A 144,179-nucleotide genomic window follows, 5' to 3' on the forward strand; every position below is an offset into this window, starting at 1 on the left:
TACCGCCTTTTTCTCCTAACACAGCACGGTTCTGCTTTCTCCTGCCGGGTGGGAAAAAGGAAACGAGCGCGACGAGCAAGCCCTGGGATTGCTTTTCCCATCGGGACCGAGGGGAGCCGGGCACCCTCTGCCCTTCACAGGGGCCGTTTGCCCTTCCCGGGGGGCTCCGCGGGGGCGCGCCGGAGGGGCAGCAGCGCGCCCGCGGCCCCTGGGGTCTCCTGAGCCATCCTGCGGCGGAGAGGGGGTATCCGCAGAGACGGCAGCTGCCGGCCGGGGAGCAGAGGGACGGAGGGGAAAGGAATGTGGGATTGAGAAGAAAGAGACGGGGGGAAGAGGGATAACGGGCGGAGGGATGAAGGGACGAGAGAGGGAGGGATGGAAAGATGGAGGGAGGGAGGGATTCGGGATGGAGGCACGAGAGACGGAGGGATGAGAAAATGAGGGCTGAGGACCGAAGGTCTGAGGGACGGCGGGCTGCGGGAGCGTGCGCCCTCCTCCCCAAGCTGCTCCCCCTCCGCTGCGCGCCCCCGCGCCGCTCTACGCCTCCCCCCGCTTCGCCGCCGCGCGTGCCCGAGCCCGGGGCTGCCTCTCCGTCGCATCCTCCTCCTCCTCCGGCGGCGGCGGCGGCAGCGCCGGGGATGGGCAGCGAGAGCGCGCCCAGGAGCAGCCCGGGCCCCGCCGCTCCCCGCTGCTCTCGCGCCCGCTGCTGCTCCTGCCCCGCCACCCCCCGCGCCCCGGGGGCAGCGCCGCCGCCGCGCTACCCGCAGCCCCCGCCTCGGACCGGTGAGTCACGGGGCCCTGTGCCCTCCCGCCCCCAAAAACACCTGCCGTGCCTCCCCCATCGCCGCTTCGTCTCCCATCCCGAAGCGGCCCCGGGAACGCTGACGGGGACGCGGTATGGAGGGGGGCAGTGTGCTTCGCCTGCTCCAACCCCCGGGGAATGGAGGGTCCTGGCCCGGGTTTGAGCCCTCCCCGCGGGGGCAGGAGGTACGCGGGGCAGCGAGAGTGGCCCCGGGGCTGCGCGGGGGCGGCGGGGGAGGGGGCTGCCCCACGGTGCCCTGCCCTGCCCCGCTGCCCATTCCCACGGGGCTATCTCGCACACACAGACAACCCGACATCCCTCAGCGCCCGGGTCTGGAGCCCCCCCGTAGCCCGAACCCCCGTGCCCGGGTGGCTCGGGTGGCTCGGGGTAGCGTGCAGCGTCTTAACTTTACCAAGGGACGTTTTAAGGTGGTCTGGGGGGAGATGGACCAACGCAGCGCAGCTGGATGCTGACCGCAGCCGCAGCCCGTGATCGGGGAATGGTCCCGCACCCCCCCCGAGGTTGCGCGGGGGCACCGGATCGCGGGGCAGCTGCGGCTCTGTGCAGCTCGGAGCGGCCCCGGGAACAGTGAGGCAGAACTCGGTGCCCGGGTGGACTTCTCTCCCTCTCCTCCAACAAACGAATAAATAGATGAAGGCAGAGAGATTGTAGGGTGGGAGGGGGAAGAAGTCTGTGCCTGTTTTCCTTTCGCTGCCCAGAGCAGAGAATGCGAATGTTGAGGATGCTGTGACTGAAAAGTGATTTCTGGTTTTCTGTGTCATGATGCACAAGGCTGGTTGTAGGGAGTGTAGTTACTATCTGTATCCCAATAGTTCCCTGCCGAAAGGGTTGTTATGGCAGCAGAGCTTCCCCATTCTTTTATTCAGCATCTCTGGCTCAGAGTAATGTTAAAGACCTGGAAACTGCCTGGAAGAAAAAAAAAGAAAAAAGAACAACCTCTCACCTCTTTGCCAAATAGCCAACAAGTATGAATACAAGATTTGCAGTAAATCTTCACTCCTTTCTCCAGAAGCTGGTGCTGTGATAGCACTTCAGACTGAAGGAGTCTCTGGGGGGAAAACGTCTTTTTTAAAAAAATTATTTTTATGTAAGGGGGAAGGGAGGAGGACGGAGGGGCACAATTCCTGCATTCTGTTACATTTTGTTGAAGTTTTCTAATGGTTTTTCAGATTATCTTTTTCAAGTGTTTCAATTACAGTTTGTGGGTTTTTTTTTTTTTTTTTTTTTTTGCTTTTTTTTTTTTTTTTTTTTTTTTTTTTTTTGGTCATAGAATTCTTTCTCATTTACAGAAGACTACTTACTCCTGCGCTGCTCTGGGTAAAATAATTCTGCATACAAGAAGCAGAGGAAGACTTGTATTTCATTACATGTAGCTTTTCTCTATAGTTTATAGGATGATGCGTTTTTGTTTCACAAAACAGAAAGGAATCTGTGTGAGACTCATCAGAAAGCTTTCATCACACCTTAACTGCTGCAGCTGGTGGCAGTCTGAAACAACAAGACTTAGAGGTTATTATGGAAATAAGTTCTTCTGACACTGGTCATGATCTGCCCATCCCCTGTCAGACCACAGAGAGTTGTAAGAGAAATAGTTTGATTTCTGCTTAATTCAGTATATTTCAGAAACAGTGGTTAAACAATGATTAAGATTAGGACAGATGCTAAAAGCATATGAAATTCTCAGAGGGCTGTATTATCTTGCAGTTCTTTATTCTGCAGCTGTATTGGTGTCATTTGATGTCTTCAGTTGGAGTTTGGTTGTGTAGAGGTTGAACAGTGACGAAGGGCAGCAGGACTACAACCTGGAAGCTCCTGCATCTTTATTTCCAGCAGAATATTTTTGCAGGCTGATATTGATGCTGCAGAATAAAATGTAATCAAATGGTGGTATCTTGTTTCTAGTTGTACATTTTTGCTTGTAGTGAGAAAGCAACACAAATCTGGAACTGCTCATTCAAGAGTAAACAAACAAACAAACAAACAAACAAAAAAGTAAATGCTGTTCTGTAAGATTCATTGTGTTCAGTGCTGAACTCAGTGTGGAAACAGACAAGGTGCAGGTTAAATAAGTGAACTAAAACAACAGAGCGTATGTGATTTGTAACTAATTTTCATTGCTTGTAGTGAATATAGGCAATCTTGTAATATTCATATTATAATAGAGACACTATACAAGGGAAATGAAGCACATCAGTGTGTATTTTTAATGACAAACTGAACTCTTGAATAAACCTCAGAAATTCCCAAGGGACTGCAACTACATTTCTTGTTAGAACCGTGGTCATGATTCTGATCTCAGTCAAATCAGTAGGAGATTCTCCTCAGACACTGCTGTGAGCTGAATCAAAGACATTTTGGTTAACCATTTTGAAGGAATCAGGATGCGAAAAGATCATTTGTATTTTTCCCCACTGCCATAGCTGGAAGCATTTATTTTATATCTGGTATGGAATATTCCAAGCTCTACCTGCACTCAAGCCCATAGTTCATACCTGTTCAGACAGCTCAGCTGAAATAATTACTGTGAGAAACAATAATGTATGTATAGCTATGAGCTCTTTTACTGGGCTATACTATTTAAATGATAGCCATGTTTCCTGTCAAAAGGGCTCAACTTTGATATTTCCATATCTGATACCAGTAAAATTTTACCTTAGGTTGTGTTGGGGATCCATGATCCTTGAGGTCTCTTCCAATCCAGGCCATTCTGTGATTCCACGATTCTGCTAAATAGAATGTTTCTTAAAATGGCATTATTTGTTTCATGGTTCTGATTTTAAGAGGGCTAGCTGATTTTAATCAAGATGAAGAGCAGATGTTTCCAACTTTAGTGATTAAAAAATAAGTTTAGTGATTTAAAAATAAATTGTAATGGAGAAAAAACAAATTTAATCTCTCTAGAAAGGGATACACGTGAAATTATTTGATACAAATGAACCAACAACTTGTACTTAACAGAGGTAAAGTGGAGCAAAACCAAAAGCTGGAGTACCATCATAGGAAAATACATAATGTAAACCCCGGAAGACTGTTGCAAATATTGCCCCAAAAGTTCCTACTTTTGACTTGAGGACTGAGAGTCCAATGGAGAAGGTCCCATTGACTTCAGTAAGCACACATACCTGCAGCGTGTTGTTGAAGAAGGGGTGGGAAAAGGTAATCTGATGTGGTAAATCATAAAGCTGCTAAAACATATGGAGAATGTATGGTTTTCTTCATTTAGAAGCAAGTTTTGGCTCCACAGAAGCTGATTTGGAATTTTGCCATTGATCTCACTGGGGCCAAAATGTCATCCAGAGAATTATGTTTCAAATGACTTTTGAAATACGTTGTGTGTTATATTTAATCTGGTTTTAATTTGTGTGATATTCTATTAAAATGAGGTTACCTTTGCCAAGCTTGAGTTATTAATTAGTTATTAGTGATCGTTTTCCCTTTCCTTTTCAATTTTTTAAATGTCAGTTTTTCTGAAATGGCAAGAAATACAAAATAGTCTTCTTATAAGAGTGCACTCATAAGCTGAATAATTCAAAACCTGTGCCGTCATTGTGCAATCAAATTTTTAATATGATGCTGTCAGAGTCATAAAATAAGAAAATCAAATGTGACATCATAGAACACAGTGTATATAGCTGACATGACATCTGGATGTTTTAATTTCCCCACTTTAAATTTAGTGGTTAATGAAGACAGACTCTTCTTTCTTTCCTCTGAGGAAGTCCCTAACACAGCATGCTAAATGTTCAGAAAAATGATGTGTATATTTTCTTAAGAAGAAAAATCCCTCACGTAAAGGAAACGAATTAACAGAGGAGACAGTTTTAAAGCCTTCCCTGGGAAACACAGAACTGAGATAATTTATAGCTGGAGAGGAAAACTATTGTCATTTATGTTTTCTACAATATAGCAGGTATGCTCTTGACAAAGGACAACTTATGAACTGTTTCTGACTAGGTGTGTACCTCTGCATAAACGTGAGATTGATGCACTCAAGCTGCTCAAAAGAACCCATCAATTTCTGTGGTGGTGGTGGGTTGTGGTGTGGTCTTTTTTTTTTTTTTTTTTTTGTACTGACTTTCCCCTACATCAAGAGCATTTCTTGCTAATAAAAAGGTGCCAGACAGGCAGAAATGGAACATGAAGCTCTGCTTGTGCCCTACATTTGTGGAACAGAAAGAGCAGCAATGCCACTGTCCCCACACTGTGGTGCTGCATCAGCCCTGCTTTGCTGAATGGGGACCAATGCTTGATACTGCTCTAAGCAGTCAGTCTGTTAAGGAAACTTGCCTGGAAATGGATCACAAGTGGGGCTTTATTTGTTAGTCTCAGCCTCTGCCATCCTCGAAGAAACCAGCTCTGATTGTGAGCCTGCTTTAGCAGAGGGTTTGGACTAGATCATCTCCAGAGGTCTCTTCCAAACTCTATGATTCTGTAATTATGTGTCACCATGGGTCCTGGCCAGATCCTTTGAGGAGCTCAGCTCCTCATTGCTGGTGCTTTGAAAGCTCTGATTGCATTCCAAGATCCTCTAAGAAATGGAGTGAAATAACCACACACTGTGTTCATCTCACACAGCCACAAACTAGCTTTCAAATCGCAATGATTTTCCATCACAACTGCATGTTGGCTGTGTTTGAAACAGTGAACTTGAGGTGAAAGGCTCCAAAAATGTGATTACCACTCCCCAAGACATTTGGTCCTTCAGGAATATCTTACTGAAAGTACGTGTTTCTATTGCACAAACTGGAGCAGACACAGTTGAATCAAATAACACTTTTGTTTTATTTTTTTTCCCCACTCTATTTCTTCTAATTATGTAGAGAAACTGTTAGTGCTGTCAGATATTTGTTTCTGGAATACATATCTAATCCATGAACAAATAGCCTCATAATTGTTCATAATTGTATTTCTTTACCGCATAATGCTACATTTTGATCTGTCAGTAGACAGTGATTTAACCTGATCAAATTGGCACATTCCAATACTAATGCTTTTCTTCCTTCTTGATTTCTACCACTTAAAAGCTAAAAATCCTAAACAAATAACAAAGAAAAAACTATTGTTGCAATACTACAGTGTAAACCTACTGTGAAAGTAAAACTACTGAACTTAAAAGAACTCACCAACTGAACACTGAAGATATACTTTTGTATATCTCAGTGATAGTCCAGTTGGTCAAGGCTCTATTGTCTTTCTTCAGACGTCTTCTTCCCTCTAGTTTATCCTGGACAGCAGCTACAGCAGTTTCACACTGAGAAAATGTATTAGAACTGAACGTGCAGGAAAGCATGCTTTCCTATTTCAGTGTTAGAAGAGAAGTGAAAGGCAGAGAGATACACAGTTTAAACTTTGAAGGACACAGTAATGTAAAACATATACTTCAAAGCTGTTTTTTTTTTTTTTTCATTATCAAATAAGTATTGATTTTTATTTAAATGCAGAATATATTTTAAAATTTTGTATTTATCTAGGATCTTTATTATTCTTTTGTTTACCTAGTTAAAAAATCCAGAAATATTTTCTGCATTGTATTTGTATATTGACTTCTAACTCAAAGTATCCAAATAATATTAAAACATTATGCATCATTTATCATACTAAAGTGCACGAATTGAAAACTGGAACAAATAACAGACAGACTTCTTTTTGATTGGCAAAAAATGGCATCAGATTTTCTACAGAGCTTGTAGAAATTGCTGGCTGATGTTCTTTAATGGTTAGGTGGGTGATGCTCAAATATTCTTCAAGAAAATAACTAAAAATCATAATGTAGTCCAAGATTAATTGCAATTGTTTAATACATGGTGTTGAACTATAAGTAAAGCTGATGATTTAAACTACTATGATTGAAATCTATCTATCCTTAGGATAAAGTAATCACTAAGTATTGTTTACTTTTTTGTCTTTGCATTTCCACACAGTTCCTCCTGCAGCTTTTTTTACCCGTTTTTTTCACCCCAGATGGAGCCACTGGGTAGGACTTCAAGATATTTTAAAATAGCAATTAAGCAATCTTATCTCTCTGTATTTTCAAAGGCTTTCTTATGAGTCACCACAGCTTAGGAAGTCAGGTACCAACTGCATACTCAGAGCAGACTTCTTACCAAGGACAGATGGATGCAGGTGGCACGTAGACCTTGCCAGACACCATAGGGTGAAGGAAGCTTAAAAGATGTCAAAGCCAGTTCTCTCTACTTATCAGGGTGATACTTCAGAGCTTTTTGAAATGACAAAATTTGTGTCCTTTTGAAATGAATTAGAACTCCTCAAGAAAGTCTTTTCCCCAAGTTGTTTCAGATAGACTGAAATGTTTAAGTTGGACTTTTAAAATATTGTAATATACATCCCAAAAAACTGTAAACTATCTGAATATTTCCTCTATTTGATTTTCCTTCAAAGCAAGACTAGCAAAATTAGTTCAATTTCATGGAGCACTGTGATATCAGTGAAAATGTATATTCCAATGTAATAGGATTTCAGACAATTTTCTTCAGTGGCTTTAATTACAGAGTAAGAAAGACCTTCTTTAAAACTGAGGCTAAGGAAATGAAGGAATCAATCCTGAAATGATTTGTGTGTATGACAAGTTCTGTGAATGTGTATATTCCCATAAATTGGCTGACTGTGTATGTCATGTTACTCTTGCGATAAGCACTTGAACTTTATAAGAATTAAGTCCTCACTACCCTTTGGAAAAGCAGTGAAAGTGTTGCCTTAGTGGAAAAGAGTTATGGAAAATCATAAAGTTTTGAAACTGAAGATTTGAAATAGGAAATACTTTATGGTTACTAGCACTGAATTTTGCATTTAAATGGAATGGGAGAACATCCAACTACACTTAGAAAGCATTTAAGTTATTATTATTGCTTGTATCGTTATGTTTGGAATAAAATTTATCAGCTAAATAGCCAAGGCTATCAACCTAGGCTATCCTGATTTTACAGTCTATTTAAACTGGCAATACAAGATTTTCACAACTAACTGCTTAAGACTATTATTCAGCAGCTCTAAATACCCATAGTTTAAAGGCCAACATTTAAGTTAACAAAGTAAACTTGCTCTGACACAAATGCTAATTGATTTCTTGCAAACTATCAGAGTTTTTATACAACACTATTTAGCTAAATATAGAAAGAAAATGTGATAATATCCCGCAAATGCCATTTTGGAGCATAAGAATCATGCTAATTCTAGAAGTTGAAATAATTAGGAGAGTTTTCATGACTGTCCCAAACATCTGCCTCAACCACCTACACTAAAAGACAACTGATGTCCTACATGAGATATGAGCACTTGGATTAGGGTTGCAAGAAAGGAGCTCAGGCAAGGAACCAAGCTTCACTTCCTAGAGATCTCCAAGCCTCCCTCACAGTTGCTCACTGGCCACCACAGCTGCACAGTGTTCAGCAAAGCTTTCTAGGGAACACAAAATAGCATTTTAAATATTTTGGCAGTTGGAGTCTTATAACTAGATAATGCATATTTTCTTCAGGCCTTATTGAATCAGAAATAGCGTAGCCAGCAGGAGCAGGGAGATGGTCATCCCTCTGTACTCAGCAATGGTGAGGCTGCACCTCAAGCACTGTGTTCAGTTTTGGGCCCCTCACTTCAAGACATCGAGGCCCTGGCGTGTGTCCAGTGAGGAGCAATGAAGGTGTGAGGGCTCTGATGTACAAGTCTTAGGCAGAGCAGCTGAGGGAGCTGGGATTGTTTAGTCTGGGGAAGAGAAAGCTCAGGGGAGAGCTTATCACTCTCTACAATTGCATGAGAAAAGGTTGTAGCAAGGCGGATTCAGTTTCTTCTTCCAGATAACAATTATAGGATGACAAATGGTGGCTTTAAGTTGCACCAGGGGAGGTTCAGGTTGGGTGTTAGGAAATATTTCTTTCCAGGAAGAGTGGTGAGGCATTGGCACAGGCTGCCCAGGGAGGTGGAATAGTCACTGTCCCTGGAGGTTTACTAGAAACATGTAGATGTGGCAATGAGGGACATGGTAAGTGGCCATGGTGGGGGTGGATCAAGATCAAGAGTACTGGAAGATCTTTCCCAGCCTTATGGATTCTGTGATTTTATAAGTTTTCTCTACAAAGATATCCCGTGGTAGGGTAGGCAAGTGCAAGCAGCTGACAGTATTCATATTGCTAAACCACTTACAGCAAACTAAAATACTGACAACAACAACTGTGTTTGGCTTTTAGTTCAATCCACCCAAAAGCAGTTTAGGCCTTGCATAACAAGTGATGCTAATGGTCAGTGGGAAGGCATTCCACACTGATTGCACATTGGAGCTACAAACAGCAGCTCTGCTATGAAATTCAAGGCTGGGAGTTTTTGTGCAATTGATAATACTCACCATAAGACGGGGAGTAATTTAATTTTATGCAGTCGATGAAACAAATAAGAAAATGGTTTGCATATGTGTGCATAAACTACAGTATAAATAATTCATGTTCAAATCAGTAAACAGAACAAAGTAATTGACTGAAACCTGTGAGTTACATCAGTGGATAAGCAAATAAAATACCAGCAGTCATAGTTTTTTCATACTAAAATATATGTTAGCAAAACACCCGTCTTAGAATACCAACTGCAAGTGGGAGACTACTTGTTATTAAAGTAAGTTGCTTTACTTCACAACATCTTGATACTTTCAAATAGGCCTAAATTTTATTTTTTAAGCATATATATATGCTTATATAGAAATATATACATATATATTCACATACACATACATATCTTCATGCATACATGCATACATACATTCATATATACATGAATGCTCCTACTTCAACTAGTCCACAATGGCAGCTGAGGATTCCAGGCATCCTACTTTTAAAAATCCTCTTCTGTAAAAATTAGCTTTTTAATTTTTCTTAATAAAGTAATTTCCTGTGTTTGATTTATTGATTTATTCATTTTCTTAACTTTCTTGGAATGGCCTATTTGTAATTCTTTTCACTCTCACCACTATGCAGATAATTTTTGTTCCTTTCACTGCATTGTTACAGAATAAGTCATTTTGATGTTTGTGCCCTATTTTTGTAAGTGGCTAATGCAGTGTAATGGGTATGGATTATCTGTAGTTTTCAGGTAAGTAGAAGAAATTGCCCTAGAATTTTGCTTCTGTGAAGGTCAGAAACGCAAAGATAGGAGTGCAAGCCATTACATTCTCAGTCCCCAGCTCCAGCCATGCCTCTTTCTACCATACAAAATTGTTTTTGCACAGATTTTCCCAAAAAACTAGAGGATACTTCTGATGCTGTGAAGGGAAAATAGTATGTGATAATTACAGGCTATTTCAGCAGCAATAGGAAATGGCAGTATACACTTGAGAGAATAGTCAGTGATCAGTCTAGATGATAAGCTGCCTATTGATGTGTATATATTTTTTAAGGTTTCTACAAATTATTGTTTCAAAGTAGTATTTTCTCCTGCTTCACTGCCACCTTCCAGTTTTCCCTCCCATTCTGTTCCTTTTTCTTCCTACTTTTGTATCCTTTACACCTCAAATTCATTTTATTCAGCTGAGCATTTCCATCTTTTCCTTTGTATGGTTTCTCAAATTGTCACTTCTTAATACAAAATCCATTTTATTTGCTTCAGGGCAAAAAAAAAAAAAAAAAAAAAAAAAAGGAGAGAACCTGAACTTTTCTGTAATATTTATGTGTGATGATTGAGGGCAAAATCAACGCAGAAAGTTGTAACTAAATACTACATTAAATGTTTTTGGCAGTGAAAACATGACTTGGATGCATTTGTCTGTATTAGCAATTCAGCACAGCAGGATCAGACCAGTAGATCAAAGCAGCTAGAACTGAGGTCTCTATATTTAAAGTATGTGATCAATGTGTTTTGCCATAGACTAGATTTAGTTAGGTGTCTTGGACCAAATGTTATTACCTTGCATCTAGTCTGAGGCTTCTCAAAAGACTAAATTTGCTCAGGTCTTTTTGTTCCCTCTGCAGGACAGAGTACCTTTGGTACAGACTGTAAGCAGAGCTTCCTATTTAATTTCCTTCAAAAAACATGTAGTTTGTGCACACCAAAACTGCTTTGAAACCAAACCAATACATGATAATGCGTTACAGAACCACATTACTTCTCCCAGTCAAATGGCAGTGTAGGCTCTTATTCTCTGAATAGCACTCTCTACCATCACTGTACCCTGGGGTTACCTATTTCTACTTAAGTTTTTATTCTTAGAACTCTATTTATCTAGGTCCCAAGAAGCTCTTTAAGTCTTCTGAAGACTGAACAAATTCAAGGATTTGTGTTAATCTTTCATCATGCCATCATATGGTTTATGTGCTACAACCAGGAAACTATTCCTTGAGCAATAGCTTCAGATGCTAGGCTAATAAGTCATTCACTCTTTTGTGTGGGCAAATAAATATTTAATTTTTAAACATTCTAATCATGTAGAGGCATGGTTCCTACAGGTGTGGCAAATGTTTTATCTCAGAACGGGAGGTGCAGGTTGCAGTGTCACAGCCAGAATAGGCAGTTGGCAGAAATGAACCCAGGCTGCTGACATTTTGGATAAGAAATTGGATCATGGTGTTATTTGAGGGTGAACGACCAATGCATCTCTACTCTTCCTATTCTAAAATAAAAGTATTGTTCCACTTATTTTTGTCTTCCATTCAATTTCTAAAATGAAAAAAAATATTTACTTTGCTAGCAGGATCTGAATCTTAATTTGATGGATGCACATTCTTAAAGCTCTAAGCAGAATGCTTGACTTCTGACTTGGGGGAATTTGAAACAAGCTCTGTGATGTGTATTCCTTTCTGTATCAAACTGCCTGCTCAATGGCCTGACTTCAACATAGATCTCTACTCTGTGTGCAGGGTACCCACAACCTAACCAGTTCCACCTGACCTCCTGGGGAATCATGTACCACTTAAACAGGGAATGCTTTATGTGATATGGCAACAGGATACCAAAAGTGAAATAATGGATTACTCTGCCTTTTAGTACCCAGTCATTTTTTCTTGGATGCTGCCATCAAACATTGCAATGTCTGTCAGGTGCTGTATTTGTAAAGACTCATTTCTTTTACCTGAGATGGATTTCCCATGCAAAGCATAGGGGATGTAAGTGGAATTCAGAAAGGATGAGAAACTGAACAAGGGAATAACTAGAAGGAAATTCAGTGGGCCAGTAATACACATACAACCTACGCCTTATAAGCATCTACTTTCAGCACAAGGCAAATACCTGCCGTTTCTTGAAAGTAAGCTCATAAGCTAGACATATATTTTTTTTAAAATAATTAGAATATGATGCTAATTGATATCTAAATATCTAGTAATTGCAGGACTTACCATTTGGGTAGAGAACATTTAACAAGCTCTGCACACTTCTGAACTGGAAAAAAAAGAACCTCAGAAGTGCTTTCAGGTCAAAAATGTGCTTTAACTACGGACTGAATGATTATTGCTGTATGAAGCAAGTGACTTTCTCTTTTTGAAATGTTGCCAATTTGTATAATTGATTAAAGAGCTAATGGAGGAGGAATTCAAACCTGTCCCCCTTTTTTCATAGAAGAGGGGACTGTGGAGTTAATTGCTTGCTATTTGGCCAAATAAATATTTAAAAGCACACTGAACAGTTCCAGGAGGGGAAAATGAAAAAGTTGTCTTGCCAGATAACAAGTACTTTCTGCTAACAAGTACTTTCTGCTTACTGGGATCCTCTAGAGAGGTGAACTGTTTCAAATCTAATAGTTTTTATAGATTGAGTGATGTAGGGTTGTTGTTTCCCAAGTGAGAATTTCATTTACTTTGGTTTCAGAAAGTCTTGTTTCCTGCTTTTTCTTTTTTTTCCATGCATGTGAAATCTGATCTGGCATGCTTGTTCTCAGAAAACGCACTGGTATTCTCTGCCAGATGAGGCTGCTGCTCCTGTGGATGAATTTGCACTCAGAACTTGGGCAGGGTCAGGACTTGAGAATCCAGTACATGAGTATCACACTGCTTGAAGATGCTGGGCTGCAGCTGCTTGAGAGCTGAAAAGCATTAGTGATGCCCAAACACTGCAGCTACACTCCTTGATCAGTTTTACTTTTATAACTCATTAAAAAAGCCAGGGCGTTAAAAGACAACACTTAAGAGGAATCTTTAGAATGACAGAAAGGTATTAATAGGAAACATTCAGAAAATTTAATATTTTATAAAAATAGCTTTTTGCCATCTTGGAAAATGAAGATCTCTCTTCTTTCACGTAATAGATATAGTGCAGTGAGCAGTAATATAGCTTTTCCATAATCCTTCATCACTTTACCTTCATTTGTTTTTAGAAGATATTTGAGCTTATAGCCAAAGCACAAAATTAACTGATGTCCATAGAAGCAGAAGTTCAAGGAATTATGCTTTGTAGAAAAGTAAATATATATAATTTTCCTATAGATATTCACTTTTGACAGTCTGTTTACTCGAAAAGATCTTTACTTTGCCAGCACTTTGTCTCTCTTCTCATTTAAAATATCAAGGTCTTCACAGTAGAGACTTTTATCATATTTGTTCCTGTAGGCTTAAAAGCCATTGTGTACTAACATAACTCAAAATAATCTAATTTAACTTTTGCACTTTATTTACAAAGCAAACCTTTACATAGATTTCCATAACACTAAAAAGCCTTGCTGAAGTCCTTAAATATCTGATTTATTCAGGCTGAATTGGGCCTTCATACTTCCTAATGCTCCTTGAGCCATTATCAAATCATAGATATGTTTTCAGTGAAAGCTGTAATATCTGCAGTAAGTCTTCTCTGATACCTATCATGGAAGAGAACAAGCTATCAAAATGTATTCTTTTCTATTTAGATTGAAATGTTTCCGAAGTAGGAGTAAGTTGACAAGACCATTAGAAGATTCCAGATAATTATGCTGTCAGTGGCAACAAATCTGTTTCAGGTGATAGTCTGTCTTTCTGTGTTAAGGTTTTATGACTTCATCTAATTCCAGAAGCGTGTTTTCTTGGAATATTTTTATCAAAATTGTAATGAGTTCAACACGTTTTTTTTTCAAATGATAATATGGAGTTTTGTTGTAGATAGCATTTCTTTGAGATGTAGCCTGTAGTTGCTAGATAGACAAATTTCGACTTGGAATCTCCCTAGATGTGTGTGGTGATTAGAATATAGCTATTCCACATCCTTTTAGTCTTACAAATCATTTTTGGGTTTATGTTTCTTTCTGAGTTCTGGAAAGGTTAAATTTTCCTTCTCATACATAGATATGCTGGAACTGTCCTTATTTTCCTCATGTTAAATCCTCAGCTACTGATCTGTCATACACTAACACACATAGGAAAGACCACTTCAAATGTTTGCATTATGAAATTTCCAGATTTTCTTTAAAGACAATAAGTGAAGCTAGTGATGTATCTCTGACTGTGAAGTGTTAAATCTGTAACTCAGCCTAGAGTTCTGTGTGAAGCCTCCTTAACTTTTTACAGATTGGACCATGCATTTTAATTTCTGTATTTATCATCTTTACAGTCACTAATAATTTTTACGTTTGACTTTCATTTTCTTGTGATTTTTTTCCATCCATTTTAGCAGGATGTTATCACTTAGAATCCTCATTTTGCTTGTAAAACTATAATAAACCCAAAATTGTGAGCCTGGAGAGCTGACAATTATGTATTCATGAATAACAGTAATCTCACCTCAATTTAGCCACAAAAAAAAAAAAAAGCACACTAGTCTTCATGACTTCCTCTGTAGTTAGGAAAGAGAGAAAGATGTCTCTGGAGAGCAATTCATTGTGTTTTCTGGACCTTTCTCTTAGAATGGGAGGAATTATCCTGTAAGAGTATTTCTTTGCTCTACTGACTGTAAGGGAGCTTCTATGAATATCATGCAGAGTATATCTACCTTTTAAAAAAGAAAGTGACTTCATTATTTAAGACCATCAATTATTTTTACATAGGGCTTTACAGTTTCCAGGTTCAAGACCTGTGGCTGACTTGGACTATATCTGGAGAGCAGGAATGGAGCCAAAAGAGCATGCTGTGCTCCCCCTGTATTTGGGAAAGCTGAGATGTATGGTACAGAGAGATTTCAGCTGGCAGCACAGAAGCCGTTGTGTGGATAGAAGCAGCACAGCTGTGTTCCTGTGACACTGCACACTGAGCTAAGAAACACTGCTGAAACCAGCTTAATTCACTGGCACAGTATCTCAGTTTCAGTGAAATTTGCTTATAGCAAATAGACTAGTAGAATATCATAGATATATAGATAGATAAGCTTCTTCCATTTTACTTGCTTTGGAAGAAAACAATGCAAAAATGCAACAAGATACATCCTCTGCAAGACACTTTCTGTTACAGAATATGTGTTCCCTGAGAAGTAGTACAATTGTTCATTTTGTCCTGTCATTTCTGTGTGTGTACATCTGTTTTAAGGAATATGCCAATTAGGGAAAATATATAAACATCCTGATAATCAGTTCTGGACTAAGGCACATAGTGATGCAACTTAATTTAATTACAGACAAGTTCTTTCATTCATGTCTGGGCATTAATACAAAATGAATGCTAATAGATGAGTGCATGCCATTAATTAGCACTAACACTAATAATGCACAACCTAAATTCATCAATAAATGCTCATAGAGGTATTTCAAAGAAGAATTTTGTGAAGATGTTCACGATATAACAGTACTTCCTTTTAGAACTGCAAGAGTACAGAGTGTAAAATTGCAGACTTCTCAGGAAGCCTGCAAAGTAAGACTTACTTTCTGTGCAGTTATTATTGTCTTTTCAGATGAATGATGTCACATTAATTTGAAATACTAGTGCTACGTACCATTTTGTAAGAGGAAAAGCATTGACTGGATAGAGTTAAGTTTCTTCATTTGTCTGTTTTTGCAAAGAATGGCTATATGGATACGGAGACTGTTCCCCATTTTGGTATGCTACTGTTTTGCACAGGGATTGCTGTCTACTGTTTCACCTGCAACTCCTTCTAGGCTGGGAAGTTATTAAAATCTGTATGAAAGAGAGTTCTAAAGCAATTAAATATTGGGCTGAACTAACTTTATCACTATTATCCGCTTGAAGGGAACAGCTAGTGATCCTTCCTATGAACTGTCAGAACACCATCTATCCTCTTAAATTTTTCCGTTGCTCCAAAATAAGAGTACAGAGACAACAGGTCCTGCTCTTTCTCTTTGGACTCATACATATATGAATTCCATACTGATCTTTTGGGGTAAGTGTAACAAGACATACAAAAAGGGGAACTAAAATCAGTTTAATAGTAGTTACAGCTTTATGTTTGCTTACTTTAACAGAGTCAGTGTGTAATTGCCACTGTGCTTGTGCACAGGAAAGGGCTCATGTGATTATTTTATAATATGTGCTGTGTTGTTTTTTTCTTTATTTCATTTTATTTTAATGCTCCAACTTAGAAAATTATAGTTATGTGTGAAAATCTCAAATGCAATTAGACAAAAAAAAAAAAGAAAGAAAGAGAGAGAGAGAGAGAAAGCTGGGAAGATACAAATTAAACTTCCTATGCAAAATTCTTGTAAGCCTACTAAATATTATCGCTGCCCAATTATTTTAGTAAACGAATACTACTTAAAGCATTTGGGTGAGATTAGATACTTAGCTCAAAACAATTTATGAGCAAATTATGAGCAATTTTCTGAGCATATAGTAATGTGAACAGTTTAACTGCTGGATCACAGAAATTATAATTTCCAGCTGCTAGTGGGGGTGTTGAGGGTGGGTGGAACTTAATCATATCTGCAACCAGAGCTGTAGAATGAAATGTTTCCAAATCCTAAGTTTCTAGATATCATGAGTGTATAAGACAGTGCCAAAGTACATCTCATAAGAAAACAAAACAAAACAAAATGAAGAAATCATATATTTTTTTAAATTTCTTTTTTAAATGTCATTTTTTAGCCTATCTTACAGCCTCACGTGGGTTGAGTTACCATTTTTGAGCCTTTTGGGAAGTTCTACAAGACTACAAAATCTTTACTTCTGGGTTAGTTGAGATGTAACCTGGAGAGTGACGATGATTTTGAGTGAATCCACTGAAATCTATTGTATTTTATACATATTCTTATATAATTTGACAAATCCCCAGTTATATTTTTAACATTCCTTTTGAGAAGCTATGTAGATATTTTCTAGATGGAACTTATATTTCTTGAGATGAAACAAAACAAGGCCAGTAAGAATAAAACTATTCCACTTCCACACAGAATGATTTTCATAAGTTAGCTGTTAAGAAATTATCTTTTTTAGATACAAATTAAACCATCTTAAACCTTGGCAAATCTTAACCTCAACTTCCCTCCTACTTTGATGAACACATACACAGGCAGGTAGTGCTGTCAACAGCAACATGTATAATCCTGCTTGTCAGTAAGATAATAAATCAGTGTGAATAAAGAGTGCAAAATTGTGCTCTAAGTCATAAACAGCATGAAAACTTCTGATGCTGTAATTATCATCTTTTGCAAAGTAGTGCTCCCCTCAACTGCTCGTCTTGCTTCATATCTGAAGTTAAGCCTTACACTTGGATCCTTGATGAGTCTATGTGTCTTTCTGTTGTGGGATTGTGTGTGGGGAATTGGTCATGCTGACTCATTACAATTTGATGCTGTGAGATGCAATTTTCCCAGAGCAGCTGCTTTTTCTGACAAACATAATGCTCTACTCTGCGTCTGTGATTTTCTGCATCTTTTTCTTGCTCATTAGGTCTTGCTCTTTGTATGTTGCCGCTTCATTCAGAGTACTTACTCTACTGTATGTTCCCAGATGGCCAAGTATTTTCATCTGTGTTTTCTATTTGGCTTTTGCAGAAGTTGCTGGAAGTTTTGATAAGCACCAGTGGAGGCAGGTTTAAATTATAACTTGAGAAAATAACAGGAGAGAGGGGTATGAATCACTGAGTGCTCAACTGTAACAAAAATAGCTGGGGAGGGGGTTGCAGAGTGGTAGGGATGTGCATTTTTTCTACTGCATTTTTGAGAGCTAAATGAATATTATGTAGAACTAAAGGCCTTCATGTAAGCACACGCCATTTGCTGGAAATTATCCCACTGACTATCACTTTCAGTTGGAAAATGCTCAAGTCCCTGGCTGTGTACTGCCAACATTCATTCTGAGCCCTCCATATGGACAGAGAAGGTATTGTTTAATATCTTGTCTATCTGATGATTTCTCGCTTTCACAGGAGAGGTTCTTGTTTGAGTTTTGCTTTGGAAAAAAAGAGTCGTAGTATTTCTGTCGTTTACACTTCATGTTTACTAAGTCACATTCTTTTATCACTCATCACAGTGGATTTTATCTTGAGTTTTAGCTTTATGTGCTTTTTACTGTTTTTGGAGCCTGTCACTCCATAAGTATCCGCATTTTGTGAAATTACTACCAACATTGTGTCAGCACTGTGCTGTAATAATTTAAATATATTAACTACTTGATATTTTTAGAAATCAATGACATTTTCATATTTTTCTGGGAGCAATATCCTCAAGCAGTCATCATTCCCATTTTTAACTTTATTTTCATATTACACTTCAGACCATAATATTCTAAAGACTTATGAATTAGTGAATCCACTGCAGTATGAAATATACTAATTTGTTTCTGAAATTTCCAGAAAAATTTTAGTGTATTTTTTTAAAATTTATTTAGATTAGTGGATTTTATGACGTTATTATATTTTATTTTATTTTCATACAGTCTTATTAAAATGGGCTCTACTTCACAGATTTTTGGGGGGTAAAATGGATCTTCAAAATAGAAGATCTCAGTTCTCTTGATGGGATACCTGACCAGTTTGTAGCCCAATAGCATAGCCTCTTCCTGATTCAAGGAGCACTGTGGTCTTATTCTATTCTGTCTATTGATGAATTGATCAACACTATGCAGATAAAAATAGATTTCAGATAGCTCTCACCCTCGTATTTTTGATGTAAGACCTAGAAAGCCCTTGAACAATCTTGAGTTACAGTTCTTTTGTAAGCCAGTCTTTACAAGATGCCAGAAAACTTGTGGTGGACATCAGACTTTGAGTAACTGATAAAAAACTCAGTTTCAGTATGTTTTTTGAAATATATTATTTTTCTGAATGTTAGCTTTTTTATGCAGTTAACTTAATTTTGTTCTAGACTTTGGTAAGCAGTTTAAAGAAAGCATATTTTGCTTTGTGCTCTTCCCACTATATCTGTTTAGGGATCCTTGCAAGCATCAGTGCCAGACCTCTGGGAAATTTCTTCACAGGGTCATCCCCATTGCTCTGTGTAGCTCAGCTATCTTGTGGAATGTCAAAGCATCATAGATGTGTTTGAGTATCCTGATAAAGATCCAATCTTTGATGCCCTGAAGTTTTGCTACTCCTTGCTGCTTTGGAGCTGGTAATGTTGGGTCACACAACAGCAGCAGCTCTCACAGCTCTCCTGGATGCTCTGCAGGACCTTACCTGTAGACACACATCAGGTGGGGAGCTGTCATGAAGAACTCACCACAGAGAATTGAAGCGAGAAGGTTTAACATCACAGTCCTTCTCACACACCCTGCCGGACTGCCAAAGTAGTCCAGGAAGGAGAAAGATGAGAGAACTGCTTATTCATAGGGGCTGCAGAGCCAAACCTTGTTAATATGCTTATTTTCAAAGAAAAAATTTCTCTGTGACACCTGCCCTCCAAGCTTTCTGTACAAAAATTACTTTCTAATCTACTTTCTAGTGAAGAGAACACATTTTTTCCCCAAAGCAAAAAAAAAAAAAACAAAAAAAAACCCATCCCGAAATTTCTACTCAAAGTATTCCACAGTTAGTGTTGTGTTTGTTGTGTATTGTTTAAAGAACTTTAAATGTTGTGCTCCATGTGATTTGTTTTCTACATATTATAGCCGTGGTACTGTTATCAGACCATTTTTCAGAACTTGCCAAGTCTTGGTAAAAATGATAAATTTCAGTCCTTGTAAATCATGATTATTTTCGTGACTACATAAGGATGTGTTCTTTGGATTAAAATGTAGTTTTTCTTCATATAGATGTGTAGTGAGTGCATAATGAAACTAAATTATGCTAAATCTAGATATATTTAGTTTAAATAATATGAAACTTAGCATGCATAGAAATAGATCTCAATACTAAGTTTAGAAAATTGCTGGGGTATGGTCAGCATAATCTATTTTCTGTCAGCACTTTAAATTTATTCTGGTTCTGATTCTCACAGCCTCTACAGCAACAATTATTTCTATTTATGTAATAAAGTATTTAAGCTCAGTGCAGTACATATTTTTGTTGGTAGTATAAAAAGCTCATGCTGTGATACTAAATGTAAGTTGTCTGTTTTCTCAGTGAAATTAGTGCACTAATAATTAAGAATCCATTTTTGAACTCTAGCTTTAGAACTTTCTTATATAGGTAGACAATTAAAAACAAACAAACAAACAAAAAAACAAACTGCACAGTTTCCTACTGAGTTTGTTTTGAATGGAGATAGTTTATGTTGCTGTTCACACAGATTGTTTTCCTGTTTTCCAAGACCTTTAAACTCTACCAGAGAAGAAAAGCAAGTTATCCTACAGTGTTTAAAAGGAGTTTTCAGACCCCTCAGCTGTCCCAAAACAATTTTATCAGGGAGTTAACCATTCCCAATGAAATGGCCTATTGGGAGTTTGTAATGGGTTGGGCTTTTTTCATCTTTTTCTAAGAATATTGAGGGAAACTGAGTGAATGACAACCTTTTGTCCAAGAATATTTGTCTCTTTATGATGAAAGATTATTATTAGTAAGAAATTACAGTAAGCTCATCATTCGAAGTGGATAATTTAATGATCTTTCCATGTTGTGATATTATGTAAAGTTAAAAAGGTTTTGAGTTTTGTTGTTTTTGTTGTTTGTTTGTTTTTTACTGACTGCAAATAATGACAGTACGTAACAGATTAAGAATGTTCATTCAGATAAAGGACTTAAAGGAAACAATTAAAGACAGAATAAATGAAAAAAAAAACAGTTTTCTACTTAGCAAGGAGAGAGAAGAAATGAGAAATATTGAAGTCTGTAGCAAGCACTGCAGATGGAATTTTTGATGACACAATGACTGAATTACTAAAATCACTTCCAAATGTGTTTTCAGTTAGAGAAATAGAAATTGCCTGCAAAATTACTATGAAAGGAAAGTAGATCTATAAAAAAAATCAGTCTGGGAGCACAGATTCTAAGGGACAAATGATTTATGAAAATATAGGCACTATGTAGCAAGCTTATACAGCCTTATTTCTGAGGCATATAAAAAGAGGACAGCCATATACTAAGCAATTGGAAAAGCTGAACCGGACTTTCCTTACAAAAAGGAAATCCAGTGGCTGGCAGAAGAAGTAATCTTGTTCAAGTCTTCTGTGGTAAATTCATCTAAGCCAACTAATTGGTTGAAGGAAATGCACTTTCCTTCACCCTTCCTGCTTCTGGAAGGGGACCATAACCTACAGAGTGCTCTCATTTGTTCCTTCCCCTTAACTGTCTCCCACAGAGATATTGTGCAGCAGAAGTACGTATAATAAAGAATAGGTAAAAGGTGTTTTTAATCCCTATTTAAGATAGGATTGTCAGATAAAAAGAGGAAACCTTGGCTCTGCTCAAGAGGATACTTAATCATTTTATATTAAGAACTCATTAGGCAAGACAGTAGAAATACATGATTCTCTGATTTATAAGTGAAGGCATAGAAACAAGAATATGCAGTGCACTGTACATGTAGTATACATCTAAATACATTGGAAAGGACACTATACTCAAAAAGAAATCCAGAGGTAAATCTTTCTTCCAACATTTGGCTCTTACTCCATTTGTTAGAAGCATACTCAATAGGATTGTGAGATGTGCATGAGATGTTGCTGAAGTATGCAGGGAGGAAGTTAAGAGGGCAAAAGCCCAACTTGAACTCAGATTGGCCACTGCAGTAAAAGAGAATAAGAAATCCTTTTATATATATATGTTAACGGTAAGAGAAGAACCAGGGAGAATTTCCATCCTTTACTTGATGCAGTGGGGAATGTGACCACTGAGTTTAAGGAGAAGGCTGAGGTCCTCAATGTCTTCTTTACATCTACCCACCAAGTTCGGAGGTGGTGTGGATGTGCCTGAGGGCAGGGAGGCCCTTCAGAGGGATCTAGATAAGCTGGATCACTTGGGCTGAGGTGAATGGGATGAGGTTCAACAAGGCCGAGTGCTGGGTTCTGCACTTTGGCCACAACAACCCCATGCAGCATTACAGGCTTGGGGATGAGTTGCTGGATGAGTGTGAAGAGGAAAGGGACCTGGGGGTGTTGGTTGATGCTCGGCTGAACATGAGCTGACAGTGTGCCCCGGTAGACAAGAGGGCCAACGGTATCCTGGCCTGCATTAGAAATAGTGTGGCCAGCAGGAGCAGGGAGGTAATCGTCCCCCCTCTACTCAGCACTGGTGAGGCCGCACCTCGAGTACTGTGTTCAGTTTTGGGCCCCTCACTACAAGAAAGACATTGAAGCCCTGGAACGTGTCCAGAGAAGGCCAACGAAACTGGAGAGGGGTCTGAAGCACAAGTCTTATGAGGAGCGGCTGAGGGAGCTGGGATTGTTCAGTCTGGAGAAGAGGAGGCTCAGAGAAGAACTTACTGCACTCTACAACTTCCTGAAGGGAGGTTGTGATGAGGAGAGTTTTGGCCTCTTCTCCCAGGCAACAAACAGGACCTGAGGAAATGGCCACAAGTTGTACACAAGGAAGTTGGAAGTTTAGATTAGGCATAAGGAAGAACTTCTTCTCTCAGAGAGTGGTCAGACACTGGAATGGCTGCCCAGGGAGTCGCTGTTCCTGGCAGTGTTGAAAAGGCGTCTGGATGAGGAGCTACGAGATATGGCTTAGTGCTTGTGGTAGCAATGGTAATGGGAGGATGATTGGACAAGATGATCTTGCAGATTGTTTCCAACCTTGTGATTCTATGATTCTATCATGACATTAGCAGTCAATGGAACCAAAACTACAGATAAAGTCAGATGAGAAGACATGGTCCTCTCTGGGTGGAAACTGTTCTTGCTTAGATTTAGATGTCATCATTGTCATATAGGAGGTAGATGATAACAAGAATTGTAATTCTTGTATCCTGGCTAAAGAAGCGATCACATGAAGGAAATCTTTTCACAAGGATATTATGATTGAATCTGGCAAATTTTATCCTTCAGCTCCTTGCAACAGCTTTTAATTGTACAGTACTAATGCTGGCCAAACAAATTAACAAATAATAAAAATAAATTCTACTCGTTCTATGTAATGCCAAATATAACAGGTTGAGAATTGTTTCTTTTTAATCTTAAATGAACAGCCAAATTAGCTCAAGGTGGAAGCTGTTTTTGAGACTGTACTAGGCAACATAGTAATTCTTAACATCTGACTTACTATCAGAGACAAATTTCTTTTCATCCTAGTGAGGGTCTTGATGATGTTCTTACTACAATTTGTGTAATGACCTTTCTGCAATTATGGCATTTTCAGTCTTTTTACTGTACTCTTTTTATTTAATGAAGGTAACATTAAAAGTGAAGAAGATCTAATATCACATCATCTACCCTGTCCTACCTTATTTTTTATTGTTTGATACTCATTTTCATTATCTTCTACCTGTACAAGATTAGTGCTAGTGCTGTTAACTGATCACTCTTGTTTTCAGCTTGGGAAATCTGAGGCGCTGTTACTGCATTCAGTTTTGTTCTGTTTTGCAGCGCCTAGTTGTCAATAGGTAAAGCTTTTCCCATTCCCAAGGAACCAACTACCTCCTGTGAATAGCTCCCTTGTATGTGCTTCCTTTGTCTGAGGTCCTCTCACTCAGCAGAATCAGCACTATAGTGAAAATGTCAGTTTAATTTTTAGTATGAAATGCTTGACTTTTTTAACAAGAGAAGAACACTCAATGTTGAAACTATTGTGAAAGAAAATCTCTTTTCATGACCAGTGGAATAAGTCGACAGGGACAGTGAGGGAGAGAGCAAAGAGTGGGAAACTGGCTTTCCTCCAAAACAAGAAAGAGCTTCATTTAAGGACATAATTGAATGATTTGGTATTCCTTTGAAAAAATTAACACAGCATAATCTTTTCAAATTAACAAAAGCTTCAATGGATAGTAATTCCACGTACATATATTTGTATATAAATGAATGCTTGAAGTATTAATGGATGAATTTACAGATATTTTAGATGTGGAAAACAAGTGGCAACACAATTGTTGTCTAGGCTTAAAACTACGAACACATACACACAAACTCAATTATCTACAATGAAGTGGCATGGGAAAAAAAAAGGAAATTAAAGAACTTAAAAAAAAATTAACATCTTGTCAGCATACTGACTATGCTGCTTGCTTTATAGCTAATTGTGTCATCAGTTTTATTTCCTTTGAGGATATGGAAGAATTTATTATAGTGTAGAATCCTTTGTGCCTGTATGAAAAGAGCTGAAAATACATTGAAAAATATGTGGGAAAAGCAGACATAATAAAAACTAGTTACTCTACATAAACACTTCATTTTTTAATATCCCAGCTAATGATACATTTTATACACATTTCTGTTTACCTAAAGAAGCTGTTAATAGTTTTTCATGTAAAAACATAGGAAACTGAATTACAGCGAGTTTGCAGAGAACTCAATAATTGCTGCATAAAGCACGTTTAAGGAAAGCTATTCAAACTCAATAAAAAGGGACATTCCTATACATATAAACAGTGTCTAATTAACAGAGAATCATAGCTGAATATGTGACATACACTGAAGGTTATGTATTGTTTTATGTGCCTGGAAACAGGCATGGGAGGCAAAAAAAAAATGAGGTCTACTCATCACTGAGGCACAGTAAAACTTGTCTGTAACAACTAACTTCACAAAGGCCACTACTTTTGTCATTTTTATAACCAATGGCTGCATTTAATCACCATAGGGTGATTAAAACAAAGTGCATCTCCTGAGGATGGAAATTTGTGCTTAGGAGAGGTGGATGAGGCTACCAAGTGACTTGCAATATTTATTTCATTTTACAATATGATCTTTCCTTCTCATGAGCACAACCATACATACCTGCACATTAGAAGCCCATGTATTTCTCAGACTAGAGAAGGTCAAGGTCAAAACAGTTTGAAGTGATAGGCACCAAAGTAAAAATTTGGCTCTAAGTCATTAGGAAGGGAGGTATTCCTCTGATGGTGTTTTGATTTTTTTTTACAGTTGGAGTAACAGTGCAGTACTAAAGAGGTATTTGGAAGGGAATTATAAGAGGAAGGATTTAGGGGAGGAGGAAATAATGGAAAGGAGCATATACAGACAAAGCCAAACTCACTGTTCCCAAGTAAGTCTTCTCATTCCAATATGCTTTTCTGCATGATCACAGAATCTCAGAGTGGGTGAAGATGGAAGGGTCCTCTGGGTCCATCTGGAACAACCCCTGATTCAACAGGGACACCCAGAACAGGATGCCCCTTGCCACTCTTCCTGGCTCTGGGCACCGCTGAAAAGAGCTCACCCTCCTTTCAGGTATTTATAGGCATTATAAGATCCTCCCTGAACCTCCTCTTCTCCAGACTAGGAAGTCCCAGCTCTCTCATAGGAGAGGTGCTCCAGGCATTTCAATGTCTTGGTGGCCCTGTGCAGGATGGGATTTGATGACATGAATCAGAAGTACTGGCTTTATCTTCATTTGTCATGCTATTGCATAGGCTGCTTCCTTTGGCTGCTTTCTCTTTTTCTTGTAATGTATGAGGGCTGCTCCAAAAAGAATGACTCCTTTCATTATGTTGGCCCACAATATCAGGGATATGTGTTGGTAGTATTGCAGTAAAGGCTGAACTTTCCCACAAATATTTCATCATATTTGTTGCCATGCGACAGATGGCAGCAAAGGGGCAGTCTAATAGAATGGCATCTGACATGACAGTGCATAAGAAGAAAAATGCATTGCATATGAGCAATTGAATTACTCCATGTGAAAAAAATTGCACCCACCAACATTCATCGACATTTGCTTAATGTTTATTGTGACCAAACAGGAATGTGAGCACTGTGAGGCAATGGGTGGTGTGTTTCAGCAACAAGGCTGTTGTAGTAGCTTTGAAACAGTAGGTCACCTCCACTGGTACAGATTTTTATGGATGTGACATGCAGGCTCTTGTTCATTACTGGCAAAAAGCGCAGAGCTAATGGTGGTGGCTGTAGTATTTTGTAGCTGAGAATTTGCTCTATTGAATAGTGCTATTGTACTCTTTGTTATCTGCTGTAGTTTCCATGGAAATAAATAGGAGGCATTACTTTCAGTGACCTATGTATTTTCAGTCCTAGGTTACTTGCTCTTTTCCATGAACAACTCATAAAACTATCACAAATGAATTAAACGAGATTCAGGATATCTATGATATCTCCAATTTTTTAATGTGTTTTGAATTTGGAAACATATTTTTAGATGCTATTGGATAGAATTGTTCCCCAGAGACACAGAACGCTTGATTTGTTATACCTGATCAAAGTATGGACTGTGATGATGCAAAATTTAACTTTTCCTGCATCTCACCTTGTGAACATTTCAAATTGCATCAGCCCTGGTTTCTACTTTTCAACTTTAATTATTGCTAAGTTCTGATTATATTTTGTGTCTGTTTTTCAACATAGTAAGTAGTGGGTTTTGCTTTAGCCTGTTGCAGTAATATTGCAGCACATTTCTCCTCGCTAGCAAGTACAATATAAGTTGAATGCACCATCTTTGACCCATATTACAATTGCTTTGGTTTTCTGAACAGATGGAAGCTCTGTTGTATATCATCTTTTTATCAAGAGGAGCTCTTCCACTGAACCACTGTAATTGCAATGTGAATCTAATAAATATAAAAAAATCAGATAAATTGGAAAGCTGCCATACTCTCTAAAATACTCTGACTTTTTTTTTTCTGTAATTTGTAGCAGGCTCCTCAAATTCTTTGGAAATTAAAGCAATAGCATCTAATACAAAATATTATAAGATGTATTCCTGATTAAAAAAAAAAGGCTCTGTACCATGTTGCTAAACTTTTGCTGATTAGCATATATTTTTATCATTATAAATGGCAGAACAGAACTAGAATAGAATGGTTCAGTTGGAAAGGATCTACAGAGGCTATCAAGCATCAAGTCCAACTGCTTGACAAATTCAGGGCTAACTGAAAACTAAAGCATGTTACTGAAGATATTATCCAAACCCCTCTTGAATATTGACAGGCATGGATCATCGATCACCTCTATAGGGAGCCTGCTCCAGTGCTTGACCACCCTCCCAGTAGAGAAATTTTTCATCACATCCAGTCTGAACCTCCCATGGGGCAATTTCTTGCCTTTCCTGTGCATCCTATCATCGGTTACCAAAGTGCACAGACCAGTACCTCTCACTCCACCCCCTCAGGAATTTGTAAAAAGTAATAAGGTCACCTCTCAGCTTTCTGTTCTCCAGACCAGAAAACTAGTGTTTTCTTCAGACCTCAGCCTTTTGTCACAGCACATGCCCTCCAGCTCTTTTACTAGCTTTGTTGCACTCCTCTGGATCATTTCAAGGACCTTAACATCCTTTTTATAGTATGGACCCCAGAACTGCATACAGTATTCAAGGAGAAATTTCACCTAAGCTGTGTTCAATGCACTCTAAAATGCAGTTTATGCTCCTGGATCCCAAAGCACACTGCAGTTTCATGCTGAGCCCTTTCTGCTGAACTGCTCTCCAGCTATTCATCTCCTAGATTGTACCTGTGAATAGCTTTGCTCCATCTGAGAATCCAGCATTTTACTTTTGTTGAACTTCATGCCGTTGGTGATTTTCCAGTGTTCCAGTCTGTCTGGACTGCACTCCATTCCTGCATCAAGATCACTGATAAAAATATTGAATGGGACTGGACCAAGAAATGAACCCTGGGGAGAACCACTAGTCACCAGCCACCTGCCATCAGTCCCGTTCACCACAGCCCTTTGAGCTCACTCACTCAATGAGTGAGCCCATTCACTCAGTGTATTGTGGACCTCTTTATCTCACAGCTGGACAATTGGTCTGGAAGGGTGCTGTGAGAGATGGAACGAAAGGCTTAAATAAAATCTAGAAAGGTTACATCCACCATCTTCCCTTCATTCAGCAAGTGGGTGACCTCATCATAGAAGTTGTAATTGCTAAGGTTGGAACTCCCCTTCATGAACTGATATTGATATGCTTGACTATAGCTTTGCTCTTTAACTGACTTTCAGTAGCACCCAGAATAACCCTCTTCATAACTTTTTCAGGGGTGGAGAGTAGACTATCAGTATTTTCCCTCTTGTCCTTTTGGTAGGTGGGTATAACACTGGCTACCTCTCAGTCAGCAGGGACATCTCCTGACTCCCAAGAACTTCGGTAAATTGTTGAGAGAGGTTCAGCTATAACAGCCACTAACTCATTTAGTATTCTGAGGTGAATCACAGCAGGCCTCATGGACTTATTATAGCATAAAGATCAACAAAAGCTAGAACAAAAAAACCTGACATATTTATTACAGAGTCTTGTCTAGCAAAATGTTGTTGAAGGTCTTGCTTTGCTGCTGGAGAGTCAGGGAGCAAGTTGTGAAGCTTCCATGGGTTTCAATGGAGTAAGATTTATTTATTTATTTATTTATTTATTCCTAATTGAAATAGATGAAACAAATTTCACAACACATATATGACATAGGAGAGGATATTTACTCTACCAAACCTTCAGATGCTCTTTTTTGAGACTGGAGGTGAAAAGTCTACTACTTCTCAACAGTTTTTTCGTCTTCTAAGTTTGAAACAATTTTTTTTTAACTGATAATTTTACTGCTTGCCTAATAATAGCAATTGTCTGTGTAATTCGAAGCATAAAAAAAGGTGGGTAAGCCTTTGAGGAAAGCCAACTAAGCATGTAAACGCTGCTTGTAATTGGTACATAAATTTAGGTGATCTAGTTGCATATGTATTTCCTGCTTAATGGCAATATTTAACAGTATAATACTTCTTTGCTTCACATTTTCCCAAGCTGAAAGTAGTGATCCTTCAAGACATTTGACTTTACAAAGCTTCTACTAGGCCATATATCCAAAATCAACTGCAGTAAACAAAATATGTTATTTCATCCATCTGCCTTTTTCCACAAACAAAAATAATCAAAAAGCAGAATAGCATGAAACAGTAGCTTGCAGATAATTCACACAGTTTTCTCATGAGCTGTTTCAAATTGAAACGCAAGTTTCACAGTTCGGGCTTTGTATGAGCCATCTTCTGCATTGCAAGGTTTGAGGGTAGACTTCAGATGACCCTTCATGTGGGCCGGAATGGTTTTCCTCTTGGAAATCCTAGTTCAAGTTCATTTTCTTCCCAACTTTCCCTTCATCCCAACCGCAAAGAAGTTTGGACAGTTCAAATACTCAAATTTGAAGTTTGAGGAGGAGGACTCTTTTTTCATCAATTAAATGCTTTCCATCAGTCCTCACTAAATTCACGAGCTTATTTTCTTCTAATGCTAATTTTACTTAGTTCTTATTTCGTGGAACTCTCCTTCCCCTCCCATTTTTCCAAGAAAGTAATTAATTGATTCCAGTCTATCCTCTTCTGTCAATTCTTTCCCTTTTCTCTTCAAAACATATAGCTTCTGTGTTCTTTCACATTTCTTCTTTTCCCTTGGATCATGGCTGTATTCACTTATTTCCATTTGACTTTGCTGTTTTCAGCTTATCCAGGACATTGAATTCTGGGAAATGATAGTGAACTCTAGTCCACCAATGACTGGTCACATGTCCACAGGGATTAATGATGATAAGATGTTCCAACTACATTTCAGTGACCAGGCTCCATTTCTGAATTGCAGGGATAAATCCCATTCTATAGCACTTTGAAGAACGTGCAAGGAGCATCAGTGCTTTGCTACAATCAAAAAGGAGATGGTAGGCTGTTAGGCAGTAATCTCAAATTGTATTCACACCCGTTCTTATTGAAAATGAAGCCCATGCATACTATAGGAGATTTTCAGAGCAAATACTAAATTAGGATCTGGCAATTAAAGGGAGCTTATAAACAGGAGGAAGACAGATGTTTTACATAAACAGTTAGTGATAGGACAAGAGGGAATGGTTTTAAACTCAAAGAGGGGAGATTTATATTAGATACTAGAAGGCAACTTTTTTTGCAGGGGATGGTGAGGCACTGGCACAGGCTGCCAAGGGAAGCTGTGGATGCCCCATCCCTGGAGGTGTTGGGGCCAGGATGGGACCCTGGGCAGACAGATTGAATTGGTGGCAACCATACACATGGCAGGGGGTTGGAACTGCATGGGCTTTAAGGTCCCTCCTAACCCACGCCATTCTATGATTCTATGATTCTGTAATTCTGTAAGCATGCAAAGTGACAGTGTTAATGACTGTTTTTTATTACTTATAAACATTATTAGTATATACTTATATCTTTTACAGATAACAGATTTGGTCTGCATTGTTACAACTCTTGACAGCAGCTACCCTATTTAGTTTGTGTGCAGGTTTTAAACTGAGATATAATTAGCAGATTAATAAATGTTCTACTAGCATCTCAGTGCCATCAATCGTCACAGCATGCAATCATTAATATAATAATCTTACATGCACAAATAGTTGTATTGCCATTAAAATATGTGAAATCTGGATAACTTACAGAAATAACAGAATGCCTGTTGTTTTATTTTACTATTTGTCACAGCTAACAGAATTCTAGGTGTTTACACTCTTCAAGGATTCACAGGAGTTTGTTTTTGGAATATCACATGGCTATAGCATTCTTTTACGGCTTGCATTTCAGTTGAAAAATTCCACTGTAATACCTGATCATTTACAACACATTCATTGCCTCTTTTAGGAAGACAAATATTCATTTTAGTGTTGAGCAATGAGCAGGATAAAAGAATATCCTGACAGAGTGCCAGAGTGATTAAAAAACTTCATAAGCTTGGTAACAGAATAAAACAAAATATGTTGAAATCATTAGTGTTTGACCAACTCTTCAAGAGATCATTGTTTTCCAGCTGAACTCAGAACAAGCTTGGAATTTTAATAAAAAAATAATAATAATTAAAAAGAAAAAAAAGAAAAAAAAAGCAGTATTGCAGTTGGAATTAAAGACATAACAGGTACTTAATAGAATTCAGGCACTAAATCATCAGTTTTTCTATCATTTTTTAATGTACTTTTCATTCCCATATTTACTCTGATATGTCTGTGAAAAGTAATAACAAGCTCTCTCATTCTCTTCTTTATTAGACCTCTTAACTTTTCCTAAACAATTAACCCTCTTCCTCTGATCATGATAGTATGGCTTTTGTGATCATTTTCCTGACTGAATAAATTTTACATAAATGGAAGGGATTGAAATCTATATCAGATATTTCAAAGAGTGTGATGAGGGAGTTTTAGCAGGAGGGTAATGAAAGAGACTTTAGTTCCTAAGATACAAAATATATCCTGATGAATATAGGAAAAATAATCATTAGTTGTCTTTCGAAATCAGATAAATATGGTAAGTTTCCCTTGAGAAGGGTCAATCACAAAGATGGATGAAAAGTAAACACAAGAGATTTAGGTTATCTTCAATTCTGGTTCTTCTGGTCCCTCAAAAGGGAAGATAAAATTCTGTCAGATGTTATACAGATGTCACAATGGCTGCTGTTAAAAGGAATCTTTTGAAGGCACATATTATAAAGTAGACTCCGGTACAGACAGAATTTTTGTTATTAGTCCTCCAAGATAGATGTTGTTATGACTGGGATGAATCAGTTAAAAAATAGGGTAGACCTGAAAGGAACCGTTAGAGTATGTTAAAGTACAAAGGAGCATTAAAGACGAGGACAGACAGGTAAGAAAAAAAACAGCAGTAGATCTCAAAAGTGACTTAGATTTCTTTTTCAAAGGTAGAGTACAGCATATTTTTACTTTTCCCCATGCAGTTCTTTCTGGATTACAGTTTGCTTTTCTGAATCAAATTCTTTATCACTGAAGTTATAGTAAATTCCTTTCAGTACTTCTGTTCAATCCTATTTCCACTTGCAACATTAATTGAACCATGGATCCCACCTGCGTCTAATTTGAGTGATAGGTTAGTCACAGTCATTAATGGAATCAGGGTCAGATTCCTGATACTTGTAAATAATTTGTGAGATCACAAAAGTTGCCTTCTTAGAGGCAACATCAAATTATACTTCATAGTGTTAGAGAATGTGAAAAGGAATCTGCCTACATATATCCCATTGATGTTATGTTTTTAAACAAAGGACAAAAAAAAGGAGAATGCTTTTTGTTTTCCTTTTTTTTTTGCCTGTAGTAGACTGTAGTACACAAAAGATTTACTTTTATACTCTTCTTGAAAAGATGATTCAGAGATACAATTTGGACAAACAGTAATTAATATTCAATAAGATATAAAGGGAAACATAAAGGAAAAATTATTACATACTACAGTAGTTAATCCCTTTTTCCCTGTAAAATCCTCCTAAAAATATTTATCTATTATTCTCTTTTGCATTTTAAAGGTTACTGCAAATTGCAAAGGAAAAAAAAATAAAAAGTTATTTACTAAATGCAAATGAAGACGAATAAGAGGGATGTGTATATTATCAAACCAGGAAACAGTGATCTAGTCATTGCTGTAAGCAGATAGCCCATTTCTCTGAGTTTCATAACATCTGTTCAAATCCTTTGAATTTCTTAACATGCAAATCCTGAGCCATTCCAAATGTTCTGGAATGGCACATGAAATATAGAAATTATAATATAAAATTAATATAGAAATTATGCCATACCTTCAGGGGACCTTATGATGCTTCCTGGTACAGGGAAAGACATTGCTGTTGCTCTCCAATACACTATATTCTCTAAAATGTAAAATATACTGTAATGACAGTAATACAACTTAGGCATAAAAATACCATAAAGCATGAAGTAACAATTTTATGACAAAATTCTACTATTTATAGAGTAGATATAAATGTGGATAAAGCTGAAATCACTATCTCTTTTACAGTTTCCTATTACAAGATTACTTGCAGTTCACTACAAACTTAGAAGAGCAAAGGTTTGATATCCGAATCTACTGGCATGGACTAAGTAATCAATCAATTATAACAGTAATCAATTAGTTGTTAAGTAAGTCTACATTTTGTTGAAAACTTAGTAAAAAGGAGCAGTGGTATAATATCTTTTAAAAGTTGGTTTTGTTGTTTTTTGTTTTTTGTTTTTTTCTTTTTTAAACATAAAAACAAACAGGACCATAAATCCCTTAACACGGGACCACATATCCCTTCTTTTTACTTTGTAGCTATTATTTTCTCCAGATTTTGCTATGGAGATCTAGATGCCATCAGTTTTTACATTTTCAGATTCATAAGCTTCCTGTATAAATAATCATTTATCTCAAAGCATATCAGAAACCCACCTTTGATATGATTCCTGGCTGCAGTGCCTTTGCTGATGACAGCAATGTTGTATGTAAGAGGAACAGTCTTTTTGGTAAGAAAATCTCAAGCTGTAAAGAATTTTGAACTTTTCTAGCTCTACTGAGGAGCACCGTTTCCATTCTCATCAGCTACTGAATAATGTTCTTAGTTTTAACGTTCTTAATGAGTCTTTTTGAGTCTAGAGCTCAAGGTATCTAAACTGAAGTCCCCTAATTAAAACATGATTGACAATTTTGTTCAATTGGAAAACAGAAATCTTTTCAAGGAGGGTAAATCTTACTAACTGTTACAGAGCACTTTTGCTAAGGCAGAAATCAGCTCCTTCAGGAAGTACGAGTTCACCTGCCACCTTCCTTTTCACACACAAACTGGATTTTCTTAACCTTTCCTACTGTAATGTAAACATTTAGATGAACAGTCAGACAAGCATTATATGTTGTAAAACAAAACATTGCATAGTAGACACATCTTCCCTGGGGAAAGGAATGAAAGAATAAACATGTAACAAGCATTAGTCACATTGCTTAATGCACTACTGGAAGGCACTCAAATTTTCAATGTGAATATACTATAAAGAGGTACATAAAATATAATAAATATACATACTTGCCGAATAATTTGCTGAATTCTCATCAGTCTGAGTTAGAATATATTTTAAGAGAAGTTCCAGAGCATTTCAGCTGAGTTGAGGAAGGTTTCAAAATCTTTTCAGAAAGGCAGTGTTGCATTTACCTTGCTAAGCACAGATATAAAAAGTAATTATTATGTTTTTAAATATTATTTCTTAGCAACATCTGGATCAAACTGGCAAATCATCAGTGGTGATCTTGACCAACAAAGAGTTGAGAAACACCCTGCTCTCCTTGCTATCAACTGGCTGCTTCCTAGCAATCATGCAGCGTCATCTCAGTTTTACTTTCATTTCCGTAGGGACTGAAGCAGGAGCAGTTAACAACTGGAGCGTGTAGACACAATCAGCCTAGGAAGGAAGAACAGCCAGTAGAATCTGAGCAGAGTTATTTCAATGTTCAGAAGAAAGATGTTGGAAATGTTTGCCACAACAAGGTATATATTCCACTTCTGGTATAAAGATAATATCTACAGTATTCAATCCATAATTTACAAGTACCACATGCTCCTGATACTCATTCTTCTCTAGACATATCACTTTTTGAAAGTAACAGAATATTTGTTGGAAGGTTAAACTTCTACTGCCATACCACCAACATTCACCTCTGATGTTATAGGCCACAATAATAAAATAAGAGACATTACTTTCAGAGCAGTATTTCCTCTTTTGTCATCTCTCCTTATCTTCTGGCAGATATTCAAGCTGCACTAGACAGAATTCAGTTATCTCAAATTGCTTCTTTAGACCAGTCAGGTCAGTGGTAAAAGGTGGAGCATATCATATCTTGCCAAGACTGAATCTAATTTGTCACACTTTTCTACTTTTTCTATCACTTGCCTGCATGGTGTCATCTTTAATAGAATTTAACTTCTGATGTGAGTTCCACTACAGTCACTGGAAGTTGTTCAGAATCTTGATGTCATAATGCATAGATACAGAGGCAATGAGCTGTCCCCAGAACTGGACTCAAGAGCTGGGCAGACAAGTCTGTAGCACACAGCCAAGCACTCTTCCTTAAGTATGCTGTACTGCAGACTGGTGATACGGACCCAACTATTTGATTGCATATCTTAGGGTTTCACCTGTGTTTCTCAGATCATAAATGCAGAATTTTATGCAGGATCTTCTATCTGATTCTGTGCACTTTGACTTTGTTGAATGATTGAGGAGTTTCTACATATTTGTCACCATAGCTTGAGGCAGAATCCAGATGTATGGTGCAGCTGTGTCTTCATTTCAGTGCTGAAGTTGTATATACTGTTATCTTCAGTAAATTATTCAGTATTGCGGTGTTAATCATGTGCTATTATGGTGACACGGGATTCTGTACAGACTAAGAGCTTCTCTAAGACTACAGAAAAGTTTGAGTTCATCAGCAAGTATTCTCTGTCAGGAAAGATGCACACATGAGTAAAAACAACTTGAAAAGAGAGAAGAATGAAAGAAATCAATTCATTAGAAGTATACAGGTACATTACTGGTACTCCAACATATTTGTGTAATGTCTCTCACTGGAGAATAAATGATGGTCATCACAGAGTGAAACTCTTTCTTCTTCTTAAGTCCGTGACAGACCTTCCACAGACTTTGGTGGTTCCAGGGTTTAATCAATTGATCTCAAGCACCACATAATTAATAATTCTTTTTAAAAAATCCTTTGGTTATAGCTTCCTTAGGTAAAATGTTATGCCTCTCACTTTCAATACATGAAGTGAGGAATCACATATTTTACACTTGTTTACCTTTAAACTGGAGTTATATCACTCTTTATTTGTATTCATAATCTGTATTAAAAGATGCAAATTCTAAGAGTTAGGTTTTGTAGAAAAGTTCATTCCAAGATGAAGAACCTTAGACATTTCTTGTAACTTTCACAGTTCTGTTTTATTATTCCCTTTGGCTTTGCAACACTGTTTAGAATTTTCTGTTGTTTAGACTCACTAAATCCTTTGAACTGGAAGGGACCATCTGTGATCATCTAGTCCAACCCTCCTGCTCAAGCAATATTAGCAAGAGCAAGTTTGCCACAACTGTGTTTACTCCAGTTTTGAATAGCTCTGATTGTAGAGGTTCCACAACCTTTCAGTGCAAACTGTTTCAATGTTTGACTGCTTCCACCATAAAAGTAAGCGAGGTTCAACAGTGACAGAATCCAGTACTTTCTTACTAGGTTCTTTTAGGTATTCCACATAATGCATATTTAATGTTTAATATCAAATTTATTTATTTGTAGATACTTGATATTACACAGGATTTTGTTTTAGCAGAGTGATTCAACAGTGTATTGAAATAAAAATATAAGCAGAACATACTTGAAATACACAGTCAGATCACAATATGTTTGCACTTGGCAAGGACCAGTTGGTCAGTCTGAGGGAAGAGATTGTATGGGCTGTAGAAACAAGGGCACATCACCTGGAGAGAACACAGGGATGCAGTCTGGACTTGCAGCGAGAAGGTTAGAAAAGCCAAGGCACAGATGGAGCTGAATTTGATGAAGAAATTCTACAGCTACATTGGCCAGAAGAGGCAGGCCAAAGAGATTGTACCTCCTTTGGTAAATGAGAAAGGCAAACTGGCTACAATAGACATGGAGAAGGCTGAGGTACTAAATGAGTTCTTTGCCTCGGTCTTTACTGGCAGCCAGGATTCTTGTAATTCTCATGTCTCTGAAGTTAACACCTCTGGACCTCTAGGTAGGAACCCTAAGGGCAGAACAAGTCCAAGACCACCTCATGAGACTGAATGTATACAATGTATACAAGACTATGGGGCCTGATGACCTGCATCCCAGGGTCCTAAAGAAGCTGGCTGATATGGTTGCTGAGCTGCTCTTCATCACCTCTGTGCCTGGGAAAAACATGGAACAGATCCTCCTAGAAGACATGTTAAGGCACATGAAGGATGAACAGGTGATCTGAGAGAGCCAGTATGGCTTTATGAAGGGAAAGCCTGACCAATCAATGGCTTTCTATGATGGAGTGACAACATCAGTGGACAAAGTGAAGGTGACCGATGTCATCTACCTGGAGTTATGCAAGGCCTTTGACATGGTCCCCCACCACATTCTTGTCTCTAAATTGGAGATATATGGATTTGAGGGCTACACTATTCAGTGGATAAGGAATTGGTTAGAAGGCTGTAGACAGAAGGTTGTGTTAATAGTGCTATGTCCAGGTGGAGGCCAGCAATGACGTGCTGTGTCTCCCGGGTCTCTGTCTTGGGACCAGTGCTCTTCACCATCTTCATCAATGACATCAATGATGCACCCTCAGCATGTTCACTGATGATACCAAGCTGAGTGGTGCAGCTGACGTTAGAAGGAAGAAACTCCATCCAGAGTTGAAACAACTTGAACAAACTTGAAAGGTAAGCCTGTGTGAATCTAATGAGGTTCAACACAGAAAAGTGCAGGATTTTGCACTTGGGTAGGTGTAATCCCAGATACATATATAGACTGGGAGAAGAACTCCTTGTGAGTAGCCCTGCAGAGAAGGACGTGGGGGTTGTGGTGGCTGAAACACTGAACATGAGCCAACAATGTACACTCGCATCTCGGAAGTCCAATGGTATCCTGGGCTCCATCAGAAGAGAGGTGACCAGCAAGGACAGGAAGGTGATTATTCCTCTCTACTCTGTCCTTGTGAAGCCCCATCTGGAGTACTGCATCCAGGTCTGGGGACTCCAAAACAGGAAAAGTGCAGAGCTGTTGGAGAGGGTCAAGAGGAGGGCCATGAAGGTGATCAGAGATCCACAATGAAGACAGGCTGAGGGACCTGAACTTGTTCAGCCTTGAGAAGGCCATGAGGAGACATCATTGCAGCCTTCCAGTATTTAAAAGGGGATTATAAACAGGAGGGGAATCAGCATTTTACAAGGGTAGACAGTGATAGGACAAGGAGGAATGGTTTTAAGCTCAAGGAGGGAAGGTTTAGACGGGATGTCAGGGATAAATTCTTAGCAGAGAGAGTGATCACAGAATCACAGAATCACCAAAGGTTGGAAAAGTTGGTGATGGGGCTGAATGGGGCTGCGTAAGGACAGTCAGTCCCTCTAATGGTCATCCAGTCCAACATCCACCAATCACCAATAGTTTTCATTAAACCATATCCCTCAACACAATGTCCAAACGTTCCTTGAACACCCCCAGGGTCGGTGACTCCACCACCTCCCTGGGCAGCCCATTCCAGTGCCTGACCACTCTTTCAGAAAAGTAATACTTCCTAATGTCCAGCCTACGTCTCCCCTGGCACAGCTTGAAGCCATTCCCTCTATTCCTACCACCAGTTACACAAGAGAAGAGGCTGACTCCCAGCTCACTACAACCTCCTTTCAGGTCGTTATAGAGAGCAATAAGGTCTCCCCTGAGGCTCCTCTTCTCCAGACTGAACAATTCCAGCTGCTCCTCATAAGGCCTGTGCTCCAGACCCCTCACCAGCTTTGTTGCCCTTCTTGAACCCACTCCAGTGCCACAATGTCTTTCCTGCAGTGAGGGATCCAAAACTGGACACAGTACTTGAGCTGCGGCCTCACCAGAGCTGAATACAGGGGGACAATCACTTCCCTGTTCCTGCTGGCAGCACTGTTTCTGATGCAAGCCAAGATGCCATTGACCTTCTTGGCTCCCTGGGCACACTGCTGGCTCGCGTTCAGTTGAGCATCAACCAACACCTCCAGGTCCATTTCCTCTACACAGAGGAATTGATAGAAAAGCTGCCCAGGGAGACTGTGGATGCTCTGTCTCTGAAGTTGTTCTAGACCAGATTGGATAGGGCCCTGGCCAATGTGGCCTAGTACAAGATCTGGAGGTTGGCTTGTGGCAGGAAGTTGAAACTTGATGATCCTTGAGGTCCCTTCCAGACCAAGCCATTCTGTGATTCTATTATTTGACTGTCATTCTTGTTATTACATATGCATATTGGCATGATACTGCACACCCCATTGTTGAAAAGTGCTATGCAGGTCAAAGCCCTTTGCTCACTTAATGTGTGTATTTTTGGTGGTCACCTTTCATACTCTGTGCTGCACTCAGGCACATATATGCTTCTCAGATGCTGATGAGGATAGGAATCACAGAATCACAGAATCACAGAATTGTAGGGGTTGGAAGGAACCTCCAGAGATCATCGAGTCCAACCCCCCTGCCAAAGCAGGTTCCCTACAGCAGGTCGCACAGGTAGGCATCCAGGCAGGTCTTGAGCATCTCCAGAGAAGGAGACTCCACCACCTTCCTGGGCAGCCTGTTCCAGTGCTCCGTCACCTCACTGTAAAGAAGTTCTTGTGCACATTTGTGCAGAACTTCCTATGCTGCAGTTTCCAGCCGTTTCCCCTTGTCCTGTCTCCACTCACCACTGAAAAGAGTCTGGCCTCGCCATTCTGCCCCCCACACCTTAGATATTTATAGACCTGGATCAGGTCCCCTCTCAGTCTTCTTTTCTCAAGGCTGAACAGACCCAGTTCACTCAGCCTTTCTTCATAGGGGAGATGCTCCAGGCCCTTCACCATCTTTGTGGCCCTCCGCTTGACTCTTTCCAAGAGATCCCTGTCTTTTTTGTACTGGGGAGCCCAGAACTGCACTCAGTACTCCAGATGAGGCCTTACCAGGGCAGAGTAGAGGGGGAGGATCACCTCCCTCGACCTGCTGGCCACGCTCTTTTTAATGCATCCCAGGATGCCATTGGCCCTCTTGGCCACAAGGGCACACTACTGGCTCATGGCCAACCTGTCATCCACCAGGACACCCAGGTCCCTTTCCGCAGAGCTCCCCTCCAGCAGGTCATCCCTCAACCTGTACTGGTGCATGCAATTATTCCTTCCCGGATGCAAGACTCTACACTTGCAAGTGTAGAGAGAAGGATTAGAAAGAGAGAAGACAGTACTCTCTATTGATTATCTCAATAAAGGCTATTTACACAACCAGTTGGTTTACTCAACTGATAAAATCACCACTGAAAACAAAGTGAAATCACTGATAAAATCACCACTGAAAACAAACATCCTTCCGACCTCTTTGTTTCTGAAAGTTCGTCTTCCCTTACCATAACTGTCATTTTCTACACTCTTCTGAGTCTAAAACACACCACCTGTGCTCATCTCCTCTGAGTCTTCTTTCATTGTATGAATTTATAGATCTTTCTGAAGCATCATTATTGTCTATAAAGCAAGTGACTCAGTTATCCATGCTCCTAAGCAACATGGAGGTGACAACAGGCACTGTGACAGGATGATGAGAGTCAGCTAAAAGCAAGCTAACAAACTAGGTCAAAGGTTAAGCAAGCAACTTCAAACAACAGCTCATGAATGAGGCTGGGATCTGCACTTCTGTAGTGTTGTTGGGACAGAAGTATGATCCTGGGCCATGTATAGGGTGATGGGGACAGTCAGTCCCACCAATGCTATCACAGTCCACACAAGAAGTCTCTGTGGCACACAGCTTGCTTGGGGATGCATTGTAAATAAATAAATAAAGGTAACTGGCTGTGCAATGTAAAAGAGTATTCATTTGACCTGAGGAAAACTGTGGACAATACCATTCCATTTCCATTAACCAAAAATAAAATATGAGTAAAAATAAACTATAAGAGAATGAGTGAGTGATGCCAATGTAACTGCAAGGTGGTCTCATTATCATCATAATTTTTTACCACTCTTCACAATAATTGTTATTAGACAAGTTCAAACATCCTTCTCTTAAAGTACACTGGATTTTGGCTTAATAGTTTATTCCTTAGGGAGATTAATTATTTATTGATTTAATAAGGAGTTTAATGATCTAAATGCAAGAACTGGAGTGCATGTAATTAAGATCAAATTGGTGGGACATTAACCTACTCACTAAATTTAAGTAGAGACACTTAAATTGGCCCCAAGATTAAAAGAAAATCTTTTTTCTGTTGAATTCTTTCACTGCCAAAAAGTACATTTTAAGAATGAAAGGGAGCAACTTGTTTTTTGGGTTTTTTTTTTTTTTCTTTTTATAATTCACAGTTTTTACACCTCATTCTAAACTGAACAGAAGTGGCATAGTGACAAGATGTATTTTTAAATGACCAAAAACTTATTTATTCAAGACTGTAAACCCAGACAGTTATTGTGTGCTGCAATAGCTAACAAGATTCACTAACATGACTTTAACAGCATGTCACATTAGAACTGGAGGTCTATGTAAAGTTGAAGGAATTTCAAGACTTAGGGAAAAAATAGTAAATGAGTGTGGTTTTTAGTCAGAGTATTGGGAGATCTCAGCACATTTTATTTCAGCTAAGGAAAAAAATTTTATTGTGAATGGCACGTAATTAACCTTTAAAAGTAACTTTCCTTTAGCAGGACTGGTGTTCTACCAGCATCGTTATGCTATCAGTTCCTCTGAGTAATAGAGGCTGTTATCCTATCTCTTAATTATTTCTCAAACTAATGATAATGGGAGCATCACTTGCACCCAAAAGAAAAAAACTATACTTGAATAATTGAGGCCTGGAAATACTGCCTTATTCCAGGGCTGTACTTGGTGAGTTAGTATTTAAGCTTTTCAAAAGTAATCTTTGTTTGATTGTCTGCAAGTCACTGATTTGCACAAGGTGTAATTAAATGAACTTGAAAGTGAATAGTTTTAAATTTTTCTCTCCTTGAAATAAATATTCTCAGTAACTTAGTATCCTTCTAAATATTTTGTGAGATTTGTGATGATGCTTGCTTTGATAGTGCTTCTCAAACTAGTAGGATGCATCCAAAGCACTATGAAGTATGATTAATTAGGCTTTAGATGTTCAGTATAGCCATTTATCTGGACATAAACCTATGAATACTTATTCACCAATAGTATACAAATGTGAAAGTAAATATATGATGGACAGGCTTGCTGACTGGAACTGTATAGGAATTGGACTCAGTGCTCCTTATGGACCCCTTGCAACTTCAGATATTCTATGATTCTATATGACTTTCAATTGGTGATACTTATTATTTGAATGTCTTCAGCCTGAACAGAAAGCAATATAATTCCATGGAATGTTAAGCATGGGCTTAGATACGCTGTGCTAAGCTTAATTATTTTCTGTATTCCTGCCTGTAATTCCATACACACTCAAGGTAGAATCTGATATAAAATTGTTTTATAAATTTATTGAATTGCACAAATAACAACAAAGTTATAAATCTTCCTTGAAAAATTACAGTGATTCTTCTTTATTTGAGAGGTCATAGTTAATAACCCTTAGGAACAAAAGACAAGAATAAACTCAAACTCAGGGAACAATGTTGTTAAAAGCTTTCCTGTCTCTAATACATATTAATTCACCTTCCATTTCTCTCCTTTCACGCCCTTCCTCTCAAATTCTGCTTTCTTTAATTCCTTTGTACTTTCATATTAGCTTCTCTTTTCTTCATGGTAGTTTTTTGCTTTGTTTTGTTTTGTTTTGTTTTGTTTCTTTTTTTTCCCGTCTTCTGCCTTTGTTTGTTTTCTTTGTATCTTACCAAGGCTATCTGGTGAGAAAATTCATTATTTTTGTAATTTGTATCTACTCAGCTAATTTTGCTAATTTTGCTGCAAAGTTGCCAGAGACACATACAAATGCTATTATGCATGTTCACAGAAATGTGATACTAGTCAAAAACTGTAAATGCAAATGCATCTGTGTTCTTAAATTTTATAAGACAGATTTTTATTTAATGTTTTGGACACTATGACCAGCGTTTTTTGGGCTTGGGTATTTCTTTGGACTAAACAGTTTAATGTTTGCTTTGATTCTCAAAACAAGATACTATGCAGAATTTCAGCAAACTTTTTTTTCAAGTATATTGAAAATAAAATCTGAAGCAATGTATCTGTAGATGTTTTAAGAGGTCTACCTATGTGCTAATTGCTTTATTTTATTTTACATTATTTTTGACTCTTTAGCACAGTTTTCTCAAGCTGAGTTTTAAACTCTCAGATTATGAGGCAGTGACTGTAGTCCTGTGTTTGATAATTGTATTAAGTTAAAAACTAGGTGGCTAAAGGCTACTGAAAGCACAAATATCTTGATGTGAGTTTTCAAATATACAGGATACTTTTTTGATTTTGGATAAGCGAGGAATTCAGCCTTAGGAACTACCCTAAAACTGTTTACTATCTGCTACATTTTGACCTTAGAAACATCTACACAAACCTTAATGATGTTATCAAAGCTTGGGGCTGGAATTGCAATTGTTGTATTCATGGCTGGAAGATGTGTATGTTTTCTTTCAAACACTATAACTGTGCTGGAGGTGGGTAATAAACTTTCAAAATAAACTTTCTCCCTGCTCCTATTTCTCTTCATTATCTGCACTCCTGCACAGTTTTAGCATGGTAACAGGAAAAAGAACAAAACTGACCCAGAAGCAGAAGCAGAAGATTTTGAACACCTGGTAGCAAATTAGCCTGCAGGAGAGATGTTGGATTTCTCAAATGCACAAAGCCAATACAAGAGAAAACTTGAGGAGGATGAGAATAATTTTCCAGTCCATCCAGAGGTGTGACAGGTCATAAACCATGTTATACATTAAGAGTCTCATAGAGTAAGACTGGGAGAGAGATGTGCAGAGAGAAGCAGCTTTCGGACAGTTATTGTCTATCATAGTGGATACCCTGAAATCCTCAAGCATCTGAGCTAAACTGCTATTTTAGAGTGCACCGTTGCCAACTTCTTCTATTAACTATCATGGCACAAATGTATATAAATTGCCAAAAGTGTCAAATAAATTTTTCTGCATCTTGGCTTTCTTAGAGACAACAGTCTACACAGGAGGTTTTCACTTTTTTCAGGCTACTACAGTTCAAGTGAAATAATATACTGGGTATGTGCCACTGATTTACCCCCTGTACTTTCTACTTATGTCAAAAGATTTATGCATCACTGATAGTAGGAACAGAAAATAATCATATATTTCTTCCTTTCATTTTAATGCAGTAAAATGAATATGTCCGATTAAAGTATCTTCACAGAATGACAGGGACAGTAGTATAAATACAAGACAGGTTCTTCTTGTGTTTGAAATTACTGAGGGGCTTCAGGTGGTCTTTTAATTAATTTAGAATAACTTCTGAGTATAAGTGACAATAGAATATGAAGTTATTGAGACAAATTTTATTCAGTAATTTGACAGATCTACCAGAACTGGGATTGCCTCAGCACAGGAAAATGATTCAAGAAATTTTCAACATAGAACACGTGACTTAGATTGTTTTACAGTTATACTACTTGAGACATTAATCTATTGGAATATATATTACAACAGGCCTAATTTTAAAGAATGCATATTTGCCCTTGTTTCATCATTACCTGTACATTTGAAAGATGATGCTAAAATTACCTTTGTGAATGCACTTGCAGTTGATCTTTCTATCCATCTTTGAACATATAGAGAGTGCCTACACAGTGGTGCAAGTAAAATTATACAAGCAAAGCAAATAGCAAAAACGTTGCATGTGAATGTTTATTATAAAATTAGATTCTGGCAATTGCATTAGAAAGAATTGAGAGTGTGTTAGAATATCTGAAAATAATTGCTACTAAATTCAGTCACTTGCGTGGAATGTGAATAAGTCAACCCAAGGTCAGCTTAAAAGGGAAAATGAATGATTTATGCAGTTATTGCACAGGACCAGACGGCATTACTGGAAGGTGAAAAAGATGAAAGGACAGTTCTTCAAATTGTGTTAATTTGTTAATGCATGTACGCTAGAATCATGTAATTGAAAAGTTCACTAATTATTTGTTAATTAAATGTATTAATGTATTAATTGCTGAAGTGAAAGACTGGAAAAATGAGGAAAAGAGGCCTGAGAAACATATACCATTTTTCTACTCCTATAAACAGGAAGTCCATATTCTTTATTCAAAGATTCTCACACTGCTTATAGACATCTCCAGCTCTCTATTTTTGCCCTTATTCCACAGAATAAAGGAGAGCAGGCAGCCTGTTCCACTGTCCACTGTCCTCAATGGAAAACAATTATCCCTACATCTATCCTGATTTTTTTTTGTTTCAGCCTGTGTCTATTTTCTATCATCCTTTCAATTTTTACCATTGTGAGGAGACTGGCACTTCTCAGTGACTATCCCATAGTTAAGAGGGGGCTGCTGTTAGGTCTCTCCAAAGCTGCTACTTCTACAGGAGGACTAAGCAAGCCAAACTCCATCAGTTTCTTCTTACAGGGCAAGAACTCCAGCCCACTGAGCATTTTGGTGGCTTCTGCTGGGCTCTCTCTAGATTACTAATGCTCTCCCTGAGCTAGGGAGGAAAGCGGTTGAAGGGGAAAAAAGGAGGAGCATTTCAGTTGGACATCATTTCTACATATTTTCTGTCAGGTAGAGGATAATCACTTTCTTTGATCTCCCAGCTGTGCTCCTCCGTTAATGTAGATCCTGACACTCAGCCATTCCTGCTAGGGAACTCTGTACCTCATGTTCAACTTGCTGTCTGCCAAAATCACCTCCATATTTGTGTCATTCCACTAAACTGCTCCCAGGCCAGTAACTTTCCAGGATGCATCATCACAGGGGGTTCTTCTTCCTAGGTTCAGGACTTGACTTTGTTGAATTTCAAAGGTTTCTGCTGACCCACTCCTCAAACAGACATAGTACCTTCTAGGCGACAGCCCTGATTTCAAGTGAACACACTATTGTCCCCTGTTTGTTATCATCTGCAAACACGTGAGTGCACACCATTGCCTCTTCCAGTTCACAGGTAAAGCTGTTGAAGAGGACATATCCCTGTTTAGACCATTGTGATACTAGTTACTGGTCTTCAAATAAAGTATCATCTATTTATTAACTGGCATTCAAATCAAAGGCATTACTAAAACTCATATTTATTACATCCACTGCTCTCTTCTTGCCAGAGACCAATGCACTTTACTATAAGAGGCAATCAGATTAGTCAGGCGTGATTTACCATCTCCCTCCACTGACTCTAGAAGTCTACACATATTGCTGCTTAGATTGTAAGTATTTGTACTGCTAAGAAAACATTAAATAAATCCTAAATTTGCTCTTTCATAATCCTAGAAATTTTCATTCATATTGTCCATTGTAAACCCAGGACTTTTTCTGTCAGCAAGTACTTGAACACATAAATTTTTACAGCAAATGAAATATGGTAGTTTCAAATGATAGTAGTATAGCATTACTTTCTAATGAGAATGACTTCTGACAGGGTGGATGGCAACTGCAGCATCTGGTATCCTGCCAGTTCTAGACTAGCTCCCCAGTATAATTCAGGTTGGCAGAGCATATGCACAAAAGCTGATTAACTATGGATAGAGTTTTTCCATCTGAGAATCCAGTAGAGCACATGGTAAAACTTCCGTTGTTTCATGGAAACTATGTTATGACATTGGAATAATTCAGAAAATGCAGAACATCTCATTTGGTTTTGAGAAGCTTGAAAGCAGGAAGTCAAACTGGAAATTGAGTTGTTTTGGAAGGAAAGGGAAAGCTTCACACAGAAAATTTGATTACTTTTCAAAATTTAAAACTACTTTCCAAAACTACTTTCCCTAGTGACATAGGTCCTCTACAATACACTTGATGTTACTATTAAAACAGAAATTTAGCTGGTACGTTCACCTGAGTTTCTAAGAGCATTTCAAACACTAACCCTAGTTTCTAGCACATTTTAATAATGTAAAAGCATGTTTTAAAATATATAATAAATGACAAGATATATTTCTCATTTATAACAACACATACATATGAAGCTAAGCTGTAATCAGAATGATGTTCCCAGTACCAGGGCACTATGTGTTATGGTACAGAATACATTACATAATTTTAATACTCTCTAACCTTTTCCATCCTCTGAATCTCTGTTTCCACAGTCTGTTGAGCAGGTTAGACTGATGATGAAATTTTCTTTGATTGAGTAAATTTCTGCTTAATCATGGTTTGCTTTTCTTGTACTCAGTCAGTGGTAAATCCTATCCACTTGGTTAGTGTGAAAGTGCTGTTTCCCCATTAAGAGAAGCACTTGCTGTCAACAGTTTGACCATGACAACTTGCAAAGCCAACGACTGTCTTCATAAGATTATTGGAAAAGATATTTGGGTTAATTTATTTGTGTATATATAGCTACTTAGCAAATAGGCTCAAAGGTGTATATTGCCCTATGCTGAGAAGATCTCTATGTTAGTTACAGTTTAAAAATGTAAGCTGAAAACAGAACTTCTGGCTCTGTTACTCAAAAGAATGTATCATGAGGCTCAAAGCCTCCCATACAAAGAAATACTTCAAGAAATAATCTATTTATCAGAGGGAAGATGAGGAGACTGATCTGTAACAGTCCCATAGGAATGTGCATTAGAATAGGGATAATGGATATCATGTTATTTATAACTACAACAAAAACCAATGCCTACATTTGTAGATGGGCACATTCAAAATGGATATGAGTTCTAGTAGTTGAAGGAAAATAACCAGTGGGTCAATTTATGAAGGAAAGTATTAGATTTTCTGTCCATCATATAACATTTTAAAATAAATAATGGTTTCTTGCTAAAAGGTGTTCTATATTCAACCATGAATTATTTGACTTCTGTGGAAATTATTGGGTGAGTTCTTACCACCCGTGTCACATAGCAAGTCAGTTAAAACGACTGTGGTGCTCTCTTCTGGCCTTAAAATCCATGAAGTGATCAATGATCACTTTACAGGACTGCAGCCATGGAAAAAAGTAATGATTGCTTATGGTCAAATGGATATGAACCTATGCAGGCTCTCAACACTGATAAGGCAAAAGGTGACCAAATCTATCCAACCTGTGCTTTCTGCTTTTAGATCCAGACTTAGTGATTCATTATTTTCACTCACCTGCATAGAATCAAACAGATTCAGTAAAAATGTCATAGATGTCATTTCATTTCATGGAAATACAAAATAAGTACTTGAATAGGATCAGAACTCTAGTATGTATAAATACGTGTGGATTTCTTTCCTGTTGTTTTGGATCACTGTTGTATTTTCCCAGTTTTCTGATCTATCCCTTTCTCTCTGAATACTAATTTTCTCAACTTTTTTATCCCTTCCTTGTGGACTAATGAATCATTAATAACTTTGCACTTATTCATTATTTAGGGAGAGAATATCTGAAATACAACAAGAACAACAAGAACAACAAAGATTTATGATTGAATGACAGCATGCCACACTCAGTGTGATCTCCTTTGCATTCCTCATGATAACAGTATTTTTTCTAACAAATGAGAATTCTGGGGATTTGGTCTGGTTTTTTAGATTTTTTTTTTTTTTTTTTTTTTTTTTTTGAGGCTGGAACTAATGTTTTTACAAGATTCATTATTATTTGCTTTCCTAAATCTTTTTTTTATTATTATTATTTTTTATATGTCTGGGAACACAGAGCAGTATTATTTCTCTGAAGAATAAAATCAAGAACTAGCTTGTGATTGAGAAAAACTCTGGAAAGTCCACAGTCTGATCTTGTATATTATGTGTTATCTTGATTAATTCAGCTGTAAATTCCCTTTGGTATTCCCACACAGTGTGGGTATAATAGGTCACTAGGACACTAAAATATTTTCTTGTCTCCTATTATATATATATATATATATATATATATATATATATATATACTATATCTACACACAGTAGACTGTTTAGTGAGTACTCCTTATGTTTCCTCCAAAACAGTTCTTCCAATCAGATCTATTGCATGGAGTTTAACAAAAGTGTATGCTTGAAAGCTATGCTTGAAAAGAAATAAGTAAGTTCTGGATACTACTTGTGTGGAACCTGTATTTTCATTTTGTGATGAGTATCATTTTCTCTTCTTGAAGTGTAAAGCACTGTGACAAGATATTAGTGGAAAATGGACTTTTTATACATAATCTCAGGGGAAGGTATGGTGGAGCATCATCCACTGTGACAACATGTTGTTGGGTAAGGAAGACTGTTCTTGGCCCAATATCAGGTAAAAACTTTGTTTCAAAAAGTAACAAATATTTGGGCGACCTACTGATTTGATAACTTCTTGGGTTTTGTGCTTCCCCCAAAAAACTTCTCAAGTGGCCGTGTAAAGGCACACTGTACATGTATGGGAGTTACTTTAAATTACACTTTTGTAATGATGTTCATTTGTAACACCATATCGAAATTATGTCAGCTGTGTAAGAGCTAAACGTAGTGTTTAGATCAGGGAGGGCACATTGCCTCGCTGTGAGAGGCGTGAGCAGTAATATCAGTGTAAAGTACCATATAGTGCTTTCATTCCTGAGTGTTTGGCTATAAAAAAGTCTGGTACTCAAAGGAGAAGACAACATGTGCAATATTGTACACCATATAGCAGTGTAGAGCAGTCATCTGTGTCACATTGCTGTTTTAGCCAATACTATGAAGGATGAGGTGTAGCTCACAGTACTGAATGATGTAGAAGTCCTCAGATTCAATAAGTTATCTCCAGAACAGGAAACATTATGGCAGCATCAGTTTAGCCAAGTGCCTGAGTAACTAGCACTGCTAATCAGAACAGTGAAAACGCCTAGAGATACTTTCTGCTATTGAAAGCATCATACAAGGGCCACTAAATAAAGGAAAGGGGTGAGTGACACAGATGTTTGATGATTTTCTATTGATTTTTTTATTACAGCTGTCAAAACCAAAACAAAACAAAAAGCAGAAACTGGGCTATGGCTTTTCTGACTCTATTTTGCTCAAAATGAGCAACATCACTCTTCTCTCCTGCTTCATATGCTTTTCTTCCAGTGCTTTGCACTGAGGCATTCAGAAGTGACTGTACTAATGTGTCTTAATGTGTCTTTCCCTTTTCTATTGAGAGTAAATATTAATGTTCTGCCATTATTCTAAAAATAACTCTAATAACAAAGGGAAGATTGGAATGCAGGACGTGAAGGCTATACCAGCACTGGTAAAACAAGCAAGGCTCTAGTATCACCAGCATTCTTCAGCTTTTAGCCCATTCACTGATTTGATTTGCTCTAGTGCAAAAAAATGCCAAAGCCATGGTTCACAAGTTGGCAAAACATAGAATCAACTCAGCTAGCCAACTGAGTAAATCCATCCATTCTAGGAAAAAAAGAAAAAAAAAAAGAATAAAAGTGCTTACTGTTTAGTCATATGGGCATTAACTAGCCTTAGGCTCTTGACAGTTTTTCCTTACAGACATATTACCTTATATTCACTGTTGTCAGCTGTCTTTCTTGAATGTGATAATCCAATATATGACCTAAATCCTCCCATCTAGGGTTAAAGAGCATTTAGACAGGAGGATACGGTCATGGTCATGGTTTTTATGAGATATTTTATTCTGGACACTTTCCTAAAAATACATTTCATTGAAAGTGTTGCTTACCCAATCAATTTTTGTTCTGAAAAATCACAGTTTTCTAACAGAAAAATATTGACTCCTGCTCCAAAAAGTTTCCTTTTCATTCTAAGAGCAAAATATTACTTAGCTTTAAGTTCCAGGCTCTGCTTTCTCTCTGTCTCTACTTACTGATTTTATAATATGTAGGAAACAAGAAGATATTTTACAGTACGTATATATTTTTGAATTATAAACTACATATTATTTGTAAATACAAGGGCTGCTCCAAAAGTAATTCCTGCTGCTTTATTTTGTTCTTATTAAGTCATTTTATTATGTTTATATAACATCCACAAATGTTCAGCAAGTGTTGGTGAATGTCAGTGGATGCAAGTCAATGGCACACATTTCCTTCATATGCACTTCCATATCAGATGTCATTTTGTCAGACTGCTCCTCTGCTGCTGTCTGTCGCACAGCAAAAATGTGTAACAGAATACAGGTGGGAAGATTTAAATTCTACTGCCGTACCACCAACATCTACCTCTGACCTCTTGGGAAACAATAAAATAAGGGGCATTACTTTCAGAGCAGCCCTCCTAAAATGTACAGGTGGCTCAAGGCCTTACAAAGTACCCAGAAAATAGACAACTACAAATGCATCCTAATACTTCAGATTTGAATTCCAAATCTATCTTCATATTCAAATAATACACTTACTAGTACACCTCCCTGTTTCCTATGTATGTCTTTTACCAGTACACATATTGACAGAAAATGTGTCTTAATCATTAAAGAGATCAGTTCAGAAATTGATGTGGTTAAACAAATTTATCAGTTTAGAACTACTAGAATTTGCCCTGCGCTACTGAGGTAAATGAAGTTTTGCCTTATAATCTCCTGGGAACAATTCTGTAGACTGATTTTATTTTCTATGTCAGTTAGTAATTGGGAGAAAATGAGTAGAATTTGAGTTACATATCAGAACAGGCCAAAGATTTCAGTGACACTGGGATGAAATAATAAATAATGCTTTTTAGCACATCAGTCAAGGCAATAACTTAGTTCACAACATATTCATAAAAATAGACTACTCCACAGTCTCAGAAGTATTGATCTCACAGTTTTACAGAAATAGAAGTTGTGAAATAAATTTATTTCCCAGGCAGCTAGATTATTTGAAATTTACTGATAGTATTCCAAGAGAAAGCTATGATTAATAATTACATGCTGATAAGGCTGATTTGAATAGAAACTTAGTTGTAAAAATATATGCAATAAAATACGGTGTAAATTAATTCTGAGCAGCCATATTAATAGCTGTTGTCTCTGGATTGGAAAGGAGCTTCAAGAACAGTGAAAAGGATAGCCTTTGCTATACTCAGGCTGCTCCAAAAGTAACACCTCCTATTTTATTGTATTGGCCCACAACATCAGATGCAGATGTTGGTGATATGGAAGTAGGGATCGAACCTTCCTGCCAGTATTCCATTATGTTCTGTTGCTGTGTGATAGATAGCAGCAGAGGGGCAGTCTGACAAAATGATGCCTGAAATGAAAGAACATATGAAGCAAATGTGTGTCATTAAATTGCACCTACTGACATTCATCGACATTTGCTGAACATTTACAGAGATCAAACAGTGGATGTGAGCACAGTGAGGCGGTGGGCAGCGCATTTCAGCAGAGGTGACTGCTGCATGAAACACATACCACATTCCAGACGTCCTTGCAGATTTTCAAGGGTACAACATGTTCATCACTGGCAAAAATGCATAGCATGATAGTGACTATACTGAAAAATAATGTTTTGTAGGAGAGAGTTTGATGTATTAAATAGTGTTATTCTTCTCCTTGTATTTGTTGTCATTTTCATAGAAACAGGAAGCATTACTTTCAGAGTAACCTACATAGAACACATTAGAGCACACCCAGCAACATTTAATTTTAAAGGGTGAGTGGTTTCTTTCTCTTTTGGTTACCCTTTGTCACGCTTAACTAATGTGCTTTACTCCCCTCATGCCTCTTTCACTGTTGAAGACTTTTGATGCAGACTGAAAATTACAAGGCTCTTCAAGTAATTATGTGAGTCTACTTGACAACAAATCTAAAATCATTTTCAATAGTCCACATTATAAAGGAATCTTATTTTTACCAGGTTAGAAAGATGTGTTTTTCTATGTTCTGAAGTTTTTTGCAAAAAACACTTTATTAGGCATTGTGCCAGTTACAGGAATTCAGTAATAATCACAAATTAAACCCCATTTAAACTGTGGAGGTCTGCTTCACTGTCTTACTTCCTCTCTCCTTTATCAGTACATGTTTACCATTGCAATTCCAGAACGGCAATAGACAGTCATAGTTCAGATCTTGTGAGTTTTTACACCACTTTGATGGTTTTGTGAGCTGTTCCACAAGGTGTTATGTAATGAGAGCAATCATATGATAACTGTGTTTGCATTAGTATGTCTCATTCAATAAAAAGAGAATAAAGAACATGATATGTTATAATTGTGATCTTTACTACTTACAAAAGTCCTAGTGGCTTCAAGTTTTGAAGCTTAAACCAGTTTATTACTGAGATATGGATGAAAGTCCAAGTTGAAGGAAGTACAAATTTAGAAAAAGAATGAGCATTTCTAAATGCTGTAAGTGTGAGTTACGAAAGGAGGCAAAATATTGTAGTAGAGAGATGAGAAATCTGCTATAGAATTCCTATTTTAGTTGAATTGTAGAGTAGCAAAGGTCATTTTTACAGATTGTTACTTTTATGAATGGATAGCCTAGATAAATAAAGAATACACACATGAATCAAAGATGAAGGCTTATCCCTTTATTCAATATGCACGGAGTTAAATGAAGCCATGAAAGAATACATCAGTTTGGAGTTAAAATGTAGCACCATATCAGTAGCACATAGTTAAGAAGACTGATATACAAGAAAACTGTAAGGTGATAAAGGAAGCCTAATTTTTCCAATTGGAATTAAAAAGACAATCTAAACAGGTGTTACATATATGTAAATTGGCTAAAGCATTGGCATGAATTCCATAAAACTCAGCCTGTGCTGAATCTCTTTCTGGTTATTTCTTTTCTTGTTTTTGCTAAACTCATTAGTGAGGCACTTGAGAAAGTTTGTACTCAATAATTAAGTGCTCAGTAAATTGCTCAGTCCCTGTGATGTTTTATGGCCCAAAACCAGAGTTGAAAATGAAATAGGATTTTTTTGTTTTTTAACAAATGCAAATATGCTTTTCAGTTCTTTAATAATATTGTATCAACCTTAGAACTTGCTGGAACCAAAGTTTTCAGTCGGGTGCACACGTTAATCTTACCCTTTATACCTCATAACTCAAAAGGGACAAGGCCTTAGGAATCAACACTTAGGAGTCTCTCTCTAACACATGAGTAGCTTCATCCCTACTGGCATCCACAGCAAAGCTGACTGCAGAATCCAGGTGGATAAAAATGTGAATGTTAGAATTCTCAAGAATTCTGTCTCTTGACCTGAATAAACAAACAAGTTCTTTTTCTATTTATTTCTACAGCAACCAGCACAGTCCTGGGTAATGTTCCCTCTTTGGATACTTCTTAGATTTCTTCTCTCCATTAAATTAACATAAGAAAACAAAATTATTTGAAATTAAATATTGCATAGGAGACTCTACACTCTTTCTTGCACAAAAAAAAAAAAAAGTGCTATTAAAACTACTTGTACATGAAAGAATTATTTCATTACAAGATACATATTCTTGTCGTGTTTTACATTTGAATAACATTGTTTAAATCAAACATTACCTCAAAAACTATAACCACTTCATTCTATATGTGGTCACTGGCCCATGTTCTTAGAGGACTACATTTTATTTTTGTAAAAGATTCCTTGAAAAAAAAAATTGATGTGCACCACTCAGGACACCATATATGCCTGAAACACTGTACCTGTATAGCAGTACACTTTTACTTTAGGGATCAATGCATTTAGAAATAAATTCCTTGATGTTTTTCTAGGAGCTGATAAAATTTGTATAATTTTATTCCTAAAACCTGAATACCAAATCATGTTGTCTTTTTGTGTTCTATTTGTGTTTCTAGTTTTTGTTATGCAGAAGTAGTTGGACTCAATGATCCTTGTGGGTCTCTTCCAAATCAGGGTGGAAATACTCTAACATAACAGACTTGTACAGAATGGTATTCTACAAGTGTTCTTCACTCTTATTATTATGTTGTTCCTTCTATAATAATTATTCTTTGTCAGTCCAAAGTTTTACATTTTTTCTGCACCGTTAGGTTCATTCACTAGTGTACACTCTTCCCATTTTGCTAGCTAGCTCTTCAGGTGCAGAACTGAGTGGACATTTTTTCTGCACACAATATTGATACCTCAGCTGCTTCAGCGTGGTTATTTCAGTCTCAATTTCTTGTTTCCATTTTCTCCTATGGCTCTTTCTTTCCTCTGTGTTCTGCCTGTACATCTGTCTAAAAATAGCCATAGATCTCCTAGCCTTTCCTTTACATCCCTTCTAAGTAACCTATTTGTCTGTGATGGTTACAAGAAATTATTTATCTACTTAGATGTGTTTTTATTCATTTAACTAGAAGACATCAAAGTAAATAATCCTGAGTTGAGTCTATTCTGCCCCACATTATCTAAGATGCAGTAAGAGCTTGATTCTGTTATGAAGGGAAATTCTTTAGTTTTGTTTTTCTGTCCTTCCACTCACATTTCTCATTCTTATATATATTATGTCACATACAGAAGGATTTTGCATGTTTGCTTCAGATAAGGATCATTGTCTCAGTACAAATATTTAGTGTTTATTAAGCATACTCATAATTAAATTACAATAGCAATTAGTTTTTATCAGCCTGCAAAGGTAAAAAAGTGTATTTTCCCTACATTTGTTCTAATATAATTTGAAATAATTTGTTAAATATACATTTAAAATACTCTTTTACACATTAAATTGTTTAATAATATTTTCAAGGCGTCATATTCAATACTTAGAGAAAGTAGCATCCACTGTTTTCAGTATAGAGAATAGATAACAGAAATACAACAAACGTTACCCACTCTTCAAACTACATGAAAAGAGCTAGGACTTATTATATTAACAGATTACAGATCTAAAAAAAATATGTATTTTCTATTAATGATGTAAGTAATGTGTGTGGAAGCAATTAATAAAATAAATCAATAGGGATGATCACTTAAAGATGTAATCAATGTAAATTGTAAAAAATATTGTTCAGTATAAAAATTTGCTTAGAATTATTAGCACTATCCTAAAAACTGGGGGAAAAAAAAGCTAACTTAAGAAAGATAAAAGGCATAATTACAAGATAATCAGTGTGGGGTTGGTGATATAATAGCTTTTTATCTGAAAAATGCCAACCAGTGTAACAAATGACAGCACCTATCGCAGCACTTCAGAGAGCACAGCAGGAATGTTAGCTTCTAACTTGAAGAATGTGATTCAAAATTTAAAAGTGCTTTCCAAGCACTCACTGCTTCATCTCATAGAATTATTTCCCTTTCGGGATAATGAAATTCTAATTAAAAAATTTCTCCCTTCATATACTCCTAAATGCATCAGGAATGCAATTTTAAGAGATGATTTTCTTTTTAATTAAGTGTTTTGAATCACACACAACTGTGCATGCTCTTCCTGTCTGCCCGTTGTTTGTTAGTAGTGACTGCCAGTAGCAGGGCCCTTGGAGAATCCCTCTCAATCAGTAGAACAAGACCTGTCCTTTCTCCCTTGCAATGTTAAAAGTACTACATGTACTCTCTGTCATCCCTAGTGACTATGAGAGAAGAAATACATGGAAATAAAGGGCAAATGAAGGGCCTTAGAACTTAAAAACAAGAGCAATCTATTTGATTAAGGACTACTGCATACTGCAGTTGTTTGCAAACACCTCTGTGGAGTTATGCGTGTGCTTCTCCACTCTGAGCTGCAACATCCCCATTATTTTGTGTATTTCATGCTTAAAAAACTTTCTGTTTATTCTATTATCCCCATTCATTTCATTCACTTTTAAGACCAAATTATATTCCTTCTGTGAAATTTTTGTACCACATAACTTTCATGATGTACCTGTAACAGGCAGAATTTGTTTCTTTGAGAGACATAATTGCTTCCTATTTGTTTTAATTTAGTTGAAGCATAATCCCAAATTCTCTTGGGAAATCTGTCTAAACTAACTCACCACATCTAGAGGTTTATGCTGCACCTACAGCAGTAGAGCATGATCTATTCTTTTCACCAGGTAACATTGGGGATTCAATTTTTTTCTCCTTAACATCAAACTTGGAAGAGGACACTCCGTGTTGTAAAACTTCAGCAGGTCACTCTACTAAAAAATAATTGCTTTGAAACACGAATCATGAATGGTGACTTATGTATACTAAGATATCCGATTTTCCTCTAATGTGTTTTAATATTTTCATCAGAAATCATACAGTATTTCTGTAATCACATATAAGGTATAAGTTATGTAATTAGTCATGGAAAGCATTTTTTCCTCTTCACCCAGCAGTAAAAATCAATTTTTCCCATCTTGAATAAATGCTAATCCATACTTATATTTTGAAAATAAAATATTCTCATTAATTATGAGGTTTGCCATCTTCTTATCCTTAATTACTTAATGGATTTCTTTAAAAATCCAAAGTATATAGCTTGAAACTACCCAACTTAATTTCAGTTAATGGAAAGTGGTATTTTTCTTCATTTCACAATGTAGAAGATTTTGCAAAATAACTCTTTAATCAGGAAACTTAAATATGATATGGTTTATATCTTCTGGTAAAAAGTATATACCTTTCCATTTTAACAGTTTCAGAAGATATTAACATCTTTATTATGACTTATGAGTTGTATTTTTGTATTATTGTATTTATTACTTAATTGTAATAAATATTTTCATGGGTTTTGTTGTATATAACTTATATTCAATTACAATGCCTTATTCTTCAAATGAAAGTCAAGCAGCGCTCTGATTGTTTACTCTAAGGTTTCGTATTCCATAATTAGAACTTCTTTTAACATCTTTCACACATAATTTTATTTGTACAGCGCTCATTATTTTAGGATAGCTCATGACAATCTCATAATTATGCTGCTTATGGTGAAACTATGTAGTTGATGACCAAAAGAGTGTTTAAAAAGAGATCAATTCTGACATCAAAAAATACAGAAAGGATTAGAGATTTTCTAGTTCTGAAACCAGAAGCACAAAAAGAAAGGAAACATAATTGCAATAATGACATATATATCAGAAACACGAATAGAGGAAACATAATAGCAGTGATGCCATATAATCATATACTGTATTTCTTTTATTAATTTTATGGTATTACCTTTTCCTCATATGTCTGGAAGGCCAAGACCATCACAAATGCCACTCTCCTGATGTTTCATCACACAGAGTTCTGTACAATATTGGTTCTACACTGAGTCACTTGGTGTCTAAGGAACAGTGAGGGCTCTCTCTGAATATTCTCTTCTCAGCTCAGCCATTCTTCTCTGCTGAATTTTTCTCCATTCCTCATTTCAAAATCTTGCATGCTTCTTCTTCTCCATGCTGTTATCTCCCTTGAGACATTACAGAGTGGCACCCACACTTGAGAGTAGTAGATATCAAGCCACGCATAGGAATAAAAGCAAGATCAGTCTATACCAAAGAAGGGAAAGGAGGGAAGGAGGTAGTTAGAACATAACTGGAAAAGAAGTGTCAAGTTCCAAGGCAGGGATAATTGGATAACTTCCAGAATGTAAGAAAAGAGAAAGCAAGAAATAAAGGAAGAATGAGAGAAGTAAAAAGTAAATGATTGCACAAAAGGACAATTTTAAAATGTATTTTTAAAAAGTACAAAGATTCTCAACACAGAAAACATAAATGAAAATCTGAGTCCACCATTATTCTAGTTAGTTAACAAATTTTCTTCTGGTGTCACTTTGTTTTAATAACATTATATGTTAGCACGTGCAGACTGTAAGTGTAGATTTCCAGTTATGCTGTGAGTATCATTCATTTCAAATGTCTGTGGCAATGGAGAAAATTAACTTTGTTGTTAGAATACCTAAGTATAAAGCCAGCAACTTTGACAAAGGCAATTACATAATAAATAAGATCTTCCTTTATTTAAAATATTTTTTGGTTAGCAGACAAAGCAAAAAAAGTTTTTTCTTTTTTGTTTGTTTCTGAAATATATGCAGTTTTTCACATACAGACTAATCTTAAACTAGAAAAGAGTACCTTGCGTGCTGTGCTGTATAGCTATGTTTGTTAGAGAAAATAAATTAGATTAAAAATGAAGCCTGGGGAAAGTGCTGCTGTATTGTAAGTTACTTGAGCATCACTAACTTGCCTTTCAAAATGGCTTGGTAACATAATGAGAGTTCTGTATTTCTTGTTTAAGTAATACATAGAGTGGGAAGAATCTTGCTCTGGGCTATTATCTTTTTTCTCACTTTTGTCTTGTATATACTGAATCATTATTTGTTATTTGGATCTGTTGTGGGGATCAGTAAGCCTACACCTCATTGTATATGCCGAAGTATAGAAAAGCAACCGCTTAAGTCAGTGTAACTGTAAGCAGAAATTAACTTACTTCTATTTTGAATAAAGTGGAACTGAAGTCCTACTGAGATTATTCATAAAGTCTGTGATACACTTCAGTAGATTTGGCTTTAAATCAAGTTCTCTAGTGAAATAGGTAAAATCCTCTCTGATTTCACTTCAGTGTACACTCATTTAAATGCTTCTGGACATCCCAGTTTCCTATACTCAATTGTTTCCTTTGAATCTTCATATATATATATATTTTAATCTCTTTCCTGATATGCTAAATTCTAGCCGTTGATTTTTCCTGGAGCCAGATTTGTTACTAGCAGGCAGGTCCACTCATACATGTGTTCCGTTTTTCCCTCAGTAGGGAATCCAAAGATTTTCACCTCTTCCAAAAGAGAAAGAAGTGAATGTTTTCCTACCGGCTTTTTTTTTTTTTTTTTTGTCCTATAGATGTTCCTGCCAAGCTCTGTAATTCATACAATAAATTCAAGAATGCTCTTTTGGTGATTGATGTCAAGATATTTCCATCAACTCACACACCATATAATTTCTTCAGTATTTCAATTTAGGTCAACAAAATATATTTTTTTCCAAGTGGATGGTATTAGATTTGTAGTCACTAGACTGAGAAATTATTCATCTGTCCTCTTATGAATGACTGATTACGGCTAATGAATTCAGATAGTCAGGCACTAATTAAAAAATTCAGTTCTTTCCACAATCCTATGCACTGAATTCTGAAAGAATGAAGGTTTCGCATCCTTCATGTTTCAGAAGAAACTTAGCTTCATAGTTATACAATATTCTTGTGCTTCCTTGCCCAGTAGGACAAAGATGATAGCCAAGAAAAGGCAAATGTTGCAAGCTGAGGTCAGCTACTATTGAAGCCAGCACCGTTTTCTCCTAACCTTTTCTTCTGACAAGTTTGAAATTAAAAATCAAGTTGTGTTCTCTCTGTCATCTGCCTACAATGACTAATATTTTTTCTCACACTGTTTTCTAAGATGTTAGTCAGCTTACTTTCCTCCTCTACCTGCTCCTTCCGGAGTTAGTTCACAGGACTATCATTCCCTAACCACCGGTGTTATTCCAATATCATTTCCCCGTGTGGCCATAAAGCATACCGACTTCTACTGCTCTCTCTTATCCTTAGTCAGTGCTTAGCTATAGATTTGTTTTACCTTTTTGATCTTTCTCATAAATCAGTTCCTTCAGAACTCTCTACCACTTTGCTTCTGTTTCCCAATCTCATTCTGTTTTCATCAATGCTCTCTAAATCCTTGATATTTAGGACCACATCCTCCCCTGAGTGGCACAAAGAGATATGGCCTTTTTATTTATTTCTTATGCTGCATCTTCAAAGCAGCTTTGTAACATATTATTTTATTTGATTTTATTTTTTTAAATCTTAACATGAAAATGTATTGTAACTAAAAAATAGCTAAATATATCCTGAACTGGAATATATTTTCTTAGTTTTCTGTTAACGTGAAAATTCTAGTAGCTTGTATTCTCTTCATCGTGGCACATAATCTTGTTCTTTTCTTTTCAAAATGAACACTGTGTTTGTTTGTTGGCTGGTCAAAACATGCTTAAAGCAATTGAGGAGAATGTTTCCAGAGCATGTATAGTTATACTGATAGTAAAGTGAGACAGCAGTGTTGACTATGCTTGACCATTTTAACTTGGATCTTGCACAAGATGTCTATTTCAGAATATAAAAGCATTAACCAAATATTTAATGTCAGCTCACAAAACTCAACAGCAAATGAATGGGAAAAGAAAACAATTTTATTTTTTTTTTCATTCAGGTTTTGAGGAGTAGCTGTTGGGTTGTTTTTTTTTTCTTTAATTCTCTTGGCACTTCATAGGATTCCAACTAAAATTTTGATGAAATCAGAGGATAAAAAAAGTGCATTAAAAATCCAGATGAAAAAGATTCCAAGTTGTGTCATCCTTAGATGCTCAATTTCTGCCAGATCTTCCAGGCTCCTATATATCTTCTCCATGATCAGAGACAATGGTTATGCCAAAGTTCTGAATAGAAATCAGAAACACTGGCTCTCTATTTCGTTCAAAATACCATTCCTCCTCATCTGTATCTAATGATCAGAACAATGTTTTTCTAAGTCTACTTGCACTTTGTTATTTTTTATTTCTGGAAGCTACTATATTGGAAAGTCTGAATCTGTTCCTGCTGCATCTTTGAAAAGATTACAAGTAATAGTGCTGGATAACTTCAGACACTTGAGTGAATGCAACAAAGCTGAAAATCATGCAGTATTTCACCAAACGAGACAGAAATAATGCTGTGTGCTAAACTGTTGTGAATTCTTCTTCCATACCTACTCTTGTTACAATAATTTCATTCCAATTTTGAGTTTTACCCAAATATTCCGCCTCCCTCCTGTTTTATGCTGTTTGCTGCCACCCATTTAACACTTGACACTATTACCTTGGATTTCTTGCCACAAGTTGGTTGTGCTCTGCTCAGTTTGTGCAGATTCTCCTAAAGCAACCAGAGACCTGTCCCCAGTTGGTCAAGAGTTCATCAACAGCATATTTTCTGGCTTTCAAATTTTTGAAATTGCAGAATTATCATTGTTTTTTTCTACGCATAGAGCTTCATTACTTTTCAGTGGAAATGGAAAAAAATATGTCAAATATCATTTATCTCCAATAACATTTATTTTCTTCTGCTTGGTGCTCTATTTTGTTTTCCTTCTTGTTTCCCTGCTGCTTCATGCTTTATAGCACATCAGACACGATAATTGTCGTATGCCTTGCACCTGATTATGCTCAAATTTCCTGGAACATTTGCTGGAAATTTTCCAGTACTACAAAGGCAACAAATAATCTTCATAGAATAGAACAGATGGCAGGCACCTTTGACTTTATTATGGCATTGTTGCTTTAGAAATCTGCAGGTCCAGATGCTAAGAAAAAAATGGAGCTTTGTTCACTGAACCCAATATCTACTGCTTGTTTCACACTGAGTTAAAAATTATGGCAGATATATCATGTTTTTATGACCCAGTAGCTTAGGTTTATATCTGCAATTGCTTATGTGCTTTCATTTCCCCACTTAGTTTAATAAGAAAATCGCAGACTCAAAGTATCTCAAAATGGTGACAGTGAGAAAATCCCACCCTGCTCATATATGTTCACAAGTAATAAACTCAAATTCATTTAGCATCTGTCAAGCTGCTGGGATGAGTGATGAGAACTAAAGAAGTCTTTCTTACCAGAGAAGGTCTCAACTTTTCCAAGACTGAATTGACCCAATACTGCAGCTTAGACAGAAATGGGAGAGAAAAACAGTTCTTAGGAGTTAGCTTCCATGTATACTTCTGCATTATTATTATTTTTTTATTCAGAAGGCAGCAAATTGCACCAAACAGTTTCTCATCTACAAAAATTAGCATACCTGAGTAACAACATGTAGTAATTCCTCAAAAATTTTTACTTTGTTTTTGAATTATGAAGTTCTACTGTAGACTCACTTGTAAATTCAGACCAGTCCCTCTTTAACCTGCAACATGAAATATGTAGCCATAAAATAAACAACTCCCTGCTATGAGGAGTTGCCTGAGAGCACAAAAAAAGTGTATAAAGTAATATTGTGACATCATGCCAAGGTATTCTGAGAAAGAAGTAGGAAATGTTAATCAATTTGATGCACAATGAAATAAATTTATTTAGGAAATTGTGCAACACTCAAATTTAGCCCAGACAATTGCTTTATTGATGTGAATCACACTTTTTACAAGCTTTATCCCACCGAAATTAGTTCTTCACTCACAAAAAAATAATAAATAAATAAATAAACAAATACATAAATAGAAGAATTTCACTTGAGTTGAAAAGCCAAAACACCGTGCATCTGAACTGAGGCTGTTTGTCGGTCTTCAGTCTACCCTCATTTGAACGTGCATGTTAACTCTTTAATTACATGATTATATGCTACTTTTTCCAAACGACATCAGAAACAATCAGCACAAAACTTGAAAAGTACTCAGTGAATGAGCAAAGCAAAGAAACAACTGTTGAAAAGGCATTATTATCCTGAAAGAAAGCTAAAGATTTTTTGTCCATTAGTACAAAATTGATACGAGAGAAACTGATTTTCTCGTGACAGAAGTGAAGTGGGTGAATACTTATGACTAACATCAAGGTATCTGAGGATATGTATTTGAAATGGAATTCACTTTGACTGGGATAATTCTGTTTTCCTAAACAATTTTTTTTAATTTTTATTTTTCAGTACTTAAATTCCAGTAAGCTTTAAAAAAGATCAAGCTGTGTGATTTCTATTAATTTCTATTGTATTTGCTTAACCAAATTTTTCTGCATAGCCACAAATTTTACTTCACATTGTGTTTGATAATAAAGATTATCATGCATTGTTTGTAACAAATAATGGTAAAACAACCTAGTTATATATACAAATTATAAACTAACTAATTGTAGATATATTTAATTGCTAGACAGCAGAGCAGCTGGAGAAACAAAAGTACTGCTAATCTTAGAGCTAAGCAACAGTAGGAGAAATACATCATTTGTGAAGATGTAGTTCCAAATTATGACACCAAGCTGAGTGGTGGAGCTGAGGGAAGGGATGCCATTCAGAGGGACCTGGATAGGCTTGAGAGGTGGGCCCATGCCAACCTCATGAAGTTCAACAAGGCCAAGTGAAGGTCCTCCATATGGGTCAGGGCAATCCCAAACACGGATACAGGTTGGGCAGAGAATGGCTTGAGAGCAGCCCGAGGAGAAGGATTTGAGAGTGTTGGTTGATGAAAGATTCAACATGACTGGCAATGTGCACTTGCAACCCAAAAGACCAACTGTATCCTGGGTTGCATCAAGACAAGAGTAACTGTCAGACCAAGGGAGGTGATTCTTTACTCTGCTCTGATGAGATTCCACCTGGAGTACTGCATCCAATTCTGGAGCCCCCAACACAAGCAGGACATGTAGTTTTCAGAGCAGGTTCAGAGGAGCACCACAAAGATGATTAGAGGGCTGGAGCACCTCCCCTATGAGGACAGGCTGAGAGAGCTGGGGCTCTTCAGCCCTGAAAAGAGAAGACTCCAAAGAGATCTTATAGTGGCTTTCTAGTATCTGAAGGGGTTCTACAGGAAAGCTGGGGGGGGACTTCTTATAAGGGCAGGTAGTGACAGGATAAGCGGAAATGGCTTTAAAATGGAGGAGGGTAAATTTAGACTAGATAATAGGAAGAAATTATTTTCTTTGAGGGTGGTGAGACCTCATGCCCAGTGAGGTTGTGTATTCCCAGTCCCTGGAGGCATTCAAAGCCAGGCTGGATGGGGCTTTGAGCATCGTGGTCTAAAGAGAGACGTCCCCTATAACAGGAGAGTTGAAACTAGGTGATCTTAAAAGTCACTTCCAACCCAAAGCATTCTATGATTCAATGAGTCTAAATGAAAGGAATAAGCAGTGAGAAATCAATGTGGTAGAGTACCTCCAAATGGTTCAAAAACCAGGACATGTAAATCTCATTGGGTTGTCTGCACTTTGGAATCTGTTAGAGGGAACTAAGGAAACATTCTCACTTTGCAATAGTCCATTACTTATGTCCAGTTATAGAGCTATTTCAGGCATTGAAAAATAGCTATGTTAGCCTTCTAAACTGAAACAGCTGGGTAATCCTTGCATTATGCAATTTGTAAGCACTAAATTTTTTGGGAAAAAATAATTCTATATTTCTAGTTTCATTCTATGATTTCTTATGCATATCTTATGTTTCAGGTTTTCCACATTGATCCCTAACTGGTTTTCCTTTTATTTTGCCTGCAAAGCTTTTTATCTGTTTTACTCATTCGTTGTTTTTCTTTCAAAACCAGTTACACAGCATAGTTAGCTTCAGTTCTCTCTTAAGAAATCTCTTAATAATCATGAGATTGAGCTACAAGTTTTAATTATTGGGGGAAGGATAAAAAATAGGGTACTTAACAAAAGCAGCCACAGAAGTAGACTATTGAAGCAACAGAGAAAGTAGAACTATGCATGTCATATAATAATTGTCTGACATTTGAAGCACCTAAGCTTTGATCCTGCAAAGGCACACATACTCAAAGGCTTAGCTTAACTCACTAAAATCAATGGAGCTTTTGCAGTGCAAACTTGCAAGCAAGTGTGCGTGTTTTAAAGGTGTCTATAATCACATTTTCATATGAAAGGCCACAGTGTCACTGTTTAACAGTTTTTAGGGGATGCTTTGGAAATCCCATTAATTTGAACTGCATGTTCAGCTTTCTTTATTCATTAAAATGTAAAAAGTGTCTACTTTGAAGGGGGAAAAAAAAAGGGGAGGGGATATTGAAGAGGTCATCACCTTTTAAAATGTATTTCCATATGACAAGGCTATGGGGATACCTCACTGCAGCCTTCCAGTACTTGAAGGGGATCGACAGGAAAGACAGGGAGGGACTCTTTATCAGGGGTGACAGAACAAGAGACAATAGTTTTAAACTAAAAGAAGGTAGACTTCAGTTAGGAAGATTGTTCACTGTTAGGATGGTCAGGCACTGGAACAGATTGCCCCATTTGGAAGTGTTGTATGGGGCTTTGAGCAACTGGATCTGGTTAGATGTGCCCCTGCCCAGGGTGGGGAGGTTGAACTAGATGATCTTTAAGGTCTCTTCCAACCAAAACTGTTCTACGGTTTTATAATTTTCTCATACAAATCTATAGGAAAACACATTCAGGTGCTAGTAATACTAAGCTGGCTTTTTGTTTTACTTTTTCTGCCTTACTTCTGCAGAAATGTTATGTGACAATTTTGGTTTATGAAGGTAATGAGACATAAACAGTATGATTGCAACGAGATCCAAAACAGCATTTCATAAAACCACGAAATACCAAAGAAAAAGATATATTTTGTCAATGCAAATGTTTTATCTGGGTGGTGTTACAGACTGCACTAGCTATATCAGCTATATAGCTATATAAGTAGCATAAGTAACATCTGTGTGAAAGACACACTAACAAAAGGACAGATACCTGCTGCTTGGCACTGCACATTTGCAATATTAAGAGCATTCCACTTCAGAGAAAAGTTTCATACAACTGGATTTAAGCATTTTAGTATTCTCTGTAAGAAATGTCATCCGCATATGAAATCTATGCTACATCAATTAATCTTCTTAGGTAGATAAGAGAGAAACACAGCAAGACATCACTAATCTTGCCAGGTGTAGTGCTGGCAACTCACTTGTGTCTTATTTTACTTTTTTAAGGAGTCGTAAGAGGAAACAGTGAGCGGGCAAAAGCTATGAGGTAAACAGTTCATCCTTAATCATAACGATGAAAATTCTAGCAACAGCACAGATCAGGCTTGCAGTGCATAGCACCTGCAGAAATGTAGCAGAAATATAATATTGTATATCCCTCAGACAACAGTCCTCAAATAATAAGAATTTTAATTCTAAATTCTAACAAGCTCACTGTTTGCACAGAATACAGTATTCCATATAAAGTCCTGTGGCCTTAGTTCCCAGCCTGTTAGTAAATAGCCCGATCATGCATTCCTTATTCAAACAAATCTACAGTTGATCTTTTTAATTTACTTACCTTGACATATCTGCAATTTCTTCAAAGGATTCAGGATACAAGCATGTATGCTGGGACCTATATTCTTTTAAAAATTGACATGGGAATTGATCATGTATGATTTGTTCAAGCAGAACTTCCAGAAGGAAACCACTTTTTTTTTTTTTTCCCCACCAAATCACAGAATGTTTTGTGTTGGAAGGGACCTCTGAAGGTAATCTGGTCTAATCCTCCTTCTTAACCACTGGATTGTAATAATTCATTGCCCTTTTTTTAAAAAAGCTGTAATAGACAAAGGAAATGTCTAATTAAAAATACTCGTATTTAGCTTAGCTATTCAAATTGAAAATCACATAGTTAAAATTTAAAAATTTTACATTGCAAAATAAGGAGGGTATGTTCTTATATTTTTATACTAAATGTCTATTTTTCCTTTCAGTGACTTTTGTTACTTATGTAAAGTCTATCAGATATTCAGCTCTTTTAGATCATTTTTTGATCCATTATATATTTAACAGCATATAATAAATGCATATCATTGTGTTATGTATAGATATATATATATATATACAAATCTATTTATAATTTTATATCTTATATAAAGAAAAACCACGTTACAGACTAAAAGAAGTAGAAAAAAATTGAAAAGAAAATGGAAAAAGAAAATCTTAGATATGGTGAGTTCTATTTCAGATAGAAGGGTGGAAGTAATTATTTGATATTTTAAAAGTAACAGAGAAGAATCTGCAATGGAAACAGATCCTTCAGCTTTCCTGTTGAATAATGTGTATTTGCTGTCAATCAGCCTCTTAAGGATGATGAAAGATAAACTACCTGAATTTAAGGCAGCAGATTTATTTTAAAAAATAATACTAGAAGTTCATTTCAGTCATCTCTTTAAAAAAAAAAACAAAAACAAAAAAAAAAAAACAACCAAAAAAGACATCATTTTATGTGCTAGCTGAATTTATAGGAAGCAAAAGGAGAAAGATGTTATATAGAAAGTGAAGCAGCACATTTAGTTCTTAATAAAGCCAACTAAGTGGTTTTGCATAATCTTTAGTAATAGAACATTTGTAAGTCTTAAATAATTTTTCAATGATATTCAGACCTCTCACTGAAATTCACATAGAATTCTCACCAATATTTTTGTCCCTATGTAAAAACATACATAATTTCACCTTGCAAAGATATTTCCAAAAGAGAATGGGTTTTTCCAGCAGACCAAAAGCAGCTAGGGAGCTTGTCATTTGAATCCAAATTAGCCACACCAGTTACATGCATGTTTTATGGGAGATAAGTCTATACTAACTTAGGCAGGTGTTCTCGAAAATCTTGTCTCCATTACTAAGCATTTAGACGACTTCATGTATCTGATATTGGTGCCATGGTTCTCTAAACATGGTCCTCTGCTTTGAAGGTGAGTGTCTTAAGGAAACATAAATAAGCTGGCTCTATGCATCCTCTATGCAGGGAGAAATCACTTCTTATCTTCGCAATTGATCTCCAGGTCAAATAATATATTTACTGAGTACCTAAAATAAAGCACATTGACAGGAGACCTCTAGTACATGCTTTCAAGGTGCTTGTTGTAAACACAGATTTCTGAGCTCACAAGATACCTTACAAGTATCAAGTATACAAGATAAAGTAAGAACCTTTGGGGGTTTGGTCTTGCACTTACTTTGTGCCTTATTTTTCTTTGCTGATAATCTACAAAAGAGAAAAAAGAGAAAGTTACCCCATCAACATGAAATTATAGAGTCACAGAATATCTCAAGTTGAAAGGAACCCAGAAGTAGAACTCCTGGTTCCATACAGGAGCACTCTAAATTAAACCCTATGTCAAAAAGTGTTGTCTAAGTGCTCCTTGAACTCTGGCAGCTTGGGGCCATGACCACTGCCCTGGGGAGCTTGTTCCATGCCCACCATACTGCTGAATTGGATTCATCTTGCCATCAGCTGAAACCTCCAGATTCTTTTTTGCAGGGTAGCTCTCCAGCTACTCATCCCGCAGTCTGTATATATATCCAGTGTTGCCATGTCCTGGGTAAAAATCTGGCACTTGCTCTTGCTAAAATTTGTTAGTTATCCAGCCCTCTAATTTGTGAACATGTCTCTGCAAGTTCTCTACTCCTGAGGGAGTCAACAGTTCCTACTAATTTTGTGTTATCTGTAAACTTACTTCAAGTCCTGTACTCAAGTCATTTGTGAAAACATAAATTCTCTTTAAAGAGAATGGCTTAAAGGCCCTAAAATGGAGTCCTGTGGAACTCCACTAGAGATTGGTCACCTGCTTGATATAATTTACTATCATCCTTTGAGCCCAACCTGTCAGCCAAATGTTCATCCACTGAATTATGTATTTGTCTAGATGGACATTTTGTCCACAAAGATATTGTGAGAAATGGTACTGAAAGTCCTGCTGAAATCCAAAAATATTACATCAGCTGGCTTCTTCTAGTCAAATAGATGGGTAACCTTGCTTAAAAGTAAATTAAATGCATTTCCCCTCACAAACCCATATCGGCTGTGCCCAATGACTGCATTGTTTTTGACATGTTTTTCAATAACTCCCCAAATAATTTTCTCCATAATTTTGCCAGGCACAGAATTGAGACTTATAGGCTGGGATAAATCCCTTCAAGCCCCCAGCTAGATGACTTACTTTTTGTTGGTTTGGACAATTTTCTGAGACCACTCTCTCCAGCTGAGTGCTGTAAAACAGCCATGCTTTCTTCCCATCACAGGAAGCAACGGTCAGTCAACATGCAGTAGCCAAGTTCAGGAGCTGGGCTTCGGGGTCTATAGTCAAGTTTAAAGGAGATGACTAACTGCCACCTACCAGTTTGTAACAGAAACAGTGCTGTAGATTCACCCTTCTCTGGAGTGGATTAAGCATCAAATTATTTACTTGCTGACAGGACCTAAATGCTCTTGTAGGCTTCCAGGCATTTCATTTATTCAAGAGAATGTGGATTTCATATTGCAAGCTCATACTTTTCAGTGCAAACATTATACTCTGTTTAGAGTGTGTAGGATCTAGTCACCGTAGTGTTAAACTGCAGTTGCCTTAACCCTTTTCTACCTTTAAAAACAGGTAACACTGAACACTGTATTCTTATTCTCCCATTCTCCATTTTTTCCTTCTACTAGAAAACAAAACAAAACAAAACAAAAAAAGCAAAAAATACCCCCTGAGAGTTGCATTAAAATCAACCTGCTACTGAAAGAAAAAGTATAATTCTACTGAGAAAAGCCAGAAAGAAGTGGCCACTTTACTGCCTGCAGGAATGGACAGAAGATGTATATGAGTTCTGAGCAGAGGAAATTGCCATTAAAGCAGGATTTATTTCAAAAAGTATTTAAGATGATTTTACCTCAGAGATTAATGCTTGAAGTGAAGAGAAGTGAGAAACTGCAGCATGGAAAGCTGATTTGTGAAATGTAATCTGGGATGGAAACTTTCAGTTTGGGAAAGGATTGTAGTATGCTAGGGTAATTTTAGAGCTATTTTACATTTAAATAATGCATCTGGGATTTGATGGAGAAAACTGATGGAAAATGCTAAGAAAATCATTTAACTGAGGAGCAATGCAATTATTGAGAAATAATTCATACAAGCAGCATGCCTGGGATTGGCAAAATGTGCCTTTTAACTTCTGCTTATTGAGCATAAATATATTTTATAAAGCTCCCTTCTAACTTGAGCTCAAAGGGGACATACCCTGTAGAGAAAATCCCTTCATTCAGAGGTGCAAGGTTAGAACACTTTTATTGTGGTGCCCAATCTGCAGGAGAGAAAAAAGAAGATAATGCAGTGGCAGCCAGTAAAATATCCTCACAAGTTTTTATATCTCGAAGGCAATATGAAAAGTTAGTTGTAGAAAAACAAAACAAAAACCAACCTAAACTAATAAATAATGCATTTAGATTTAAAGTATTTGGATTATTTAGGGGATTCAGCAAACATTGAGCGAAGAGATATCAGTATGGGAAACTTGGACCATGCTGGGAAATGTTTGTTAAATAGCAAAATTTCAGTCTACACAGGAAAAGGAATAAACTGATGAGAAGCAGTGAATGATTTAATACATGTGTACACAGGGATGCTCTGTGTTTCCCTTACTCAGATGGCCACCCCTTCCCACCTTCAGACTGAATTGCCATTAGACAGTACTTGCAGAGTGCACAGACGACTCAAACAGAAGAAGAGTGTGACCTCTTAACAAAAGACAGTTTTCATTTCTTTCTTCTACTTTGCTTCTGTTGCCATGATAAGGTCATCTCTTGCCTATTTTTCCTAGTAAGTGGTTTACACTCTGTTTTCCTGCCACTGGTGTTAAAGCTGTCATCTGTGTTTCATTATCTACTCTGCTGGGTTTTTAGCCACTCTTCAGCTTATGAAAAACACAGCTGCCAAAATAATCAAGTCAGCTATTATGAGATGTCTGCCTCTATTTTGAAGCTCTACTTTCTTGCACTGTTTCCTGCCAAATTGGGATCAACCGTTACAATTTTGACGCAGCATATCATTTTCAAACATGTCCTCAAATGAGGTTCAATAAGGCCAAGTACAGGGTGCTGCACTTGGGTCGGGGCAATCCCAGGTATTTATACCAACTGGGGGCACATCTCCTTGAGAGCAGCCCTGCGGAGAAGGACTTGGGGATCCAGTAGATGGGAAGCTGGACATGAGCCAGCAGTGTGCGCCCGCAGCTCGGGAGGCCAACTGTGTTCTGGGCTGCATTAAAAAGGGGTGGCCAGCAGGGAGAGGGAGGTGATTGTCCCCCTCTGCTCGGCTCTTGTGAGACCCCATCTGCAGCACTGCGTCCAGGCCTGGGTCCTCCAGTACAGGAAGGACATGGAGCTCTTAGAGTGGGTTCAGAGGAGGGACATTAAGGTGATCAGGGGGCTGGAGCACCTCTCCTGTGAGGAAAGGTTGAGGCAACTGGGATTGTTCAGCTTGGAGAAGACAAGGATCCAGGGAGACTTTATTGTGACCTTCCAGTACTTGAAGGGAACATATAAACGCTCTTAACATGTAAAAGTAAGGCAAATTTAGTAGAAGAATTCATATTCTGGATATGCAAAATCATCTAAATTTTCTGTATGGCCTAAGTTTTCTGTGCATGACATTTGCATGACAATTTTTCTGGTAGTATAGGTTATGATGATCATCATCATTAGGACTCATTAGGAACTCACAAGTTCCATTTGTACTCTTACTCTACATATGTCTTATATTATAGACACCATTTACATATATTTTAGTGTATCTCAGATAATGCAATGCCCTTTAACATTGTTTTTTCCCTACATAATAGCTATTATTTTCTGAATAAAGTTAAACTTAGGTCTCTAAAACTACATAGACATAAGGACACAGAATCATAGAATCACCAAGATTGTAAAAGAAATCTAAGATCATCCCGTCTAACCATCCATCTATCCCAAATATTTCCCACTAAACTGTGTCTCTCAGTACATCTAAATGTTTCTTGAACACCTCCAAGGATTTCATGATTCAACCATCTCCCTGGGCAACCTGTTCCAGAGCCCAACCAATCTATTGCAGAATTATTTCCTAATATCCAACCTGAATCTCCTCTGGTGCAACTTGAGGCCATTCCCTCTAGTCCTATTGCTAGTTATGTGAGAGAACAGGCCAACCCCCATCTTGCCACAGTCTCCCTTCAGAGAGTTGTAGAGAGCAATAAGATCACCTCTGAACCTCCTCTTCTCCAAACTAAATTATCCCAGCTTACTCATCTGCTCCTCACAAAACTTGTGCTCTATACCCCTCACCAGTTTCATTGCCCTTCTCTCTTCACTGAGGTTCCAGGGCCTTAGTGCCTTTCTTGTAGTCAGGGGCGCAATACTTGTAGTCAGGAACACAATACTTGAGGTGCAGCCTCACCAGTGTTGAGTACAGAGGGACGATCACTTCTCTGCTCCTGCTGGCAATACAATTTCTGATACAAGCCAGGATGCTTTTGGCCCTCCTGGAAACCTGGTCACACTGTTGCTCATGTTCAGCCAAGCACCAGCCAATATCCCCAGGTCCATTTCCTCTACACAGTCTCCTGCCACTCCCCCAAAACCTGTATCATTGCCTGGGGTCATTGTGGCCAAAGTGCAGGACCCAGCACACCATCTTGATAAAAATCCAGTCTGAGAACACAGTTTCATGGATACAGATGAAGGAACTTACCTTTAATTATTTCATTTATGATCTCTGAGAGCATCTATGTTGCTAGCTAGGCCAGTCTACAAGCTCACTTTTTCAGGAAAAAAAAAAAAACCAAAACCCTGGGCAAACACATATGTTGAGCAGCCTAACCTGGCTGCGTACTACATGCATGATATTAGTGATATCATTATTAAATGCTGTTTAAGCTAAGTTAATGATTCCTAGATGAGATCAGACTGAGAGCTTGAGAGAATGTGGGTGAATGAATGCTGACGTGATATGAGGTGGAGCAAAAGTACATACTCTCTTTTGATTTCCCTGATGAGGTAAACAGAGGCAGTGTGGGAAAAAGTCTGTTGGAGGAGAGTGGGTGGAAATGCATGACCTCGGTAAGAACAGAGAGTTGACAGGTTTTGTGCTGCTATCTATTTTCAATATTTTATGTCAGAAATTGCCCAGGGTATTCATGGGAGCCCCTAACTGTGAAATTTCACTGTAGCAGCAAGTAGCTGTACAGCTTTATCCTCATATGAATCTATTTAACAAATCCTCTAAGCTACAGGTTCTTTGACTGCTAGAAGGTAACGCTATGCGGCATCATCACTACCAGTAGGAGTTATGCTCCAAAGCCTCCTGTGTGTTTTGGGCAGGAATAACTACATCTTCAGCAGACCAAACAATTTTAATGCAAGCAACAAAGGTCACTTGAAATGCTTGCCTTACACAGCTGAGAGCTGGAAATATTCAGAACACGTTGACTTTGACCTCAATGTTGCTGGGGAATTAGGCATAATCCAGAAAAAACCGGGGGCTAACCAGGAGCAACATTGAGGCATTTCCTGATAAAGCCAGTGATGGTCTATTGCTTAGCATGTATGAAGCATATAAAAATCAATTTTTTCTAACATTTTAAAACTTTACAAAACAAGAACTGCTTAAGTATGGAAAAATCTATGCAACAACTGAAATATCTAAAGGATCCATAATTTCTAGGAAATGAGAGAAAGGCCATAAGCGTGTAAGATATCTTATGTTTTGTGTACTTGGTTGTTCCCTCAAGTCCAGAGCAGAGAGGTGTGGCAAACATGTAGCGAAGCTGGATAGAACAGAAGGCAGACAAGAGCTAAACATGTTGTACCTTTTTGATATTCTAACTGCATTGCCTCCTTCTGTTGCTTCAAATCACATCTGACACTTATTTAGTTGCATTAATCTGATAGATTGCAAATGTGTATCCAAGGCTTTAAATGTAATCAACACACGTTAAAAATATAAACATAAAAATCTGAAGTATCTGAGTCTTGTCCTCCTAAGGGCATTCCTAATTTTTTTTTTACCTGTGTCAGAAACAATGTTGTCTTTTTTTATATTCCTAGTTTACTCAATGCCTTTGGATTTTTATTTATTTATTACACTGTTCAGATTTGGCAGTTTCACTTGCCAAGGTCAGTGGCTGTGATGCCCATAGCTGTCATTCAATAATATGGCTATAATATGAAATTGTACTTTTTTTTTCTTCAGTATACCCTGTTTTTCTCAATTTAAGAATGTTCACAAAAAGTATACAATTGTTCTCGAGCTTGATAGAAAAGATTATGATTCTGTTCCAAAAATCACTGTTTTTCTTCATTACTACAAATTTTGTGTATATTTTTTCATATTACTAATATCACTCTAAATTGCAAAGATAAATTTTTTATTTTAGCCAAAAAAGTAAACCATCATATTTTGTCCTGCCTTCTTAAGTATTTTAATCACGTTTTCTTTGCGGTAAGATTTTTTTAACCTGTGCTTCTGGATATTTTTTTTGTTGTTTATTTGGTAGGTGGTTGGGTTTGGTTTTGTTGTGTTTTTTTTTTTGGACGAGGGGGGGAGGGGGGGGTTGGTTTGTTGTTTTTTTTTCATTTTATGTTTGAAAAGTCTTATTTCCTTGACAGAAGTTAAGTCCTGAGTTCATGTTGGCAGTTGACTGACAATGAGCTTCTCATGGCCTTTAAAATACTAATTAGTGACACTGTCCTTTAGATGATGATTCTAAAAGAATGTAGACACGTATAGACAAGATGTGCATATCCACCACCCTACACTCTGCTTTTACCCATTCAAATTACACAGTTCAGCCTAGACTGTTGATGGGGTGTAGAACATTTCTGATTTAATCATGTTTCATACTTAATTACCATGACGATTTATCTATGCAAAGTCCACAGAGCAGGTTAAACACACACAGGTGTTACATTGTACTTCCTCAACATGTCCATTTCACAGAATCCTTGTTCAAGCAGTAGGCAGTGGCAGTAGCGATGGCTGCATTTGGTTACACAATAACCAATGGTTAACAGAGCACGCGTGAACCAAACACAGCTGGTATGCAATGCGAGTCAATATCTTACACCATAAATAGCAGAGCCGAGAACTAGTTGAACTCTTCTGCATGGCAGTGGGCTGCATGCAAGGATCTTCCCTTGAGTAGGGACGCCACTCAAGACTACTTCTCAAGGCTGAGAGATCCCTTAGCCACAGCGGATTCTCAGTAAGTCACTAATAGCTTTGCAAACTTTGCATTTTTATTGAATTTGTACATCATCCTTTAGGCATAAACTGTTGATCAAGTCTGGAACTTGGACCCCAGTGCACCGATGTTCCTCTGAGGAGGAGTTTAGAAAGCAAACCTACTGATTCGATGGAAGGATCTCCACGACAGTTTTGTCTGACATTGTCCTCTGCAGTAAATACCCACGCGTACTCTTCCACTGAATCTTATTAAACTACAGTCTTTTTATGATTTTATGTTGTTTAATCACTGTGTTATATCAATAACATACTGCTGCTTTACACTTGCAAGTGTATTTCTGCTCTGTGACAGCAGGGAACTGTCTTAATCTCCTACTTTCATTTACTATTAGATATTTTGCATGATAGAACTAGATTTTTCTCCTTGCTAATGATTTTTTTTTAATGTAGTATTATTAGAGTTTTATTCATGCTAAAGCATGAACATGTGATTTTTTCTTTTTTTTTTTTTTTTTCCTTTTCTTTTTTTCCCCTTTACTGGCCAAAAAGACCTTAGCCCTAGAATTAATGAATCTCATTGAGGAATCACCATTTCTGGGTTCTTGTTCTTAAGAATTTGCCTAAAAGTTCTTGATTATTGGACTTATTTCTCTGCCTTTCTTATATCCTGTCAGATCACAGTAAGGTTTTTTAAAGTGATTAAACAGGACTAACAGCCTTATCAGAAAACTTGGTTGTGCCCTTTAAAAATTTCTGACATAGTCCTGTTGATTATGTAAGGTTCAATGTTTTTATTACTTCAAACACTTCCTTGACATTAGTGGCTATACTGTGTGGATTATTACTTTGAACTGGACAAAGGTCTTTATCTGATGCAGCTACCGAGTTGAACTTCCTACCTGTTTGATTTATCAGCACAAGCTAGAAGAAGGTGCTGTGTATCATTCTTAGAAACAAAAAGAAATAGAGGCATTGGGTTGATGACTGCTACCCCTGTGACTGTATCCTAAGACAAGTTCTGCACACCAGTGTCCACCCCTTATCATAGGTGGGCACGTAGCAAACCCCAGGTTTGCTCACAGCTCAGCCTATGTGCAAGGAAAAGTTGTTCTAACTGTAGCACTTAGGGGGGAGAGGAAAAAAAAAAAAAAAGAGAGAGAAAGCCAATGTCGTTCTTAGCAAAATCACACAACAGATTTAGAATAGATGACAGAGAAGTGCTATGATTTTAACTATGCTACTCTTCCATCTGAGGATGATGACACTAAAATAAGGTTACAACAAGCCTTTAGTATAATATGAAATGTTTACAAATGCACTTGATCCATTAAAAAAAAAAACAAACAAGAAATTTCTGGTGAAAGAAAGATTAGTTGCGTGAGTTACGGGAGACAAGCCACAGTTTCTTCTTACATTGGAATAGAAGGCATGAATTGCCTATGATCTTGCAGTGTTGCTGCATGGAAAGCAGACTCCATGTGAAAGAAGCAGTCTGTGAAGATTCTTGCTGCTTGATGCCCAACAAAATCCTAATAAAATATACTGTCAGAATGACCTTACTTACTCAATTTCTGCGAACTGTGGCACAGCTCATTCTAAATACCCCAATTTACATAAATGCAATATAGAGGAAAGATTTTACAACTTTGGCTCGAATCTTTCCTGATAATTCTCTTATCTGTATTGCCTTTAGACCTGGAAATAATATTTCAGAATATCCTACCTTGCCATAAACAAGAATAAACACCCCTATTTGCCTGGAGAAGCTTGTATTTCATAGACTTCATGAACAGATGCGAGCCCTACTTATTCTACACTGTAAAAAAAGTAAAACCAGTAGGACCTTTGAAGCACATTGTTTCTTGTGTGACTGCTGCTGAAAGACAGAATCACATGTTAGGCAGCCAAAAAAATTCACACACAATTTCACTGTTTTCTTCACGTAGAATAAAAATGAATGGTTTGAGGGCAGCTTAATCCTCCATGGAGCCTGATTCTGAATTATAAGATTAGGAAAAACTTGATCTACCAATTTCAAAGAAACTACAAACCTCCCCCCCAAAAAGAAATTGGATGGTAATTACTTGTTGATTCAAAATGGCAGTACTTATACATCATGAATATTACTGTCCAATTTCTCTGAAGGGCATGCAGCTTTTTCTTTTAACTGTTCCCTGAAAGGTTTGTATAACTTACTATCAATCTGCAATACTCAAATTCAGCAGCTCTATGGTACATATCTGTATTCCAGAAGTCCATCAGCTTCGAAACAATTCTTATCTGTGCCTGTATGTATACTTGCCTACTCTGGCCAGAAGAAGAAAGTATTTTATTATTTTTTTCAGTCCCCAGGACTTGCATTCCAATCCTGCAGTCCATATACTGTGTGTAGTTTTCTTTTGTTTTTTTGTTTTTTTTGGTTTTTTTTTCCCAGTTTCTGTTTGTTTTCTTGATTGTTGTTAAACCATTAGATTTATATATATATATATATAATATATATATAATATATATATATATTATCTGGAAGATACCCTTTAACTCATTTTTCTGTGGAACTAGCAGGTGGGAACAACAAAAGTAGACTCTTACATTATGGCTGTTCTTTTTTCTGGAAGTAATTTGAGCATTAATTAGATTTAAGAGCCAACAGATGGACTTTGTATTTGCTTCTTTTTTTAGATTCAAGACTATATGTGACAAGTGAATATTTTTGTACAATAAAAAAGCCAGTTTACATTTTTAGATTTTGGTAATAGGAAAACAACTCTACTCATCCACCATACATAATTCTATCTGTAGTCTATCTGAAGATATAAATATAAAGTACTTAAACCTCACAACCTCCTAGAAAGTTCACTGTCATTATTTCAGTGTTACAAACAACTTGTGGAGAAGAACAATTAACTACTTTGGTTAAGATCACACAGGACATTTGCTGAAGATGTGTAAACTGAATTAAATTCTGCTGATTCTGAGTTTGGTACTTTAGCCACAGAACAGTCTTTTCCTGCAAAATCTCTCTCACTCTTGATGCATCTCATGCATAGTCTAAATTAGAAGCATCATTAAAAAAGGAAGTTAATTACCTTCTCCGCTTTAAAAACTATTTGCTGATTTTAATATTGAATACTTTCAAGCAGTTTTCTCATGCAATTATAGAGTGAAGGAATCTAAACATAAATCTGAAAATAATCATGATGTTTCTCCATGTTTTCATGGTATAAATAGCAGAAAACACCCACGGCAACTTTATTAAGACAAAGAATTGAAAATACGTGGGTTTAGTTGAATTCAGTTTTCAAACTGAATGCACTAAAAAATTATCATTTACATTCTCCTTATTCTTTATTTATTCTACATTATGCTTTTAGTAAACCTGTTACGAAAAGTAAAAGAACTCTTTGAAGCACCAGAAACTGCAGTGTTTTTTAGAAAAACAGGAGAATATTAAAAAATAAAAATTAAAAAAAAAAAAACACCAAAAACCACATGAATGTTAATCTATGAATTGTACCCAGAAACTTTAGGAACTTCTCCCAGCACATTAACTGACTGCCATAAAATCTTTGATCCATAGGCATTTCCGGAAAGAGGCATGGAGATCACTGACCAGTTACCAGCACAGGCAAAACAGGCTCAGTATAAGGAAATTACTGAACCAATAACAGAGTAGAGCAGTGAGAGCTAAAAGCATACTACAAGCAGCTGCCATCCCTACCCACTCTCTCCACACCCTGCCTGTGGGCTGTGGGGGGAAGGCTCTTTCCTCTGTGGGTCTCTCCTGGGCTGCAGGGAGTTGCTGCTGTGTGCCTGGAGCTCCTCCTGCACTGACTTTGGTGCCCACAGGCCTGTTCTCTCACATTTCTCACTCTTCTCTCTCATCTGTTGCCACGTAGTGGTTTTTTCTTAAATCTGCTCTCCCAGAGCACACTAAACATCACTTATGTCTCAGCTGTGGCAGCAGCAGGTCCCATTGGAGCAGCTGGAGCTGGCTTTGCCCTGGTATGATGGCACTCCTCTAATAGGGGCACCTCTGATTGGATTTTGAAATCAAAATGGTCTCTGCCTTTGTTGCCTGCATATTTGGACCCCATCAGAAATTTTGCCTGAGCTTCCTGAGTCAGCATAAGCAGAGAGGAAGGATAGCAATCTGACAAGTATCTAAAAGCATGTACTTACAATGCCACAGGATATAGTAAAAATGTGTTTGATTTGAAGATCCAAAGCAGAGATTTATACCTCTCCTTGCCCTTGAAGCTGCTTTGTTATGGAATGCATCATAGAAGGAGGATGTTTGCCTTCACAACCACAGTGGCTTGGTCAGTTTCAGGTTCTGCTGTAGTAGACAAGTATTTAAGTTTCACTCTGGATCACAGAGATCTTCATTTCTGAGTGCCGTGTTACAACTTAGTTGCTAGGTGTCGTACCTAGAAGATAGGAAACCAAATCAAATGCAGACAGGATTAGGATTCGATTCTCCTTATTTCAACCTAGAAAGGACTGACCTAATTTCAAAAGAAGGTTAATGAAAATACATCCAGTGAAATACATACAATAAAAAAAGAAAGTCCTCTCAGAGAAGTAAGGATCTATACTTCAGCACAATTATCTTATAGTGAGCTGAATGACTTACTGAGATGTCTCTCTCCTTAAATATAAGTAGATTATACTACCAGCTTAGAATGGATACCTAACTTCCAATTGAAATGCCTAACTAACTAAGTTTTTAATAATGTGATAGATTTCTAAAGCATATAGCCGTATAACACTTCTGCAAATAGGACCCTAATGCATTTCATTCAGCATACTTTTTTTAATTTGTAGCTTTGTAGAACTGTGCAACACATTCTAAATTTACTATTTCCATTTTTCAAGGAAGGGTTTTGTGAGAAAGCCAAGATTTATAACAATAGTTTAAATAATACTTGGTTTTAAAACCATTAGATGTATTAATCAAGAAACTTTAATGTAACTACCATTATGAGATGCAAATGGTAAGATTTATATAAAATTATGTATACCATTGAAATTTGTGGTACTTATATGGTACATATATATATATATACATATATATATACATGCAGTAATCATGGGTTTCAGTTCTCCTTTGGACTTTGTGTTGAGGGACATGATTTAGTGAGTACTACTCTTGATAGGTGGATGGTTGGACTGGATGATCTTGAAGGTCTTTTCCAACCTTGGTGATTCTGTGATTCCTCCTTAATGTCTTTATGGCTAAGTTGTAAAACAATACTATGCGTTTACAAAGTGAATGTTCTTACAGAATTACAATGGACAATCTTGAAGTTACTATCTAGAGAGTGTTATTGTGATCACAACTGTAATTCATATCTGTTAGCAAAATACTTCTGAATTGGAAATGATGATTTGCAGAAATAATCTGGAAATCTGAGAAAAAAAGAACTCAGGCAGGGGTAACTTCCACCTTGGGGGGGGGGGGGCACAGTCCATCACCACCAGCAACTTTATAATCCCTTCCAGCATAATGATTTGTTATTCTGTTTAAATTGATTATGTACCTGAATAATAATGTCCAGTAAGGGGATAATATAGGACAGATCTCCATAAATGCATATTTATTAACTAATGCATAACTGTGTCACAGTCTACATTTTATTTATTTGTTTGTTTTTAGAGCCATGCCAGCTAAAAAGCACTTGAATTATTTGTGAAAGTAATGAATAGATTAGCAGAGACTGCTCGTAATATCTACTCCTATATCACAGAAAACAGAATGAAAGTTTGTGTCATATCCCTGTAACAAATTTATCTTTACCTAATATTGTTTTTTACAGAGTATTTGTTGATCCAGTGATACATTTTACAAAGAGAGGAAATGTGAAAGTAATAGCTGTACTACATATCAGCTCAGAGCGCATTTACCTACTCCTCTTCCTCTGTTTGCCTCAATTCCATCTGTCCCTTCTTCATCTCATCTTAGGACTATATGCTTCTTCCAGGTATTCAAGTCATACAAGATCAGAACAAAATATCTTGATGACCACCAGAAAAAGTGCATGGCAATCTTTCAGATGCCAAGTGCTGTGCAGTATGTGATCATCTTACGTGAGCAAAATTCTAACCTCATTGTCCTTTTGCACAAATTAATAGAAAACATAATGAACTATTATTTATAAGGACTATCACAATGTCTGTGCTGATAAGATCTCTGCTGTATAACTGCTCTGGCTGTACTTGATGACTGAGCCAGCCCTGTTGTGGGCTGTCTTTAGTATCATCAGCACAGCCTACCTTGCTGATACTGTGCTAGAGGTTGAATAGGTCATCTTAGCTAGATAATGTCTGTGATGATGTGCTCACATATCTTTGAAGTAAAGTGACTTTGTGCTTTTTTGGAGGTCAGGAGCCCTCAATATCAAAAGATATAGACCTACTGGTCTATCAGTAAAGAAAGTCAGAGTTCCTCCTGCCATCAGTAAAATGCAGATGATGTAAAATTCTTGCAGATGATGTAGAATTGATATTAAGAAGTAATTTGATAGATCATACATTGGTTTTAATTTTTCCAATCTCTTAGATCTTATCTGTGCTGGTTTGCAAACGTAAAGCAGCCACAGCTCCCAAGCACTCACTCAACAAGGAGTCAGTCAATACAAGGGAACTAATCTTAGTTACATGGTAATTTTCGAACACTCTTTCAGAACTCTTTACAAAGAAGGCACATATCTTTAATTTCATTTTACATTTGAGGAAACTAAATTAGGATGGAAATCTGAATTCTCAGTGTCACCATCACCTGTCCCACCACTCAAACAAAGCAAATATAAATGTCATCCAGCACCAAAACTGCAAATATCCTCCTATTTGGTTCCTCTGATGTCCAGTCTCTGCCAAAACTATGATCGTTGTTTCTCTTTAATGGTAGCCTAAAGAGTGTTGTTCTATGTAAAGGGATTAAATGATACGTTAAACGTGTAAATTAATTTGTACTGAGATAAAACGCTTCCTGTTGGTTTAGAGGGAGGATTTTATTTAAGTAAGATAAAATATTTTTTCATTGCAAAATTAAATACCAGCCCAGTCCACAGTCCTTTCCACAGATATTTTGAAAAAGAAGCTTGTTGGCAGTTTGGCCAGGTAAGAACTCTATCTAGGTACACCCTACAGATACTGCCATTTCCAAACCTGTGATGTAACAGCCAGCAATTCTTTAGAAGCAATGACAAAAAACTTACCTTAATTAAGTGTTAAGTTTGAGAATCTCAGGAAGTTCGGTGGAAGAGAGTAGAATGTGAACGAGAGGGATGTATGCGTTCTGGAAGACTGGTCAGCATCTTGATCAGTACAGACAGTTCTCAGAAAGGGAGTTTTGCCCAAAAGCAGATTCCAGAAGTAAAAGCTCTGTACGAGTCTTGATTTATTTTTCAAATAAAATAAGAATTGAGGCACTTTAAATGATTTATAAGTATCTCTAAAACAAGATGTTTTCCTTTTGACTTTTGTATATTATTCTTCCAGAAGTTCTGTAATTTTTTCCACTATCACTGAATAAAAGTGCTCTTTACCTTTCTTCACGTTGGAACAGTGGAGCAGTGATTTTAGAGCTGCAGGCAAACCACAGGCATTGATTATTCTGTCAAATGGCAATATTGCACAGACAGCAGTGGTATACTGTTCTCAGGGAAGAGACAAACCTAAGGAGTTGACCTGGTCTTCCCTGTGTCCCAGTCCAGGAGCACTGTAGAGAGGATGCGACCCCACTACTAATATTCATGGATCAGTTTGGGAGAAAAAAAGAGTAACAAAAAAATATGCAAAAAAACATGTCATAGCACATACTGTCTAGCTTATACCTAGAATGCACAGGAATACTGAATCAGTGAAAAATGTATCTGTTATAGCAGTCATTCTGTGATAGCAATACAGCAGTTCAGACCGTTCGCATTCTTCATCTCTGATGAGTTCCAGAAAGCAGACGACATCGCCCAAACATTTTTGTATTTTGGACATACTCAGTTGCTATGCCAGTTCTTCATGAAGCATTGCAGAGAAGTGTGTTTGGCATAACTTTACTCCAGACGTAGACGAGTCTGCAGTCATGCTGTGGCATCAAAAGTGGAAGCTAAAAAAAAAAGAAAAAAGCATTTGTTTGAGAATATTTAAAACTTCTCATATTAATAGTCTTTTGCCTTGAACAAACAAGAATTGATTTCTGTAGGCCATATTAGAAGCAACAAGCCTTTCAGGAACTGCTTTCTCATAATCTCATAATAGGACTTCCTGTAATCAGTACTCTGTTTTGGGGGTATACCAAGTTGCTTTTCCAAGCTTTGCTCTACAGTTGCAATTCCTAGAAGTATATTTCCTTGGGAAAACAGGAGTACTGGTTCTTGCGCATTCACCATGATGTGGTGCCCAGGAACCTAAGGCAAGTTCAGGCTTCCAATGCACTTGAATAAAAATTAAGAAAAAAACTAACAAAATACTGAGAATATTTCCCATAAATCTATATATATATTGTTTATGTGATTCCATGCATGTTTGCAAGGATACAGGAAGGTTACCAACAGGCATACTGTATATTTTTTCACCTTTTCTTCATGATCACTAACTATTATGGGGTTCAGCAAATGAGGTGTATTGAACTCTGGCAATTCTCAGCCATATTTAATGTTTTCTGAACATCAGTTTCAGCCAGAGCCCTTCACAGGCTGATGTGTACTTTCCTGACATGTTTAGCTGCTCAGATCACCTTCCTACAGTGTAGGTGGATGCTGAACAAGCTGGGATTATTTAGAGATGTTGTTCTGCTGCTTAACTGCCATAATGCTGCTTCCCTCATCAGAGACATTTTGATTGGAAATCTGCAGTATGAGTCACAAAGGACAATGTTGATGTAATTAGGATGTCGAAATGACAGTGACAGTGTTAGTTGAGCTGCGGGAATGACATTCAAATACTGGGTTTTATACTCTTTGTTAACAGTGGATTTATACCTTCAGACTTATGACACACAGTAGCAAGCTTCTATTACATTATTACAGAGAAAGTGGGACTTACTATGCAGGGAGTGACAACAGCTTTCGAAGATGCCAAGCAAGAGGGAGTGTGCTGACAACCAGGGACCAGGAAAACCCAAATTTGCAGGATATCCTTTTGCACTTAGAAGAATGTACTTCAATTGTCTTTTCTCAACCCTCCATTTGGAATCACTCTGCTTAGGAGGCTTTTCCATTATCATCGGCAGAAAGAGGGCAAAGAATTGCCGTCATGATATCATTTACTTATTAAGCCTCCCTTGCTTTACTGTATCTAAGTGATTTTCTCATCCGCAGCTAAAGCACGAATGACTTCAGTCTCCTATGTTCAATTTTGCATTAGCTTTCTTTATTATTATTTATCATTTGTTTATTATGCTGCTTTATGTTGCATTATGGCATGATCGGTTTGGAGTATATAGATCTGGATGGCTTAGTGGTCATATCTGGACCGTTGCCAAACAGTAATTCCCAGCTGGTAAGGTAAAAACATGTTAAATGTGAAGCATGGTATGCAGCTTCAGTAAACAAGAGTACAGGACCCTTGCTGGATGGATGCTGAGACAGTACAGGGCTCCAGAACTGGCATATGGAGAACGTGATAAATAGTGACTTGGTGGCTCAGAGTGGTATCAGTTACTGTCAGTGCTGTCACCTGCATTCAAAATCTTCCAGAAGGCTTTAGGAGCAGAGTGGGGAAGGAAGTGGGGCTGGAAGCAGACAGAGAGGAACACAGTTGGAAAAACATAAGGCCTCTCATTTCAAATGAGGCATTTACATAGTCATCTACACAAAGCCTGCAGTCATAGTCCAGAAAATGTATGCAGAACACCACTGTTATAACCAAATTCATGGGATTTTTACTTACACTGATTAATCAGACTGAGGTTTCACCTGAAAGCATCAGTGATCTGGGTTCTGCAGACATTTTTAATTTGGTGTGTCTGCTGCTGGGGGAACAAGGAGTAACTCTGGTAATGAGTAATAAGCAGAGTGAGGCTGGTATGGAATGCATGTAAGATTAAGTAAGAAGTCTGCAGGAAGTGTCAGGGAAGTAATACATGCTGCATCATGTCTTCTTGAAAGTCACAGTAGCTGTTTTAATTAGATACGTACTTGTATGTGTGAAATTCATTCTGCACAGAAAATAAAACAGAAAGCTAATGGTTCTTCATGTCTGTATGTAATACAAAATATCCTTAGCAAACAAATACTGCTATCAACAGTCTCTATTATGCAAGCATGGAGGTCCTGTCTTTCCTGAGCAGAGTTCTAAACCTTCCAGTTTCTTATCTAGGAAGTTAGATAATCATAACATTTTCTTTCTCTCATTGGAGTATACTACCAGAAAGAAAAGCTTTCCTCCTGATCTTGTCATGGGTCTTTATTCCAGCCCTTTCTATTTATGTAGTAATTATTGTTCGATTAATACATTATAACCTACCAAGAACACTCAAAATTCTGTTGATCAGCCTTAAAATACACTGAAAATGCACAGGAAACATTAAAAGCTAAGTGAAGAGTAAAGACAAAAAAGTGACAAAGGCAGTACTATTTGTACTGTTCAGTTAGATGTTAGGATAGCCATATTCCCATATTGGATGCTAATTCTGAGATATGGAAAGACTGTGATTTTGCCACAAGAGCATAAACATTGAAACAGGGTAAAAGGATGAAATTAAAAAAGAGAGAGAGATTTTAGATGAGGATGCTACAGATTCAAGCTCTTTGAGGTGAATAGTTCAAATTACCCTAGCATAAAAAATTTAGGAACAACTGGGAAGCAAGGTACCCCTCTGGTATCTGCTGCCTCAGCTACAGTTGCTGGACTGCCTCCTGATAGAAGCTAGTTCTCCCTCAGGCTATATCTGCATCAAGGTGAGATGCACTTCTGCCTTTGTTTTTCCTTAGGTGTCTCAGTTGTACAGATCAGGAGGCGATGCTGTTGTCATGTCCCATCCTGACATCATGCAATAATGTGTACATGCCCTTCAGATATCACATAGAATGAGATATCCTCCAGTGATTAAAGGTATGGTAGATTGATAGTTAGAATAATTTCTTTTCCTCTGTAAATTTTTATGATGCTGAAAATGTTCTCACTTTTATCAGGGAAAAATTGAAATCTTTCAAACCATTCCCTCTCTAATAAGCTCTGCTGAAGTTAAAGAATTTATGGGCTTTCCTGAAAATTTTTTCGTAAGTTGCCAAATAGTATCCCTGAGAGGATGTTAACAAAATCGATGTTCTCAGGAAGGGTTTTGTTTTTACTCAGTGATAATGCTCAAAAAAACTCACAATTTATTTAATATTTTGTGGTCATGTATCCTTGATCCTACATAGGAAAAAGCATAGTTTATTCCCAATGCATCAGAATCCAAAAACATTTCTGAAGTAATGCATGGAGAGAAAGTAAGAAACAGAGAATTTAATTCTCCTTGTCCAATGAAAACAGGAATGTCATTTTATGAGTAGGAAGTCAATTTTTCTGTTTACACTTAACTGTCCACTAAATCTCAGTTTGCTCTACACAAATAGAGAACAACAGCTTACACAGTGCAGGAATTTGTAAAAGAAATAAAACTTACTTCTGTATTTTAAGCAGTTTTAACAGTGGAATGATCTCTATTGTTTTTAGGTTTTGAAAAGCAAGATATTCCAAATCTAAATTCTGTGCTACATTTGCCTCAACACTCCCTCTTTTATGTAATTTGCCTTATATATTGCAGTTAAATAAAGTAGTGATGTAAAACCCCAATGGAAAAATAAATCTAGCTAGAGCAATCATACTATCAACGCTTCAGCTCTGTAGAACTCCGTCTTGCTTCCTTGCACAAAATGACAATTTAAAGTATCTTTCCAGAAGTCTCCTGGGAGATTATCATATTTTATTCTCCGTTCAAAAAAAAACAAACCAAAAAAATTCTTTGCAAACCTATTAGAACTTCCTGATGAAATGCTTACAGTTCACTTCAGCACAATAGGGTAGTTTCAGAATGGCTGAAAAGTAATTTGTTTCATTTTACTTTTATCAGCAGGTAAAGGTCATCTATCCGAAACCAGTTTTTTTCCCGATGCACACATTTCATTTGTTATCATCTTAAATAACACAGAAACACAATCAAATTCCAATATTTGCCAATCAAATGTGAGTTCTGTTAAGTGATCTTTTACCTGTTTAAATACTTACACACGGACATTGATTGAATGCTTGCTTGACATTCAAAATGTAGCTCAAAACAAGAAGACTTCCTCTAAGCTGTACATACACTTCTAAATGTTTCATGAGTTCCTATTATGTTGAAAATACATTTTAAAAATATATTATTTGTAATCTGGAAAACGTCTTTTCCACATGGATATACCTCTGAAAATCCAAAGTAGTTCAATTTTTAAAAGCACTTTTTCTCCGATGTGTAAATATAGTGTTTCTCCTGTTGTGTTTGGTGTTAGTAACAGATGTCATTGAGAGCTCACCAAGAACTATAAAGCTACAGTCGTAGAAAGAGCTCACAGATATGCTAAATATGCTACTATATCACTAGGCATATAGCTATGCGAGGTTATTTCTGACTCTTTAGCAAATATACCAGGTCTTGGCACATTTTACTGCTGAGACAGAAAAAAATAAAAATAAAAAAAAATATCAACCACAGTTACTTATTCTTGTGACTTCATTGCTGTGCTGGTTGCCTGCAATAGATTTGCTTGGGAGCCATACTGCAGTTTTGAAACACAGAGGGATCCCAGTCTGTCTCTCCTTACTACTGTTGTTTCAGTTCTTAGAGAGATGTAGGTGTGCACAAACTAATTTCTTTTCAAAAGAGAAGTATTCAGAGGTTTAGTTTCAAAATTACTCCAGAGCTTTGTGAGTGTATTCAGATCCAAACCAATGTGAGGGAATCATGTGGGTCCTCCAACATGAACCCAACTGCACTCAGCAACAGGGCAGACAACAAAACAGCAACAAAACAGCCACAGCTCCCAGCAAAGCCTGAAATGGTTCTCAAGCTTTGTAAAGGGTCTTTTTATAACGGGCTGTGTATGTTTTCCTGACAGCTGCTAGCAGCAACTATAGCTTCAGTATCTGCTGTTCCTTCACCATCCAACAAATAAAATAATGAATTCACTTTAAATGCATGCTCAAAAGGATTGACATAAGGTAGAAATGACTCACAGATAGAGTCATTTTACCTCTGGTTTCTAATGAATGTTTCTAGCTTCTAATAATTTGAAACTAGTCTTTTGTTTGTTTGTTTGTTTTGTTCTAGTTGTTCTAACTTAAAGGAAGCAAAATTAATTCATTAAGTATATTAATGTGGTGTATTTATTTACTATGTAGCACACATTAGCTGCCAACTGCTGATTATCCCATAATGAACACCAAAGCAGGAGTTTAAAAATCTCTTGTCTTCACAGATTTTCCTACAACATCTTCCTTGTTCCATCTTGTCTATACTTTCTCTAGTGGTAAATCAGTCTGCAGAAGCTCTGCAAAAGAAATCCTCTCTACTGCTGGACATCCTATGATAGAAGCTTGTCAATAAGAGAATGAAGATGCACCAACGTTGAACTCTCCTAAAGGTACATTTTTGCAGCCAGGCACCTAGACTCGGAAGTGTTAAGGAAGTAAAGCAGCTGCATGCACTCAGGTCATCCTTCTCTCATTCTCATATAGAACAAAAGAACCTCTACAAGTACAGAAAGTTGAAGCAGAGTAAATTCAAACATATCCTGCTTACACTTTAACCTTCCCTTTTTGCACTGCAGAGCACAATTCTATAACAATAAGTACCAAAGCCAGGTGCTAAGGTGTCAGTCAGTGACATAAGAACCTGAACAGAATAACTCATAAAATGAACAGAAGATATGTGGGAAATAGATAAATAAACAAATAAGTAAAATAAATTTTTGCTGAAACATTTGAAGAGCTTATTCTAAAATGCCCTTAGATATATTTTTCATCTGGTTCATTTAAAAAAAACTTAGACCTTTGTGTTAGCAGCTAAAGTCAATCCACTAGAAATAGCTGGTTGTAAACAGTTGTCATATTTATCATATTTATGATTCAAAACCTGAAAAAGCAGTAAACTTGAAAGATATTCATTGGTAATTAAAATGAAGCTGATAATCACTGCTGACATGGAAAATGCAAAAATGGGCAGAGTAGAAACGAAAGATAAAATGGATTTCAAGAATTCTGTATCTTCAAGGTTTTCTATTCATATTAGCTATCCAGTAGATACCCTTGTTTGCATATAATGAACAATTCTTTAGTAAATCCACTTTACTGCCATGTAATGGACGCATATATCAGAATCCTTGAAAGAGCAACTGCCTACTTTTCCTTGCTGTATTTTTTCCAAAACCCTAAAGGAAAATTCAGATCTCCAGATACATTACAGAAGTCTCATGCTCTGAATGATTTTCAGGATTGCAGGATTCAGCCTTCTGCTGTGCATCTTTTTAAGTGAACTGTTTGAGATCAATGCTCTCTTTCACGTCATCATTGATAAAAGGGTTAAGGCATAAGAAAGAAAAAGATTTTATTTCTTATACACAGTAACACCATCTTCATTTTTACTCTCCTCTTTCTACCTATCCCTCCCTGCTTGGTGCCTCACTGAATTCAGTGCTCTGTTTCTCTCCCAGTATGTGTCCGTGAGGCAGTAGTAGCTGTTCCATTGCCATCCACACCTGCTCAGTGTCCACTGCTTCTACATCTACCAGTTTGGGCAGTAGTTTCATAAGCAGACACATGTGTGTATATATTTACATATATGCAGATGTAAAGATATGGACACAGACTAAAAAGTAGAACTGATATGACACATTTCAGTCAATCTAAAAAACGTGTTTCTAATACCACATAAATGTTGTATATATGTGTATATGTTTATATTTATAATGCATTGCAAGTATGAAAACTGAGATGCCTTTAATACATGATTAAATTTCTTTGGGTTACAGATCATGGATGCATGTGTGTCTGTGTAGGGGAGTGTTCATTTATAACTTGCACCAGAGTTTAGGTTCCCCGAGCATGATTTACGTCTGCCTTGCTGTTTCTTGAGTTGCAGTAAGTTTTTTATTTCTAAATTGACTTTATTCACAAAAGAATAGCTTTTGTTCTCTTGTTCTTGCCTCTCACATGTTGTTGCGTTTAGCTGAAGGAACAAAAAACTAACCACTCTGAAATTAACAGAAGGATTGCCGTTGCTCACTTGAGCAAAATTTCATCTCTGATTTGTCTTTCAAGAAATCTAACTTTGTGGACAGATTTTATAATTTAGTTCTGAAAAGAGTTCTGCATTTTTTTACTATATAGATCAAGAGGTCATTGGCTTAAACCTGATTATACCTTCCATTTCCCGCTTCTAATATAGAGCTGTAGAGCTCTGAAACAATGATCTATGCCACTGGTATCTGATCTGAATTAATGTGCTATGACTAGTTTCATGTGACATTTGTTTGAAGGAAAATATTCTATCCCACGGATGCAACTGTTTTGATGTAAATTAAAATCATCTTTATCACATATCATAAAAACTTTATGGTATTATGTTAACCACTTTGTCTTACTTGGACTTCATTTTCATCCCTCCTTTACTCCCACTAAAGCAGTTTCAGTAATAGTTTTCCAACTGTGGTGTGACTTGAATGTTTATTAGAATGTCTAATGTTAATAAAATCTCTTAAGAATATTTAAGGTATCTCAGAAGTATTGCTGCATCCAAAGCAGTGCTGTTTTTGCTTTTAATGTGCAGATTTTAAAGTACTTTACTGAAGAAGGAGAAGTATCACATTTCATACTATAGAAGATGAGATAGAAAGCAATTAATTTGTAGGTTAACCCAAATTTAATTTCAGTTAACTGAACTAAAGTTAAAGTGATGGATGAGTCAGGAGGTTCTCCTTGTCCTCTGTCCTATGGGAGATGTTTGTTAGGGCACGAGCAGGCTCTAATTGTTGTGGCAGAACTGTATGGTCCTTCATCCAATTCGTATGCTGGGCAGTAATACCAATATTTCCTAATACCATTTTCACTGCTTTTGATTTCACTCCCTCATGAAAGATTACAGTATAAGAATCCTATTTACTTCCATTTAATTTGGCTGGGAGGGACACTTCTTGGTAATTTAATCTTTGTTTTGTTTGTTGTCTAGCTTGCATCTGACCTGACAGACCAAAGCCTGTACTGCACTCAAAATCAGCATTAGCATGTCTGGCTGTTAACTGTCAGCCTCGGGATAGGAACCAAAAGTTTCCTTAGGGTGTCTAGGATGTCCACTAACTGAATGAATTTACCTAGGCCTCTAAGTATGGAGACACACAGGACAAGCAATGGAAGAGGCTGCCCAGAACAGGATTCAGATGAGCCTTCCTCCATCTCTCAATAAGGCACATCTAGTCCTCTTCAGGAGTGGGTTCTCCTCCTTGGGTTTTATAGCTGGGAATCTTCCCTTGTTCTCAGAGTGATAACTCCTTTCCTTACAAAGAAATTAGGGTATTACACCTTTTAAGCCTAGCCAGAGGAGAATGGCGAAACCAATGATTCAGAATACAGTCTTTTTTTCGTGATCTTTCCGAAAGAGGAGATTCAAATAATCTCTGCCACCCCCTCCCACAGTGTTCCCCATTATGAAACTGCAACTGCACAGGGAAGGAGCAGGCAGACTCCACGCTCTACTGCTGCAGATGCGCCCTGGGCATAAATCATTAGGGAGTCAATAGGCAAGAGACAGAAAGAGGTCAAGGGAAAAGAGTAGTGTCTGGATTAGCAGCTAGGGCAACAACAGGGAGGAAAGGATTCTTTCCACCTAATCGTAAAGCTTTTCACATATTTTAAAATCAACTGCCACTGCCATTGAGGAGCTAGTAAATTTTTAAAGCAAGTGAAATATCTAGGTCCAAATCACTTTAGACTTAAGTAGGATTTGTATCCCTCAACCAAGGTTGTAGCTACAAATGCTGTATAAAGGGACTTCACCCTGTTCCTTTAGAAACGGAGAAGCAAGAGCAGATGCTACCACTGCATTTGAGATGGAGTCTGCTGCTGTAGGTGCAGCCAAGAAGTCCTTCGCAGGGCTGAGAGCTAGGAAAATTGCTGTTTTATCGATGTGAGTGTCCATATCCCAATGAAGAATGAGCCCCTCCTGGGCATGTGCTGGCACCAGTCTGCTGAGTGCACAGAAGGCTGAAAGGCAGAGAGCCAGGGGGAGTTAAAGCATGACTAGCATTGAGAAAAAAAATGAGCAGAGGCGTTCAGGGTTGCAGTATCAAAGTCAGACACCAGTGTTTCCCTTGAGCCCTATTAGTAGTGCCTGTTTCTAGTTTGGGGCTCCTTAGGACTGGGAATAGAGTAACCAAGCATGGGGTTAGGTCCCGCTTATCATCCTTGTCATCGAATTAGTCTTACTCACACTTGCTAAACTGTGCTAACTGCAGGGAGCCACACATTGTTTGTAAAGGCAACTGCTTGCCATCATTTTTCTTTACACCAGCAATCTCGAAGCAGAGGAATACAGAATTAAGCAGAGCACTGCTGTCCTCATACCTAGCTCCTTTTTTTTTCTTTTTCCATTTTTTCCATTACTTCTTTCTTTCTCCTTGCATATCCTTCAAAATATCACAGTTAAGTTTCTTTAAAAAGCTGCTCTCTGAGCAAGATGGCTATATGAAGGTTTCCTCATGTATCAGAAACAACTGAGAACTTTTTCCCCTGCTTAAATGCATCTTTCTAATATGTACAGCAGGGTTATAGCAGAGAAAAAGTGTGGGCTAAAAACCTTAAGATGGTAAAAAGATTGCCTAGCAAATTCTATTTTCAAGGTATAGTAAATAATTTTATATTAACTCGCTACTGTAGTGGTAAAAAGGACATGAATTCATTATGGAATTTTTGCTCTATTAACAATAGAATATTGTATGACAGTAAAATTCAGTAACTGAACATCAGAATGGACTGCTTTAACTTATGCTGCAGATACTTGATTTTTTAACAGCATAGAAGGAAGAAAATAAGCAAGGAAATAGCAAGTTCCACTGCAAGTTTCTTGAGTCTTTCCAAATTAAACACAAGTTCTGTACAAACTATCAGTCTGTTTTGTAACAATTTACTGCCAACAGAGAGTACAGAATATTCTTCCTTTCTATATTCTAAGCTTGAGAGTTGCTCTCAGAGGCATCAGTCCATCTGTTCACCTGGACAATAAGTAGTAACAAGAAAACATCTTAGAACATGTAGGTGTTGGTAACTGCTGTAGGATTTTTTCCAGTCTGTAATTCCTTCAACTCATTCATCTTATGTATTTCTCATTTCTTTACTGGAGGATTACTTATTTTTCCTATATAAATTGTCTTTTCAGTGACTTTTTGTTAAGCTTTGTATTTCTCAGCTTGTTAGACTAGTAGTTCCAGCTCGATGCTCTTCCTTTTGTTGTGCACACAAAGGCACACTCGAAGAAATTAACCACTGGTTTCTCTCAACTGAGGTTTTGTTTTCTCAGAGGAATGAGAGGTTTGAGAGGTTTGGTGTTGTTATTTTTGCTGGTTTTGCAGTATATACTGTATCAATCATTTTCCAATATATACTATCTAAAGTAATTATATTTAAAATATGTTTTCATTCTTGCTGTTTAGTGTTTTGCTGTTTAGATTATGCAAGATTGAATTTTTATTTCTGTTTATGTGTGTGTGCACATTTATGAATGTTCTTAAAGTAGTTATAAACTTATTATGAACAACTTTTTATTTAATTTGTGGATCTTCCTCTTTTTTTCTCTGGATGAGTACGAAGTCATTTGGATTCTTTCTTTTTTTAAAGTTTCCTTTTTAAATTTTTTTAATTGTTATTGTTGTTTTAATTGTTCATAGCAACTTAGTATCTTGTTTGCTACAGCAAACTACTTTATTTAAGTCCTATTTTTATTATTACCTTCCATCTTACACCTACCAGGCTCTTTCTTTAAAATAGTTAATACTTAACCAATACAAGTCACCTTGAAAACGTAGTTCTTGGTGTGCAAGGGACAATGATATTTGCTATTCTTCTGGTTTTCCAATTGTCCATCAATTTTGTGCTAAGGTATTTGCGCTTACAAGTTCTCACTTAGCTGAAGTGCATTTTTCCCAGATGGAAAATAAGCAGTGATTGTTTTTGGCACTCATAATCTTAAGATATGAAGGATTTGTATTTTTTATACACAGACTTTCACCAGAAGCTTTGAGTGATGCATTCTCTTTTAAGAAAACAAGAGCAGTGTGGGATTCAGCTCAAGGTGCAGAACTTCGATACAGACCCTTAGCCACTGTGAGGCTTGTTGACCAACACTCGGTTACTTCTTTGTTCGGGATAGTCACTTCGGTTGGATGGATTTCTAAAAGAATAGCTGTTCTTTCACCCTTTGAAGGGCAAAAAGAAGTCTTACTTGCAAAGAATATGGCCATATTAAAAAGGAGGGGAAAAAAAAAGGCCTAGTAATCAACAGTTCTTTGTTCCATTTTCCTTTTGACTGTCCAAGTAAATACCATTCTCCCTTTCAATCACAGAGCTGTTTACAGTGAATGTGAGCACTTCAGTTTCTCACTTTACTCTTTAGAGTAGTCTCTGTCTGTCTGGCAAGTAGCATCTATAGCAATTTAGGTTTGTAAATTAAAGCAAGACTGTTGACTTACATCCCCCCCAAAAAAACAAAAAGCAGGGACATCAGTACAGATCCCAAACCCAGAGGTATGATCAGTTTCTGAAGAAAAATGTGCTAGGCAGACAGAGAACTGAATCGTTAAGAAGAGACCAAATTATGAGGATTTTATGCGATGCTTTAGAGGGTTCTCAGGCTTTCTTTCTAGACTCAGAACTGTCTCAAGAGTGCTGCCAATGGCAGAATCCTCCAGATCAATGCAGTTGTATCTACAAAAAGAACAGCATTAAATCCCAATTAAAATATTCAAGCTTGCCTATGCAGCAAGATTTAACAGTGTGAGTGCTGCACACAGCCTCTAATGATATCTACACAAACTGTTGTTGCTTAGAGCTCCATAAGCCTCTCTTTGCCACAGAAGTAATGTCTCCTAATAAGTGTTCATTGTTTTAAGCATGTGTCTTCCACCCTTTACTGACTCTGCTTTATCTGCTTTGCCAACAATAATATTTATATTTCATTCCATTGTAGTAGGGAAATATATACTAGGAAATCAACTGGAAGTAATTGTGATGCTAGGATGTGGAGTTTAGCATACATGCACAGCAAAGCCTAAGATTCTTCTTTTGCTACTTTGTGCCCCATCTCTAGTTTAACTCACACCATTTTCATAGCTACTGGGAATTCACTAGGGCTTCCTGGCAGGCTGGTGGCCATCAGAAATGCATAGCCTGTTTAGATATGTTCTATGTATTTCAGCTGTGTGCATCTTTACAAGCCAGCCAGCCACAAAGCTACTGAGCAGCTCTTTCCTCAGTTCTGACATAGTCAGAGAGAACAGCAGTTTGCTGACCCAAAAGAAAATGGAAAGAAACCACCTTTTGCACTTCAGGATCTGCTTTTCTTTGTACAGCTTCATTTGATCCAGAGCATTTTCAGTGCTTTTGAAAGAAGACTGGATTGTGCTCTATAGCTAGGATGAGTTTTATCTTCAGGAAGACAAGGTGCTTTCCTGGAGAGGTAGATAAAGTAAAGAACATTCTTTTCCGTGCTCAGCACAGTATAGAAAGCCACCACTACCTTCAGAGAACATTATAAGTTGTAAACTAGCTTTGATGTGGACGTGTCAATGTGGACCTATCTCTGCATGTTATCAAGTCTGATGATGCTGCTGAATTTTAGTACAGCTTTGCATGAGCAAATTTTCCAGTTGTGCTAGTGATAAAACCAACATAGTCAGACCTTAGGGTTCATGAGTAGAAAGTGATACAGTGTGAAGTGGAGTTCTGATGCTAATATTGTATTTGGCTGAAAAATATTTCCCACAGATAGGATTTTCATGTAATTCTTTTTTTTTTTTTTTTTGAGGCAGAAGGGGATTGAAGGAAAGTCACTCCAGTATGCCAGTATGGACAGCAGTGCTATATCCACTCTTCTCTGTTATTAAGAGACCGTGCACAGCTGGCTGATGCCTTGTGCTGTGCAATCAGATTGCAGAAAGGAACCACTGAACTGGTGCTTCAGCAGCTGGGGATTGACAGCACATGAGTGCTGCCGGGAGGAGGAGAAGATGGATGACAATCAGGGGAAGGCTGGAGGCTGCAGAACCATTGCAGCACACTGTGCACTGCACAGCAACTTGGAGAGTGGAGCTGAGAGTTGGCTATTTCTCACCACGGCCAAAGGGGATGAGATATAAAGACTCAGAGATTTGCAAAATAGCAGCAGTACCCAGCCAGAAACTGACAGGAATGTTTATGTTTTACCTTTGAAGACAGGGAATAATTTTTCTTGTCCACAGAATTTTTCAGTTTCTCTTGCTTTTTCATTATGTGAAGTACTGTTCTCCCATTGCCTTCAAGAAAATTTTTAAGATGGAAGATTTTTTTACTCAATTTATGCAGCAATTTTCTGCAGTTGTAGGTTACCAGGTTGTGTTTTCATTAGGTACATTTTACAACCATCTATGTTTAGTATCATCACTGAGCTGAAAGAAATCAAGGGAGGTCATCTAGCCCAGCCCCAGAACCTGAGGGCAGAGTCAAATCTCATTACTGAAGGATGCATGTCTAACCTGTTCTTTACATTTTACAGTGGCAGCTTCAGCACCATCCCTAAACTAGTCCATCTTAATTAAGCTCTGAGATAATTTTTTAAGCTGTTCATAACAAAAAATGCCAGTGTTGTACAGAACCATTCTACATTGTTCTCAAAGTGCAAACACGGAACTGGAATCTAAGGAACTGAGCAAATAACTTGAAAACAAAGTAGGTGGAGAGGGGAAGAAAAAGAATGCTGCAGACAATAGAATAAAAATACACAGCCTGAGATTAGCAGTTCATTCAACTATCAGCCTAAAAGTGTTTAGCTATATGCAGCTCAGCTGTGTCTTTTCATATTAGGCAGTTTTCAAGAATCTGCAGGACAGGCATGGAAAGGCATGGTAGCAAGCCCATGTTTAGATAGCAGGGAAAAATATCTACCATTCCAGTTGATAAAAAGGAAGTATAACTGGGAACAGTAAGAGTTAAATTCCATCAAAAAGAAGCATTCTTCAGTCTCAGAGAACTGAACCAAAAGAAGCTTGGGGCACCTGGAGATAAGAAATTACTCTCACGCTATCCTAAGGCATTAAGTTTTCATTTTATACTGCAGGTGAAAAATTCCAGCTATCTGGAAGTGTGATCTAAGAGGACGCTGCTCCTTGCATAAATGTAGATATGCAGTGGCTGGGACTGGTACAATATGCCAGAGGACAGGTACAGCAATTTCAAAGGAGTGTTATTTCCAACAACGTTTGCCTGTGTGTGATCCTTATCAGTTCACACTGCATTCAATGTCCTTTTAATATTTCCAGAGTATCTTCATAGATACTATCTCCTGCTAGAAGGGCCTCTGTCACCTCTGTTTGCCCCAGTATCCTTCTGCTTCTCACTTTCAATAAATCTCCTGTGCCAGAGATGCCCCGTCTGATCCCCAGAGTGATCCTCTGAGGATACCTTGAGATTTTAAAGTATTTATTCTTGAGCTCTCCCGAGACAGGGTGCTGATAAGAATTAGCCCTGAGTATTTCAGAATTCTAAGTAAGGCAAGAGAAGTAACAAGTTATCTTTATTCATTAATCAGTGTCCATGATTTCAGAAATAACACTGTCCCTTTGTTCCAGCTTAATTTTAAAATACTGTCCTTAGTATCTCTTTGCAGTCTTGGAAATAATTCATTCCTGCACACCTCCAAATCCTCCAGAATGTCATTTTAGCTCATCTAGGAGATTTGCAGTGGCTGCCTGTGCTGACAGTCAGTGTTTTTTTCATGGACACAGTGGTCAGCTGTTTTGGATTGAAAAATCATAGGACTGTGCCTCTAATCCTTTGGATCTCAGCATTAGACTAGTAATGACAGTAATACCTCTGCAAGTAGTCACATATTTTGGGCTACTGGCAAAACTTTGAGGGTATACCAGTGAGGGTGATGTAAAGGTATGCCAGGAAAACAGGCACTGGCATAACTGACCAGAAATGCTACCTTTCTTCTCTCTGCTTTAGTTAGCATAATCGGAAATAAAACATTATGTCTATCCTTTCCTGGAATAATTAAGAAGTCATCATTGTAAAGGACCCATGAAATAGGTTTTATAAAATTGCATTTTATTTCTTTGTGAATATTATGCATTCATACAATATTTTGTAAGCCTTGCCTGGTGTACTCAGGGTTAATGCTCCTAGTACCCTGCCCATTATCCCTGTGGTTTTGTTGCTACTACATGGAGTTGCTTGGTGATGCCAAAGTCTGCACTTAAAAGGAAGCCTTGCTAAGTTTTCTGCTGAGGAAAATAGTCTTGCACTACTATGCTTTCAAATAGGAAAAAGGCACCTAGAAAATTCTTGCTATACCACAACACTTGGAAATGTAGTTTATAATGAAACTATCAAAGATATTGCATTCTTTCATTTGGCAATAGTCTCAGTAAACACATTTCTTTGACAAGTTTTCTTTTCAGAGGCTGCCATGACAGAAATTGATGGGGGAGGGGATCTGGAAAAAGGAAGTGTGTGCTTCTGTGGTGTGAAGAAAGCCATAAAAGAGGAAGGGTGAGCTAAGGTTACTTGGCTGGATGTATTGCAGTGAATGTCTCCACATATTGTCTGTCACCTTTATAGAGAGAAAGAAGCACAGCAAGAGATCAGCAGCTACCTTGAGCACAAAAGGGAAGAAGAAAATGTTAAATTGAAAGATGCATTTTGAAGAACATTGTGAAAAAAAATATCTTCCACAAATTTTAGTGGGCAAATTAAACAGAATCAGCCTATATATCCTAGCATTACAGACAAACTACTTCTCAAGAAAATGCAATTTGTTAGCAAGCATTTGCCACATGCCTTCACTGTGCTGCTGTCTGTGTTTAGGACAAAGAGTCTCAAAAGCCATGAAGGCAGTCTGTTTTTTCCTCATCTGCTTTACAGAGGACAAAGGTCAGTACTTCACTCTGAAAAGTGACTGCTACTCCATGTTTACATTTCAAAAGTCATTGCTGCAGTCACAACAAAATCTTGTCAGCTCTTTTAGGCATAGGCAAATAATACTGCTAGAAGTATTCTCTCTTCTGCTTCCTTGCCAGCTTCTCATTCCAGGTTGTAATGTGTCTTACTTTTGCAAAACTTTTCCAGCATCCCATTAGAAGTAGCTTCAAAGTGAAGCATGCCAACAACACCTATGTATCTCCTAATGGATGTGTGAGTCTGCATAATAATAGTTTTCTGAACCCAAAAGATGAAAAATTAACAGTAGTATCCTGGCCATGAGCTACTTTTTTGGTGAAAGGTAAAAACTAAGAACCATGAACTCAGATCAGTACGGGACAGTTGAGTACAGGGGGCACCAATGCAACGTGAGGAAACATATAGAGAAGTGATGCAGCTAACTAGGAAAGATAACAAAACTTGAAAGCACTGAGAAATATGCAGGAAAAGAAAGCCAGACAAATTGAAATGCACAATTCAATCTTTTACAGTATGCCAACAAATACAGTACACTTCTTCTTGGTAACTAACTTCTATTCCTTTTTCCTTTTTAAGTTACAGCACTTTTCACATGGGTAACTGTTTTATTTTTAGAACACTTTTGTGTTCTAGGGCTACATTCAGGAGTAGAGGTTAGCCATAAGCAATCTCTAACTCTGCTAGGTTTCACAAGAACCATACGGAAGACAAATGTTGTAAAGAGATTTATCAGTTCTCTCAGGAAGAAACAATCAGAGAAAGGACAAAGGAATCTGTATGAACTTCTCACTCTACTCTTTTTTCCCTATAGAGAAAGAAAAGGCGCCTCACAAGAAGCAGCATATCTGTACTTTTCTTAAAGTTTAACAAAGGACTGTGGCATAAAAACATAGTTAAATGATTAGGATACTTTATTGTTCATTTTTCTTTATAAGGCTGATTACGAGAACAGGAGAGCTGAGAACCTGTATTACTGCTTTCCTTCCCTATCTGTTTTAGGACTCACAAGGAAAAAGTAAGAATGTTCATCTCCATATACTCATCAGTCAAAAACTAGTTTTTTAACAGTCTTATTAATCCCAGAAATGAAGTTCCAGTACCAACTTATTTCATTCCTCTAAAGCTATATCCTCTATATGCACACAAATGTATACAGACCAAAACTGCAGCATATTAGCCTTTACCCATACACAAGGAAAGAATCAAAGTATAATTTTGTGCATCTGAAACTCTTGGCCTAAGTTCTACGTAAAAACACTTAAGATGTGTGATATATATCAAGCATGACATACCTTAAAACTCTACTTTCAATTTATATGTTAGCTTCTCATGTGAAGAAGATAAATATGAATATGGCATTATCTAAAACTTTTCCATGAATGCTGCACAAGAACTCATACACTTATAGAATAATAAATTCAGAGAATCATAGAATGATTTCAGGTGGAACCTTTAAAAATAATCTTCCAAGCCCTCTGCTATGAACAGGGACACCTTCCACTAGACTAGATCACATTGTTCAAAGCACTATCCAGCATGAGTATGAGCACTTACAGGGATAGGGCATCCCTTTTTTACTTAAAAGTTTCTGAAGTTACAGATCAGAAATATTGATGTTTGTCCATTTTGATGTCTGATGTCTGGGTTGTTAGGGTAGTTTGGCTAGGTTGTGGTTGGACTCGATGATCTTTAAGGTCTTTTCCAATCTCAGCAATTCTATGATTCTATGATTCTATGTCTGATTGCTTTAAGAGGAGATAGATATATATGTATTTGAAAAACCTGATGTTATTTTCTCTCTTTGTCTTCCTCTCTTTTTCCTCAGAACAAATTATGACATCAACATCTAAAGGAATTTTCCGGCCATTTTTGATCGTCTTCATTGTTCTTGGTTGTTTCATGGCATTTATACTAATTTATATTAAACCAACAAGCAGCTGGATCTCTACTCCTGTGGAATCAGCCAGCTCAGTTTTGAAAATGAAGAGCTTCTTTTCTTCCAAAACTGATAATTTTAATGAAACTATTATTTTGGTTTGGCTTTGGCCGTTTGGCCAGACATTCGATCTAACATCTTGCCAAATGATGTTCAACATCCACGGGTGCCATCTGACTATTGACCGCTCATTATATAACAAGTCCCACGCAGTTCTTATTCATCACAGGGACATTAACTGGGATCTGACTAATTTACCTCAGCAAGCCAGGCCACCATTCCAGAAATGGATTTGGATGAACTTGGAATCTCCAACTCATACTCCACAAAAGAGTGGCATTGAACACCTCTTTAACCTAACCCTGACTTACCGGCGTGATTCAGATATTCAGGTGCCTTATGGCTCCATGATGGTCGGTACAGGCTCCTTTACATATGAAGTGCCAAGTAAAGAAAACTTGGTTTGTTGGGTTGTAAGTAATTGGAACCCTGAGCATGCTCGAGTCAAGTATTACAACGAGCTTAGCAAATACATTGAAATCCATACTTACGGCCAAGCCTTTGGAGACTACGTCAACGACAAAAACTTAATTCCAACTATCTCCAGTTGCAAATTCTATCTTTCGTTTGAAAATTCAATCCACAAAGATTACATTACTGAGAAACTTTATAATGCTCTTCTGGCTGGATCAGTGCCAGTCGTACTGGGCCCTTCCAGAGAAAACTACGAGAATTACATTCCAGCAGACTCTTTTATCCATGTGGAAGATTTTCTATCCCCAAGAGATCTGGCAGAATATCTTCTGATGCTTGACAAAAATAACAAGATGTACCTTAGTTACTTCAACTGGAAGAAGGATTTCTCAGTGCATCTTCCTAAATTCTGGGAATCGCATGCATGTCTTGCTTGTGATCATGTGAAAAGACACCAGGAATACAAGTCAATTGGAAATTTAGAAAAATGGTTTTGGAACTAATTTGTGTGTGTGTGTGTATGTATGCACCTTTTTGAAGAAGCTAATGGATCTTTAGTCTAAGTGGAGAGTAAAGGAATAAGGAAAGAAGAAGGATGAACCTCACAGAACCTTATGTCAAGGTTTATCAGCCATCCTCTCTTGGCTATCCTATTTATATTTTGTAAGAGATTTTAAGAATTATGAGCAGCAGTCATCAATACTCAGTTTTAAATTATAATGTTCATACTAATCATGTGCACTGAAGAACATATGATTGTTTACTATAACTTTTAAACAAGATTTTTCACATTTTCTGTGGAGTATGTCTCAGTCTTACACATAAATTGACATTTTAAACAATTTTTTTCTTTTTTTCTTTTTTCTTTTTTGTTTCTTCTTTTTTCTTTTTCTTTTTTAACATTTTATTTGCTGTTTAATCTATTTGCAAAATGAGAACACAACTCTTAAATGCCATAGAGAATTTTAAAAGGATAATTTGCTCTAGTGTTCTGAAATATGTGTATTTGATTAAAAAAAAAAAAAAAAAGAAACAGAAACAGTATCTATAATTATTTCAGTGTGATAAACTGCACCCCTTTTTAAGGGTGCAGAATCTAGAAATACAGTTTTTAAAAAAGAATCACAGTAGCAGACAGTCTTTGTTTAAAAAACATGGTTTCCCAATAAACAACATCTAGAGTTACTTTAGCAATACGTCAGTTCTTACCTTCTGAAGAATAGAGAAGCAAGATATTGAGAAAATAAACAATCTTAGTGACCAAATCCCCGATTCATCCAACTTTTCAGTGAATTTATATGTAGAGCATTCTTGTGTCTCAAGTACAGTTTATGTGAACCAGGGCTGTAATTGGTATTATACTGATACAGAAATAAACAGATTTTAATTTAGGTATTTGACTGAATCAGCCTCATGCACTGAATTCAGCTGGTAATAGTGATTGTTTAGAAATAGCTTGTTGTGAAATTCTAGAAATGTCTCCCATAATCCTTTTTATAATTGTGGTGTTTCTCTCCACTTCTATAAAGGTCTGTTGAACTTTATCGATAGATGGCTGACTTGCTGAGTGGCAAGTTTCTTTTCTGAAAGATATATGCTGAAAATCAGTAAATAAGTTACCATGCTGAAGTATTCAACCATTCAACTCATTAAGCTAATGAGTTTTGGTTTTTGAAACTATTTTATGTGACAGGTATAAACAAAAGCAATCTCAAGAACAGTAGATGCTTTCAAAGGGAAATTCTTACGTATTGAATTGCGCTGACAGCAAATACAAAAATGTGATGATTGTTATGATTGTTTAAAATATGTCTGTCTCAAATGTCTGTTATTTGATCTTATCACTATTTTTTTTTCATCAGCTCATACTTAAATACCGGATTGCTATGTATTGTCATATGTACAAGGTTTGTTTAATGACATGGACATACAGATATATTTTGGTAGCAACTGAAAGCCAATCAGTTTTTTTTTCATGCCAAAATATTACACATTGCTCTTACTAATGAGTTGCAGTCAGCTGCAGAATCATATGTCTGTTTTTTTTTATATGTTTAAAACTACACTGGATATGTTCACTCTTTTCTTTAAGCTAGAGAAAGGGTTTAAAAGTAATTGAAATAAATGTTAAAAGTTACAAATTCACTGGTAAACATCACACAGTAGACTAGTACATTATTCCAATAGTTAACAGGTGAATATTGACTTTAAACTTTTAAGACTATCCATAAGTAAAATGAAATGAGGTGTAAAAATGTTGAAGGATGAAGGTGCATTTTCATTTACTGTGAACAAATATGCATTCTGCTACTAAAGTAAAGCATGGTAAAAGAAACTATTAAAAAAAATCAAAAGATGAAAAGATTATAAAAGTTAGTGAAAAACTCCAGCTTATGTGATGTAGAAGACTTTATTCAAGCAACATAATTGATCGAACATGTAACATTAAACCTGAAGACAACAACTCTGATGAAGAGATTAAGGGATATGCAATGATAAAATTTAGCAAAAAATAATGTGATCTGTGAGACACTTCTTTTAACTCAGACTGGAAAACAAACATGGAAGGCTGTAATGGAAATATAGTTAAACTTATAAACTGAGAAACTCCTTTGGAAATGTTACAGAAAAAACTTGTGTTCCTCCCCATGGCTTCAAAAGCTGTTTATTTATTTTGTTTATTGCTGTCTTGAAAAGCTTATTTACAAGATACGTGAGCCTTCCAGATTCACCAGCATTCCAGAAGGAAACAGGATGATTTTACGTTACAAATTAATGCAATAGAAGGAAAAACAGTCTTCAGCAAACAAAGTGTATTACATATATGTAATGTGAATTGCATTCATGTCATTTTGAAGGCAAGTGGCTACACGAACAAAACCTTTCTATTTCTTCATACCTTTAGTTTTCAGGAGGATTGTGAAGTTCTCAGCTGCTGAAAATGCTATTGATGTGGCTAGGTAACCTGATCTCCTTGATGATGGAATTAAGATTTTTTTTTTTTTTTTTTTTTTTTTGCACTGACCTCACTAGAAGTATATTCACCCTTTTGTGAACATCCACAGTCCCTTACTTCATTCCTCACACCAGACAGCAGGAGTTGTACTGGGTGTTACAAGGCCTTATTCAGATGAGACCGATTCCTTAGCTTGAAGATCCAGCATCTCAGCTCTTACTCAATTAAATATTGAACACAGTAAAGAAATGACTAAAAATGTTACTTGTTACTATGAAAATCTATTGGTATTGTGGTTTAACCTAGCAGACAGATAACCACCACACAGTTGTTCCCTCATTCCCCTCTAAGTGAGATGGGAGAGGCAATCAGAATAAAAGCTGAAACTCATGGGTTGAGATACATACAGTTTAACATGACAGAAAAGGAAGATAAAATAAAAACAATAAAAGAATATACAAAACAAGTGATGCACAAAGTGATTGCTCACCATTTGCCAACCAACACCCAAGCAGTCCCTAAGCCCAGTGCCACTCTCAGCCAACTCCCCCAGTTTTATTGTTCATCACAGTGTCATACGGTATGGAATACTCCTTTGTACAGTTTGGATAAGCTGTTCTGATTCTGTCCCATCCCAGCTTCTTGTGACACCTGCCTACTTGCTCTCAGGACACCACAAGCAGTTGAAGAGTGCTTGACTTATTATAAGAACTACTCATCATCAACTAAAGAATCAGAATTTCAGAATCATCAGAATTCATTCTTCATTAGTTTGGGTGATTCTTATTGTAACACCATTAATATGGCATATAGCAACCAGAAGCATGACAAGTTGAAATGTCTTTGATTCAGTGCAAGAAATGCTCAGCTACAACTAAGACATTATTCTCATCTAAGATCCAAACCACAGCACTGTACTGTTAGAAAGAAAATTATCCCTGCTGAAACCAGGGCAGATGTATACACTGGAAAGTTTTGAAATATATGCAAAGTGTTAATATTGTAAATAATGTTGACCTTTGTGAGCACTGGATCCATTCAGTCGGGCAATTCTTGAGCTGAGTTCTAGGGTATGTGAAAGCTTTTTGCTGGAAATGGAAACAGAGTACTTAATAGAAACTCCACTCAAGTTTGTATATGTTGCCTTCAGGATGCACTGATCAAATTGTTTCAAAGATTAATAAGACAAGAGAGAAATCTATTTTATATTGAAGTGACAAAGAATCATGATTAAATCCTAAGCTATAGACAAGGCTCTAGTACTACAGTGACATTCCTGAAGCATGTTGACTGTATGTAAACGATCCAGCCATTTTATGAAGATTTTAGTGGGATCTACAGGTATCACCAAGATTTAAGCAGTGCTGAATGCAGTAAGACACACTGAGAGAAGTTGCAGCATCATGTACAGCCTAGGTGGTAAATGGTGTGAGGCGATGAATGTAAATCATACGGACTTCATGCATGCAGAAAGACAGTCTGCCTAGATACGTATTCCTAAGTTCCTAGTTCATGGCAGATTTATTTCAGTCTCTATAACATTAGACATTGGTCTTATTCTGTGCTTCTTCAGTGAGCAATCCTACCTGAATAATTAGCATTATATGTTCAAATTGTACGTCACTATGAAGTAGAATGGGGAAAAACAAGTGATTAGGGAAGGGAAAATAATATTGAATTAGTTAAAATAGTCCACATGGAGTACCGCATCCAGTTCTGGTGCCCCCAGTACAATAAGGACACTGAGCTGTTGGAGCAGGTCCAGAAGAGGGCCACAAAGATGATGATCAGAAGTCTAAAGCACCTCCCCTAAAGGGACAGGCTAAGAGAGCTGGGGTTCTTCAGCCTTGAGAAGAGATGCTCCAAGGAGATCTTACAGTGGCCTTCCAGTACCTGAAGAGGGCCTGCAGGAAAGCTGGGGAGGGATTTTTTTAAAAGGACATGTAGCAACAGGATGAGGGGAAATGGCTCTAAACTGGAAGAACGTAGATTTAGGCTAGATATTAGGAAGAAATTCTTTACTGTGAGGACGGTGAGGCACTGGAACAGGTTGCCCATGAGGCTGTGAATGCCCCTTTCCTGGAAGCATTCAAGGCCAGGCTGGATGGAGCTGTGAACAACCTGATCTAGAGGGAGGTGTCTCTGTCTATAGCAGAGGGTTGGAACTAGATGATGACCTTAAAGATTCTGTCTGTTCTATGAAAAGAAGGTATTATTTATGCCTCGATACTGCTGGCAGAAGAAGGTAATTATACAACTAAGAAGAAACGAAAGATGAGAAATTGAACCAATTCTTAGTGTTTTCTCAACAATTTTACTTCAGTTAGTGTGTTTATTTTCCAGCCCACAGTAATCCAGTGGCACAATTACTTGTTTACTTGTCACAAGTTACTTCTTTAAAGACAGAGAGTATTTTATAATGCTTTCTTTTGGATGTTTTTAGGTGCTCTGTCATACAATGAGCTATGAACATTACTGTCCTTGTCAGTGTGGAAAATAAGACATAAAACAGAAAAAATACTAATAGCAAATACATTCCTATCCCACTGAATGTGAACAGGCATCAGATGAACTGGCAGCAGATCTTCCTAAAATAGACATTTGTTTTAATTTTACCGACACTCAATGACCATAGAAGCTCCTGCTCAACAGGAGATCTCCTTCCTTAGAAAATCCTGGTTGTGAATTTCTTTGAATGCCTTTTGATATCCGAGTTTGCCCACAGATTGTCCAAGAAATAACCATCAACATATTTGTCTTTTAGGAAACATATCAAATAAAATGAAAGATGGACAAAGAGAGCAGCAAAATACAGAGTTGCAAAGTTCATACAGACTGAATGCTGCCTGTGAGCACTGCTGAGCATGAAAAACATCCAGTTACTGGTTCTAGCTATTCATGTTTGTTTCTCAACCTGAATATAAAAAACATGCCATATAATTTTCTCCCATTTCTCATCAGACAAGCATCAGTTAAATAACCAATAACTGTTGCTGATTATTCAAGAATGTCACTCCTGTTGGTATTGTATTCTGTCTCATATTATATAAAAGATAACATTTGGGGTGGAAGGATGAAGTCTGTCAGTAAGCTAGTCATATTTCTAGTCCAACATGAAGAATTTCATTCTTATCATCTTTTTTTTTTTTTTTTTTTCAATTTTGAAATGAATCCTTTTCTTATGTGACAATGCTTTTTTTATCCTAGTTCAGGAAGGACTTTAAGCACATGCATATGGACTGGAGACTTGAGCACATGCTTAAATTTAAGAGCATCTTAACTGGCTTAATGCACCGGAGCTTTTAACGTTATATTGTTACTGGCTTTGGGAGTTGTGCAAAAAATCACAGTGTATAGCAGAGGCCAACTTCTATGCTCCTTATTGAATCCATGTGTCTACCCCATGATTAGTCTTGCTACTCCAAGCTGAATACTCTTTGGACTAATTTTGGCTTAGTGTTAATTCATTCAACTTAGTCCCCACTCTTCTGATTCAGAACACAGCATGTGCCACCACTGCCTCATGCCATCTACTCAGCAGAGCACCCTCCTTCTGCTGTGAGTGAACTTGGGTGTGAGAAACAGAGCTGAGAGGAGATGAGATAGCATTTAGACAATTGCCCTAGGAAGAAAGCAAAAAATCTGATCATGTCTGCATCCAGTTAACTCAGACTGAGTGTCCTAGAAGGATCAGTATAAGCCATACACGATTTTCCTCTTGGAGGAAAACATTTTGTTCGGACTAGATGGGACTCTGTGAGTGAACAGCCATGTGTGCAAACTGGTAACAAGGTGTCCACTGTTTAGGAGAGACAGAGGGCATCAGTGTGTCTGTGGAGGCTGAGAGGGAAGATTCTGATCTATTTAAATCAAACAGTTAATTTTCAGTTAGTCAAAGTCAGTTAGTCAAATATTCAGGTGCTTCCTTAGTGAAAACCAGTATGCTACAAAAAAGAGAATCTTTTCACCAAAAAGAGGTGATTATCTGACAGTTGATGGGCTTTCTAATTAATACTGGCTAACAATTCCATTGTGGTTTCAGGTTTTTTTGTGTTTTTTTTTTTCTAACATACACAATTTTTAAGTGTTAGACTTCAGTTGGTATAATTCATACAGAATAGATGTTTCCGCTTTAACTTTTACTCCTTGCTTAAGGAAACCTCCCTCTGGAGTTAGCAGCTGCTTTGGAAGATTCCCATATGGTAATACAGGATTGAGTGTAGAGTGGAATGGCTGGAATAAAAACTTCTTATTCATGAATGGTTCCCTTTTAATATTTGAATAATTACTTCCAGTGCTGTAGACTACATTCAGAGCAACATTCATACTGGTTAGATATGTTCATTAATATTACAGAAGTGCCAATAAGTTGATGTAATAAAACATGCAATAGTAATTTTAATTCATGCCACAAATACTGTAAGTGATACAGATAATAAAACCATAAACTCATAAGAAATAATGAAGTCTAGAGACATCATCCTGTGGTTTCAATACTGGAAAAAGTCCATTAATTACTCCATCAGAAAGGTAATTAATTGAGAATCTTTTATGTCATTATATTCTCCATGCAATTAACTGAAACCAAGAGTTTCTGTGCAGTTCAGAGATTTGGTCGTGTAGCAAACAGTCTTTCACCTCCAGGTTAATAGCCTAAATTATGAGAAGGTTGATGCAGGCAGTTATTTGGAAAACTCTAGCAGATGATACTGTTATCTCAGTAGGGTTTCTCATTCCTACTTTCAGTCAAGGAGCCAAAGAACTAAAATGATACTCATTTGACATCTTTGTGCATTTCTCAGCACGCAGACAGGATGGCCCAGGATGCTCTTAGTCCTGCAGCCAGCACCATGCCTGCTTATGATTGCACAGAAGTCTCTGCTGTCCTCAAGAACATTGGCTTTTTTTGAAGCACTGTGCCTGTCTGGACAAATGAAGTATTCATACCTGGAAGAACTCTTCATTAACATTCCTAAGTAAATACTTAATAAGAAAATAATCTAATCATTGCAAATTGGCAGAAAAAGCAATTGTTGCTTAGTCTTTATATGAATTACTCCAATGGAAAATAGGCTTTGAAGAAATCTTATCCCCTTGACTTGATACCAGTTTGGATTGATATATAGGGACATGCATGATTGTAAAATTTGAAAGATATACCATAAATCAGTGCTCACATATATGAAATTGGGATAAATTTGCTATATGTAACTAACCACTTCAGTAGTCACCAGATAAAAATACTCCAATCAATTCTTTTCTTTATAGTGTGGTATAAAAAGCCAGTCTCATAAATGCTGTCTAGCAAATAATTTAACCCTAAACTCTAAATTTTCCTTTTCTATTTTCTTTTGTAATGCATATGTTAGACAAGAGTTAAAAGTATGGAAAGTTAACTTCCTTGCTGCAAGTTAATGTTTTAAAGATACAAAGAAGAAATTGAAGACAATAAAGTGAGAAGATTTTCCATCTACACAAAATCCTAATGTGCCAACCGTTTCCACTGAATGAAAAAAGCAGTTAAATATAATGACTTTTTATTAGGATTTGCAAATCTTCTACTACCGCACTGTAATTTTGCACTATTTTGTAAGAAAAGAAAAAAGAAAAAAAGAAAAAAGGAACTGAAAAAGAAACAGAGAAAAAAAATCTAAAAATAGATGCCAAATGTATAGTTTGTAAAATACTATTTTTCTTATATAAGGTGTCATCACATAGTGAATCCAACTGTATTATTGTAAACTGTGAAAAATGTGATGTACTGTTGTGACACAGCCTACCAAGGGTCATTTCTAATACACAGATTAGTCATCTGGACTTGTTTATATATGATACATATTCATAAATCTGGTATCACTTTTATACTTATTTTTTGTAGAATATTTTTCCACATTTACAAAACAACTGTTATTTTTATCAAACATTAATTTTGCTTTAAAATATTATTTAAATAGGTGAGTGGGTGTCTAAAATGTGCCAGAGGTTCAAAACCGTAACAAGGTTAATTCAGAAACTTATTATTTGCCAAATTGTAATGCTGCTGAAATCTAAAATGTTTTATTGAAGCAAGCAAGCACACTGTCAATAAACAATGGTCGCAATAATGTTGATAATGTTACATTCACTGAGATAAATGCCTGAGAGTTATGAGCTGTATTTTCATTCTGTCTTTCTGTACACTGGTGAAATGGTACAGGGTGCCATAGTCGAACACTTTGATAATATGGCATGAACTTGAACACCAAAATATATGGATAAGAATTAGGAGAAAACCCTTCAAGCTGCCTGTCCTGATTCAAATCCACTTTGGGAATCAGTCATCTTAACACAGGATCATTGACTGTTGTACTCAGTACTGTGTCCCAAGAAAGACAGTAAGTTATGTATGTAGAAACATGGGACCACGTTTGTTGTTTTAGTGCAAGATCAAGACAAGATCAAGTCCCTTTCTTGTATATTGGAGAGTACACATGTAGCATTGTATGGGATGTGATATGAATCCTTTCTTCATGTTTTCAACTAATGGTGTTCCTTGTACAGAAAACTTAATATTATATGTGTTTTATATACTATATATAATGCATAAATTCATGTGTAAGAAATGATAACCATGGAAAACTGGATTTTAATAAAATTATGAAAACCATTCTTACCTTCAGGCACATTTTAAGATGCCATGTTAAAGGAAATCTTGTAAAAAACTGTATTTTTTATTTATTAGTGATTATATATTTTGGCCCATGACATTTATAACAGAGATTCTACCAAACTATTTCTTTGTTCCCTTTGAATAATCTCATCACCCTGAGGTGCATCTGAAAAATGTAGAGGTTTAACCACTGATGCTTTTCAGTATATTTTTAATTTGATGTTGTTGTTAAGCTTTCTTCTGATTACCTATAACTATGCTCAGAATCTTAAACACAGTTTAACAGCAGTCAGGAGACACCTACTGTATGAAGCTTCAGGTAACTGTAACCACTTCAAGGACATCCATCATTTATGTGAAATTAATCTCTCTGAACTCTGACATGGTGAACAAGCAGCTCACTGACTCTTATCTATTGAGCACTGGAATTCTCCCCAAAGCATAAACACTGAATTATGTAAATAATAGTGCTCTAAATAAGCCTAATAAATTACTGTATTCGGTATATTTAAAATAAAAGAAAATCTTCTAAGTGTACTACAGTCTTTGATCATTATTTTGTAGGTCTAATACCATTCCTTTTCCTTGTTGTGGATTTTATCAAGGGCTGGATCTACAGACTGTTGCTTGTCATTCTTATTACTTCTGTTTCACAAACAGAATTTTGCTTTTTTTAAATTGTTACACTAGAAATCCTTGCAAATGCACAGAGTCAGACTGAATTCATATGGACTACTGTATGATTTTGCTGAGTACAGCAAGCAACAACGCTGAATCAGTATGGTGCTACAACTGAGGTTATTTTGCCTTGCTATTGCAACATAGTTAAGCACACTATTAGAGCAATCCTTTGATTTTCCTGAAAGTAGATGTTTTCTACTTGAATATGGGCTTTATTATGTCTATTTAATCTTACAAAACAAATTATCTTTAGAAGTTCTTAGAGTATGATCAGTAATCATTAGTGTGTTCATATTTCATTGCTTCACTGTAAAAATATCCTATATTTGCAGAGCTTAACTGTATCTCTACAATAGCAAGTGGTTAACACAATGGTGTCAGTTTTATTTTCAAGTATGTATGCAATAAAAAAAAAAAGTTTTTTTCTAAATAGCTACCACTGAAATAAATATCATAATTAATAAGGTTTTCCCAGTAAAACAGAGCATTTGGTCCCACTGATCACAAAGCAGATCAGAATATTATGTTAGGCTACAGAGCAGCTTGTAGTTAAGGTCTTAGAAAATCCTTCTCCCTCCCATTAGAGAGGTAACTTGCTTTCCACCTAAGCAAGTGGATTTGCTAATCTGGATACATTCTTTAAAAAATTCTTTCACTTATGTAATTTGCTCATATCAAACTTATCGTTATCTTGAACTTGCCCATGACAAGTGCAGGGATAAACCAGTTTTTAACAGTACTACATAGGAAACAAGCCTCCACCATATTTCATTTATTCTCTCCCCCTAATTTCCCTTTCTTGCATTCAAATGCCACAGCAGAAAGTCAGGCTAGGACAGCAAATACAGCTTTCTATTTTTAAAACAGAACTATATTTCCCTTTAACTTACAAACTCCCTGGATACACTGCCTTATTGGACATAAAGTATTGTGTATTTAGGAAGCCAGATCTCTATCCCTGAATGTCAGAGGCAGCTGACTTAATGATTGGCTTCTGGAAGCACAGCACTGAAATGAAAGCTAAAAGAAACAGTCATGCACAGGAGATACAGTAGGGGTTGTTCAGAAGTCGAATCCATATCTGTGACCATAAGACTGTGGGCATCACTTTCGCATGCAGTGATACAAGCAATAACCCCGTGCTAGCTTTACACAGGCTCATACTTTGGCACGAAACAATGCACTGAACTGAAGATGAAGCTAGTGTGAGTCTAAGAAAAGGCTAGCACTTCCCAGCAAGGCTGATACAGAAGGTAAAGACAAATAGTTACAGCACTTATGGGTCCATCAGCTGCTTGCATTCTGACTGCATGTTGTAAAATACCCCACGTCAATTCTCACACTCATTAGATTGCAGCTTCTTTTCAGATGTAATATTGTCTCAATGCATATTTTAATTCCAATAAAATCTTTAGATAGAACAACAAGCCTTTAGGCAGAATACCTGGCTGTAGCTTAAGATATCTCAGAGCAGATGGCTGCATGTAGGTGTGTAGAGGTGCAATGAATAAGTTCCCACTACATGAGAAGGAGTCACAAGTTAAAAAAAGTAGTCTGAGAAGCAGCTCAGTGCACCTAGTCTGTCTTTCTCTTCAGTCCTAAGATCACACTAAAAAGAACATTAACTTGCAGTTTAGTAACAATTTTAATTGCAATTTATTCTGATGTACAATGAATCAGAAAACAGAAAGAATACAGAGTTGCTTGTGTTGAAAGCCAAAAATTAGGTCTAATTTTTTCAGTAAAAAAATAGTTCTTGTTGATGTTCCAGCTGACAGATTTATGAAAGATCAACATTATTCCCAAAATTTTGCCCTTATCAAAAACTTAAAATAACGTCAATATTTCAGTAATAGCTAGAATAATATTAAGATAAATTTGAGAAACTTCATGTTAATTTCAATGTTCTTTCCCAGTAGAGGCTATTTTTCAATGACAGGATTCTTGAATGAGGAAAATGTCATCAACTGCGTTTTCAGTCTTCACTTGGCCACTGTCGTCTAAATTCTGTCATGTGTGAAGAGCACACACACAATGGGATATGGTTAATCAAAATGGAAGAGTTGTTGAAAACAAGTCAAAATTATTTCTAGATAATCACAGCCTCCCTGATATATCATAATTACGTTATTCCTTCAGTAGAAGCAATCATTTAATAGATCATTGTCATATTTGAGGCTCATTCCTTCAAGTTACAGAGTTCACTTTGAACTCAGTCTTGTTTTTCAGCAGCATCACAGTTTCTGGCATTTGCTGACATCTTCTCCTCCTTATGTCAGTTTGGCATCCTCACCCATATCATATCCTCTCCTTCTAAACTGAATTTATATTTTCACATTCTGTTTATTTTGACAGAAGAAATATACCCAGATAGAAAGATTCAAGCCCCTGTGCTCTTGAGCTAGTGAGCCCTATACTCCAACACCTCCTCCCTCTCAATGTCATTTAACTAGATTTAATTCACTGGTAAGCACAGATATTAAATGTAAGGTACATGGACTATCAGGTGCTTTTTAATTGGTTCTGTTCGTCAAGCAAATACATTGTAATGCAATCAATTGCATGTATCAGTCTCATCCAGAATTGCAGTTTTACCTTGGAAACCTTTTATTCCAGTATTGCTCCAAGCTGCCATACGGTTGTACTGTACTAAACTCAGCCTTGAGCTCAAAACAGACCAATATCACAGGATAACCATGTAGTAAGCTGTTATCCAAGATTTCATGATTAACAGAAAAACAAAGCAGTTGGACATGCCATAAAATTTACTACAGTGATGTCCACCTGCACAGCTCATGTCCTGCATCATTACCAGTTAAGCGTGTCCTGGAACTACCAGGACCACAGAACTACCCAGCTTACTGGAAAAGCTGCCATTCTGTTACACCATACTGACTCTCAGAGCTCTCCAGCACCCTGGACAACCTGCCCAGCAATAAAAAAGCATAGATGTATTTCCCAGCAGTTCTGAGAACAAGACAACGCTGCCTATAAGCTGGCCTGTGCCTGAAGACCACTCATCAGCCATACAATATCTGGGTCAACAAGAGAGCATGTTCAAAAGTACAGCTTCCTTTGTCTCCGTCTTTTTTTTTCTGTCTTTCATGCTGGATGTCTGAAAAATTCTTTCATCTTCCATTTGTTCGATATTAAAAGGTATCCTCTTTCTCACTAGCTCTGAAAGCAGTGGCACTTAATATTATCAAAATCTCTCACAAAAAAATAAAAAATTGCAGAACCAAAACCTTTATCTTTTTACATGTGATTTTACATGTCTCTGATGCGTTACATTTTAGTTTGTATTTGAGATGAATGCTTTTCATTGTGAGATACATATATTGTAGAGCAAGATAGAGTTCTTTTACCTTTTTTTATAAGGCTCAAATTCATATTTACAAATGAAAACAGAGCTCACAATCCCTTTCTTATCAGAAAAAATATGCAGGAATGTGCACTACAAAGATAATAATTCTCACTTCTTCCATTCAACCAAAGAGACCAAAGAGTTAACAAAATAGATCTGATTTTCAGCATTTTAAAAGCTGTTTTTCCTCAATCATGCTAACTATTGACCTAAAAGGCTGTAATACTCCTTCCTTAATTAAGAAAATAATCTGCACAAATGTTTGCTAAATTTGGGCCTTTAATTTCCAGACAAATTGGTATGTCATGTAAAAAAGCATGTTTTCAACCCCCTACACCAAGGAAAGGAGGCACAGTTTATGAATGGCATAGCCCACTTCAGGTACTCAGAGTGTCTGCACAGCACAGTACAGTCACAAGCAGAATGAACTAGCTCAGCCATTGCACAGCATGGCTGTACATCAATGTAACCATCCACCCGTACCTGTGCTAGCTCACCTCCAGCCATTGCACTTTTGCAAGGGATCTGCTAGACCCATTATTTTTCTACTTTGTAGCTTCCAGTCTTTTTTCTACATCACAGTCAACTTGATAGCTAGGACTTAATACAGGACAAGAAAGAACATGTTGTGGAACAGAAATCTCAGGAGTAGCCATTCTCAATAATCCTGATCATACTTTTTTTCATACTTTAGCTTAAAATTAGGAAGCAGTTTTGCTGCTTAGAATCATATTGCTTCGATAGGTAATGTATTCCTACTCACTGAAGCCCATATCATCTTGTGACCTGAGAGTCCTGTTCTTCAGTTTAAAAGGGAAGAAACTGTTTTCTCTCTCCCTTAAGCTTCCTTTCCTTTCTCTCTCCCTTTAGCTTCATTATGTGTTTTCATATTGTTGCATACATTTTTAGTTTGCTTTTTCTTTTGCTTTTCCCATCACAGTTTTGCCATGCCCTGATATTTTCAGTTGTCAGAAGCAATTTACCCTTCAGAATCTGAGTGACCAGACTTCTACACGCTATTTGAAATGCATGGTAGTACCAGCCTCAGAGACTTTTAAAGATGCTTTTAGAGAAAGCTTCTCTAAAGTGATTGATTCCTTTACCATCTGCCTTCCAGCCCCCACCCCAAAGAGCTCTTTATTGGTGATGTCTTTGTCCTTATTTTTTTATTGTTCTTCCAATAGCTGATTGCTTCAGCTTGAGTATATCTCCCAGTTCTCCTCCTTTAACTGTTTCTCAGTTGTTTTTCTTCCCCACTACAGGAGAATTCCCTTAATTCATTTACCAGCTCACCACCCTAATGTTATCTAAAAGCCTTATATAACTCTTGTTTTCCCAATCTAACATATTAGCATAATATAATTGAAATTGCTTGTGAAGTCCAGAAACATTAATTTCAAGGCATTGTTGATTGCATTGTTCTAATACTTGTGGTAATATCCGTATTCTATGATACGACACTCCCCAAGATAGAAAACGTGCTTAATAAGCTTTCTCCTCTCCTCCAAGCTAATTACTTCTGTGGCTTTTGCTTCATGATGTATTCCAGTTTTAAAAAAAATCTTGAAACATCCCTCTGCACCACCGGTTTTTACCTAGACAACATGCACCTTATTCTCACTCTTTCCTAAACACAACAATGCCTCTCCAAAACACTCATTCAGTGAAGTTCAAAACCAGCCCTCTTAACACATTTAATTCTTTTAAGATCCTTCAGCAGAAGGAGGAATTAAGCTCACTTTTATGAATTCAGGTCCTGTAGCTGGGTTCTCTGGCATATAATTTGGTATGATATCTGATTAAAGTTTTTCTCATAACTGGGACATTCATAATAGCTCTCTCTTGTGATTCCCTGGAGTCTCTGGAGGGCTGCATTCAGATGTCAGATTTTCCTTCAGAAGGGAGAATTTACAGGACACTTTGAACTATCCTGTTGCCCATTTCCGTGAGCCTTATGTGAATGTATCATATTCACATCAGCACATAAGCTGATAAATTATTGAGTGTGAAAGATACAGCCAAGCAGTGAAACACAAGGTAGAGACGTATCCTTAGGAAAAGTCTAAAATAAGTCATTCTGATACGTAGCTACTTCCACCATGCAGCAATATAAATATCTGCTAGTTACATACCCTAAGAGAACACAAGCACAACCTTTCATCTTTCATGAAGAAACAAGAAAGACGAAGCCAGCTTCTGTGCTAAAACAACTACTGCTTTGCTTTCAGTCCCATTTCAAACTTTCTTCTTCCTCAGACTCCTTATTTTGTAAGAATCAGAGGAAGTTCCTTTCCTGCAAAGTTTGTCTTCTTGCCTCACCTACAAAGACAATATTTCCCAAGTGTTCACATAACATTTTTTAAACATGAGAATGACTGGTGAGAGTTTTTACCTCAAGAACATTTACTCACCATCTGTTCATTATAATACAAGCTGTTGACAAATAAGCATGCAGCAAAATCGTCATCAAAGAAAACAATTTTAGGCAGCCTACTGCACTCTGCATGCAGGCATCTGCTTGTGCCTGCTCTTGGAGAAAGATCACTGGGCTAGATGGAGTCCAGGTCTAACTCATTCTGATCCTTATGTCCTCATACAGAAGTATCATGGGTAACTTTCCTTCTTAGCATCTGAAATCTGACCTGCACCTTTTCATTCCTGGAGATCAATGCCAGCATTGTGTTCACTGGCCAACTTTTAAAATCCCTTTCTTAGGTATTTACCAGTCTACATGCATTCTTCAGGCAATCTCAATGGCATGCAAGTTGGATATAGCAGCAGGTGGCAGACTGTCTGATGCCATCATTTCTCTCAAAGGAAATCTGCTGTGAGAGTTAACTGAAAGCTTATCTAGCTATACCTGCATTAGCTCACAGAAGTGTTAAACAGCATGCCCAGCTACACTGAAGTCAGCTACACACCTCAGAGGCAGCAACATGTGGATAAAGCTAATTCACTGTGCTAACGTTGGCATCATGACATTATGCATGGAAGCACAAGCAGATGTTTTAATACCATATTTCTCTATAAAAAAACAGACACGTTTCAGTTCTCTTTAGTGAATGCCTGGAGACCCGATATTGATGGGTTTATGCACTCTCACCTTCAGCCCCACTGAACTGCCCTCCTTGCCTGTCCTTAAAGGGGGGAATATTCAAATCTCTCTGAGATCGGGCTCCAGTGAGACTATGAGCCAGGTCTGCAAATGTAGATGCCGGCATATGGGAAATGGATATATAAGACTACATCTTACCAACATGCACCAACATGGTAATCTGATCTACATTATTAAATGGTTAGAGTGATCCCTGGTACCATTTACATTTCAGGCCAACTACTGTACTCCCAGTATCTCTCCTGCACATTTCAGAAGTCATCTCATGCCAAAAGGCACTTAATATGAGACTACTCAGATCTGGAGAATAGACTTGACTAGACTAGTGTGGATACTGGCTGGTACATATGGCCATACATATTTCACTAGTATAAATGCGGTTACAGATTACTGCATATTTAAACGTTCAGTATTACATAGTTAAATTCTTGATCCACGCCCTTCTCATGAACCAGAACATTATCACATATCACCATCTAAAAGTGATACTGTCATATTCACTAGGGATAGCAACCATTATACCTTGAAAGAGCCATGAATTTATTTAGGAAATATCTTTTGCTGTTTTAATTCAGTTAATTACATGATCAATGGACAACATGGTGATAACCCCATATGTACTGTGAATTCACCCTTTTTAGTGGCGACTTCTTCATAATGAAAACAAAATTCTTCAACTGATCTTACATAAAGTGTGAACCACATTCAAAACCAAATTTTGTCCTGCCTTCCCTCGATTACTGTGAAAGTCCTCCAGAGTTCAGCAGTGTAAGAGTGATTTCAACCTTTCAGATATTTACAGAATAGGTAGCTCTCAATTAAAAAGTTTGTTCATTGTATCCCATCATACAGAATCTATTCAGAGACAGTTTTCCTTTTCAGAAAGGATACTCTTCATATAATTGAAATAGAAGGTGAGAAGTTGTTCATATAGAATTGGAATAAATAATGAAAGGAAGCAGGATTTGCTCTGTTCATAAACATCTGTTGACATTCCTTAAATCTAAGAATGCATTCTTTTAATGAATCAAGTGAGGACTGGATATGTTTATATCATGTCAGCTCAGATATCCTTCATGAAAGGAATGAAATGGGCATTTGCACATTTGCAAGGAAAACTGAATGAAAGCTCAACTAAATTCACCTATTATTTCACATATCACACTTCACTCTTAAAGAGGAAGTTAGAAAATTAATTAAGCAGAAGATGTTTCAAAAATGTATACTTCTTAGACAAAATTTATGAAAACTGTAGTTTACAACAGTATTGCAACATTACAACAGCACTGTAATATTGTAGCATGCATTGTTTCATTCTGTTTCTTAGTAGCTTTGAGAGAAGAAAGTGAAGCCTGGAAGAAGTTAAGACATCCTTGTAAGACACTGCAATACCAAGGTGTTTATGACCACACTACCTTTTTTTTTTTAATGTTCTATTTTTCACAAACAAACAGATACATAAAGATCGTCTACTCAAAACTCTTCACTGGCTCAATATTCTTTTATAAATTCATAACAGATTATGAAAGAAACCTGTATCACAACACATTTTCCACATAAATATGCTGAGAGTTGGGTAGAGCTTGCTAAAAGAACAATGGACCTTCCAAAAAACAAACAAACAAACAAACAAACAAAAAAAGGCCAGGTGACACTGGGTTGGATTATTTTCAATATCTCAAGTTGTTCTGAATCAGTCTCACAGCAGGTAGACAACAACATCTCATATATAACATGGTGTGAATTAAAAGTACATATTTTTTATTTTCATTTAAGCTACTCTCTGTCCCAGATCACACCCTTCTTCCTTCCTTTTCTGGCAGAAACATGATATATTAGCAAGGCCCTTCTATGGCAACATTCAATTTACACTGCTCGTAAACATTGAAGTGATTCTGAGGGCAGAAATACATTTGCTTGATTTTATTTTATTTTTTTTTTTTTTCCCAAATAGATCTTATGTTACTGCAACAGAATTGTATCTGCCAGAGCTGAGCCGTGAGCGACGCCGGGTGCGCTCTGCGAGAGCGGACGGAAGGAAGGGACGAACCGCCGTGCGACAGCAGCCGGGAGAGGGGAGCCGACATGGGAGAGAACGGCCCCGCGGGTGCCGAGTTCGGCGCGGGAGGAGCTCCGGGCAGCGGCTCCCTGCGGCCCGGGAGAGGCCCACGGAGGAGCGGGCCGTTCCCCCCGCAGCGCATGCTGTGGGGCAGGAGGGCCGGGGGAGCTGTGGTCACGGGGACCAGAGTGGAGCGGTGCCCGAAGGGTGGACCCGGCGCTACGGAGCCGTGTTGGGGCGGTGCTGGGAGAGCTGCAGCGTGTGGGAAGGACACGTGGCCTCAGTTGGGGAGGATGTTGTGAGAGGGACCCGCGTGGAGCAGGGGCAGAGTGACTGCGGAGGAGCTGCAGGGGCGAAGTCAGTTACGGACTGAACGCAGTCACTATTCCGTGTTTCCTTGTAGAAGGAGAGTGGGTGTTCTTAGTTTGTTTTTTGTTCTTACTAATCTAGTGGGTTGTTAGCAATAAATTGCATTAATCTCCCTTATGCTGGATGTGTTTTGCCTATGATGGTGATCAGTGAGTGATCTCCCTGTCCTTATCTCAACCCATGAGCTTTTTTCATCGTGTTTACTTCCTTTTAGCCTTCTGAGGAGGAACAGTGAGAGTGGCCTGGTGGACATCAGCTATCAACTGGCGTGAAACCACTACACTAATTTCATTCTATTTTGCTTTAAAATTGTCAGCATGTCTTTTGGTCTTAGTTTTTGCTTCCTAAATTTTTTACTGATTTTGAATTGATGATGCATCTACTTATCAAGCCTATAAAAAACTCTAATAAGGGTTGCACTGTGAGTAGAACTGAATCTGTACACATGCAGAACAGTGTCCCTTTTTTGACAGAACAGTGTGGTAGGTTATATTATAAGTGCATAGATGTATAGCACCATGAAGTCCTTTCCCATCTGTTTCATTCTTCAAGTATTTCGAAAAGAAGTGAGTCACCTTGGCAAAATCCCACAGTAAATAATGACTAGAACAAATAAATTTATTTGTTTGTACTTGCATCATCTCTCCTGTTAAGAGGATCTATGTTCATCACTATAACAACAACAAAAAAAATCACATTAAATAAGAGATAAAATGGCCACTGTTTAAGAAGACTGACATTTCTCATTATCCATTATTCTAGAATCTTCCTTGCTGCAAAATAACCATCTTCTTACTCCAGGTATCTATAGATAATACCCTTACACTAATATTTTAGTGTCCACGTTATGTTCCCACCTCTTCTCTTTTTTGAATTAACTAGGACCAAATTCTTCAGAATTGCATTTTGTTTCATTTCCCTGGTCTGTCTCTAATTTTATGCTCCTTTAAATGTATTGCCTGATTTCCAGTTTTTCAGGAGTATCTAACAGAAGTAATTGTTTCCTTTGTATTCTATTCCTGCTAATATACCACAGAGTGAGATATTCTTTTTTTTCGTTATAACATCCCAGCAGGGATTTGTGTTTCATTTGTGATCTGCTGCACTCCTCACTGCAGTATCTTTGACAACTCAGTTACAACTCATTTTGTACTTCCACCTTTGATTTTGCTTTCCTAAATGATGAACTATGCGCTTGTCTTTAGTGAATTTCGTCTCTCTGAATTCATATTATTCCTTAAGTTTATCAAGAGCCTTTGAATTGCAATCTTTCTTATTCTTCCAAAGTGCTTTCAAATTGTTCAGCTCAGCATCATCTACAGATTTTATAAGCTTATTCTTTATTCTTGATTCGAATCATTGATGAGGCTATTTTAACAGTGTCAAAAAAAAAAAAAAAAAAAAAAAAAAAAAAAAAAAAGACTGAGGAACCAAACCTGAACTGTCCTCCCTAACTAAAAATCCCATTTCTTATGTTGTGTTCATACCATTTGATGTGGTGAATTAACTGGCTCTTCAAGAAAGCTAAGCAGCTAGGACAGACAAAAATAATGCAATCTGGTTCCTCTCTTGGGTTACATTAATATTTACTGCTATATTGTTAAATACAGCAGTTTTTCACAGATAAAACTCAACAGCATCTAAGACTGAAAAACTAAAACAATTTGTCTTGCAGGTTGTTTGTCAAATAATGTGGTGAACTGAAATGGATGCTGTATTCATTGTGGATGTGCATCAAAGGGCCTGTCTTGTGAGCTGATGAATATTCTGGCCCTTCTTCAGCCAAGGATATGAACATATGAAGCTGGTAATTCTGAGTGATGGGAGGGATGCAACAGAGTTGTAATCACCTGTATCACCTGTCATATTTTTTTCCAGACAGGGAAACATTCCTGCTGATAAAGAGCATATGGATAGATCCAAAGTCTGTGTAGTTTTCAAAAGTGTGTTTGTAGCAGAAACATGAGTAAGGTTGAATGGCTTCAACTACCTAATGTAAGATGATCTTTGCTAATGTCCCATTATGTAGCAAGAAAACAGTTCTATCTATCACATTGTCTCTCAGCCTTGAGTTTACAAGGCACAGTTGTAGGTGGAGAGAAATCTCTTTCATAGCACCACAGCTCAGCACCAGCTCCCTGCACTTGCACATGAAGAGAGGCAAGGGTTCAGTATGGGAACACACAAATTGCAGTGTCATTGCAGCGAAGCAGGAAACTGAATGATCTGTGGGCTTTTAATTGGTAGTTTGGTTTAGAAAAACTGTAAGCAGAGTGAAGCAGCACTAAGGATTTGGTATTTACTGTGTAAAAGTTTCTTAGAACCTGGACAGGTTCAAACAGAGGCATATAATAGAGAAGCATAAAGCAGTTTAGACCTTTTTTAGATATGTCTGAAACAATGTTCAGATTGTCAGTTCAGCTAGAAAAAATATACATTAAGAAATGAATTAAAAGAAATAAATGTTTCAAGAAAATAAGAAATGCTTTTGTGTTCCTAGTTGTGTTTCTATTGAAGAAATAAACAATACTTATATGAATACTTACTATTCCATGAATTTGTTCTGTGCACAAAATTTCTAAGAGTATTTAAACATCAACTATTACTGAAATCAAATATATATATATATTAAACAAACAAACAAAAAAACAGGTCAAAAGCAATGTAAACACTCAACAGCTGAGTAGATCATGAGTGACCCTAAAGAGATCACTTTTTCTGTCTGATACATTCCTGTTATTAGACAGCAAAAACCTTACTATTATAATACATCCTCAGTTGTGCTATCTGATGTGATTTTCACTGCCTGTGTTCTCAATATACTGGAGCAAAATTGGCTGAAAATATCATTACAAAAACTGATTTGGCTTAGAAGATAAAATAGAAGGTGATAATTTGGAAATTTACTGGAAACATTGGCCTCCCAAATTGAATGGGTAGTTAAGGAACAAATAGGTTTTTGGTAACGTTCCTTCATCACACATAATTTTAGATGTCATAAAGCTGGAATTGTAGCTTTACATGAAGGGCATTTCACCCAGGCTTTCTCTTTTCAAACACCCCTGAGGAATGATTAAAAAGGTATGTATTTTACATAGATAGAATTCTTGAAGATACCTGTTTCTCTCCACTGACTGCAAATTAAGTTTAAAAGAATGGCTCAAAGTCTAAATATACAATTGCTAGGCAATTAAGTTAGAGGAAGAAAATCCTACCTGGAAGTCCAGAATGACATATCATCATTTCAACTTGCACAGACTTTTCAGAGGTGAATGATCAAAGCAGTGTTGTAGTGTGCAGTGAAGATTAATGAGTAGAAAAGTAGAGAAAGGGATTATGATGTGAGTAAAGCATGAAATAAATATGAGAGAAAGACTGATGTGACTTCACCTTGAGTGCTCTGCTGTTTGGGATGCAGCACTATAAGAGGACATAAAACTTGGAGGGCTGCAAAGATGGTGAGGGGTCTAGAGCATGACATGTATGAGAGGCATCTGAGGTCTCTTGGTTTGTTCAGCTCAAAGTAAAGAAGGCTGAGGGGAGGCCTCATGGTTGCCTGCAGCTCCTCATGAGGGGAGCACTGATCTCCCTGGACAGTGTCAGGACTCGAGCTCTACCAGGAGAGGGTCAGGGTGAAGCTTAGCAAAGGACAGTGGGCTATCCAGAGCAGTGGTCATGACCCTGCTGCTGGAGTTTGAGAAGCGTTTGGACAATGCTCTCAAACATAAGGTTTGAATTTTACATGGTGCTGTGTGAAGGTAGGAATTGGACTCAATGTTTCTTGTGAGTCCCCTCCAACTCAGGATGTACTATGATTCTATGAAGATCTGCTTCAGGGATATTAATGTTCTGATGCATGGGGAAGAATTAAGGTGCAAACAAGTTTTTACTATTTAGTTTTGATGGCCGAAGTGAAGGAATTCCACCTGAGGGCAATGTGGAAACTAAGAGAATTCACATTTACCTCGGTGGTGGTAAAATAAGGCTGTACTATGAGAAGATACTGCACAATGAGGCGTTTCATGTGTATTTTTCCTTGATATTGAGTCATGTCACAAACAAAATGTGGTTTGGAGTTCGCTTAGGATCTCAGACTGAAAAGTGCAGCATGAAATTTGAAAGTCAAAGTGTACTATTACTAGACATAGTATTATAATTGCAGGAGGGCATTGTGCTAGTTCATGTACACTGCTCTGATGCTTGGAACTAGAAAATACTTCTTTCAGAATTTGCTCTGAGTTTTGGAGTATTCACTTCTCCCTCTGCTGTATCATGAGTGATAAAAGCCAACCTAATATTATTATCCAAACTTTCAAGTTCATTTTCTTATCAGTACCCAGTCAATTTTCAAAACTTAAATTCAGACAAATTAGTGGTGATGAAAAATACACCTAGCTATCTTGCTGTGCAATTTCTGTGAGGCAAAATCAAGTCTGTCCAAGAATGTTTTTTCTTGCTGAGTTGTTCTTATATTGGCCGTATCTCTAAAAAAATGTTTGGGATACGACTGTTTACGTGGATTGATAGTGATAGGACAAGGGGGAATGGTTTTAAACTAAGACAGGGGAGGTTTAGGTTAGATATTAGGAGGAAGTGGTGACACACTGGAACAGGTTGCCCAAGGAGGTTGTGGATGCCACATCCCTGGAAGCATTCAAGGCTAGGCTGGATGTGGCTCTGGGCAGCCTGGTCTGGTGGTTGGTGACCCTGCACATAGGAGGAGGGTTGAAACTCGATGATCATTGTGGTCCTTTTCAACCCAGACCATTCGATGATTCTATGACACAAAGTTGAATGGGTACAAATCCATCCACAATTTGTAAATTTCTCCTAGACTTATAAAAATGCAAACATATGCAAGCCATACAGAAAATGTTCATTTTGAAGTATTAGTATAAAGTATCAGTAATAATGTCCTTCACATAGCATATGAGGCAGTAAACACATGGTAGCTGATTTTTTCTGTACTTCACTTTTAAATTATGGAGAACTCTTCCTGCAGAGATGATTTCCATGCCATTCCCAGTGCTCTGAATTTAGTGTAAAGCTATACTCTCTCATGTGCACTCGAATTTCATTTTTTGTTCTCGTTGGGTTCCTTGAATTAAAGTAAATGTACTGAGAAAAGATAATTTCAACCAGGTTAAAATAAATAACATTATAATCCCTAATTATTCTGTTTGAAAAAAAAAAATCTACAGTTACAGCTGCTTCTAATTTAAATATTTCTTGCTTTAAGAGAATTTTTTTTTTTTTTTTTTTTTTTGTTATTCTAAAGGTTGGTTTATGTGAATAAAACATGACATCTAAAACCTGCTTGACTTTACATTGTTGTGAGTCATGAGCAAAAATATCAAATTAATCAGTATATTAGAGTGTCACCTTCTTATGGGCAGAAGAATTACAGAGGGTTTAACGTCTAAATCGACTTACCTGTAGAGGTAGCCTTGAGAACAGCAACAGTTCTGAATAACTCTTAGCTTTCAGGTTAAAGCAGAATGACTTTTCCTGTCCTGTTTCATTTCAAAAATGTGAATTGTTACTAGGAATTGTTAAAAATAGATTCTTAAAAGGACAAGTATTATACGCCTATATCTCTTTTTGAAATTAGTCAAAGCTGAGGGCACTCAGGCTCCTCCAAGATCAAATAACAGAAACCACAATGTCTTCCTGCCCAGGAAAGGAAAAGAAACTTCATAGTAGTGTTAATGTTGCTCTGTCTCTAGAATTAGTAATTTATTTTATTTTATTTTATTTTATTTTATTTTATTTCATTTTATTTTATTTTTAAATCACTGGTGCTGTTTTTGCAGTTCCTGGTTTGCAGTAGCTAATACTGTACACTTGTCCTCTTAAGGACACAGCTCACAAAATGAAATCCTTGCTTGCATGTGAAAATAAGTCATTCCATCTCTCTGCTGGCATGCCTGTGGAGGTGCAGAAAGGTGCATGCTGAAATAAGCAGTACTGAAGGCTCCATAGCTACGTCCAAACAATGAAAAGGAGAGGGTAATTCAGACAGAAAGCTCAAGACCTCATTTTATATTGTTTTCTGATTCTGCATGAAATTCCATCATTACCAGTTGCTCCTTTCAGTTTCATTTTCATTACCCACAGACATACACCACACCTGGCTGCTTCTTGCTTGCAGTTACAAATCCTGCAGTTAATCCTCTCTATCCTAAGTACTGAACGTTATTGAATTTAATAATGCATATATTACAAGAAAAGGATGTATGGTCTAAACAACACCTCAGAACACAATTACCCGGTTTAAATAGTCTCCAATGTCATACACATTGTTGGTGAGTAAAAACAGAACTCTCATCTACACAGGATTTCACTTAACACCTTAATCCATGCACACTGGCATATATGATGAAAAGTAAAGCCACAGAAAGCATTTGGATTTTCTTCAAAAGTGCTCCTTTAAACACTGGCAGGAAATTGCAGGGAGACACGGGGTAAATTAACTCCCAATACTGAAAAACAGCCCCAGAGCTAGTTGAAAAGTTGTGTATAAGAGCAATCCAGGGACTGCCCAGCAGATGAAAATGTCTAATGCTGTAGTTTTCTTTTTGGGTAAAGTCATAACAGAGGCATACACACTTAACAAAGTTTTGGCAAGGCATCTCTTGTCTGCCACCAGCTATGTTAAATGGCACAATCAGCAGGACAGTTACTGAGCAGACCCTGCTCTGCTTTGGAGCCACCGCAGCATTTCAATTCCCAGCTTCCAGTGAGAGACCCAAGTGTACTGCCACCCAAAGCTGAGGTAGTTCCTGGAGAGGTGAGCCAGTATCCTTTCCCTAAAGTGCACGTTCTTATATAACCTTTCTTCTTACCAAGGAGCAAGTCATTCTCAAGCTCCCTTCATCCACTTCTCCCTACAAGCAGTATCTTCATTCCCTAACAAAAATTTGCCCTTTTGTGTTGTCTGAGTTGTCCACTTAAATATGAGATCTTCCTTTTGCCCCTTTCCAGTCCCCATCCCTTTTCATCACAGAGATGAGATCAAGCATGAGAACAGTAAGAACAGAAGATGACTGTGTTAAGTGAAAAGAATGCCTCCACACCGAATACAGCTTTTATGTGGTGCTGAAATTCTCAAATCTACACTACTGCAGTAGGAAACAGCGTTTATTTCCACAAAGGCACCATGACAACAAAGACAACTCAAGGTATGCACATGATATTTAGTTCTTGCGACAGCTTTATTGAGTGCTTTGTTTGTTGATTATTAGTATTAAACAGCTAAATAGGGAACCCCTAGCTACTTTCCTTTATCATTCTCTGTGGTGCTTTAACAAGGGAGCATCTCTGAAGAGGTTTCTCAGCTGGACATCTGCTTCTTGAGGATAAAATGGTATAAGGGCTTTTCAAAAATTAAATGTGTTATGCACATATACTGCAGAAAGATGCCATGTTCTCCACATTTATTTATGTAGATGCAAATGGGACAGTTGCTTCAAGGTATGATGCCACATCCAGGAATACAAATGAGTAGGAAGAGTTTCACTTAATAATATAAGATAAAGTCAAAAATAAAAGCAGCTGTTTGTATTCACCAATGCAGTGCTGGTATTGCAAACTTTTTATGCCCAAACTTAATGTTGTGTATGCAAGCACATTTAATTTGGGACCATTTAACATAAGTATTTAGTTTGAGTCCATTTAATGTTTTAAATTTGAGCAGATGTTTAATTTCAGTATTCGTAGGTAGAGCAGTAACAATGCCTGAATTTAATGATCCCTAGCAGTTTTTATTATAATCCTTACTTTATATAAGATTTTCTTTCCCATACTTGATTTATAGCTGGTCGTTCTCATAAAGCCATGAACTTATAAAGCTAAATTATACCATCCTATTTCATCAAGTAATGAGTGGATTAGGTCAAGCAAGTGTTAGGTACATATGGCAAAGAATTGAATTGGACTTATCAAAGGGTTCTTTTCCTCTGAGGCTACCAGGCTCACAGTGCAGGTATGATATGTAGCCCTTTTCTCAGTCCTGGTTCCTCATTGTTCAAGCAAGGGTATGTGGGAAAATGCACAAGAGGTCTCTTTCTGCTCAGTAGCACAAATATTCCTTTCTTGGAAACCAGCATCAGCCAGTGGTATGTGGCTGTTTTATGCTCATCTCCTTTTCCAACACTGAGTGAGGCTGTGATTTGGCTGTGGTATCTGTTCTCCGAAGCTGTGAACCTGTCTCAGATCCTACATTACTGACATAATAAAGTGTCAATTATTTTGCTAAGTGAGAGCAGTGGAGATTCTCTGATACAACCTGTCTCTTATTCCCCAACCACACTTTATGCCATCTTGCTTTTTAACAGGCTCTATGAAACCTCAATATGTTGCATCATTGTATTAATGACAGTGCAAAAATTAAACCACACCAATTCTGCATTCAGGATCTAAGCAGCCTGGTACTTAATGGCTTATAAGATTTGACATTTCATAGCTCTTCTGGGACACTTACGAAATACCCATCTTCATTTGTGAAACTCAGCTGAATATTTTACTGCTATGCTGCATTAACGTTTTGTACTATTTGAAGGTTTCCTCAAAGGATTTGAAAGGGGAAGCATTCATTTCTGTTAGGTTGTACATATAATTCTTCCTCCCCCATCCTTGTGTTTTATAGCTCTAGTATAGATAGCCTGCTTAAAACCAATGAAAGATTTACACTAAAGGACATAGTCATCATAAAAAGTAATGAACTAAAATTCAGAATTCCTTACTGGGTAGAATCAAGTGCTATTGTCACTAAGTAATTACTTCGATGCAAGACTTAAAGCCAAGACTTCTAAAAGCTCTTCCTTGTAGCAGCTGCTACATGATTAATGTCACATTGGTAAATTTCACAGGAGAATCTCCTAAATAAAAGAATGCTCAGTGTATGTGTAAAGTTTAAATTCCACACAATTTGTTTTTGAATCAACACAATATATTACATATTTCACGGTTCCAAGAGGAGTGCAGCATTCATTAGGAAATACAGATGGTCTTCAGATAGCTAACAAGATTTCACACTCATTTCTCCCTGCTGTGAAACCTAAGAGAAAATAACAGCAACAATGAACTCACTATGGCTGATCCTCAAGGCTCATTCCTGACAGAATATTATCAAAATTGTGAACTGGTGATAGCAGTCAAATTCCACTGAGTTTAACAGAGCTGAGCTATTTACAGCACTTCCAAATGTTACTCTGTTATCAACAGTATTTCTTTCACTTTAAGAAAAGCCGCTGTTTTTAAGGGCAAAGCTGATTTCTGACAAGCCACGGTCAGCCAGCAGCATGCCCCAAGAGCTAAATGGTCTAAATCTCGAGACTCAGAGAATCAGTCCTTGGTGATTGACGTGCTATGGGAAAATACAACCAATCCAGCACGTCAATCACAGAGACTCTTCTTACACTGCTCCATCAGCTGCCCTGTGCTCACGCAGTGTGGTGAGCAGAGAGGCATGCATACATGAGGCCTTGTCATCAAAAGTCTAATCCCCCTCTGCTGTACTTCTTTGCACAGCAAGACTTAAACATGCCTGAAATTTGCATTCAGCATATTAATATCCTACAGCATTTGTGGAAAACAACAGATAACAAGCATGTTTTGTAGGGCTGAATCCTCTTAGGAGTAATTGATCTCTCTGACAGTCTTGCTTGGCTAAAGAATAAGAATTTCAGAATTTCTTGTCACATGATTTCTGCCTGAAGTAAGAGAATATCTAATGGATTATATAAGTATGAAAACTGAAATGCAAACCACGAGCTGTTCATCAAAATTTATATCAGGAAACTAGACTTACTTTCACTTGACACTCTTAAAAGCATGCTGCCTTCTGCCTCCAGTATCTATGTCAACTTCTTCTCTGTTATTTCTAATGCACTCATTATTTTTCTGCTAGAGCACCTATGAATAAAAACAAATGTATGCACACACAAACATAATTGCATGCATGCATAACACATGTGCACAAAGACAAATATATTCATTCAGCACTGGTACACAAGTATACCTTCCGCATTAAAACAACTGGGGAGTCTAAGCATTTTAAAGATCATTCAGAAGTGTCATTTGTCAAAGCAAATTCTCATCATCGCTTTATGCTGAATTGATACAATAGGATGCAGCACTGGGCTTACACACAAGCACTCCACAACTTGGTTTCACAACTGGCTTTGGCTTACTTTCCTCAATCACAGTTTGGTCTTACTCTTGCTCTCAAAATTGAGGAAGTAGCTATTCAGGTTTTCACTGAAGAGCTCATAATTTGCCTCATTTCAGGACCTGCCTGATCCTTTGAGCCTGTGCTTGCACTCTGAACTGTCTGGATGCAATCAAGGTCTCATCCACACACAGCACAGCTTCATTAGGCAACACTATGCTCTAAGCAAGGCTTACTCAAAGCATGGTGCCTTCAGTTTAAAGCTGGCTGGTATCTTTTGGCTTAAAGAACAGGCAGAATGAGTAAAAATATGTGAAAGAATATATAGACACATTTATAGCCTAACAAGGTAAGTCAGGATGTCAGGCTGCAGGCTTTCACTGATATTTTAAAACCTCCCTTGGGCTCAAGATTAATGCTAAAGCTGTCATGCAGAGTTTTACGTGTGCAAATGTAGACTTGCATTGCAGTCAAGTTTCCTAAGAAAAAAAAAAATTGTATCTGCTTAGTATGAATCCTAGTCAAATACAGCAGTTGTCTCTACAGCAGTGGGTAAGAAGTATTCTAAGGCCAGGCTGATGTCCACATTTGCATTCATCCATCTTCCTTACCCACAGAACCATTCTTGCAGAACATTTCTCAGAAGCCAGCAGAATTTGTGAAATGTGGTACAGATTTATTTAGCACATGGATGGAACTTGTGACTCTTGACTCCACCTTTGATTTATTTTGTCTGCTCTTCCTGTTATATAACATTACTGACATGCTTGTCAGGGAGATAAGCTGGCCCTTCCTACAAGAGCTTCATCTCTACCTGATACAAAACTGAACCATATTCAAGCAGGAAAATTATGGGAAAATGAAGTATCATTGTATCATAGTACTCCTGAAACCATCAGCTGAGGCATAACGTAAATGTATCTAAGTTATTCTGAGGAATTTTCTGTGCTGGCTTCAAGTTGAGGCTAAAAGATTAGAAAATAAATGGGATTAGGCACGCAGACATTAAATGTTATGCAGTCCTGAAAAGTTATACATGAAGCCACACATTTATACTTAAACATCCATTAAATACAAAATTCCACGTTAAAGTTCAGCAAGTAAAGGTATATATTTTAAAGAGGATTAAAAAGCATGGATGGGAAGTAAAGGAAGGCTTTTTTTGAGGCATTGTTTTCCCCTTTGACTATTTTCATGTCTCACTGAAGTCCCCAGTGTAAGTAAGCCAATGGACTAAGTAGTCAATTTACTGATCTGGTCAAGCATGTTAACTTCTGTGCTCTACCATGTAAATCCTGTATTCATATCAGATATTTATATTACAGCATGATACATCTTGGCTGAAAGAAGAAAGAGCAACTGCAGGCTTTCTTATATTTTGCTATACATTAATTTCTATTATGGAATTTTTTGTGGAACTTCTTTATAGATACAAACATCTGCATTGAAAACAATCTGCTGCCATATTAATGGAATAGTTACGCATAAATACGCATACGCATAAATTTGTGATATGGGTCAAAGTTTTGGTGGATCTTTTTAATATCTATTTGTATATACTCAAAAGCAACTGTATTTTACTAGAAAGAAGACAGAAAAAACAATTTTACCACAACTTTTAGGTCTTTGTAATCATAAAATTCCTCACTGTTGTACTGAATCACATTATTTTAAAATATATCAGAACCTCACTGATGAAATATATGAAGTTACTGCATATCTAAGGGTGTAAATACTGCTTTTGATCATTTTCTCCCTTTTTTCACTTATTTTTTAATAACTGGTTTGGCTGGATTGAATATGAAGATGGTTATGTAAATGACACCCATAAATCATCTTAAAGCCTTAAAAATCTTTGAAGCTTACTTTCTTTTTCTTTGTATATCAGAACACATCATGACCTGAGTGACTGACTTTTAGTCTGATTACTTCTATGGGCTTCCAACACTAATGTCACTAAAACTTTAGGCCTTAACCGTGCCAAACTGTAATCTCTTTACATATTGCACTCTGATCTAAACACAAGAAAAAAAAGCCTTCAAAGAATAAGAAGTCCCATCACTTACAGTCATGTCAAACAGTCATGTTTTTAAATCTTTTCCTTTTCTCATCAGGTCATGACAAGTATTGTGTCTTTGCTAAAAGAGAGTAAAGACACAGACAGAAGACAGAACTGCCCTTGGAGACATGATGCTTTCAAGTGAACCTGCCATGACTTCTAATTGTGTCTTAATGAAATCAACCTCAGCCTTTCCTGCTTATGAAGCTCTCCACTTAGCTAACAAAATATTTAAACATGCTCAGCATGTTACAGGTTTTTTTAGCCATTTGTCTTTTCACTCAAAACACACAACTTGTTATTGCAGTAAAGTTTCTTCTGGAATCAACCACAGTTCTACAGAGAAAGTTATTTCATCTTAGTATCTCCACTTCCAAAACAACCTTAACTCAACTTTCGGAATTTACCCATATATGTGGCCTGGAATAAAGCAATAAAGTCAGCAGATTATTCAAGAGGAACTTCATGCTACTGTAATTTTCACTGATTGGAATTCATAAATTAATAACAGATACTATGTTACATCAAAATTCTCAATCTAGCTGTTATGTATTTGGCTAGTTAAAAAAGTTCATCTAAGATTTAATAATATTCATTATTCAACTAATAATCATTGCATGACTCATTATTAGAAAAGGTGAAACAATTATAACATGAAGTGATTGCATCAAGATGTTCTTGCTTTTTCCAGCTTTTTAACCTAAGTGTATTGCAGTGTGAGATACACTGGCCACATTCTGAAGAGACAACAAGGTTAGAGATCGTGCCTGTATATGTAAATAAATTATAAATACAGCTATTAATCTGTTCTTTAGGGGTCAGTTTCTCTGTTGTGATACTATGTGTTTTTACCAGTGCAGTAATGTTGTTAGCACTAGATTAAAAATGATATGTGTCTCACACTTCTAATTATTTTAATTGCAACTGACTAAATAAATGTGAAGTTAAATATTACTGTTTGTATAAAGGTATCTGTATGAAATTTAAACTTCTGATAAGGAGCTCATAATTTGCACATGTAATTCTTTCTCCCTTGGTTCTGTATGTGCATGAATATCACATATTACATGTCCTATCTCATGTTCGCAGTTTTTTGTAACTCACATCATCCAATAAAAGTAGATTGTATCTTGAAATAATTGTTTGAGAGAATGGCATATTAGTCTGTTTGATATTTTTGTCAAGAGCACAGAAACAGAATCTGAGCAGTCCTGAAATTTCTCAGAACGATTCATGGCAATGTCAAAGTAATTATATTCTCCTCATTTATAGAAATGGGGGTAGGGTAGTGATATTTACATGCCTGTTATTGTTTATGAAGAGTTTTGGAGATGAAAAATGCTGTCTTATGCTGACTCTTTCTGTGATGCCATAGAAGTATTTTACATTTTCTCTCTGTGGCATATCATGTCCCCTACAGATGAGGTTTTGAGTGTCAGTGCTGTTCATGCAGTCAATGTAGCTGTTAATGTTATTATTAGGTTAATAAATGTGCAATGCTTCTATTTCAAATTAGAACACATGCTTTGGCAACAATATTATCCTGAGTGCCACTGCATACGTATTTTTTCTTAGTATTAATATTGTCTTCCTCTGTGATTTAATTCTGCTATTGTGACTTTGTTTAAATTTTTAAGGAGCATCAAAGAAAGGGTACAAAAAATCTGCATCAAGAACATATAATGAATACAATTCTGACTTTCAGTTCCCAAAACAGAAGTCTTCAAAACCACTTGAAGTGCAAAACTTTCTGTAATTGTATGTAAAAGCTATCTCTTACCCTATCTGTGGAAAAGCCACCAGAAGGCAATACAGCATTTTCAAGTGCATACTCTTAATTGCAAAACATTATACAGCATAAGACACAGTTGCTGTACTGGCAGTAGCTGTGCTGTCTTCTCAGAAATTATGTAGGCTGTCTCTTCATCCCAGCAGATGGTATTTTTATGACCTGTGGTTCCTGCATTCAGGAAGCCTGGAAGACAAAATAGAAACCAAGCAAAATTAGGAGTACAATACTTGAACTAAAGTTTCCAAAAGACTGCAACAATAGTTTTATTTTAATATTAGATTTAACATCAGGAATTATTAGGAGCTAAGTGTCCTGGTTTTCAGAGATACTCAGTTATGGTAGTTGTCCTCCCTCAAGGTCCAACTCCACCTAGTAATCCTGCCAGTCATGTAGATGCTTTAGTGAGTATTAGAGAACTCAGGCAAAGCAGTGTGAAGTTAGTGTTACTGCACAAGAGCTTGTATACGAGCCTGAAAAAGCACATTGCTTTCTGCTGCTCACTTACGATATGGCTGGGTTCCAGGAAGTGTTTTCGGCATTACGTATCAACTCTAAATAGGTTTCAGGGCTTTTCAGTGTTTGAAAGCCAGATCATATAGGATTATTTCACCATCGCAAGTATGGATTTAATTGACCAAGAATACCAAAACACGACACCTGCCCTCACTGTTTTGCTTGTCTCAACCTATATGCTTAATCACATTTCATTTTTAAGTGATAGTTTGAAAATATGATATACCAAAAAAAAATCTTTTTTTTCCAGTATTCAGAGATGAGAAACCAAACTGTGCTGCGAGCTGAGCTGTGATAAACAGTAAAAGACCTAAAAGTAGTAAGAGCTCCACATCTGTTAGTTCATTCTATGCTGGTTGATAGTATAATCCATATGACAAATGCATTAACATAAATGTACAATTACAGATGCATCCTACCCCTCAGCTCTCTTTGTACTCTCTTTGTACTGCTGTAAATCTACAGCAACTCCTCAGACTGCAATCTCTTCAGATTTGTATCAGTATAACTAAAGGATAAATGTAGCACCCTAAATTGACCTTTGATATTGTCCTCCAAAAATTCATTCAGAAGATTGTGGACAGCCTCTGCCTTATAATCAGCTTGTGATAAATGGAATTAGGTGATCAAATTATCCCCAAATGCAAGGACTCCGATAGAAACCATCATTCTGAATAATCCCAAACTACTTTTTGAGTAAACAAGTGTTTATATTTAAAAGTCACAAAGTTATTTCAAAGAATTCTTATCATTGATGGTTAGGGGCAATTAGAACACATTCTCACTCTAATGATGATTAAGAAGTGGCATTATTTTTTCAACATAACATTATTTTGTGCAACATGTAAAGGCAGCATGTAAATCAGTGGCTTTAGAAGCTTAGAATTTCAGAATATAGAATAATTAAAATGGTTAAAAGCAAAGGAGGGGGCACACAAAGTGCTTATTTAAACAGTAAGAGCTGAGAGCTAGGAGAGTTTGGGACCACAACAGTAAGTAAAATAATTAATTATTGGTCTAATCTAAGTAAAGTTATTGATTTTCTATGAAGATTTGGTCTATCATTCTTGTTAGTTGCCAACATAAAAAAATGAAACTTTTTTGACAGGAAAGCATTGAATGTGGAGCGGAGACTGCACAACACAGAGTTGAAAAAGAGAATTTCACTTTAAATTTTTATATCCTTAACTCAATTCTATAGCCAGACACTTTGTATTCATACATTCAGAATTGTTTAGGGGTTGTTATTTCATTCTTTCTTTTTTTTTTTAACTTGAAACCAAGAATATCTATACAAAGTTTAGCTTTCTTGCCCAGCACTGTACCTTCTTTCATGCTGTCAGCACAAAAATGATGACCTTCTTATGAATTTGAATAGATGTCTTCATGAGCTATTCAAAGGATAATGAATAATACCATTCACATAGCTACTTCCACATACTGCAACCAAACAGAGGAAAAAAATGCTCCAAAGATATGTCCAAGGAAAAGATACAATAGAGAAAAATGCAAGTTTTGAATAGAAAAAATGTGAAGACAACTGTACTGTGGTAGAACTTCAAGGATAATGTATTATTTCTAGCTACCTCTAGAAAATAACAGTCCTCTCTGGCCTTGGATTTCACAGTTATAGAAAGTAGAACAATTTCATATCCTAATCTGGAATTTCAGTTTCCAGTATCAAGAGAGTTTAAGAGTACTGAGCTATATCACATAGATTTGAGTTTGGATTTTCTGTATATCTTATTCACCCTTCTGTGTATCTTGTTCAGGTTCATGTAGATGTCAAAGGAAGGTGAGAGTAACAACATGTTGCCTCAGAGGGACAATCAGTGATGTACATCTTTACATTTCTGCTTCAGGGTTTTGGAAAAGTGTATATCCAATTCTTTTTTGTCTTATCTTGTGTGCAGTTATCCAAATTTCACCTGCGTGGAACATTATGCAAGTGTCCTTATATGCAGAGAACAGATGAAATGTAGCATTTGTGCATATATATATAAAACAAGTCAAAGAGCAGGAGGAAGTTGTATAAATTCTCAGATGCTCTGTTATAGACCTTTCAAAATCTGTTCATTCATTTTGATTAGATCAAAGTTAATGATTAGGTCCCTGCTGCTATTGCATTAATTTTCAATTTTTTTTGTGGTTTTTTTTTTTTTTGGGGGGGGGGGGGGGGGGGGGGCAGGAAAAGTCCAAACATGCAAGGTGTTGATGAGTGAATGAATGTTGAAAAATATCAGTGATAGCTGGTGGGCTCAGAGTAGTTATTGTAGTGCAGATACTCTTGTCATAAACAAATTCCTACAGTAACTAAATCACAGTGACATTGAAAACAAAATAAACTAGTTTTTCTTCTTAACCCCAGAAGCAATCTGTTTTTCCAAAGTTAAGGCATGGTGAGATGCCAGCAGCCAGGATCTTACGTACATCTGTGTTGGGTAAGGCCCACTTGGAATTAAATCTGCTCAGAGAGGTCAAGGACAACAAAAGGGGCTTCTTTAAAGAGAAAAAAATAGGGAGAATGAGAGCCTGCTGCTGAATGAGGTGGGTGCCCTGGTAATAGAGAAAACATAATCACTGAAAGACTTCTTTGCTTCAGCCTCTACTGCTAAGACCGGCTCTCAGAAATTCCAGACCCTGGAGGTAAGAGAGAGAGTATGGGGAGAGAAGACTCTCCCTTTGGTAGAGTAGGGTGTGGTTAGAGACCACTTAGGCAAACTCAGTGTATACAAATTTATGGACCCCAATGGGATGCACTACTAGTGCTGAGGGAGCTGGCAGAACTGATTGCTGAACTACTCTCTGTTATCACTGAAGGGTCATGGAATTGAGAGAGGTGTCTGAGGACTGGAGGAAAGCTAATGTCACTTCAGTGTTCAAGAAGGGCAAGGAGGAGCTGGAAAACTACAGGCTAGCTAGCCTCACCTCTGTCTGTTCGAAAGTGATGGAGCAGCATATACTGGGTGATATATCCAAGCAAGTGGAAGAGAAGAATGTTATTAGAAGTATTAAATATGCATTCACCAAGGGGAAGTCATGCTTGATCAGTATAGTAACTTTCTTTGATGTAATCATTGGCTGAGCAGATGAAGGAAAAGCAGTGGATGTTGTGTACCTTGACTTCAGCTAGGCTTTTGATACCACCTCCTACAACCACCTCCTTGCAATGAAGCTTGGAAAGTATGTGTTAGATGCGGAATGTTCATATTCAGTAAATTCATGTTCAATTCATAAATTGTGGATAGTGAGGTGAACTTAGAACTGGCTGACTGGCAGAGCTTAGGGACTTGTGATCAGTGGCATAGAGTCTTATTGGAGGCCTGTAGCTAGTGATGTTCCACACAGGTCTGTGCTGGGTCCAGTCTTGTTTAACATTGCCACTGATGACCTGGATAAAGGGATAGAATTAACCCTCAGCAAGTTTACTGATGATACAAAGCTGGGAGGAGTGGTTGACACACCAGAAGGCTGTGCTCCCATTCAACAAGACCTGGACAGGCTAAAGAGTTGGGCGAAAAGGAAGCTGATCAGATTCAACAAGGACAAGTTTGGAGTCGTACACCTGGGAAGGAATAACGGCATGCATCAGTACAGGTTAGCGGATGACCTTCTGGGAGGAGCTCTGTGGAGAAGGACCTGGGTATCCATCCTATTAGGTAACAGGTTGGCCATGAGCCAGCACTGTGCCTTTGTGGCCAAGAAGTCCAATGGCATCCCGGGGTTCATTAAAAAGAATGTGGCCAGTAGGTAAGCCAGTAGGTAAGCCTATACTTCTACTCCTCCCTGGTGTCATGGTTTTATGATTTTTGGTTATCGCTATTCCACATCATAACATCATGTAGTGCACTGGGAGTTTAACTGTTAATGCTCAAATCCTGGGTACGTGTCTGGAAGAGAAGTACATTCCCCAAGGGGCTTTGCAGTCAGAGAGGAGATAGAACTCCTGGCAAGGTTACCTGCTGTGCTCTTCTTCATCAGTTCTTCTTCATCTGCTCTCCTCCTGTCTCCCTGCTACTCAACCAGATTGCACATCTCACCTCAGTGTTATGGTGAGGCCTATCCACCTTTCAGACATTCTCTTTCTCATTATATTTGATTTATTAGCTTCAATTCTAATTATATTGTATTATGGTGTGTTATCTTGCATTCCAATACCATACTTAGTAAATTAGTTTGCTTTCTCCTCAGATCGTTGCCACTGTTTTCTTAAATTATTTCAGGGTCCCCTGTTTCCCTTTTCTAGAAGCGTGGATTTTGCGAAATCCCTCCACCCCGCTAATCACGAAACCAGACCGAACCAGCCCATAAACCACTGATACCTGGTGAGGCCACATCTGGAGTAATTTGTTCAGATCTGGGCTCCTCAATTCAGGACAGATCAGGAACTACTTGGGAGAGTTCAGCAGAGGACTGCAAAGACAATGATGTCCTGGAACATCTCCTTTATAAGGGAAGGCCTGGAGAAGTCTGAAAAGGGATCTTATCAATGCTCCTAAATATCTAAATGACAAGTGTTGAGTGGATGGGGCCAGGTTCTTTTAGATGGTGCTCAGTGATAGAACAAGGAGCAACAGGAACAAAATGGAACACAGGGTTCTCTTCCTACAACCAGACACCCAGAAATACTGACAATCCACAGAACTGGTGCATTAACTTTTTAATTTCCAGTGTACTACATGATGCTATAATGCCAATAACAAAAACTCATAAAAACATGACAACTGCCTAGACATTATCCCGTACAACCTAGGGAACCTGCTTTAGCAGGGTTGTTGGACTAGGTAGTCTTTAGAAGTTCCCTCCAACCCCCACAATTCTGTGATTCTGTGCCCTGGGCTGCTGAGAATGCTGGGTTGAATGTGGCTCACCACTCACAATAACTGCTGCAGTACCCTAAAAAATCCACTTGTTTTCCTGCTGCCATGTATGGAATATGAAGGCCAGTTCTTGGTGCACTGATCTCTTGTAAAAGCTTTGAGTCCTGTGCTCTATCTTTTCCATCCTTCTTGTCACAACTAGAATGGCAAGCCAGTTACACCAAGACTTCTTCCTTAGCTCTTTCCCTCTTTGTCTCTTGTTTTCTGCTCCCATTGTTCCTTCACCAGGAGTTGCCTTGGGCCAGCGAAAACATGAACCTCCTTTTTAGTGCAGCATATTCATTTTTGCCAACAGTGATGAAAATTTCTGTTCTACCTCTGAGAAAATGTAAGCAAATGGCCATGAATTACCTCTGTGTAACAGAGTGGTGAATTGTGCCCTGACCGTAAGGCATTTTCTAAACCTCCTGTCTTCCAGCAGATGAGCTGGGTTTGAGCATATATTTAATTGCTCTCTTTGATTGAGCTAGATCAAACCTCTATCTCTGTCAAAAAAGAATTTTTTTAACAAGAATATGAAAAAAAAAGAATCATAAAGAGAGACAGACTGTGAAATTCTGTCTTGTGTATATAGAAAGTGAACTAGGTCATTCACCATTCAGTGGCTTTTTTCTTACACGCTTTACCACACACAGAGATTACTACTCTAGATTTAGATCACAGTCACAGGAGGTTTAGTAATTTAATATTTTAAAATTAAAGTGGCAATTCAAATTAAAAAGGCACAAATACTATTTAAATACAGTAAATACTGATCGTATAATTACATGGTAATTAATTTCCGTGTGGTATCCATGTGATTATGAGATGAATATATGACTTTTCTTTCTTCAAAGCAGATCTGCAGCTTACTAGTTAATTACTTCTAGATCTCCTTATTTTAATTACACTATAATCCACAAAAGTCTTTACATATTCTGCCATTACTTCATGTTTACTTCCAAACGGCCTTCAGTCAGATCTAGTCCATTCCTTGTTAGCATCCTGACATCTTAGTGTACATACATTTATTTTACAGAGGAAAAGGAATGCAGGAGTTTATGAGGATTTCTTGTGGCTCTACATCTTATCTGCAATGTACAGTATACTCTATTTCTACTGGGATTTCTTGCTCTGCAATGTAATGAGATCTCCAAGCTCATTGTCATAATTTGAATTTTCTAATTTTGTATATAGAACAAAAAGAGGGGCTGAAAGATTTTGCATTCATCCAAAAATATTTTTTGTCTGACTTGCTTATGTTTAAATAGAACAATATTTAATATCCTTTGTGCTTCCTCTAGGCTTCACACATCACCAGCTCATGCAAGTATTCCAGTGACTCAGACAAAGCAGTTGAAAAAAAAAAAATGTTCCAAATCTCACCAAGCAACATCTTTGTATCCAACAGAAAGGTCCTCCCACCTGCAGCTGAAAAAGCAGTGAGAGAAGGGCAAGAATGTACATTTTGTTGTTCTCTGATCCTGCTGGCGTTCAAAATTAGCAGGCTGGTGTTTCAGTGTGAGGGATGACAATGATATGCATTATCCCACATACAATATAAAAGGAGAAAAGACATTACATATCCATAGTATGTAACACTTGTGCCCTGTGGTTTCAACAGTTGCTTAGGGCTCAGTCAGTGTGCATTGTTCTAATTGCATAAATGCAGTATTTTCCAAGGTGGAGAAAATGCTGCAAGACACTGCAAGACATTTACATTTCTAGTTGTTTATCAGATATTCTACTACACAGACAAGTTCAGATGTGCAACATAAGGTCCTCCCAGTTATCTACAGCTTATCTAGACTGTATGACAATATTTTCAAAATATTGCTTAAACATGGTATGAGAAATACGGGCTAAAAGAATGCATAGATGCTGGTATGTACATATATATATATGTATGTATATATATATATATATATATATATATATATATATATATATATATATATATATAAATTAAATCAATGAAAGAGAATTTAGGAGGTTTTAGGTCAAAATTTTGGGGCCATTGAGAAACCTTTCTGAGGAAAGCAAATGCCAAGGAGTCTGGCTTCCAGCAAGCTGTGTGAGAGAAATATTTTCTTCAAGTCATGATTCATAAATCATCTTCAAGGTAAATCGTGACTTGTCTGTGATGGCAGCTTCAGCATCATAAGCCATACATCATTTTAAAACAAATGGCAGCTTGCTATGTCCTTGTTAATGGCACATTAATGCTATATTTTTCCTCAGATAATGAAGTTTCAACATATCCAAATTTACCGTATCTGATTTCTGTGAATCCTTGTTATTATGTTTCACTTGTTAAAGTCAACAGTGTTTTTAAAAAGTCTTTAAAAATGTTAATTTATGCACTGGAAGTAAGACATGATTCACCATCTGTCACAGAAGGTCATTGGCTATATTTGAATACATTAATAAATTCATAGGTTGTGAACAAGTAGAGTTGAGCATGTGCTTACAATATTTGAAGGTAGTAGCAGTTGAATCTATATCAAGGTACAGACAGCACTTATGTCTCTCATTGTCCTTACCGTATTGCAGAGCTGCTATGTAGTTTTGCTTCTTTCTGTGATTACTGACTGCTTTTCTAGCATTGCTGGGCAAGTGCAAGATGCCTCAGAATTTACACTGTTATCTTTTAAGCAACAGTTTTTAAGGTGCTCTCTGTGAACTTTCTGACTTTTAAAAGATAGAAGTAAGCTGGAAGCTACAGAATAGAGCTAACAGAAGGTACAGAATCTGCTAAAAGCCTTATCAGTTCTCCTCCATGAGGAAATTGCCAGAAAGAAAACTAGTTGGGGAAAGATAAGGATGGTCTATGTTAGCATTACAGCGTAGATTAAGAGAATATTTTTGAAGCACCTCTCCAGATTGTCCCCTACTTACCATACTTTGGTTCAAAGAGCACTCAAAATAAAGGAACTAGACTGATGATTCTAAATTGGGACATGAGCTCCATGAGTGTAGGGCATGTGCTCCTGCTTACAGGATGGTTAATCCATTTAAAGCTAGTTTTGTAAAATGCCTTGTTACAAAAATAGCTCAAACACCAGTTTCTGAGCAGCAGCTCTTCAGATCTGGTCCTAATAAGATGAACAGTCCTCCAGAGTAAATACATAGGAAGTGTATGAATGTATGTATCATTGCCAGAAGCAACTCTGTAGCCTTTATCGTAAACAGTGTGATTGGGAAGCTTAAGACTCTCCCCTCACTAGAACAATGCTTAAGAAGCAAAACTAATGAATACATTTTTAGGTCAATAAGGCAGTGAAAGAGATTTCATTTTCCTTTCAGAAGAGTCATAATTCTGTACAAGATTTTTAAGAACTCAGGGCCTGCAGTAAGCTAACAGCATACTAAAGGCACAGATGGCCTTTTTGTCTATGATCAGCCTCACTCGACACCTCTCCCCACTCATAGGCCCAGTATCCTCATTTTTGCTCCACCTAGAACCATCACCCTTGGCCATAGCAAAGTCATGCAAGTATCAGACTGTGTCTGGCCCTGCACTCTGGATAATCACAGGCCAGATGGTGTAGGTAAATTGCTTCTAGAATAGATCCTTCGGCCATACAGTGTACCTCTGTCACCAGTCCTATCTATTGCCTCATCTCCTGTTCCCATTTGGACTTCCTCAGTGCACCTTGGAGCTTCTTCTTTGCTTGTTATGTTGAGAGCTCTCAATAGACTCTGTTAGCAGCATCCAACCCTGACACACCTTGCTCAGACACAGTAGGACAGTGTTCCATCAGTGAGAGTGACATCCGTGCTGAGTTCATTCTTGGCTCCCTACCCTCTACCATCTCTAACTGTGCCTTGACACCAGCAAGATAAAATGGAAGTTTATGCATTTATTCCTTTCTATGTTAACATGTTTTTTGTTTGTTTGTTTGTTTGTTTGTTTGTTTCACTGTATGTCAG

The 144,179-nt window shown here is 37.3% G+C and overlaps 1 protein-coding gene across 7 annotated transcripts; it reads left to right on the top strand.

Moving 5' to 3' along the window:
* Positions 1–661: 661 nt before the first annotated feature.
* Positions 662–111,801, top strand: FUT9 (fucosyltransferase 9). Of its 7 annotated transcripts, XM_048935135.1 has the most exons (4): positions 725–783; positions 88,527–88,691; positions 98,739–98,841; positions 101,075–111,801. In XM_048935135.1, the coding sequence occupies exon 4, from the start codon at positions 101,083–101,085 to the stop codon at positions 102,160–102,162; it is 1,080 nt and encodes a 359-aa protein (XP_048791092.1). In that variant the 5' UTR covers positions 725–783; positions 88,527–88,691; positions 98,739–98,841; positions 101,075–101,082; the 3' UTR covers positions 102,163–111,801. The 7 variants fall into 7 exon arrangements, with proteins under 7 accessions (XP_048791094.1, XP_048791091.1, XP_048791092.1 ...); XM_048935134.1 differs by lacking the exon at positions 98,739–98,841 and having other exon boundaries at positions 675–783; positions 88,576–88,691; XM_048935131.1 differs by lacking the exon at positions 98,739–98,841.
* The last annotated feature ends 32,378 nt before the right edge of the window (positions 111,802–144,179 follow it).

Source organism: Lagopus muta, chromosome 2, assembly GCF_023343835.1.
Source record: "Lagopus muta isolate bLagMut1 chromosome 2, bLagMut1 primary, whole genome shotgun sequence".
In the NCBI taxonomy this organism is placed as follows: Eukaryota; Metazoa; Chordata; class Aves; order Galliformes; family Phasianidae; genus Lagopus; species Lagopus muta.

Excerpts from the sequence above, each read along its gene's own strand:
- FUT9 (XM_048935137.1), top strand. The coding sequence starts at position 101,083 with ATGACATCAACATCTAAAGGAATTTTCCGGCCATTTTTGATCGTCTTC.